The following is a 120,997-nucleotide window of genomic DNA, read 5'->3' on the forward strand; positions in this document are numbered from 1 at the left end:
TAACTGAACTTACATAATCATGATGGGTAGGAATTCACTTTATAATAGTAGAAGATTATAATAGTAAATTCACATGGTGTAGCCTCCAATAAGTCTCCGCATAGTTGTTGGCATATTTTATTATTATATATGCTTAGTATTGCCAATAACCTACGAGTATGGCATAGGTCAGGCACGATGCTCAATATCACTGATTCTGAATTGGACGGTGTGGGTTGGACACTCATGACACTCTAAAATTTGAGTAAGAAAACCCATAGTCTAAGAGTGAGTACGGGAGCCTTTGGTTAGGTGACCCTTCACAATTAAAGAGCAAGGCTAATCTAGTCGCACGGACTAGATTTATATGACTTGTTAGCCTATGGGTTCAGTTAGAAGATATAAGAAATAATATAAGGTGGTTGCATTGATCATGCGGCATGCTATCTTGTGTTATAATGTAATTAATGTGTGATTGACCTATATAGTATTATGTGCCACACTTTAATATGCTTTAATCAAGTTTCTTGATTATTGAGATTGTTTAATCTTGCTCCCATTTGTTAATAACATTACAGGAGACGATAAGGATAAAGCAAAGGGGAGGCATCGACGCTAAAGAACTAGAGCTTATCTTATAAAGTTTCTAATTAATCTATGTGTAATTGACATTGTTTTTCTAACACTAGGGGTTTTTCATATTGATTTATATTTATTTGAAGCTCATTTGTAATAGTAGCCTTAAAATTTGATTTTAGATATTTTTTGATTGTCCAGACCATAGTAGGGTCCCAACCCCTAAACTGATTATGGTAGTGGGCCAAGATAGTTTAAACAAGTATATTTTAACAAGTTAAATTAATTTTACATGTTTTGGATGATTATTTAGCATGAATGCAAAAAATTACATGTTTGCCACCTCATTATGTATCTTATAAAAGTTGAGTGGTCAATTCTTGTATTAAGAGTTGTTTGATGCTTTTGATTATTTGGACAAGTATATTAGCACTTATTAAGTGTGGTTAAAGCCCTTGTACGGACTAATGACTTATGGTTTGATATTTGAACATTTGGTTAATGGTTTAGAGGCAAAAATGTGAAGTTTTAATTCCGGGTGTCCAAATTCTTCATCTGATATTGGATTGTTGTGAAACTAAAATCATTAGCTAGATTATAAAATTTTATATATGTAATGTGCTAGGACGCATAGCACAAAGAAGACATGTTGCAATGCATGGTTATTAAGCCGTGGCACATTTTCCTGTTATGATGAAATAGTGATTTTTATCCTTTTGCAAATGCTCTTATATATAATTCGGATTTTCATGCTTCCGCAAACTTATTGAACTCTAATTTTGTGTTATGAATGGTTATATATGAATTTTTACAAACTTGATAATTTGATGGTGTAATCCTATGATTTATCTCTACTCTGGGAGTTAACCATGATTTAGTACAGGAGACCTTACACTCCATAAGGAAAACTCCTACCACAATAATCATGCAGTGCACATATGCTCAACTCATAATATGCATACACTTAGTTTACAAGTTCTCGAGTATTCAATTCATGATATGCATTTTCAATTATCAATATTTACAAGTTCTCAAGTCTTTGGTGTTGAAGGGATCAAGCTTATGAAGCCCTCCTGGCAGTTATAAGAGGAGTTATAGGTAAAACAATACACGTGGATCTTGCCTCTTGTCCCATTCAACTGATATAAGTTGCCACATGTTATTTTGTTTGGTCAACACAAATAGTTTAATAGTCAATGTGTGTAAAGGTTAATAGCAGGTTCACATTGCACTATTTTTATAAATTTAAGGGTGACATTACTTCTAAAAAAAAAGTTTAAGATACTAAACACACCTTGAGAAAAAGTTTCGATAAAAATTTTCCCTTTAACCCAAATATCTAAATATAATATTAATATATATTACTATTTTTAATTAATAAAATATTAATGTTAAGTTTAAATTCTACAAACTAGGTTCTTCTAAGGAACTAACTCATTCTTTAATTACATTTAGTAAAATAGGCCCATATTTTAGTTTGCCTAGGATTAAAAATGATCCATTGTTTAATTATTTTAAAATTTCATTGTATTTCTGTGTATCTCTGTATTTTATAACATTTTCTTAGATTGACTCCAAAAAAGTAACTTCTCAAGATAATGAGATTTTTTTTAACAAATTTTGATTATTCTTATACCAATTGAATGGTACTTCCTCTGTCTTAGTTTTTAAAATATTTTTGAAAATAATTTGATGTCTTAATATATAAGATACTTTAATAACAATAAAATTTTACTAATTATATTTATTTCAATATTACCATCCCAAAATGAAGTGATTACAAGCCCTCCTTTATAAAATGCACATAGGGACTCAAATGTAAGTATTTTGTTGGGTGGGTCTAATTTGTAACTACTACAGGGTCTATCTGTAAAGATTTTTCACTTCCACATAACAAAATGTAAATTTTGTAAGAACTCAAATTATATCCTCATTCACAAAAACTTCTATATTTTGTACTTATAATGATGATCTTTAACCTTTAATTTATTTAATAAAATATGGGATGTTGCAACACACATGATTCAGAATTTATTACTCCATAAATATTTCAAATATGAACATGTTTTATTTTATACTCCTTCTGTCTTAAATTATAAGATATTTTTAAAAAAAATTTAAGGTTCCAAAATATAAGACACTTTGATAAAAATAAAGTTTCATTGATGATAGTTTTTTAATATTATTCTTTCCATATATTCTCTTTCTTCAATATTCTTTCATCAATAGAACATTAAATAAATAATATTTTTAAAATTTTATATTTTTTTATTGAAAAAGTAAGATTGTAAAGTGTATTTAATAAACTTTTATTGGTACGTGAAATTTTATCTAAAAATATCTTATAATTTGAGTTGAAGAGAGTATTTTATATTGTTGTTATTGTTAACAACAACAGGCCTTATTCTATTAGGTAGGGTTAATATAAATAAAAAATTATTTATTTTAAAATTGTTTACATGTGCAAATTAAAATCTAGGTAGCAACTTACTTTATTTGATAATTAAACAACATGTTTTTATTCCATTAATTATTACCCCGTCCCTTCTATAATAATTTTTCAATAACTATTTGTTATGTTTTTTAACAACTTATCGCTCTTTTGCATTTATACTTCTAATACAAGAAATAATTTATTTTATTCTGTAATTTATTACCTGGTACAAATAACAAAAGTCAAACCAATATATTATTTTGTTATAAAATTACTTAGTTAATGAAAATAAAAATTTTAAACACCTGACATTTTAGAATATGTAATAAATTGAATTTTCTATTTTAAGGAGTTATTTTAATAATAATTTTTTTAATATTTGTTACTCTTTTGCAAACAAATAATGCACGCCTAATTCAAAAAAAAAAAATGCAGGTAACATATTTTGTTTCTACATAAATTGCTTTAAAATTTATTATCTCATGCATATTATTGTGAGTCTTGTACATGTTAATGATATAAATAAAAAATTTATTTTATCCTAAAATTTACTGTTAGTTCAGTTGAAGGAGCTAATCCGTCATAATGTAATGAAGATTCAAATCCCTACTAAAAGAGTTATTTAATGTCTGACTGTGCTTTACGCATGATTGTTTTTAATAAAAAGATATTTGTAAGCAATAAAAAAATAAACATAATAAATTGTGGTATTTAAATTTTTTTATTTTTTATAAATTAAAATCATAAACGCCCCCATTTAAAAGGTATGTAACTTAAATTTGTTCTTTCATTATTATTTTAATATGAAGTTATTTTTTTACATCTTGTTACTGTTATGTATAGTAAAAACATAAATACCTTGTTTTATTTTGAAATAAATTATTTCAAATTTTGTTACCACATGCATATTAAAAATACAAACAACAACTTGTTGTTCCATAATATATGATCTTCACAAAAATTCAAAGGTTAAAGTATATATTTAACCCCTTAACATTACATAAGGTTTTATTTTCATTCTTTGATTTTATAAAGTGCTTTTTCAGTCCTTTGACCCCAAAATTATTAGTTTCATAACAAAATATTTAATTAAACTTTTAAATATTAACAAAATATTATCAAATATTGACATATTAAGATTAATTTTTTTAAAATAATAATGATTGATATAAAAATCATTTAAAACTAATAATATCGAGGCATGTTTAAGAATGTATGATACAATGAAAAGGAATGGATGATTTTTTTTGAAATGGAATGGGGTAGATTATGATGGAGTGGAGCGGAATGGAATAGTCAATTATTTGGGAGTTCTATTAGAGGAACAAATAAATTTATTTAATCATTGTTAAGAATAATTGTAGAATTAATACTCCCTTAATTAAAAAAAGTAAAGCATTTTTTAAGGAGTTAGATATTAAAAAATATAATATATTTTAGTCTTTTGATGTATAATTATTATTTTTTTTAAAAGTGCCCCTATTGAATAGATTACTTTATTTTTTTAAGGTATTTAATAAGGGTTAATATAGAAAGATAGAGATAGTTAAAAGATAAGTAACTACTTTATTAAAAAGTAAAATTCAATTAAAAATATTTTATATTTTTAAATAGAGGGAGTATATTTGAATTGAATATAATTATATTTTTTTAGTTTTAAGGTAAGAGTGAGTGAAACAGTGAGAAGGGGGTGAGAAAAACAAAAAATAATTATATAATAATATTATTTATACTAGACCAATAATTCTCAACCACCCAAATTGTAAGATAAGAAAAAAAAATGAGTTTAGGATAGCTAAAAATAGCTTAGAAGGTTACTCCAAGCCATTCCACTCAATTTTTTTTTTAATTTTTCCCAACAATGATATCAAACTTCTAGCCATTTCACTTCATTTTATTCCATCATAAACAAACTTGCAAACACTACTTAAGAGTTAGAGAACTTAAAATATACTTTATACAATAAAGGATTAAATTAAAATTTTATATAAAATTAAAGAACCAAAAATATATTTTAACCAAATTAAAATTTAAACAACCACATATTTTATTTTATAATTTTTTATTCTATTCATATTAAAAATATAAATAATAACTTATTTTACTCCTTTCGTTTAAAAATGTAAGGTATTTTTAATCTTTTAAAGTGTAATTATTTTTTTAAAAAAGTGCCCTATTGATAGTAACTTTATATTTATTATAGAATATTTAATAGAAATAAATATAAAAAAATAGGGTTAGTTTAAAAGTAGATAACTATTTTATTGAGAGTAAAATTTAATTAAAAATATTTTATATTTTTTAATGGGGGAAGTATTTTAAAATATTTTCTCCCTTTTAAATTAAAATATAGCTAAAATTTACACAACAATATATTTTATTTTATAAATTTTACTATGCACAAATGTACAGATTATGCATAGGAGCCAAATTCTTCATTTAGTAAATGAATACAGAATTTTTTAAATTTAATATAATAAAAAAAGAGAGAGTGGCGGAGGGAGGGAAGGCCCTTTTTGCCCGCGAAATCTCGTGAATTGTGACGGGCTTGAAGAGGAAGGCTTCGTCAGGTCGATTGTCGATGTGTCAGTGAATCATTGGATGGGGCATAATAGAATGGCCTGAGCGTATCTGATTATATGGCAGTATTTATGTTATGGGCCCCACAAGGGCGCAGCATAGATGATTGTCCCCAGGGCGCTCGACAAGGAAAATTCGCCGGCGACCAAATAGCCAAGGGAGAGGCAGGGAAGCGAGGTGGCCATGTGTGGAGACAAGACCATCGCCGTACGCCGGAGCTGCCTATCAATGGTTCGGAAGTCATAGTCTGGTACAGTGAGCTGTCAACATTGAATTGGAAGCCAGGTGTTGGGCCCACATCATTTATAGGTTTTTGTGAGGGACAAGAGGGGCCCACATAGTCATTACAACTTATCTATTTTCCCGAGCCTCGTGGTGTCTGGTCCCACACTTTGTCGGCTTGTCGTTTGCAGCGTCTGTTTGCGGTGAGTGGTCCCCCTCCCCACCCCAACGGCAATGGCCACTTTAGGGACTTGTGCCGATCCCTTCAATGAAAAAAAAAACAAGAAAGAAATGTTGGTGAAGTTAAATTAGATAGAAATTGAAAGTGAAAGAAGGTTTTGCTTTGCATGCATTAAGGGAGAAGGTCTTTTTTTTTTTTTTCCGCCCAGAGTACGCATGGAAGGAGAGAGATGTAAAATTTTGAAAAACGAAATGAAATTGTGTGTGACATCACTCTCTCACCCCATTCTTCGTTGTCTCCTTGCATTTAACGGCATCCAAAGGGCATACAAACCTGACAGGTGGGTCACACAACAATGGTTACCCTCTCTTCATCCCCATCATCGTTATCCACACCTAACCTTTTCTTTCATTCTAGCTACTGCATTTTCCATAATCCACCAAACAAAGCCCCATACCTCTCTCTGCTCTGCAATTCTTTTTTCATATAATATTTCCTTTGATTTCTTTTTCTCACAAGTCTTGCCTTCAAATTCATCCAATTTTCATATCTTTTCTTTGTTCTATATATTTCTCTTGGCATAAGTCGGCTTCTTCTTTACCTTCTGTTGGAACTTGGAAGTGGAACCATATTGCGAGCGATGCAGGGTGGTTCTACTGATGGATCGATGTCAACGGTGTCAAAGGAAGATAATTTGTTCATTTCATCTGAGGATTCTTCGTGCCCAGACGAGTCTGAGCTTGAATTGGGTCTTGGGCTAAGCCTTTCTCGTCGTCCTGGGGTGAAGTCCCGACCAACTTCCACGAATCAACATGCTAGAATATTAACCGCTAAAGATTTTCTTTCTATGGCTTCTTCGCATGCTGCAGCTTCATTGGCCTCATCAACATCCTCCCCATCTTCTTCCTCTTCCTCTCCTTCCTCAGTGACCAGGCCTAATGTCACTGCTGGTACCAAGAGAACTTCTGATTCTGTTGTTGCTACTAATGGCCTCAGGTGAATTATGTTGACATATTTTTCCTTACTCGTTTTAATTGGGATGTTAAAATCTTATAATAGCTTGCTTCTTCTATTCAGTTTTTTTCCCCCACACTTTCTAATTTACTTTTCCCTCGTTCTTTATGTGATCCGATCCCAATTAATTGATCAATGATTACGATTAGTGCATGTGTCTAATTTGGATTTCTACTAATATTGCTTCTAGTATTTCTAGCATCTTGTTCGTAACTCGTTCATTAGGTTTTATGATTTCTCAAATGGATCTTAATGAATCATTATCGGACATGGTTTTATAGACATTGGATCATGTGCTCCTGTAGAAAATTTATCAAAGTATTATTTTTGAGATTGTGTTGAGATTGAAATTTCCACCAGCTTTGGCCTATGAAAATTCTGTGCGCCTGAATTGCCGCAATTCTCCAGAGGCTTTAATAAACAAGAAATCATGAAGAAACAGGATTTTAGCATGGTAACTGTATTAACTATTGAGCATTTATGCAACTTAAAGTAATAGTGGCAACTACCGATAGTCAAGGGCAGAGTCAGTGGACTTGGGGTGGCTATGATGCCTCCTCGCTTTTTAATTTTTTATGCCTCCTAAGTTAACCTAGTACAAAAGCATGCAAACACTAAATGGAGTTTTTATTTCAATTATATATATAATTTTTTATATATGTATAGTTATTATTTCCAACAAGATGATGCTATATATGTTCTATAGGTTTTTTTTTTTTTTTGTGATAACTAAGTTATTAAAATTTATGATATAAATGATTTTTGCTCTTATATAATTCAATTTCATAGACAAAGAGATTATGTGATAGCTGAGTATTATAACTGTATTGATATATTTATTATTGTCATTGATTATCAATTAAAATAATTTAAAAGTAAATTCAGTGAGTAAGTAATAGAGTTTTTTAGATGAGTACAGCTTTAGATTCTAAGTATGCATTTAAATCATTCAATGATAAAAAAATAAATTTTCACTAATTTAATGATGGTTTATATTGAGAAGGAAATTATTCAAAAATTTATCATGGACATGATAATTGATGATTTTTATGTTATAAAAAATTAAAGAGAAAACCTTTAAAAATGAAAGTAAATATTTGTTTTTGTTATATATTTTTAACATTGAATATGAATATATGCGTTAAAATATTTATCCCATGTTTGTGATATATATAGATTTAACTTTTCTTCAATTATCATATATGTTTTATTATCTCGGCTCTCTAATTAAAATTTATGGCTTCGCCCCTGCCTATAATGGTTTGTATCCGTGAATTGGTTTCATGCAGATATCATACATTGTTAACATTGGACTAGTCACTTTTCTGACTCTGAGAAGAAATATTGGCTTAATTTTTCTTTAATTAAATTAAGACCATGTTGTGTTTGGTTTGTGCGGTATGGAATGCGCCTGGTCTAGTCCTTCCAAGTCTCTTTTGCTAAATATAGGAACAACTGAAACTAGATGGAATAGGATTCTAGATATTCTAATAGTAGTTAATAGTTAACGTGGGATCCATGGACATTTGTGCCATCTAAAATTCTGATATAATGGGTGCTCAAGTTTCCTTAGAACTCAGGTCAACTGAAAAATATAGAAATGGTAAGAACTCATACTATGATTACATCAAAACTCAGTGGGTTATGTAGAAAAATAATTGTAAACTTGGTGGTTTGAAAAAAGTAAAACACGATGACAACCTCTGGAGCAGAAATGACCCAAAAAGTGTATAAATTTCAGAGTAGCAGCATCTGTAGGCCAGCTTACAGAATCATTTTCAAGCTTCTGGATTCTGGAGTTACCACTGTTAGCCCAAAAAATTGGCTTAGAGTTACTTAACAACTGCTTAGTTTTGTGAAAATCACTTTGTTTCTTAGTTGGATGTTTGTAGTTGTCATAAAGAAGCCTGGATTTATTGTTGCGTATGCCCCTTTTTAGATTCATGATGAATATATTGTGTGTGCTTTCTAGGTGTTCTTGTATTATTTGGCTGTGTAATTGATGTTATCTCTTCTTTCTGTTGCAAAACGGAATTCGTTAAACAGTCAGGTTGTAGGATGGCCTCCCCTTGGAGCATATCGGATGAATAGCTTTAACAATCATGCAAAGTCACCAGCGGGCACTAAAGTGTTCAACTCAGTGGTTGAGAAAAGTAAGAACAATGAAACAGAGGCGAGGAAAAATACTGATAACGGCATCAATAAAAGTGATGTCAGTGCCAAAGGTGAAGGGAACCTCAAGAGTTCCCGGTTTGTGAAGGTAAATATGGATGGGTTACTGATTGGAAGGAAGGTTGATTTGAGTGCTCATAATTCCTATGAAAGCTTGGCACTTACTTTGGAGGAGATGTTCGATGAACATTTTGCGGCTGTCAATAGTAAAAGTGAGTATTTTTTGCCTTACTTTTGGATGATCTTATATCAGAGATTTTGTAACTCGTTCTCGTAATGATGCTATTATTATGATTCTACTTGCATGATGAATATTATTGTAACAACTCTACCGTTCCTATTCTGTATTTGTATATGCCTTGCCCTTGTATGTGACACATAAATGGGATTATTGACTATTGTCTAACTGGTACACTACTAGCATATCTGGGTTATTTAATGCATTTGACAAGAGCTTACTTCTACCTCATTCTATTAAGAATATTCCTGTTCATATGTAATTCATCATTTCTAAGACTGTTTCACAATTTTGGTATTTTTACATATGAGCTATCCAGATATGTTCCACCTGTCAAATGATTTAATTAGTGTTCTGAGGTTTTCAATGATGTCATTCTGTTATATCCCATTCCTTTGCTGTTTTCTTTAAGTTCTGTAGTTTTGAGTAATGAGTCATATACTCTCCTTTTTGTTAACGATATACATAAGTCATTATTAATCAGTAGGATCAACTGGGGAAGAACATGGCGCTGTAGTTGGATCAGAAAGAAGGTCAAAATTGCTGGATGCATCTTCCAAGTTTGCACTGACTTATGAAGACAAGGATGGAGACTGGATGCTAGTTGGAGACGTACCTTGGGGGTATGTGTTTGGCTCATGGTCATTATTTTGATGAAAGTATGAAGAAACCATTTTTGTGGTTCTTGATCTAAAGATCTCACTGCCGAAGAAGTTGGATACCGTGTTTTGTCGGTTTCATATTCATCTTGTCTTTCTATTGTGAAATCAGGATGTTTCTAAGCTGTGTGAGGAGGCTAAAAATCATGAGAACATCTGAGGCTAAGGGACTTGGTAAGCAGATAGATCATAAACTTGCTTGTGTGTGCTAATATCCAAATATCGCCTAGTTCCTTCAGTATTATGAAGTTTTTCTGTGATGTGCAGCACCAATGTGTGAAGGTAAGAACAGCAGACAGAGAAGTTAGCACACATGCATAGAGCTTTTGGGGGGCTTCAGTAGATAAAGAAGAGAAGGAATAAGAAAAGAAATACTGGATTTTTTAGATTGAATATAATCACATTCACGCCACGTTTTCTGTTTTGTTTTGTTTCTAACTTGATGTTTGTTTGATTGTTGTTTATTTGTGACTGAGCCTCCTTAAAACTGAGCACAGTTTATTGAAGTCTACTTGGCTTCTTAATTGAAATGACGGTGGCGGATGCTGTTTTGGCGAGGTAGTATCTGTGCCTGCACGTATATAATAATAATAATAATAAATAGAATATGTATATGTAAATGTCTGCAAGATTTCAAAATTATTTACTTAATCCAAAAATATATTCGTATGATAATAAAAATCAGAGATTTCAAACTCAGTTATCAAGTTATGCTATTCACTATACGGTTAAACGATAATTTAGACCTGAACAATAAGCTTAGAGATGATTTAACTTTAAATTCATTTTTAATACATTTTAAATTCTGGATAATCAAATTTAAAGTAATCTCCCTTCAACCTTACAAATGCCCATTACTTTTAAATGGTATTCTTCTGATTTTATTTATAAGTGACTTTTAACATGTTTTACCAATACAAAAAAAAATATTAAAACTTATTAATTATGTTTAAAAATTAATAAATTTTTAGTTTTATTCTTATTAAATATACATATTTTAATAATAATTTTTTCTTTTTAATATTTAATGCAGGGTAAAAAAGAAAATTTGTTATGAAAATTTAATAATATGATTTATAAATAAAATTAAATTTTTTTTTTATCTCCACCTTATTAATAAGATCAGAGAGGGAGTAGAGCCCAACCCTCATCACCTGATCATCTCTCCCCTCCTCTCCTTCTCCACCCTCTGGGGAAGCTCTCTCTCCTTCACTTTCCATCTCTCCTCCACCCTCTGGGGATCACGACTGCGCCATTGCCAAAGATGAAGTCGATAGTGCTTGTGATGAAAGAGTGGGCGTAGAAGTCGATCGACTGGAGAGAATGCACGTCCAAAATAATCTGAAAATTGCATCATTTGTATATCGTGCACTCTCCTTGTCCACTCTCTCGCTCTCTCTCCTATTCTCGTCCTGTATGGTTGGTGCAATGAATTCCATGGTGCAGAACCTTCATGAGGCAGAGGCATTTTTCCGGTAGAGAGTTCATGACCAAGCTATGTGATCTAACCTTTATTCTTCTGCTGCTGTGTGTTCATGACCAAACCGTGTGTTCTACTCCACATTATGTCCTCCTCCCGCTATCTCACTTTCACTGTCAGAGTTCAAAATCTTGAACCTACAGTGCGTACGAGGCTACACTTCTGAAACCTGCAATGCATAATAAACTACAGTGCACTGTCGACGGTGCCTGTTAATTTTGACAATGACAATGCACTGTTGAAGTTGATGGCGCCTTGTGTTAATGATGATGGAGAGATCATCGCTAACAAGGAGTGTAGGAGAGAGATCAATGGCAAGAGAGAGAGAGAGTGAGAGTGGAGAAGGAGAGAAAGGATGAGTATATATGTTAATCTGTTGTGTTGAGAGAGATTGATGGAGAACATCTTAGAAATGAGAATTGTTGTGGAATATGATCGAAGTAGCCAACTTCGTTTCACAAAACAGTCAAGAACTTGGAGGTCAGAGCTGGTAGCAACGGAACTCGTGGGGGTTAGCTGAAGGCAGAGGTATGTAAGTGGATGGTCCAGGGACGAGCAACAACCAAGGCAACAGATACAGAACAGTGTTGCTTAGAGTTACAAGGAGTGGCGGACGACAAGATGGAGCTTGAGGGCGACGTGCTCGAAAAGCATAGCAAGAGAGAATGCGGCGAAATAAATGGCAGAGGGTACCATGATATATGTAGGCTGAGCGAAGGATGGTCCTTGGAGAGATGGAGAGGAGGAAGGATGACGATGGTGGAGAAGCTCGTGTGGTTGTCGACAGGATTTACAGAAGTAGAAGGAGCTTTAGGGGCAGTGGCGACTGTGAACGAAGATGCACACTGGGTGAGATCAACGCGAACAATGAGCCACCATTTTCACTATATTTTGACGCAATTTATTTAATGAATTAAAAGTTTCATAGCATTAAAATTGGATAAATTGTGTTCTATTTTCTCACTCGTGGCTCATTTGTGGTAATAAGGGCAAAAGAAGCCAAAACAGAGTAAATTGGGACCAAAAGCCCAAAATAGGCCCAAACGTCCTCTATCATATGTGGACGATCTTGAAAACACCATCATCATTCGTATAGGAGACCCTTGGAAGCGTTGATGAGCCTTTGTACCAAACCGTTCAAAGGAATCACCACCATCTGCAAATGAAGGATCATTTTTCAACAAGAATACTTAAATACAATTTAAATTTTAAGTATTTGGTTTTCATTTTTCAACACAAATAATCCAAAATAAAGGATAAATTATCCCACAAATTATATAAAAACTCTAGATTCTGTGGGTATCATTTAACAATATCAATATCATACTATTCATACCATCTTTTTAGACTTCGAAAGAGATAATTAATTATGAGATTGTACTTTTAGGCCAAATGTTGTGTTTTTTATTAATTATCTCCGACTGGAAAATCTAGTTAATCATATAACACATTCAAATCCATCAAGATTAATTCATACTTGGATAGGTTCCTGCGTAGCCACACAGATCAAGAAAGCCGGAGCCTCAGGATGCGAAAGAACAAAAGCAAGCAAGCCACACAACACGGCTTATAAATAAGACGGGAGGCCAGTCTCAAGGTATTAGAATTTACCGATCCGTCCTAAACGATAATCGGGTCACTATGTCGGTCGATTAGAGGACAAGAAATCAAGAATTAATGGTGAATTAAACCCTGATCGATTCCAAAATAAAAAAACGATTCCTTCGTATGTAATTGTGATTATTATTCCATCAAATTATTCTCTCTATAATGAGACAAATTAATAAGAATTAGATTTTCCTTTTTCCCAGGCGGTCTCCCCATATTGTGAATATACTATGCCATGCTGCGTTATTCCTTCAGTCTTTGCTCAAGACAAGACTAGGATAGCAAGTGATTGAGCGACCCTGTGCCGCGTGCACGATTCGAAAAGAAGAATGCTCCCTATTTCCCTCCCAGTGACCCTGACAAGTTCAGAATCCTTCAGTGGTTCTACAACGATCAAAACATGATGATTTCGTTGGAGGTTCTTTTCTCTGTTTTGTTGTTTATATATTTAGTTTTCTTCACTTGCGCTAACATCATTAGTTAATCGCTGAGCTTTCCTAAGGATCGAAGGGCCGATGCAGTGACAAGTCTAGTCTACGAGGCGAGGGCGGGGAAAAGAGACGCCGTGGCCCGCTGCTACAGAGAAATAGCTGTGCCGTCATTGGCTGAGGCTCTCGAGCAGCACTACAGCGATGGCTAAACATCGAGCACAACTCAAAGCTTGCCGATTTAATTTCCTTTTTTGACTCTACATTCCCCAAGTCAGCTCCACGCCAACATACTACTGACGTTTAGATGACGCGAGTATGAGTTCGTCATCCAAGCAACTAACCTGCTATGTCGGTTCTCTCCGTATGTGAAATCGCACTTGACTCACCACCAACATACATACTATGCCTCTTCACGTCACTTTCATGAATCTTAGATTGTTCAATTATATTTCAATATATATATATATTTTTTAAATAGCATTCTTACTTTTTTAGGTCAGTTGAATAACTGATAAAACTCATAAAAATTCATTAATTGAGACAAGCTAATTAATAATATTAGGTAAAAAGACTCACAATTTTCTCCACAAGTAATTTTCTGAGTCTCCCCAAGTAATAGAATAAATGCAAGATTAACAATAATGAACGGTATAAAAATTATATAAAAAGAAGTTTTCAAACAAATTACATATATACATGTATGTGCCAACCGAACAAAGTTTAAAAATTTTGTTACAACCCATTACAACCAATCAAAGTTTAAAAATCAAACAATGTTCATAAAAAATAGAGCAAAGATTGAGTTATTTTTGAGAGAGATGAATGATTCTAAGAATAGAACACCAACAAAGATGAGGCCGAGGTTAGAGCTGTGTAAACGCATTGCGCGGGTTAACATATTAGTGGGGTGGGTTGGGTCAGCCCGTCAAGATAAACGGGCTAAAAAAACCCAACCCAACCCGCACATTAACGAGCTAACCTGCAAAATATAGTTTTATTTTTTAAAATTATTTAAAAATTATAATCAACATATCTTATATATAGATAATGATTTTTTTCATATTATTTTTTAAAATAAAATTTGAATATAAATCTAAATCATTTTTATCAACAAATTTATATTTGTAATTTCAATCAATAGATCCTATGAAATTAAAAAATAATATATATTCAAAATATTTTTATAAAAATTAATAAATAATTGATTTACAAACTATAATAAAAATTTCATTTGCAAATTGTAAGAAAGATTTACATTATCTTTCAAATGTAAAGGACATGATTGGTACTCATAAATTATAAATTTGAGGAATATACTCATTATTGTAGACTTATAAGAAAATACATTATAATTGAAAAATAATTTTTTAAAAAAAATAGGCTAACCCATGGGCTAGCCTATTTTAACCCGTCATTTTGCTGGTTGGGCTAGCCCAGCCTATTTTAAAAAATAGGCTAATTATTTTAATCCAACCCATTAAAATTTGCAGGTTGAATGAGCTAGCCCGCAAGCTCAACTCATTTTTTCAACTCTAGCTGAGGCGTTGTTTATGGCTTGTGGATTATGGACTTTGAAACTTGACTTGAATGGTGGTTGACAAATGGTATTGAGGAATTGTTTGCATAAAAAATTAATTTTTAATTTTTAATCAAATTGTGAATTTATGTAAACAGTTAAATATATTTTAAATATATTTTAAGAAAGTCATTAATGTTCATATTTATAAATTTTAAATTAATTCAAAATCTCAAATTTTAAATTAATTCATATATGATTGTGGTAATTTCAAAGACTATTTAACTGAAGAGTGGATAAATTTTCAGGATTGAAGGCATTTTTATTAATTCTTAAGTTGAGGAAAGTTATGATATGATAATAGATGAGATTATGGGAAAGAAAATTCAAGAATAATTAAAAAATATTTAAGATAATAAGAGAAAAAATAAGAGATAAGAGGATCTCATCTTAACATTTTTTGAGATATATCATCCTTATTATTTTTAAAAAATATTTTAAAATATTTTTATTATTTCTTGCAATTTATTTCTTATTATTATCAATATCTTGCTTGCTCTCCTATATTTTTTATCTTTATTCCTTCATTCCCCTTCACTTTTAAGCATTTGTATTTGAAAAAATTATAGCAAAGGATCCTGAGCACTTACAGTTTGATTTTAAAACTCAAAAATATTATTTCTTTTGAGGACACGCTTCTCTCACATGCTCATAAAATCAAAAACACTAGAAACAATAAGATATTTAAATTATTTATAATCACTTATTTTTTAATTTTAACCGAGTGGCCATAGGTTTAAATATTTAATTTTTTTTCATTTTCAAGTTAAATGCTAAAATCCATTATCTTCAAATGACTTATATTTGATTAATTTTACCTTTCTAGTAAAAAATACATAAAAATTTTTAATTCAATTTTTTTATTAATCATGATAAATTTAAAACTAATTTTTTTTCAGTAGTAATAATTAAAACCTATTTTAAAGGTACTGTACTTCAATCAACACAATTTGAAGATAAACTACAATATCAAATGATTTTGATTCCGATAAAAATTTAGACTTACTAATCCAAAATAATCAACTTCAATTGGATATTTTAAATTCTAATTTAACTTAATATGGGTTTAATTCTAGGAAAAATAAAATATGAGCTTATTTTACTAAGTATAACTAAAGAGTGAGTTAATTGCTTAGAAGAACCTATTTTATAGAATTTACACTTAATATTAATATTTTATTAATTGAAAATATTAATATTTTATTTAGATATTTTGGTAGGGAATTTTTAAGAGCATCGGATATTTTAATCGGCTAAAAGACGCAACAATCTTTCATATTAGTATGAAGATAAATTACTCTTTTATAAATATTCAAACATGTGCATATCAACTAAACCATCCACGTCTTTCTTTTTTCTTAAAAGAAAAGCATTGATTTCCTTTTTAAAATCGAAACATGGGCTAAATTTTTCTCTACCATTGTCTGGATCCCCATATGTGCTTATAAAAGAAATATGCAATAGTGCAATCACATGCCACTGAATATGTAACCCCTTGAACCGCTTGCTCAAAAACCTCAATTCAAAAAAGAATTGGACCCGTGTTAGGAATCGAAGGGCTTCATATGATATAATTTTCTCATCAAATTTTTCAACTGCATTCCTTTAATTTTCCTTGAAGATAATGCAATTGCATCTTTAGTTCTCTTACTTCAAATGCTTGTAGAACCATAAACTCTACTTGAGCTAGTTCTATAACCGTTTGATCATGAATTGAACCCATGGCAAGATCAAGACCTGTTTGATCTTTTTGGCTAGTGCCATCTCTATGAATGCCACATGTAAGGTCTTTTGAGTCAATGCATCAACTACTACATTAGCCTTTCCAGAATGGTACTTTAACTCGAAGTTATGATCCTTAAGGAATTCCATCCATCTACGCTGTCTCATATTCAGCTTCTTATGGTCAACTAAGTACTTAAGACTCTTGTGGTTGTTATAGACTTCAAACCGTGCACCATACAAGTAGTGTTGTCATATTTTAAGTGCAAACACAACTGCTACAAGCTCAAGATTGTGCGTCGGATAATTCTCCTCATGCTGTCTTAGTTGACATGAGGCATAAGCCACAACCTTATCATCTTGCATCAATACACACTCAAAACCCTTAAGTGAAGCATTTGCATACACAATAAATGGCCATTTCAGATATGGAATAGTCAAGACAGGTGCAATTGTCAATCTAAGCTTCAGCTCTTTAAAAGCCTCTTCACACTTGTTAGTCCATATGAAAGGCTAATTTTTCTTAGTCAATTTGGTCAAAGTAGAAGCAATTTGAAAAAATCTCTGAATAAACCTCCTATAATACCCTGCTAGACCCAAGAAGTTTCGAATCTCTATCACAAAGGTTGGCCTTTCCCATTATAGTACCATGTCAACCTTATGAGGATCCACTATATTACCATTAGTCGATACTACATTACCCAAAAATTTCACCTCACATAACTAGAATTCGCATTTGTTCAACTTTGCATAAAGCTTGTTTTCTTTAAGAATTTGCAACACAATCATTAGATGCTTAGCATGTTCTTCCTCATTGACCAAATAAATTAGAATTTCATCTATGACGACCACTACAAACTTATCCAAGTGAGGCCTAAAAATTTAGTTCATGTAATCCATAAAAATTGCTAGCGCATTCTTTAGTTCGAAGGGTATAATAATAAATTCATAGTTTTAAAAGCAGTCTTTGGCACATTGTCTATTTTTACTCTCAACTAGTGATATCTAGATCTCAAGTCAATCTTAGAAAATATTGCTGCTTCGACTAACTGATCCAACAAATCATTGATTTAGGGTGATGGGTATTTATTCTTAATTGTTACCTTGTTCATCTGTTAGTAATCTATGCACAATCTCATGCTACTATCTTTCTTCTTGACAAATAGAATAGGTGAACCCTAAAATGATATACTCAATCTAATCAACCCTTTCTCCAACAACTCCTTTAACTTCTTCTTAAGTTCATTTAGATCTATTGGAGCCATCCAATATGGATCCTTAGATATTGGCTCAGTACCAGGTACCAAATCGATAAAGAACTCTATCTCTCTCTCTGGTGGCAAACCTGACACTTCATCTATAAATTCCTATGGAAACTTGTTCATAACTCTAATCTTGTCTAGTACGCCATCATACACTCCATGTATTAAAAAGAATGCCATGAAGGCTTGGCATTCTTCTTTCACTGATTTCTCTACTTGTACAGCTAATAAGAATTTGAAAGTCTTTAAAGTAGTCATAGGTACAGGCTGTGCAATTTCATCATTCATTATGGTTGTTGTGTACAGCAGTAATGAAACTATCCTCTTGTTTTAGTATAAAGTAGCTTTATTAGCAAACAACCAATCTATACCAATTATCATATCAATTCCCGATATGGGTAAACAGACCAAGTCAATACTTATAACTATCTCACCAAATTTCAAATCAATTTTTAAGCAAAGCCTGACTAATTTTTATAAAATTACCAACCGGCGTAGACATATTCATTAAGAAAGGAATTTCAATCATATGCAACTCAACCTTTTCACATACTAATCAAAAACAAACAAGTGAGTGGCACCAGAATCAAACAAAGTAACAATTTGTTTTACCAAGAAGAATCATACTTCAGATAAGCTTCGGGGAAGCCTTAACCTCCTCTCTCATTATAGCAAACACACGATAAGGAATAGCAGACCTCTTATCAGTATTAAGAGCATTCTCAGGGAAAAATCGAGCAATGTGCCTAACCTTGTGGTACTTAAAACATGTTCAGTGCTCCCCATTATGGTGTCTCCCATACTTGTTACATTATGGTGCTCTAATCGGTTTAGCTGTAATAGGAGCATAATCTTGTCTTGATGCTTGATTCCGCCCACTATACTCTTATGAGTATCACTCCTCATTTGGGATCCCTTTGATTGAAAACCCTTCTTCTTACTGTTGCTGCTCAATCTAGATGGTCTAAAGCTATATCCATCTCTCTTGCTAACATATCTAGTAGGACCCGCATATGTAGAGAAACTGACACAACCATCTCTCCTCTAGCTGTTATCAACCTCACAACCACGTCCGGCCATCACTCTTAGCTTACTACACATGTCACTGAAGGAGATAATATCAAAAGGTGCTAACCGTTGTCTATAATCAAGCTGCATCTTCTCTAATAGCTACTCGGCCTTTCAATATTCATTATCGTGATTTCTCAAGTAAGTCGAGTAAATGGATAACTCATTAAACTTAGCAATGGATTTCTCTTCATTTATGTTCCCTTACTGTAGCTGATAAAACTCAACCTCCTTCTCAACTTTAAATGAGGTAGGGAAATAGTAAGGGAAGAACCCCTTCTTAAACTCGCTTCATGTCAATGAAGACCCATAAACTGGTCTAACACTCTCCCACCACTGCTTAGCAGCATCTTCAAGCAAAAAAGTAGTAAGTAATACTCGTTGCTCAGACGTGCAAGTCATAATAAAAAAGATCATCTCTAACCAATCTATCCATTTCTTGGCTACTCTGTTCTCTATTAAATCCTCAAATAATGGAGGATTTAGTTAGGTGAACTTTTTCAATGTGAAGTCAATAGATCTTTCTTGCTTTTTCCCTTTAGGCCTAGCTGGTTTTGGCCTTCTTGGTCTACTCTCCTCGTAGTAATCTTCCTCGGGTTGGCCAAGTACGTCCCTATCCAATCTTAATTCACCATGATTGCCTTCAACCTTCTTTACGGTCTTCCTAGACTCTCTTAGTCTCTTCTTTAGGATCTCATCGTGTTCATTGATTCTTTGCTCAATCCTCCTTATCATAGTTCTTAGTTTGAGCAATATATTTTCATTACCCATAATAGGCCCTGGTTGCTCTCTAACTTGTCCCAACTCAACATGCTCACTTGAGACAATATTCTCCTTTCATACCAAGATTTCTCGCTTTTATATTGATACATTTGTCGGCCATATTTCTTGTTTGCACCATTCTCCCTTTCTAAGGATAGAAGTTATCACACAAAAGGAAAAGAATTAGCACTAGCTCAACAGGGAAAAACGACATGTGAATAATGTTAATTGCCAACTTTCTATATACAAATGCATAATTCACAAACAAACTCAACTCCTGATTCACAAATCTACAAACTAGTTCTCATAACCAAAGAAATTGATACTAAGTTTGTAATCTTCTTACCCATAAAACATCATTAACTCTATAATCGAGGTAATTAAGAACTAAGCCTATAAAGATTATCAAGTTTTCATAATTCATAAAATAGAACCAAGTTTTCAAATTTTAAATGGGAAAATAAAGAGACAATTGGGAGAAGTAAATTTAAAACCATTTGCTAAGTGATCCCATATTTTCAACAATTAAATTTCTCCTATAAACTCACATATTGTTTAAATCAGAGTTTTAAAGAAATACGAAAGCCCAAAAATCATATGGGACCCAAAACATTGAGTTTCTAAACTCAAAGAAGTGGAATTATGTAGAAAAATGTGACATGCAACACGGGTCACTCGTCTTTATGTCATACACCTTATGCATTACACACAATTCGAGAGTAAACAGCTGTTGTCATTTAATAGCAGTGGGAGAGAACTTCCGACGCATGTTAACTTTTCATCTAATGTCTGATTGAGGTAGTTTCAGTGTTCACACGAAGCTTTCTCTTGGCTTTAGCTATTGGCACAAGTTTCACACTCAAATTCATTTTCTACAAAAAAGTTAGATACCAAAACCCATTTTACCACTTTTTTTGCATAAAACTCACAACAATGGTATCCTAACTCATATACAAGTGCCAAAAGCTTACACTGACCATCTGACCATACTCAATGGACTTTTGAGGACTTATGCAATACACCATAATCAACCAAATACACATATAACATAAAATCACTACTCAACCTCAATTTTACTAAACACAAAGGGGAGGAAAACTTGTACAAACCATTAATTTTCATTCCAAATCATTCAAAATAAACATGTTCCTACTTATATGAGTATTTTAACCTTATCGAAGGGTTTGCAACTAAAACTCACTAACCGAAGGCATAAAATACACAAGTATGCATAAATATAGTGCAAGTAGCTTAAAGTCAATGGTATATGACCTAGTTAGCAAATTAATAATGCTCATACACAGAAATAGAACATAGAGACATATAAAAGAATTACTTTAGAACCCTATGCCTCAGCACGTTTTTCTAGATTTAAATTTGATAAATTAGGCTCTGAAAATATTGAGAATCGAAGGGTGAGTGCAACCACTCATTAACCAAGTTTCACCTAATCTATACAGCTGCATATCAATTAAAAACATATGCAAATAGGCAAAATCACCCCATATAGCATATATGATGACTATAGCCCTAGTTCATAATACTAACAACTATATAACTGGGCCAAACGTACATAAATGACAATGCATATCATAGAGTCGCGATAATACCAACCATATGCCTCTAACAAATACAGAACCATGATAATAACAGTTATGTGGCTAGATTTAAATGCATGATTAAATGCCAACCTTATACCCTCATGTTACCTTCAATATGAAACCAGTGGCTATTCGATGGCTACATCCTTTACGAACTAACCTAGCCTTTTAATTATGAGGAGCTACCGAATCAGGGTTAACTCACTCACTTATGTAACACGGTTTCTCCCAATACTAACAACATGGAATGTCATACCCCTAATCTAACCTTTTCATGAACCGGTGGAGACTAGTTAAGTTTGAATCCCTTATAAAATAAGTGGGACAGTCCCAAATCAATTATGAGACACGGGTTACCTCTTGATTCCAACGGTTGGTGCCAAGGTAAGTTCTCAATTTTAACGGTCACTGCCAATACTATGTGGGTTTAACAACTACTCATTTCTCTAGGTGAACTCCTGCCAATAATCATACGATGCATGCATACCACATATTCATGCAACTCAATTATCAATCACATAACTTAGATTCACCTATCCATAATTACATATTCAACTCACTCCACATGCCAAATACCATATTTTATAAATTTCACAATGACATACCATTAATCAAAATCATTGCTCACTATAAGCAAACATAAATAAGGTTCTCTATTTCTTTCAAAATTATTTCTCACCAATTCATCAATTCATCATAATTTCAAGCATGCCAAATTTACATCAAGAGTTTAGAAATATCAATCATGTTTTAAATCAACTAATTCAACAATTAATCAATCAATATTCACCTATATAAACTAGGTTTTCCTTAGTTATTTTAAACCTTTGAGAGGTCAAAAGTTTACCCTCACAATAAACACTTCCAAAACTCCTCTCAAGCTTAGATAATGCCAAAAATAAATTTCTCTACAATTATATGACAATGATATCATCATTATCCCATTTATAACAAATTTCAATACCATAAATCCACAGTCTCTATTTAATCAATCCCATAATTCATTATACATTCATACCCAATGGGTTTTCTAAGGTCCGTCGACTCATATTTTTACTAATGAGTCATTAAACTATCATTAATGACCTACCAACACAATCAACCACCTTATTTATATTGAACTTTGCATATTAATGGCTCCTCCCAAGTAACCAATGACAAAATCATTAATGTAGGGTTTAAATACCTTAAACAACTCTCATTATATCCATTTTAATCAATGGTTCAAACTCAAAGCTCCTATAGATTGAAAATTACTCTCCCAACTCAAACCCTCATAAACATGATAGAGAAAGGAAGATGAGGATGTAAATTACTTACTTTAAGTGTTTGGATGCCTCAAAATGTCTTCAAGGGTCCCAATGCGCATGCCCTGGTAGAGCCAAGTCGTGTTTTTTGTTTTCCAATCTTTCTCCCTTCTATTTTTGCACATAGAACACAAACTGATACAGTCTAATTTTTGACCATGTGCTACAATGCACGTAGCCACCTACCATAGTGCATAACACAGAGAGGCCCAATGGAGCTTGTATTGCTTCTGTGCACTGCAACAGATCGTGGCATGTGGCATAGAAAGCATTTCATCACTTTTTACTCCTATTTCCTTACCCAAATGGCTTGACTTCACTCTGGACTTGCATTTAGGGTTGAAATTATAATTAGTTGCACAATTTAAACCACTCAAGCCACACACCTCCTCAACTCACTAAGCACATTCATTAGGCTAATTAATCATGCTTAATTTTCTTAAATGTTACAAATAAACATTTAATAAGATATCTTGATTATTGAAATTTTTATCTCACTCATGACTATCATTTTTACAAGACCTGACATTGTGAGCTTGAAAGGGAACGAACCAAGCCGAAAGTAGTAGATCTCTTGTTGGCCATCAAGGTTGGTGTAATGAATTAGTTGTTGTAAATATGGTATTATATATAAGTTACCATAGGACTACATGTACATATAAACATTAAAGTGCTAGTATGTGGGTACTTACGTATCCTAGCCCTATAATGCATGTGTGTGTTTATGGTGAATTTTGTAAATGAGGGCTAAGGGTACTACTACAAGTGCATATGTGTGCATACGTTTGGTGTGAAAGAGTGTGAAATTTGGCCAAATGTTGATACATATGTATGAATGTGTGTAATTGCCTAAACATATGAAAATGGGTAGTTTAGCAACCAAACATGTGTATATGTGTGATATTATTGATATGTATGGTCAATCAGATGTTAAATGTCCCATTGGTTGTTATCAAGGCCCTAGGAATGACTATTGATATGTGGTCTATAAATGGGGTGCTTGAGTAAGTGAAAATGACTTAAAATGGTCATTTTGCATTCGAATGTTCAATTTTCAAACAAAATATTGAAGTTAAATGAAACTAGTGTCATTAGCTAGAGTTCGAAATAAGTTTTGTATAGGTGCTTGTATCATCCAAATCAGACATCATATGAGAAAACATCATACTTTATAAGTTCATATCAGACATACTATTTGACAATAAAATTTGATACGTGTGCTGCGGTGCATAGTACACATGCTGCAGAGCATTTCACAGAACAAGAAGTGGTGGCTCTGTACGACATGCCATGGTGCATGTGCCACATACCATGACATATAGCTTCATTCAACCTAAAATTGCCGTTTTGCCTCTTTTGTCTTCTTGCATTAGGTATATGAAATCTTTATTCTTCCACTATGTAAGTGTTAGACTTTTAACTTATTTGAAATGGTTTTCTTAAAGATTTTATGAGGGATCCCAATTGATTATAGTTTTTAATTTTAAACCTAAGTGTGAATTGGTGTGTTATTTCGTAATGTCAAAAAGGCATTACATGATCCAACCCCAAGAAAAACCATTAGTGGTGAGCTAGCACAAAACATTATAAGGAGTAATAGAATTCAAGCAAGGTCTTGTTGCTTTGCTTTCTTCTCTCTCATGTCTACTTAATACTTTGTTTCTACTCCGTTCACTTACTATTACTATTGTTTCAAATGTTCAATATGATTAAAAGTATAGTTTATGAGGCACATACATGGGAAAAAGACTAGTTAACGATTAACGGTTGCTATGAGAAGGTGATACAATTGCAAAGACAACTGCAAGAGCTTCAACAATAGTTAGATACTAGACAAGGGAATGACACTATCCAACATGATCAAATATATCTTGATCCTACCACAACTTCGATCCTTCATTAGACACTTGTAGAACCAACTCAAGCAGAGTTTATGGTTCTACAAGCTTTTGAAGTAAGAATTATATGTGCAATTTCCTGATGTTAAAGGAAAATTGAAGGACACAATTGAAAATTTTGATGAGAAAATTCAACCACATGGAGCCATTTCCAAAACAACTTCCTCAAAACCATTAACTAAGGAAAACTTGATTTGTGGTTGCACTTCTTTTGTCTTGGGAGCTCAATTTGATTTCTTCTTTCTTAGCCTCCTTTGTATTTTGGTTTTAGAACCTGGATTCTCTGGTAGATAAGCTATGATGGTAATGTATATTAAAATTGGTTTTATTTCTAGTTTTTAAAATCCTACTTGTGTCAAGTTTTGGGCAATCTACATCTTTTCTGCCTCATTCTACTCTACTAATCAATTTCAAGGCCCTAGATACTTACTTTTTTTTGTTTTTGAATGGTTGTTGCGTTATGACTGACACTTTGAGCTGCATTATTATGCAAATTGCTGCCTCAAAAATTTGACGTAGTTAATGGTTGAGATGGCCTTCAATGACATTTGGTGATATTTTGGGTAGTCAACTATAGTGCATAGGTGCCTTGGCTAAAACTAAAATAAGTTCAAATCAATGACTTGATTTGATCCAATTTCGTATAACTTTTTTAAGTAACTCAATTCCGAAAGTCAGTAGACAAGTGAAAATTAATTTTAACTTGAACTTGGTTTTCAAATCCAACTACACTGTAACAATTATCCTTGACATTATAGGGTGTTATTGTGGATCTGTGAGCTGGGTAGCATAATTTAATATGTTAAAAATTAAATACTCTATTGTCAGGTTAAAACTTTTTTTCCTTGCGAAAATTAATCCATATTGATAATACTAGAAAACCTCTTGAGGAAAAGATATGAACCGGCGATTATAAAATTACATGAGACCGAACAAAATACAGCTCTAAATACAATGGAAGAATCAGATTGATGGCCCGGAAAAACCCCATTTTTGGTTCCTACACAAGGCCGCCAACTAGAGATGATGTGCTAAAAACTGGCGTCATCTTATTAGCTTCATCTTTTTTATTGTTGCTATCGCTTTTACTCCGAGGCTTTGCCTCTTCAAGCATCATTATCACATCTCTCATGGAGGGTCTGTCCTTGGGTAGCTTTGCGGTGCAAAGAAGTGCTATTCTAAGAACTAAAAGCATCTCCTCTACAACATGCCTGCAATTTCCTACACTTGGATCTAATGCTTCTTCTAGAGGCTTGTTGTCTCTAATCTTCCTCCTAATCCACTCAACAATGTCCACAGATTCTCCAAACTCAGAATCCAGTGGACTCTTTCCTGTGAGAAGCTCCAACAGAACTACTCCATAACTGTAAGTGTCAATCTTTTCATCCACCTTCAAGGTATATCCATACTCTGCCAGATAAACAAACATTAGAAATGTAAGAAACATGAGATAGATGATCTAATGTGAACTCTACTCTACTGATTGAAACTGTCATGTTATGTTCTTTGAATTCTTACTATCCTACACATACTCAAGTAATATTAAACGTAAAGTTACCAATGATCTGATAAAATAAGACATATGAACTAATTGGCCAAAATAAGACGTGTGAACTAATAACTCACCTGGGGCAATGTAGCCGTAGGACCCAGCAATCATGGAGACAGTTTCATTCTTCCCAGTCATCATTTTGGCTAATCCAAAATCTGCTATCCTTGCCTCAAGATTTGCATCAAGCAGTATGTTATTTGACTTGATGTCGCGGTGGATGACCGGTGGATGATAGTCATGATGAAGATAAGCAAGCCCTTGCGCAATTCCTAGAGATATGTTATATCGGGAAGCCCAGTCTACAAGCAACCTTCCAGCTTGTTTGCCATGCAAGGCATCTCCAAGGTTTCCATTGGACATAAATTCATAAACCATCATAACATCAATGTCGTTATAAAGGTATCCCAATAGTCTAACGATATTTCTATGTCTTAGCCTGCCCAATAGATTCACCTCTCCAACCAGGTCATCATTACTTCCTACTTCAGTATCAGATCCTGATGTCCACAACTTTTTCACCGCCACAACTGTATTTGACTGTGACAGTTCAGCCTTATAAACAACCCCAGTTGCTCCCATTCCAATCACATTTGTTTCCTTAATGCAAGCTAGAATTTCAGTGCTTGTAAAATTAAGCCTCTGAAATGCCATCAATCTCCAGGGCCACCTTTTGTCACCCTTATAAATCTTTTCACCGTTGCGGAAGCCATCAGAGTACCACCTTATGTATATAGATCTAGCAACAAAAATGGCAATCCCAATAGCCAATACTGATGATATTCCAATGACCCATCCTGTGATTATGTGTCTTGCTCGTGAGCTCCCATGCTTCAATGAATATGCAGAGTTTTGGCCACATGGAGGGAGGATGCCACCGCATAGGCCAGCATTACCCATGAGATCACTTGGGTTGATGGTTCTTAGCATGCCATTTGTTGGGACGGGACCCTCAAGCTGGTTGCATGAGACATTGAGAGCTTCGAGAGCAGGAGAAATACCAAAGCTATCAGGTATCTGACCAGTGAGAGAGTTGTTGGAAAAATCAAGAATGGCCAGTGAAGGCATGTTGGCTAGAGCTTTTGGGATTTTACCAGTCAATTGGTTGTTCTTTAGGTTCAAGTTTACCAATTTCTGACAAGAAGCAATGCTATCTGGAATGCTTCCAGAGAGACGATTTGATGAGAGATCAAGAACACCAAGTGAAGGACAGTCCTGACATTGGTCTGGGATTTCACCTTCCAAATTGTTGTGGGAGACCATGAATGATTGGAGATTCGGAGTGGAAAAAATGGTAGAAGGGAGAGAAGAATGGAGGTTGTTTCTGGAGAAATCAATGAAAGAAAGGGATGTGGAAGAAGCAATGTCATTAGGAATTTCACCAGTGAGACTGTTGTTAGCCAATTCTAACCTTTCAAGATTCCCAAGTTTCCCAAAGCCAACCGGAATTGATCCATTAAGTAAATTGTTATGAATTCGAACACGAACTAGTGAAGGGCACATTGATATGTTGACTGGAATTGGACCTGTGAAGGCATTATTGAAAAGAATAAGCTTGGTGAGATTGCCCTGGCTGCAAAGTGTTTCTGGAATCTCACCAGAGATGAAGTTCGATGATACATCAAGCCACTGCAATGGTGAACTTTTGCCCAAGCGATTTGGCAATGTCCCTGACAAGGAATTTTTCCATAGCTCAAGAACCTTCAGTTGAGGCAAATCCCCAAGTTCAGAAGGCACAGGACCAGATAGAAGGTTGCTCATGAAATTTAGGAGCTCTAAATTCTTCAGTTGGCCAATTTCAGGTGGAATTTTTCCTGATAGCATGTTGTCAGAGAAATCCAGCAACACCAATGAAGTCAGATTGCACAGAGCAGGAGGAATTCTGCCTTTAAAGTTGTTTTTGTATAAGAAAACCGTGTTTAGTAATTTCAGGTTTCCCAATTCAGCTGGAATTTCACCTCCAAGATTGCCTTCGGCCACATCAAGATACTTAAGATTGGTGAGGTTTCCAAACTCTCTGGGAATCCCACCCTCAAAAGCATTGTACCCGAGAATCATATGCTCCAGTGAGGAAAGCTGCCCCAGCTCACCTGGAATTTCTCCAGTGAGATTATTTCCAGAAAGACCAAGGAACCTCAGCTTCCGCAACCTACTGAAGGATTGTGGAATAGACCCTTGGAAGAAGCTGCCTCTGAGATCTAGCGTCTCTAAGGAAGAAGCATTCCCAAGATCCTCCGGAACAAAACCTGAGAAATCATTACTGGATGCATTTAAAATCATAAGTCGTGATGCCTTTCCAAGACCTAATGGAAAATCACCAATGAAGAAATTCTGGCTGACATCAAGACTTCTCAGTGTGATGAGGTTGGCTACAGATTTTGGCAATGCTGTGGAGAACCCATTGCAGCATAAGTTTAGAGTAGTGAGACTTTGTAGCCTTTGTATCTCATCGGATACTTTGCCACTGAGATTCATGTGGGATAGATCGAGCTTCTCGACAGCTCCAGCAGCATTGCACGAGACACCAACCCACTTACAAGGCTCTGCATCTTTTCTTGGTGCCTTGTCCGGCAATTTCCAATCTTGCAGCTTATTCAACGGATCAATAAGACCTGCTTTTATAGAAAGTAGTGTGGAAACTTCATCATTCAAAACAACAGCAAGACCATAAGAGAAACAGAAAATGTAACAGAAGAAGAGCAGAATTTTCAGTTGCATCTTATTCTTCACTCTGCTTAATCTCTCAGTGGTCCATCATTTGCACTCTCTACTCAGAAACTGAAGTGTGATGTTTGGATGGACAGAACACAGAGAAAGTAATGTCTAGTTATGAGGAAGTCGTCGAAACAAGAACAACTAATGCATTTGATCAAGTATAATATATGGGCAATAAAAAAATCATCAATGAGCAGTCATTGTTAAGGGTTCGTCAGGTATTTAACAGCTGGTAATGTGCAAGTAATGACGGGTGAAGCTTTGGTCTTATTGGGAGTTTCTCCGACATAAAACATGGGAGAGAATGTGCCGCTCAATGCTGGTTTAGTTTTAGCTTTGCCAACTTAAGAGATGAATAATTTGGCAACTATATCTTTTTTCCCAAGAAAGTTTCTTCCCTGATTGTTTACTTTTATTCTTTTTTCCTTTCCTTTTTTGTTTTGTTTTGTTTTGTTTTCAGCAATTAATCTATTTTCTTTTTAAGAAGATTGAGAATGAAGGCATCAGAAAAGTGTACCTTCTGGTGTCAAGAGTAAATCCGCTGAATAATTCTTAAGGGTGTGTTCTATCCTAAAACTAATATTTAACCTGCTCACAACTCACAGGTATAAATCAAGTGGCAATCCATGATTGAAATTCGACCAGATGTAGAAAAAGTGACAAAGATAAAAACTATGAAATCAACAAGGAAAAAGTCAATTGGATAAGTCAAGTTCATGTATAAAGCTACTCTTATGTTTTAACCGCGTTCTGAGTGTCGAAGAGAATTTACGAGTTTCAGCAGATGGAAGGGTAGCATCTAAGTATGACAAAGATTCAGAAATGATGCCTTAGTGGGCCATTTAAAATATAGTTAAGGTTGGGATCCACCAAAGAACATTGATGTAATTGTGATTATCTTAACATCAAAATCCAAACCAGAGCCATGTGACAGCGGGAATAACTTTTAACAAATTGTAAACGAAGAAATTTGTACCTTCGATTATCGTATTCTACTTAAAATGGCAGAGCGAGACGAAGAGGAACCATCATCCGTTTGATGGTTCCACCCTCAAAATATTAATTATTCATTATGATTAGAAGCAGGAATCTTTCCATGTTATAGGGCGTAAGAAACATGAAAATAAGACAAACTCTACCCTCCATTAAAAATAAAATTACAAAAAATGAAGAAGTGAAAGACCATAAAAAATTTAATGTATGAGGTAATGCAATGCCAAGAGCTTCAGCCACAACATGACACACAAACTTGATGGACTAGAAATATGCCACTGAGCTAATTTAGGAACCCAAGCAATACAACAAACACTTGGCCTGCAAGTTGTTAATGATCCATGTTTCTAAAAGAGACCCTTTCAGTTTTCAAAAACAAACACGCCCTTCAAGATGAAGAAGAAAGCAATAGATTGAAGCCGAGACATGCCCAGAAGAATAGCGAATAAAATATGACAAGAAAGAAGGTAATGGGAGAAAAGTGCTGCACCTGAGCATTATCAATCATGGTCTGCGACTCTGAAGTCTGAACCCACTAATTACCACATTCTGAGATAAAAACTCTTTCTTTTATCTTTTTGCTCTTTCTGCCTTTCAAGATTCACATGCACACACGTGGTCTGTTTGAATTAACAAAGTGAAGAAAGAGAAATTCCCCCTCCAATGCTTAGAGTTAGAACAAATTCGATACCTAACCACGTAATAAAACAGATGGAAGTCATATAGAGCAGTACCTTCTTCCCAATATTGAATTATTTGATGATGGCTTTTGATAATTGATGCGCATATGGATCCAATCTTAAGGGCGTGAAGTGAAGAGAAGGTCTCCGAGAAGCTTGCTTACGTGCGTCCACATGCTTTTATGCCAAGGGAAACCAGAACCAGCCTTTCATGATTTTAAAATCCAAAACCTAATGTTACACGCAGCAATTAGATGCTAAATGAGATCATATTGCTCCCTGTTGCACATGCGCCACATGAACGTCGCTCAGACACAAACGTTTTCCTGCGCTTTCTACCCCTTTCCTCTTGTCTAAACTCAAGGTCAAGACACTGATGGGAATTCTGAGCTTAGAGCATTAACAACCACACGAAAATTTTGGCATGTGATTCTTAATTATAATGCAAAAAGAAATGGGAAAAAATAAATTTAAAGATAATGTTGTAGAGAGAACTTGAGGGGGGGGGGAGAATATGAAAAATCTCATAATTTTTTCTTCCATTTCTGTGGCTAGATCTAGAAGATCCAACGGACAATTTTTTGTTGTGTCCTGACTTTTTGACCTTTCTGAAAAAAAAAAAAAAAAAGAGTTGGAGGTAGGAAGGTTATCAATAAAATTTGAATCTACAGCTTTATAAGTTATGTAGATTAAATTCTCATTTAATAGATAAGATGAACTTATGTTGATGGACATTGTCAAGTATTAATTAGTACCTCTCTTAAATTAGATTTAAATTTGAACTAGAACTAGTGATATATTTTAAGTTAAACAGGTTAGTTCAAATAAGTTGTTATAAGGGTCAAGTTAAATTAAAAAAATATTAATCCATATAAAAATAATTTTTTTTTAAATTTGAATCAAATAACTTATAACTCAAATGGATTAAGCCTCATGAGTCAAGCTTGCCCTATTTAATCCATATTATTTATTAAAAATAAAATAAATTTAAAAAAGTAAAAATGAAGGGAGTTTTGACACTAAACCCTCACATAACAAGTAGATTTTGAAATAAATTATGGTGAAATTAATTAATCTCATATAATTATGATGTAAATTTTTTTAATTACATGGAATATCATATTAGAAATTCTTATTTAGATATAATTTTTTAAAAAAATTATAAAGATAAATAAATAAGCCAGTAAATTGATTTATTTATTCCACTAACTCACAAAAGTTAAATTGGACAGAGATTTTTTCAACCCATATAAAAATAAATTAAATCTAACTAACTCATGATAGTTGAGTTGTGCATAAATTTTTTTAACTCATATAAAAATAAATTAAATCTAATCAATCTATATGGGTTAACATATATAGTTCAAATAAACTCATATTCCCACTTCTGATTTGAACATTGGCTGGAACGGTTACAAGAGACTAGTCCCCTTTTTATTAAAGCTAACCTACGTGTTATTTTTCACCCTTTGACCATTCACTATCATTACAAACAGTTGACGGCGTTTTTTCGGCCAGATATCCACTTTGCTATGGGCCCTCAACTTTGGGGCAAAACCAAATGGACCTTGATTCTTTGTTTGCATTAGAGATTTGCACACACATGTGACTCAAGCAATAATTATTTTTTAAAAATATATTCTTACATATTTTTATAATTTCACTTAATTTTAAATTCAGTTTCTGTAATTTATTTTATTTTAATTAAATTTTTATAGTTTTATCTATTATGTATATTGACCCTTAAAGATTAAAACTAATAATAAATTATTTAATTATACAAAATAAAAATACTTCTGCAGTTTGCATTTAATTTAATACTATTAGTTAAAATAAAAAAATTGATTTAATCCACTATGTATATCTTTATTATAATTTTTCACGTATAAAAAATATGTAGAAGCCAACTTAATTATATAAATTGTGTTATAAGAATTATGTAATTAATTTTAAAATCATATAATCATTTAATAAAAACATAAAAATTCTTAATTTGTTTATTTAAAGGAAAAATATAAGGATTTTAACTTCTAAGAATTAAAAAAATTAATTATTTAAATTATAAGGGCTTAATTAAAATAAAATAAATTACATTAACCTAATTTAAAATTGAGTGAAATTATAAGGACATGTAAATATGTTTTTCCTTATGTTGGGTTGTGATAAAAATAATCTATTTTTTTGAGCCAACAATCTAAATAGGTTGACAAATAGGTTTTGGTATAGTAGCATCTGATTTTATTGAAAGTTCATCTCTGTTTAAAAAATTCTTAAATTATCTAAAAAATTCTGATAACCATTCTATGTTATCGTCTCATCCCTTGATTTTAAAAATTCATTTAAATTTTCATTTGTCGTGATTTTATTGTATTAATTTTCAAGTAATTCCTTTCAAACCAGCATTAAATCGTTCATTTAAGGAACTCGAGAACAGATAATAAAGTGACGCTGACTCAATAAAGAGATGGAATGAATGACTTGGCCATCTTACATTTGATCCCCCTTTTGCTTTTAGTTCTTGTCACAGAGTTAGCGTAATAATGGTTTCAAGGGAAGCCACGGTTTGAGAAAAAAAAAAAGTTTAATTTTTTATTCAATTGGAGGTCCAAGAATGTGTTGTTCAAAGTATATGCATCACGAGAAATTAGACTAAAAATCCATTTGATTGGAGGGGGGAGAAGGAAAGGATTTTACTCTCCTTCCCTCACTTGCTTAGGAAAAGGGAAGCAAAAATTTTAAAAAAATTTCTCTTCCCTCCCCTCCCAATCTGATTGAGAGGGGAGGGGTATATTTTTATTATACAATGACCATCGTGTTCTTTTTTTAAATTATTACTCTTCATCTTTTTAAATAAGTTGAACAATAATATATTTTAATGATATATTTAATAATAATTATTATTCTATATACTTATAATTACATGTTAAAAACATTTATAATTATATTTTATTGAAAAAAATTTTAATAATATAAGCATAAAATTATTTATATATACTTATTTTCCCTCCTCTCTCCTCCTGAACCAAAGGAGATAACATTAAAACCCATCCCTCTCCTTCCCTTCCATCTCGCCTCCATTCTCCCCTCACCTCTACTTGCATTAAACACAACCTAATTAATATAAGAGCTCGTTTGGTTCGATCTAATAAGTGCCATGGCAGAATCAGTGAACGATAATGATTAAGAAAACGTTATTTAAAATAAGAAAAACGGATCAGACTTGCTAGACATGCCCAATCAGGCCTAAATCTGTTGAGTCAAAACATAAAAATCATGAAATTTTTATATATACAATGGGGCTTAAAAAGTCAGCTTTAATGGACTCAACGCCTGAACAAGTGGGTCAACGGTAACAAAAATCCTGACGACATGAGCCTTTTGAATGCTAGTTAACAGCTTAACACGGAATATTTTGGTTTGGCTTATGTGTCTCTCCTTCTGCCCTTGCCTCCAGCAAGATGTGCTTTAGACTCTCAGCTTATTGTTCTTGTCATAACCTCAGGCGCAGCCTCTAATTGAGCTTGCCCTCCACTAGGACAGTGGCTTCTTTTATCCATGTTCTTGCTCCAAAAAGGATATATCTTCCATGGATTATTATCGTTATTTCTCTCACTACTTTCCCTGCTATAGGCTCTCCCATTAGTTTTACCCTCGTTTCCTAAAACCAATAAATAATCGTTAAGCCTCTTTTTTTTGTTTTGCTTTTAATTTTACTGTCATGTCAAAATGATGTAATTGTAGAGTGTCACATTAGTGTCCTCTTTAAGACTATAATGAGCGTTACTCTAATTTCTAGAGACGGTCGACAAATCCAAAGGTACTCCAACCTGACCAACGTCAATTTGTTACCTTCTGGAATAGCAGTATCGCAAGTTCAAGTTGCAGGGGCAAGGAGGGCATACGAAACAAAAACGCCATTGATTTTCCTGGCACTAACAATTATGAAACGAGGATCATCTTATTTGGACGGCAATTAGAAGATAACAATGAACAGTCGTTGCATTTTTCAACGGCATGCATAACATAATTTTGGCGGACGGATCGTAGAAGACAAACAAAGAAATAAAAGGTTTATGCAGACCCGCAGGAATCGTCTCCCACTTGATATTTTAAGGGCCAACAGGCCAAGAACAAACACACTGTCATACACACCATAAGATGTTAATGTTATATCCGCAGAAAAAGTTTTCAAATTTCATCTCAAGACCATTAGTCATTTCATCCATCATCAATGCAAAAATCAAAATCATCAGACTGTCGGTCATCTATAACTACTGAATGAAGATGGAAACTCAACTCTGGTAGAATTTGCAGAGCCTCATCCCACCAGACTCCCTTTTTTCGAAAGCCAGAGACAAGACTTTCACAAAGAAAAAGCAACAGCCACGGCGAGTAACAGCTCATGGTTTCCACCATTTCCATCCATCGACTAGCCACAAGCCGATCAATTCACTTAGGTTGTATATGGTTAAAAGGCATCTCCCACGAAGTAGGACCAGAAAATTGTTACATAAATGCAAATTAGCAATTCTTTCTCAGGCACAAGTGAAGCAAATTAATTATTTGAACGGTAGCCAAAACAACCCTCAATCTAAGGTTCCGTGCAGTACTAATGCTTCCGCAAAACAATATATTGTTCAGGTAATCACTTCAACTGATCTTTCATAAGTTTTAAGGTTGTCAGTACAGCAAATGATTGTTAAACTTGCTCAGGTATACAAATCAACCACTAATTCACTCATCATTATATTTCCTATGGAATCAATTGGACAAGAACTCTATATTAAAAAATTATTAAACCTTGCAAAATACATTTCAAGTGAGCACTAAGGAGAATACATGATGTAGAAATCAGAAAAACCTATATAACAAAAATGTGGAAAGCAGATAACATCTCCGTGTTGGGGTTACCTGTGACAAGGCCTGTCAACTAATCTTGCAAACAAGTTCTGCAATAGAGTCATAACATAGAAAGCATCAGTTCCTTCGATTCTTTCCTAATCAGAGAAAGGCATTTTCCTGAGCCTGCTTTAAAGCCCATTTTAAAATTTTGTGGATGCGTTACCTTCCTTTTTCATGAATGACCCCTTTGCTCATTCTTCCAAGAATTTTTAGCAGCTTCAACAGAGGATTCATTGGAATCCCCATTTCCGTCCTTTGGCTTTGAGAAGAAAGGATCCCATTCATGAGGTCCTACCACATGCTGCCGCTCCTCTAACAATGCATATTTCCAGCTGTTCTCCTCAATGAAGTTGTCATTTGTATGCCCTGCAATGATATCCTTCCTTAAAGTCGAAACCTTGTCAATAACTGCCTGTACAGCAACATCGAAGGCATCTTTAAGAGTCTCCAATTTAGAGCGAGGATCGGCATATACGAGTCTTGGAATGAGACTAATGACCTCCTCCCTCATGATTTTCACCTGCTCAGAAGGTATCTGCCTTAGCCTTTCCTCTATGCTGACATTCCTCTTCCGAATATCATCCTCTGGAATAAAGACAGAATATTTGGAATAGTTCTTAGGAAGATGCCATGTATATTGTGTGTATGCTGAACCCGGATGGAAGAAGACAGGTATACAACCAGCCAACATTGAATCAAAAGCAGATCTCCTTGTGTATGAATCACCCTGGGGTTGCAGGCAGAAAAGCGAGCTCTGAAACATCTGCATTATGCTGCTTGGAGAATGGCATTTGCTTTCACCAAAGTCACATTCCAACAGCTTACCAACCTTTGACCTCTTGCATTGGTCAATTATCTGCCCCCTAATTGATTTGGGGTTGTCAGGACGTGGAGCTCCAGCAAATGAGAAAAGCCACTTCCTCTCTAATCGTCTCATTCTGTCCTGCCAAATGAACACATCAGCATCTTTTGCAGGGTGGAAGTATGTGGGATATGGAATACCAAAATCATTGGCATTCCAGGGACTGGATTCAACCACAAGCATGGACATATTCTTTGCTGCTGGTAAAAACAAAAGCTTACTACCCCAATCTGATTCTTCATCACTTAGTCTCCGGAAATCCCATGTTATTCTTCCTGCAACAAGAAAATGGTCTCTACCATTCATTATACCCCACTCTGGCCTCTTCATAAGCCAGTCAACCAACTCAAGTGATGCGGCATCTCTCATTGAAATATTATAACCCCAAAGATAACGTGCAATATCAAACCCAGCATAGAAGGGTACAAAAATTGCAGCAGCAATAGACGAATCCTTTGTCAAGCAGTCATACTGTTTCATCCGATTGTTGAATATCACATCGACAGCAAACTGATTTGTGGCGTACCATCCCGTATCTGAGAACACCCCTTCAACATTCTCCAGCGGCGGACCAAGCCCAGTATTAGTGGTAAACTTACACATATTAGTCCACAGACTTAAAGTCCTGCACTGCTTCAACATATCCTCGTTAAACTTTGAGGGAAGATCGTGCACATAAATATACCTCCCCCCACAAGGGTCACTCTTGTTTTCGGAAGTTCGCATTGCTTTTATAAATGGATAATTCTTCTCAGGGCTTTGTACCTGACGGGCATTGTCATCTTTTGGAGGCCTCTGCAACTGATGAATGCCGATATTTCTTGGAGGGGTTAGTCCTTGACTGACTTTGGCTACAGGAACTGGGGTCGATTCATGAATAACAGAAGCAGGTTCTAGTTTCGTTGACTGATCAACATTAGTACCTCCTAGCACCACAAAGTGAAAGTACAGTAGCAAAAACCAGAAAAAAGCGGACAAGGATGCCAAACAGCAAAGCCGAGAATTCTGGCCTTTTACTGCCCCTTTCTGCATTTGTCCAGGGATAACGCCCGCCAAAGGGCGGCGTCTCATTTCATTCCGACCCCAATCGAATAGTCAGCCAGTTAATCACGAAACTGATACTCTCTCGGTTACCCACAAAATAAAATCCGAACTCACACACCAAATCTTAATCAACGAGATTCAACCAAGACACAAAACCCTAGAGTAAACAGGAATGTTTAATTCTGAGTATGGGATCAGCTCCAAAGAAAAGGAACAGACTGTGGCGGCAAAACTATTTGCTAAACACAGAGGAATGAGTTGATGGGAACAGAAAGAAATGGAAATCAATAAGAACGAATCAAAAAGAGTACGTGCCCAATTAAGAATATCAAAATCAGCACGAATCACGAGGAACGGCCGAGCCTCTTCGACTAGATAAATCTCATAGGAAGCAAAATTACAGAGAGCTAACGGCTCAAAACCGGAAAACCCGCGCCGAATAAAGTGAGTGGGGGAGAGAGAGAATCAAACTACTTACGGAAAGAGTCGTTCAGCAGCAGAGAGAATTCCAGAATTTGAAGGAGCGAATTTTGCAGAGAGGCGACAGAAGAAAGGAGAAAGGGCAATAGGAGAGAGCATGTAAATTGGCTGATAGAATGCGAGAATGATGGGGGGTGCACGTTAGCAACGTGCGTGGAGGTCTGTCATCTATGTCGGTAGCCTGTGGAACTGCGACACGTGGAGAGGTGTATGACGTGTAGGGTTGATGAAAGTGAGCCCTGCCCCATGATTAGCGTCAGCATGAATTTGCAAAATAGCAACGATTCAGACCATTACATGGCCATGATTGTTTTGGCTCAAAATTAAAATAAAAATAAGAAAAGAGATTGCTTCCCTTCCATGAGGACATGTACACGTGGAACCTAAATAGTGGACTAAGCATCCCTCACTGCGGCATCGGGGGTGCTTTTTTCTTCGTATTTGTATTTATCAACACTTCAGAATAAAAGAGCCAAATTTTCATTGAAATTTTTCTTGGACAAACAAAACTTTTATTGGAATTTGTGTATAATTTTACATATTTTTATTTTTTCTGCTTGATGGATATAGTAAGAATAGCCTTGTTGTCGTTATATGACACTAATAATTACTCTCATCATTTAAAAATATAAAATATTTTTTAAAAAATTAAATATTTAAAAATATAAAATAATTTTAATCTTTTAAAATATAATTATTATTTTTTTAAAAAATACTTATTGATAATAACTTTATTATAAAGTATTTAATAGGTATAAATATAAAAAAATAAAATTAGTTGAAAAGTATGTAACTATTTTATTAAAAGATGAGATTCGGTTAAAAATGTTTTATATTTTTGAACAGAGAGAGTAGCATGTTATTTCAGAAATGTTATAAAATGATAGTATTTTTTATTATTTTAAGAAATACTTTTAAATTTCCAACAATTTGATAACGGAAAGAATACTTCTAGTAAAAATGAAACTAAAAATATTTTTCAATCATTTAACGTGAATTCAATGTTGAACCTCCATCTCTTTCAAAGTAGAAATATTATAGTTGAAGCTAAAGCATCATGTCTCTCAAAAGTAGAAATATTATAGTTTAGGCTAAAATATATTTTTAATTTTTTAATTTATATAAAATTTTAATTTAATTTTTTAATTTTATAAAGTATCTTTTTAATCTTTTAATCTTAATATATTTAGTTTCAAATGATTATTTTTCCTTTAATCCTAATAAATGTTAACATTTAAAAATATTTTATGAATATTTAAAAGTTTATTGTAAAATTTTTCTATGATGAAATTAATGGTGTTAAAATTATAAAACTGAAAAAATAATTTATTAAATTAAGAAATTAAAATAAAATTGTATCTAAAGTTTAAAAGCTAACCTTTAAGCTTTACTCTTTCTGATCATATTTATAAATCATTTTTACTAATTTCATTGATACCAAGGTAATAAAAGTATAATAAATAAAATTTAATTAAATTATAAATATAAGCACATAACCTTTAAAAAGTAAATAAACTATATAATATTATTTTTTTATTTCTCTCTCTCTTATTTTTTGAGGATAATTTAGATATTTTATTTAAAATAAAATATTATTATTAATTTAATAATTTATAAAATAAATTATTTTTTTAGAGGTGACTAATAAAGTAAACTGAAGGCAACAGTGGCATAAAAAATAATTAAAATTGGGACAGTGATAGGCGTCAAAATTGGTCTGGAAGAAGCCAACATACGCTGAGGCATATATAAAGTGGACCACTAGCATTAAAAAATATGGTACAAATGCACGTTGATTTGCCACTTAAACTTTATTATCATTATCAGCAATTATAAGCAATATTAGCAAGTGGTTTATTTAAGCAAAGCACATTGCCACCCTTTTTTGCGGATTTAGATCCATTAAATTAAATTAAATTCAAACATTAACATTACAGTGGTCATATTAATATATTTTCATTCATGGTCACACTACTGTTCTACCATTCCAATGACAATATCTATGTTACCTAACATTATTTTAAAAATCAGACCAAATTAAATGGGCATATCAGTTAGGTTGTCAATATGAGCCATTAACAGCTCAATTTGACTCAAAAAACTATTTTTATAATTAAACTAGGTGGGATCAAAATTAAGCTGAAAATCGGAACGGTTTTTAAAAAAACCAAATAGTTTAAAACATAATATCAAAAAAGCTTACAAAAAGTTAGAAAAAAATTCAAAAATTAACACATACACACAAAATATGATTTGAAATTATTTTTTTAAGAAAATATTAACAACTACAAATGCAAATGCAAATAATTTGTAATATACTCATACCTAATTTAACTAAGATCTAACTATATTTGAAAAGTTATAAAATTATAAAATTTATAATATTATTAATTTATGATTATATTGTGTTATTTTATTAACAACTAGACATATTTTAAGATTCACTGGCCTTTCTGTTTCAATACCCTATCTAGCTTTTAAAACATTGCCAGCATTATTTGAACCCTTAAAAAAATGACTCATATCAATATTTTACCATGGTACCGACGCTGCGAGTACATACTCGTAAATTTAATGAGGTGTAGTTTGGCCCTGTTCGATCAGATAATAATGATAAAAATTCTGGTTGAGGAAACCAGCAGAAAGAGAAAAACTAAGAAAGCAAAAAGAAGTAGTAGGTAAAGCCAAGAACCAGGCCTTGAGATGTTGTTGGTTATGTTGGTTCGTCCATCCACCTTGAGATCGTCAAAGTACAACCTAATTCCTGGCTCCGTCATCTTCACTTGGCTGCCATGCAACACCGAATTGGACACACCCTGAACATTACTGTTTATATAAATGTTGATGCAGCAGCAATCTTTTGGTTCACCTTTGAAGCTTCTCTGGTACACTCGCATTGATGCTCCAACGTTGTTTCCATCCAAGTTGATGTACTCATCAGATGAGCCATGCTTGCCATTCGAGTCCATGTCTCGTTCCTTAATTTCTCTCGAGTGCCAGATTCAGCTACATCTAATGTTGCTGCTATTTGATCATGTTCTTGGGTTGTTTTGTTCTTCATTCATAGGAGGCATGCTGATTTCTCAGTGAGGCTTTCTTAATTAATTAGAGTTTATATATACTAGATCTGTCGGTTGCCTCCAGATGAAGAAAACCTGTCATGCCAGTGGAATGGCTTGAAGGGCACTCAAAGCGGACACAACTTTGAGCAGTGAAATGACTTAAAACACCAAACTGGCTAGATAAAATTACAACTCTGAGCAATCAACTCAGATATATGCATGCCACCTAATGGCACATAAATGAATGCACATCAACAACTTTATGTTTAGGTCATAAACAAATTTTTTTCTGCTAAACTTATGAGTCAAGACAGATTGATATGTGACTTGAGCAGTAGTACTTTTTCCCCCACTGGAAATCACTTTCCAGAGGCGTAATAAACACTGCATCCCTAGGTATGTAAAATATTGAGTTCTGCCTGCATTTACAGAAGTTTACATCTTCTCAACTATTCTCTCTTCCTCAACGTCTCTTAGTATTTTGACGAGCTATTATTTGACAATTATAAAGAGATGAAAACAAAAACTATGATTCAAACATTTTAAAGATCTCAGGAACACCCAGCTCATAAATATTTCCCGTGCTAGTTCCATCTTCTTTGAACGCTGAAACAAGTGCTACAGTGACATCAACAACATATACATGCTGGATTCTAGGATAGCTGCGTTTGTCAGAAAAGATATACCCACACATGAATTGATATGCCAAAAGAAAGATCCACGAGCATGACATTTTTGTAAAAAGAGAAAGATTTGCAATTCCCCTAACTTCTTTCAAGATTTACTATACCCTTTTTGGTGCCTCCCCAATCACAATCAATGGAAGAAAGCTATACTTTTTGCACAGTGAGCCCATCATTTCAAAATTTGATCTTCTGTACTAATTATGATAGCAGCTTTCATTATTGTGGACTGTACAGGTACATGTCAAGAACTGAGGCTTTAATTCTGGTAGCAAGGCTGCATAGCCTAAAATTTACCCAGATTTTACATTTCAACAGAAAATGAACACAGATATCCTCATGGAAGCCATAATGTATTCATAATTAGACATCAGCTTTATGTTGTCCATCAGCACTAGAACAGCTGCAAATCTACTTTCTGTAGAAATTTTAACAAGTTGCAGTAATTTATGTCACAATATTCCCTTACCCAACAATATCCAGGAGATTCTAAGGAAATCCAGGATATTGAAGAGTTAGCAGTGGTACACAACGATGCGCAAGAGAATTAAATACACTCTATTAACATGTAAGATATTTGGCTTCCTTCCTTATCAATCAGGAGAATTCGCCTTTATGTCAAAAAACCAAAGCCTCAGCCATTCCATCTTAGAAAATTAAAAGCAAGATAGTCAATATATATATAGCACAATGGCCTTCTTTGTTCATCTTTAATTGGCAGAAATTGTAAACTGATCTATTGACTTACAATAATTCCATCAAGATCTCTTCCTCAGCTGCAGCTTTGGCTTTTAGCATCCTCGACGGAGTTGATGGAGATGCCCCTACACAAAGAGACGTAAATAATAAATCTCATGACAGATGATAAGTCCATGTATGCTCCTAGGCAATCTGCATCCCCTCAGATTAACATTTAGATAATAGAGTATCGGATCAAATTAGATTACTGATGCGCACAAAATTATAAAACACACAAGTGTATGGATCCAATGTGGTAGAGCGAATCAAGATTGTCTCGCAAGAAACTAAATAAAAGAAATTGGACACAACTGAAAGTTGTTTTCGTTTCAATTAAGTTATCCGATCAAAGGTAAAATTTTTGTTAAATTTAAAAATAAAAATAAAATAAAATAAAATAAGATAAAAGGTAAATTCAAGATAAGATTAATAATTAAAGAGCTCCCTAAGAATTATGATCCCTTTTTATACTTTGCAATTTAATTTATCCTAATTATCACATTCTAATTTAACTTTAAAATTAATGATTTAAATTAGATTATGCATCCATCAATTACAAAACCCATAATCTAATTATACTATGATTTCTCAAACAAATCTTGATTCAATTCTATACAAGCCTTAAAAGATTATCTAGGGCTCTTAAGTATTTTTCTATCTCAAGCACAAATTAGATTAAATCTAATCTTAAGTTGCTTCATATGTAACATCCCAATTTAAATTTTAATAGTTAATTTGGGTTAATATAAATTTTGAAAAATATTTAGAGGTAAGCAAATTAGTAGAAAATGATTATTAAATTTAATTTAGGATATAATTCTAAATTAAAATAAAAAAATTAAAAAAAATTAATTAATTAAAAAATAAATAAATAAAATATTATTAAATTATTATTATTATTATAAAAGAAAGAAAGAGAAAAGGTATGAGAAAGAGGAAGGAAAGAAGGAAGAAAACGTGAGCGCTTTTGGTGCAATGATTATGTATATAATAATAAAAAAAGGGAGAGAGAGGAAAGAAGAAATAATAAAAAAAGCTGTGAGACCCACTTAATTTTTATAAAAACTCACCCGTTTCCTTCATTTCTTCATTCTTTCCTTCGTGCGCGAGCTGAGGCAGAGTGAGCGTGAGTCGCCGGTGCAGGAGATCTGAATTTTTAAGGTAAGAATTTTTAATAGGATATTTAGGGTGTGATTTTAAGCTTTTCAAGACTAAGTAAGTATTCTAAAAAATTTTCTTAAGCATCCTTCCTCTTTGATTTCTGATTTTATAGTGGTAAAAAATTTAAGATCTGGAAGAGGGATGAATTTATGTTGAATAAATATGATTTTTGAGGTTGTTAGTAGTATAATAAATATTCTAGAGTATAAATTTATTGGTGATCTTTGAATTTATGGCTTATGGATCAAATTTTAAACTAGATCTGAAAATATATGTTGATTTATTGAGGTTTAGATGATTATTTGGGATGAGAAATGAATTATTATGGCTATAGGATTATGATTCTAAGCTAGAGACTCAATTTTTAATTTTTGAATATTTTAGGTATGAATTTATAAATTAAAAAGAAAATTTTGATAATAGAAATTAGTTTAGAAGTTAATTTTTAGATTATTAATGTTTATTGATAATTAAAAGAGGAGTTAAAAATTTTACTTAATAGTATTGACTCTAGATTTGTATTAAGATTGAGATTAAGAATTATGTTATTTTTAATTCTATTATTAAAATTATTTTATTAGTTTTAAAAATTGAAACTAATATTTATAAATAATATGTTATTTGTAGATTGTATTATTGGTGAAGATTGTGGTGGGAGAGAAATTATAAGAAATAATTTATTAAAAAAGCCACGTGGTAACCATGCTTTTAATTTGTGATTAGTGTTACTTCATATTAATTGGGTAATTATTGAGAAAATTATAAATTTTGTAATATTGTATAATTGTGGAATATTATTATGAATTTGTTTGATTATTGTGGGAGGTGTTGGTAGACTTGCTATTATTGTTGTATTTATGTGCCACGTGATACGCCCCTATTGGAGCTCAATAGGTGGCTTGTAATGGCTCGAGCTAATCTACTTTTGGCCGGGTAATTTAGCACCGAGTGAGGACTACGGCTCGAGGCTAATGGAGGGATATAAAGATGATTGTTTGTGTGTATTGTAATATTTCTTATATTTGTTGGAATTATATTATTTTTAATTCTCACTTAGTAAGCACACACTTAACTGTTTGTATACATTATCATAAATTGGTATTGGTTACTGGAACTTTTGAGTCTCATTATGTGGTTAACAATTTTCAGGAGAAGAGCCACGAGTGACACGTGAAGGAGTCTCAGAGGCTTAGTGGCATAGATCCACTATCTCTTTTGGGTATTTAATTTATGATTTATAATGTGTTATATTGTCAATATTAGGGCTTTTTGTTTATTGTCAATTATATGAATATATAAATGTAATCATGCCTTTCAAACTATTTCTATTTTTGGTATACTTTGGATGACTGTAATTTTAATATTTAATTTACTTTAGATTGGTTAAAATGGCATGATTATGACGCCAAATAACTGGCTTGTGTTGAAAATTGATTAAATTATTTATTTTACTTGTTGGGAGTATAAGGATGGACAAATGTGATTTAGTTTACTTGTTGAAAGTATAAGGATGGATAAATGTGATTTAGCCTAGTGGCATGTGGGAGGTAAAAATTTATCTGAAATGTTATATTATGTAAGTTGAAGCCAATTATAAAATATTTTATATTAAAATTATTAATATAAAAATATGTTGGGTGGCTGTAACCCAATTGGTTGAGTTAAATTATTTAAAAAAAAATTTGATGTGTTACATCATACACAATCTATTTGAAATTCCCTCTTGTCAAAGGCAAAAACCAAAATCCAAACATGTTAAAATTGGCCATTAGAGTAGTATGAGAACAAAAATAAAACTTATTATGCATTAAAGCATTCATCAAAATTGATGACAAGAAAAACATATATCTACAAATTATTAAATCTTCATAGAATCCCTAAAGATAAAAGAAATCTAGCCATTCATAGCTCTAAGTATGCAAAACAATTCAAAAACAATACAAAGAATCAAAGACATAGAGTAGAAGAGAAAAAAAAAAAAAATCTCCAAAGGATGCTCCATGATGACTCTTAAATCTCTAATCTAGCCTCCAAATACTTGATTGATGCCTCAAAATTACTTTCATAGTTTCAGTTATAAATTTCGACACTCTTAGAAGTCTATTAGGGTTTTATTTATAATTTTTTGCATCTTTTTGGCCTTTAAGTTCTATTTTATCTCATATGATTTTATAAGATATTGTTTAATTTCGCATTTGGATTCAAAAAAACTAGCCACAATCTCGTGCGTTGCACAGGTAGGCAAATTTAATAAGATACAAATGATAGTGTAGTTTAAAAAAATAACCATAATGTGTGGCACCTAATTAGAAAAAAAATGACGTCGAACTTAACAATAGTTACTGTATGTGAAAAATGCTTTGATAAGAAAGTCAAGCATTTGTTAACAAAGTTCACTGCATACGTCTGCGTACGGTCGTATCCTTCAGTCTCATGTCGGCGTGGGGTCGAATGATGAGTAAGCCATCTCCGCAATCTCCTCCGTGCATGGTCGAGTGTCGAGTCTCAAAATGTCCACACGCAGTCAACCTTTCTTCATGCATTCTCCATGCAAGGAAGAGATTCAAGGTGAGGATTTCTTCGTGCTTAGTTATGTCCAAGCGGGGAAGACTTTTCTTCATCACTTGCTCGCAAGCAGGCAACTCTTTTTGGGCTTATCTTATTTTCGCTCTTTTTTTCCTAAAAATGCTGAAAACTCACAAAGTGAGATATTTTTTCCAAATTTCTGTCAATTTACACATTGATTAGTGAATGAAAGAGCAGAAAATATATATTAATTTATGTAAAATACCAACTTATCAATTACTTGTTATACAATCGACAAATAGTACCGAGAGAACAATCGAGGTAACATCGAAGCATGCAACCAGAAACTTTAGCGCGGACGCATAATCAATTCAAGCCAGGGTTTGTAAAGTTCCTGATTGACTTAATATGTATGAACTAAATCTCACAATTGTTGTAAGCCTCAAAATCAAGACTGAAATCTATTTCAAGATAACACCTGGAGCTTGCAAGAGGCTCCAGAGTCCATATAAACAGTTTTAAACAGTCACATTTAATCCAGGCCTCTAGATCATTACTGAACCCAGTGTAGTGATAAAGCTTTAACTTAGCTGCATAATTATTTTTGAAGACTTTATTTCACATAGGTTTACATATTCTTTTACATAACCATAGCTTTTTAAATGATAAGATATCATTTCCTACAGACATCATACGCACAGACATGGAAGTATTTGGTGCATGTGATGTGAGTATAGGAAAAAAATTGAAAAATATGTTGATGATAAATTTAGATGTTAACAGCCAGTACATGATATGGCATGAGACTGATGTAAAGGAATGTACAGCTGCAAGTTTCCTAGCCAGGTGATGGGTTCACTTCTTCAAAGCTGTAGTTTCTTGTCTCATACCAGAAGCCTTAGACAGTGCCAGGAGCCCAGGATGAATACATGACAATCACATTTTCTAACTCTTTTGAAACATTCAAGGAGCAGAATCACATGAGAAGATTCATACTAACAAGTTTAATAACAACGTTAGTCTATGCCATCACTGCTTTAGTTGAATTTTCACCTATCGGGTTGTATTTCATAGGCACAATCTATTAGTCACTGTAAGATTAGCATAAACAGCAGATGGAAAAAATGCATGAAATTAGCACCACTTATTCATCCATTCAAACCATAAAGGAGTGGGGATCATGATCTCACGCTGAAACTACCTGTCCTAAGTCCCCCATCAGTTTGGGATGACAATGCGAATCTTCAGAACCTCAGAAGTGAACCTGCACTTGAGGCCCCATTTTAGCAGAAGAGAATGGTATTATCAAAAAACGTGGCAATACAATAAGTTGGTTAAAAAGTAATTGAAATATTTTTCTTTTGGGACAAAAGTCTGTTTTCTTTGAAACGATGCCACATTCCTGCAGCATACCCAGTAGTTGCGCAACATGACCTTGTAATCCAGATCCATTGCTCCAAATACTGTAGCAATGACTCCTCTGCAAAACAGATTTTAGCTCAGGGGACCACAGAGGACTTTATTAGTTTCGGACTTCAGTCGTTGGGCCACCATCTACTGGACTGGTGCTATGGTTGTTTTCCTTTCTGTCTGCTATTCTTATGCATGTTAAAATTATGCCGAGATGCAGCTTCTGAATAATAATTCCACTCTAAAGTTCTTTCTATAGCCACTGTGATCCAACAGTAATCCCTATGTCAAGAAGACGACAAACCTTGACCTCATTTATACCTTCCATATACTTTCCACAAGCAGATTCAATCAGTCTAAGACTTTACTGATAAACTAAAATCTAGTGAGAGAATGACTCACAAGAAAGAGAATGATGCTGTGTTGTGTGTAGATGCGCACTTCTTCATTGTACTTGATGCTTCTTCTTTTTTTTTCTTTTTTGCCATCTTCATTATACTTGTCCATTTACATTACTTTATCTTTCTCCAAAAACGGTGTTAACTTTGCAAATTTAGAGGATCCAGCCCTGAGAGTACGTTGGATCCAACCCAAGTTGGATTGAGAATGAGGGCAACATCCGCAAGATGAAGGCCTGCTTCAAAAGGAGTTTGGGCCACTACTGCCTTAAAAATCACCAATTGGGCACTATTGGCCCCTAAGAGATCACATCTGTTGCTCTTATGAGTTGATTAGGAGAATGGATTCAAAGTAAATATTGTAACAAGAAAAACATCAAAGTAAATATATTTTTATTTGTGCTAACAATATATATGACTTTGGCGCATTTCAGAATTTAGGCTAAAAAATTATACAGCACCATATAAATTATAAAGTAAACAGAATATAGTTATTAACGTGAAGAAAGTGGGAAGTTATTTGTTTCTCACTACTCTATTTTTTTAATAAAACAATTACGTAGCTATTAATAATAGCTATATGTTTTTGTGGGTGGAGATACAATAAAAGATCATTAAAGGTCCATTTGTTTAAAATTAAAAAATAAATAACTTTTAGATAGTTTAAAGATTTTATTTTGTAGATTTTATAAAAAACAGACATTATTTTATATTTAATTACAATAAAAAAAGTGATTATTAGTTAGTTATTTTTAAATTTTATGATATCTTCTTTAATTTTTGTTCTATAAAAATAATTTATTATATAATTTTATAATTTTATAATATATTTGTGTATCTTGCTTTTTTAAAACTCTCTCTCATCTATCACATTAAATTATTTTCAGAAACTCCTCAAAGTAATTTCTTAAAATAATAAAAAATAGACTTTTTTTAAATTTTAATTATCTTTAAAATTTTAAACAAACATCATACAAATTCACAAAATAAATCTTCTTTTAAAAAAATAAGTAATTTTTCTATGAAATAAGTTAAAACAAACAAGTCTTAAATATACAATCAGAAACGAGAACATTAGTAAACTGTTGAAGAGAATAAGCCAACATTGAATTTCTGCCAGCAAGGAACCGTGGAATACAAGAACACTAGTTCAGCCCTACACATTTATCCTGACTCATCAAAGAACAAAAACTAACGCCTGTCTAAGACTACTTATTATTGCACATGATTGATATTGAATCTAATTTGAAGAGGCCCTTATTCACCTTTAATGTAATGACAGTAAGGTCTATCTTATTTTTGTGTTACAAAGCATGCTGTCCATCCACGCATTAATTCCTCCAAAATGAGTTAACTTTCAAACTAGAATCTAATGGTTTCCTCCCATTTCAGTGCTTGCTTGCTTGCTTGCGTGCTTCATGGGGAATCACTTGCACCTCTTTTCTTTCCCTTTTTCCTGAATATGCCGAATGATGCTGTTGCAGCCGCAGCAGCAACTGAGGCTGACCTTGCTGCTTCAACCTTTGAGCTTGTCTTGAGCTCTCTCGTCACCACCAACTCTGAAGGCTTTGAGGCCTGCCATCCAGTTCAAAAATCTGGTATGCCACTTGACCTTGATGAATACTCTGTCACCAGCTTCAGAAACATGGAGGACTTGTCCTCTAATAGTCGAGATGGCGTGTCAAACTCCACCACTCGACCTGACAAAATAATAATAATAATAATAATAAGTTTCCAAATATAATAATTCTAACCCCATAATGTAGGATTGATCGCAAATTCAAGGGAAGAAAATAATGGGATGTAACTTCACTCACCATCACTGAGAACCAGAACAAGATCGCTGTCAATAACAGTAGGAATACGATGTGCAATAGTGCAGACAGTGCAATCTCTAAACTCTGTCCGAATAATCTTCTGTATAAGATTATCAGTGGCTGTATCAACTGATGCTGTTGCTTCATCCAGCACAAGTATCCTTGACTGCTTCAACAAAGCCCGCCCCAGTGCCACAAGTTGTCGCTGCCCTACGCTCCAATTATCTCCATTTTCAAGCACTGCAGAATATGAGAACATGCATTATGATCGTTACTGGTGACTCAAACCCTTCTCCATTCCTTCATTGTAGGAAGGATGGAGAAGAAAATAAACTCTGTATATTCTGCTTACCTTGTGTATCAAGCTTCTCCTCTTTCTGACGAATAATCTCTCCAAGCTGAGACTTATCTAGTGCCTGTCAAAAATTAAAATTCAATGATAATCAGAGAAGAAGAATTAAAATTAATCATCTGATAACATATCTATTCATTAAAGTTAATTATCAACCTCCCAAATCTCTTTATCAGAGTGCTCTTCAAGAGGATCAAGATTGCCTCGTATAGTCCCTTCAAATAAGGTTGGATCTTGAGGTATGATACTCAGACGGCTTCGAAGGTCGTGAAGGCCAATGCTTGTAATATTAATGTTGTCTATAAGGATACTCCCACTTGATGGTTCAACCAATCGAAACAATGCTTGTATTAAAGTAGATTTGCCACTACCAGTACGTCCAACTATTCCAATCTTCTTCCCACCAGGAAATGTGCATGATATTCCATGAAGCACCAATGGAAGATTCTCTTTGTAACGAACCTTTAAAAGTAATAGGGCAGGTTAGGCTAACAGAACAAAGAATAAGCCTATTCAACTTTTTACGGAATAAATAAATGAGCAGTACATTACATGAAGTTTGAGGAATAAGCCACACTGTTCATTACTACAATGCAGCTTGCTAATGAATTTTATATTTCATATTGATATTGATGACCAAATACATAATATGAAACTTAACTAAGTACCTTCAAATCAATAATACCGATTGTCCCATTCTCAGGCCACGAGGATGGAGGGCGAGTGTCTTCAATAATAGTTGGTGCTTCACTAGGAATTTGGCTGTATTGATAAATCCTTTCAATAGATATTATTTTATTCTCGAGTTTGCAAAAGCTAAGAATCCACCGTGACAGGCGTGCATTCAAATTCAAGCCATACGTCACAGCAAGTCCAGCCATGCCTATACAAAAAAGTAATGGTGATCAGTGACAAAAGTATATCCTAGACCTCTGTGTCCAACATCTGCCATCATTTAAGACCTTTCCTCATAACTTTATGCAGTGCTGAAGAATTCAAAAGCAACAATAACAAGCCATAGACTAAATGATGTGCAGTAGGTGGGCAAAATCACCTTGAGCTTATAAATTATTTTTGTTTCATGTTATGTTTCTTAAGAAGGGTCATTTTCCAGTGACAGTTTCTAATAAAATCACTAAGCTTATGAAAATAAGCAAGGGAAGCCATGGGGATTGTATACTCACTAGGATCAATACTTCCATGTGGAAAGCTCACTAGTAATATCATGCAGAAGGCAAATACAAAGGTTGACAATAATTCCATACGCAGGCAAAGCCACTCAATAGCTGCAAGACTGCAAAAGAATGGCCGTGCAAAAGAGTCCAGAAGATAGAGGTTTCTCTTCATGAACCTTTTTTCTTGTCCAAATCCCCTGATGGTGGCTGCTCCAGCGATTGATTCACCAAAAAGATGAATAACTGGAGATTTCTGGATGCTTACAATACGAACCAGCTCCCTGAAGAAGCCATGTAGTATTTCTACAACAAAATAGATTGATGATTAGTGCGGTTCATTAAACCAATCATAGCACTATGGGGTAGAAAAACAAACTGCAAAATCATGAGGTACAACAGTTTAAATTCCACAAACAAACTGCGAAGAAGAAATACTAGCAAAGGAAGCTTGAACATGTAGCTCTTGTTCCTTTGCAGAGGTTTTTAAACACCTACTTGAAAGGTTCAAAATTGATGTCGAAAAATTATGATTACCTGCATCCACAAACAAGCCACAGCCATTGGGACAACGAGAAGCAAAACTTGCCAGGTAACCTTTGTCATTACACCAACAATGCCAATAAGTTGTATTGTTGTTGAAGCAAATCCTCCTAGTCTAAAAGGGATGTCAAGATCCACAACACTCTGATCAACTGATACCTGGCAAAATATGACTTAGATTATATAATAAAGTACACCATAATTGAGAGATAGGACTCGAGCATTTTCATTTTCAAAAAAAGAACTTACACGATTCAATATCCTTCCGGCTGGTGTTGAGTCAAAGAAAGACATTGGTGCATGGAAAACACTTCTAAGCATCTTTATAAAAAGTTTCTGTGCAGCTGCTAGACCAAATGTAGCCACCAGAACAGCCCTCATAAATATAAACCAAGAGCTTCCAAAAGCCAGAGCCATGTACACCAGTAGAAGAACCATAGGAGTTACTCTGGGTTGGTCTCCTTCAGTTTGAGGATTTGCCCAAGCCATCCACCAATTACTAGCAATTTGAAGAAACTGAAATAATGCTTGTGCAATGATTATGAGTGGAATCAGTAAGCCCTTATATGCTGCAGCCATGTATGACAAGTACACCCTCATGCTAACTCTGCCTCTTACCCTCTCCTCTTCCTGAACAAGCTGTTTTTTCCTTGACCGTTTTGCCGCCTTCTTCTCCTTGATTGCTTTCTGATCTGAAACTGATGAACCTTCTTGCATTTCCTTTGCTAGACTTTCAATATCATTTGCAGATATAATGGAAGTTTTACTAGCCATAACAGATGCCTCCAAGGACACATTTTCATCTGAATCTTCCGAGTGATTAGGAATATCCATAGCCTCAATGGCTTCATGATGAGCCGAAACTAGAGTTTTGAAATCTGTTCCTGCTTGTAAAAGATCATCATATTTTCCTGCCTGTATGATCCAGCCTTCTTTAAGAACCTTGAGAAAGGAGGGGGAAAATATTTAGAGTTGATATCACTTACATTTATATTTTCTATCTAAAAAAAAAATCATCTTTTTCAGTTCATACTAAATGAAGGATCGTAATCTCAGTTAGTATAGAACTTGAAAATTCCTACACCGAAAAGCAACATAAAATTTCACATGAAAATATAAGCAAGAATATCCATCCTAGTCCTTTCAAAAACTAAATATCTATGTAAGCAAAGATAAACTAAAATTGGCAGCTAAAGAGACAAAACAGCAATATCGTAATCAAAATAAGCTATTTGAAATTAAAAAGAAACTGAAAGCATCATAATCACCAATTTCTAAAAGTTTCACTAATAACATGACAGAGTTGTTGTAAAACAGAACAATGTCGAGATAAATAAACTTTCCCTAACTAAATAAGCAAACAAATAGAATGTCTTGATTCTTACAATCTACAGGTTTTAAAATAATCTTCATCAAATAGGCTGCCAATGCATTAAAATATAACTAACAAAGATGAATCCATGTAGGAATACCAGTATCAAATCAGCGGCAGGGAGAAATTCCACTTGATGGGTCACAAAAATAACTGTTTTATCTGCTAGTGCTGTCAATATATATTCCTGCAGATTTATTTATAACATATATTAGGCCAAATCCAATTCACTTAAAAAGATTCAACTCTATGTCAAGTAAAACATACGTTAAACAATTCTGATCCAGTGTGAGCATCAACTGCACTGAAGGGATCATCAAGGAGATAAATATCAGCATCTTGATAAAGAGCTCGTGCAAGCTGCACCCGCTGCTTCTGGCCTCCACTCAAGTTTATACCTCGCTCGCCTATAATTGTCTGGTCTCCATGAGAGAAAAGTTCCAAGTCCCTCTTCAGCGAACAAGCATGAAGAACTCTCTTGTACTTCGCTTTATCCATGGGGCTTCCAAAAAGGATATTTTCTTCAATATTTCCTGACTGTATCCATGCTGATTGGGAGACATAAGCTGCCGAGCCACAAACTCTTACCTGCAAAACAATCCAATATACTTAGCAGAAGGATGTCTTTATAAAGATGTAATTAAGAGCTTAAGTTGGCCAACATACTTCACCAGAAAGCTTAGGAATCTCTCCAAGGATGCAAGAAAGGAGGCTTGATTTCCCAGAACCAACCATGCCACAAACAGCCACACGCATACCCCTTTTCACTTTCATTTGTATCCCTGAGAGAGTAGGCCTCGAAGAAGGGTCCCAGCAGAAGACACCATCCTTAATCTCAATGGCAATGCCGGAAGTTCCTCGTGGCAAGATGGTAGTTGCATCCTCTTGCAATTGTTCTTCTTGCAGGAAAGTAGATATGCGATCAAGAGAAACTTTTGTCTGGGCCATTGTTGATACCAAGTCAGGAAAATTCCTCAAAGGCTCTTGAAGGATCCTGAAAGTAGCAAGAGCAGACAGAACTCCACCTGCAGTCAACTGACCCCCCAACAATATTGAAGTGCCAAAAGTGATAGCAGAAACGAATATAGGAGAGCTCCAAAAGATGAAAGTGATAAAAGCCTGAGAATAGAGGGCTTTACGTAGCCACTTGAACTCTACTCCACGCATTTCTTCCAACTGTATCCGATATCGATCCTCCCAAGCTTGCAACTTGAGGATCCTCATATTCCTCAAGCACTCTGATGTTTTTCTCATTCTTTCATCCTTAGCAGCCATTAATTTGTCTTGAAAATTTTCTTGTATCCTAGCCACAGGAATAGTAACAACAATGGAAATGATTGTAGCAATCAATGTTGCAATTGAAGCAAGTCCAACATTCTTGTACAAAATTGCAAGGGCGAGAATGATTTGAAGGGGAAGCATCCACATGTCATGAAGATACCAAGAGTAATCCCCTACCCTCTGAACATCCACAGCCATGTAGTTAACAATCTCCCCGCTTGTGTGACTTTGCTTAGCTGAGCTTGAGAGCCTGAGTCCCTTTCGATATACCATTGCTGTTAGAGCTGACCGGACATGCATACCCAAGATGTCCACCCCCAAATACCATTGTCTTGTTGTTAGGGTCTCAATGAGCTTTGCAGAAAAAAATGTCCCCGCAAGGATATACCCTTCATACGGGAATGTCTCTTTACCACCTAAGTAATCAACGAAGTAACTTATCATGTATGGACCTACATACGAGACAAGAGTATTCATACCAGCAAAGATGGCATTACAAGCTGCCTCCTTCCAGTAAGACTTGAGAATCGCCCAAGCTAATGAGGGCTGTTTTGAAGGATTTTCAGCCTTCAATCTCTCCCAGTTAGAGTTCAAGATCTTGTAATTGGACTTAGCTCGATCTTTTGGCGCAAGAAGGGGAATGTCCTTAAGCTCAAGCGGTCTCTTAGCACCTATTGAGAGCAGCTGGTTGAGCCAAGAGAGAGTGGCCAAGCTAAAAATCCCAGCATCACTATATGGAGTAACCTTGAGACAACCTGCTTCTTCTTCTTGTTCTTCAGCAAGTAATGGCTCTTGAAGATCCACGTTTCTACGAACTTTTATGCCAGTAACACCTCGAACTGCAGCAATGCACAGGAAAGCAAGAGCTGGAGTGGCAGCAAAATTTGCCACAACATGAGAAGAAAGATGATTTGAACCTTCCACTGCAAGTACTCTCCCATCAAGGTACAAAGTGCACAAGCAAATTACAAATGAAACTAGCCACCAAATCCTCAACAAAAACGGAAACTTCTCAGACGAGTTGAGTTTGCAGTACAAGGCAGAGAAGCTGATTACAAACCAAGCTAAACCCTGCGCGGATGGCAAAGAAAGAAGCCACCAGTTCACAGTGTTCCCATTAGTCGATTCTCTGATCAAAGCAGCTGTATCGAATCCCAACACCAGAACTTGAACAAAGAGCACATAGAAACTACAGAGCAATGACAATTTGAAACTAGTGCCGATTCTAACGTCGTGTGTGTTTCTGTCGATATAACTACGACTAATTGGATTTGGATCGCCAGTCGTGTTTTCTTTGCTTATTCGAATTCGACCAACACACACGAATATCTGCCTCGCTGAGATTACAAGGAGAAACACGAGAAGAATAGTTAAGTTGAAGCAGATTGCGGCTAGTTCCAAAACGGGCAATCCTATGATCGTTGTCAAAAGGGAGTTCGGCGATCTTGAAGGCAATGATGAAGAAGAGATTTTATCGAGCAATTGCGAGATAGCCATTGATGAATGTCGCGACAATTGAGAGGAGTGAGTCGGTGTGAAGCTAAGCAGGAGAAGAGATCAAAGCGTGCGAAGAAGGGCATTTCACCACGAAGGAGATGAAGAGGAGAAATGTGTATTTGGAGATAGACTCAAGAGATACATTGCACACGAAAACAAAACAGAACAGAATCTCACGAACACGGAAAACGAAGACGAAGAAAATAGCTTGAACTTCGTTCGTCCCCCTTTTGTACGATATCTATCCACAGAAATGGACAAAGGGAGGTGTAGATATCAAAATTTGCCGAGGAAAATACCAAAAACCTGACGTGGGTAAAATCCACATCACCAGAAGAGCCGGTGCGGATTGTCGAGGCAAGCCTGTGATCAAGATTTATAGAATAGCTCAACAGGTATCAAAACCCAGCTGTTAGAGATAGAGAAAGAACATGAGAAAGAGGGGAACACTAGGGTGATCTCAGAACGACAGCGATGGTGATGAGTAAGTTAAGCTACGCTAGGTTTATAACAATGTCGAAAGGAAACAGCGAAACAGAGAGACAGAAAGAGAGGGCTCTCTCTTCTGCTCTCTTTGATATTCTCGTTTTAAACTTTGCTACCTCTGTGCAAATCCTTACACTTGCGTGTGGTAATCAGAACCTTTCTGGCAGATATCCCCAAAATAGGTCGTTTTGGAAAGTGAAATAAGAAAGAGGAGAGGAGGTAACTCGAACAAAATAAATCAATACATAAACAAACAAGCCCTATATAGCTGAAGGGGCTAAGCTTGCTTTCGGTGAGCGAAAGGAAGGAAGGCAAAAAAATAAATAAATAAATAAATAAACCCCTCAGTAGAAAATTTTTAGCCCTCCATTTCAGTGGCATTCACGATTATATATATATATATATATACATAGATGAGCCAGTGCGAGTGTTTATGAGGAAGGCAATGATGGTACACAGAGAGGGGAAGGATGAGAGGGCGAGCGAACGAATGATGAATTCAACGTTTTTGAAATGAGATCTGTTGCTGGAGATTGTTAATTGGCGAATAATAACGACATGCGTGGTTGTGCATATGCTTTCTGGTGTACGATGAGATCATGATGCAATACCAATATGAGTCCGCAAAATAATATATCACGATTCACGAGTGGGCCGTGGCCATTGTTCAATTCAGTGTTTTACATTAGAGGACCTACTAGGGTTACCACTTTACAGGGTGTTGCCAATGCCATGGTGCTAGTGGGGGATTCAGATGAGAGAGAGACAAGGAAGACGATGATGGTGTAATCATTTGCTTTTTTGAAAATGGAAGCTCCCCAAACATGCTTGTTAAAGCGGAGCAGCGAGAACCACACATTCTCTGTGAATAAGTTAAAACCCAGTAAATACTAGAAAGACCCCCCCCCTTCTGTTTGTTCTGACAACGAAGAAAGAAAAAGGAGAATGGCAAATACTCTTCCAATTTTTAATTATGTGATACTTTTAAAAATTAATTTTTTTATATAATAAAAAAGTCAGATATATTTTTACCTTAATCATTACCTTTAAATAATAATATTAAAAATATAATTTTTAATTCATGTACTTTACTTACATTTTATCATTGATCTTTACACATTTTTTAGCATTCTAAGTCCATACATTTTTATTTTTATTATTTTAATAATCTAAAATATTGAAAGAAAAAATGCATGGATCAAAAGCGAAACACGAGTAAAATTCAAGAATCTAAAACTGTGTTTTTCTATAACAATACAATTACGCACACTATACATTTTCACGCTAATCAATAAATGATAAAATTAAAAAAATAATTTTATTATTACAAAAGGTCTTTTATTTTAAATTAAAAACTACTTCTAGAAAAATGTCTTATAAATAAAATTGAAGGAAGTAGATTCTAAAGAATTAATTAATTTAAATTAAATTTTAAATATATTATTTTATGAATTTATAAGTCTGACTCTTAATTTTATTAAAATCATTAATAAAATTATAAAATTGAAAGTTAAACTTATAAATGTTTGGAGTGTGACTCCCAAGACTTAATTTAAATAATTAATAATTTCTTTCTTCCAAAAAAAAACTTAAAACTTTATTTCATGCAAAAAATATTTAAGAATTGGGATGGTGAGTGAGTGCCAATTTGCCAAAGCCATCTGGGTTAGTATGAGCCAGCCCATTTTATGACCTTTTCTGGCTTTTTTAATAAAAATGATGACGTGATAAATCGTCGGAGTATAGAAATTGATCTCTGGTTTTTCTTGGCGAAATGGACGGCGGGTGAGTGGACTTCGGGTAGGTAATGACATCTGCGTTTGCGGCTTTAAGTGTTTTCTTGACTTTTTGATTAGGGCTTTTTCGTTCAAGCGTGTGGTGATTTTTTTTACGATCAACTTCAACAAATCACGATGTGTGGATTTGTTTTAAAAAGCACAACCAAGTTTTGAAGAAAGCTATGTGACACGTGGCGTTCCTATAGGCCTTCCCAATTTAATTGGCTCTGGAATGTGACAGGTTTGAAAATGGGTTTAGTTCAAAATTGAGGGGCGTCTGACAAGAGACTAGCATGGTGAGGTATGCGCCCAGTTTGTTTGTTTTTAACTGTTTTTTATTTTTAAAAGTAAAAAAATTGTTTTAGTAAATTTTTTGAATCTAAACTTTTTACAGTTGGCCTATTTTTTAAAATAAAAAATAAAATTATCTTAAGCTTTTGTCTTTTTATATTTTTAGAGCATCTACATTTAACTATAATAAATTATCTTTAATTATGAATAACCGCTACCATAAACCATTGTTATTGATTATTGATAACCACCACCATTGACGATCTTTTTAACTCTAAATTTGTTATCAAATTAAAATAATCAAATATATTTCATTTTGTTTTATTCCAAAAACAAATTTTAAAAATTGATTTATAAAATAGTTCTTAAAAAAAACGAAAACAAAACAGCAGAAGCCCCTTAGTAGCTTTATGGTGCATTTAAATTGATGAAAATTTAAATTTAGATTTGGATTAAATTCCCTAATTGGAAACACACATGTGCAAGTCTCAGGTTACCAACGAAGATCAAATCTAATAAAAAGAGTTAATATCTTATAATTTAATAAGTCAAAATTTGAATTATCATTAAAAAAATATTCACATTTAACCTGACAGTACTTTAAAAGATATCGACGAGCAATAAAAAAACATCTCAAGTCTATTAATTGAAAGATTAACTTAGTTCTTTCTCTTTTTTTTTTTTTTTTTTACTTTTCATTCAACTAATGGAAATTATACAGTGAATTCACTGGATTGGAACATGGGATAAGCTATCAAATCACGGAATACACCATTTTAGCTTAACTTATGTATAACTAAACTTTATTAGAAAAGAATAAAGGCAACTTGATAATGTCATTCCATTATCATTATCGTGGTCTGTTTGGTATCTTGACTCCTGAGAGGTTTAACAGTTGTGACTTAGTTTTGATTCAGATCCAAGACCTGCTGCATGTATATATTTGAAGAATCAAATCGTTTCCCCCGTTGCTATTGCCACCAGTCTTTTTTTTTTTTTCATCTGACCAATATATATACACAATAACTAGGCACAACACACACATGACATGTTGGTGATAATTTGTATCAAACTCGACACACTAATTTAAATAAATTTAAAAAAATTTTATGGTCATGCTTGGTAGCTTAAAAGATTTTATTTATTTCAAACTTATTCAAATTATTTGAATCAACCCGAAGAAAGCTGAGACAAGCCCAAGCTGGAATAGCCTTAACCAAAATATTTAAATTCTTTTTTATTTGTTAATAAAATAATATAAAAATTGAAAATGGATAAAAAAAACTAATATTTAACGATTTAGTTATTCGAGCCAACCAAAAAATTTGAGGAGTTAAAATCGAGTTTAATTATATAATTTTTTTATATATTAAGGTATTTAAACTCAAATTTAAATAAGTACGGTTTAAATTGAAGCTAACGTGAAAAAGCTTGTCTGCTCCTTATTACCGATTACGCACGCACACATGTATCCTCCTGTCCTGCACAATGAAAATCGGGCCTGTTTGTGTCTAACATAAAATACGCCACCTGTTCCATGCAATTTAAGCACTTGGGTTTGGGCAATAAACAATAATAGAGTAAACACTTAATGCTAACATACTTGAGGCCACATAAATTAAAGTAATAGCACACATTGGCGTCCTGCCCAAAAAACTGGTGGTGTTCGTCGCCACATGCCAAATCCAAATTTATGGCGGAAATCGACTCACCATTTCTCAAATCCCTGGTCATAATAGGCTACGTCTCTCTTCTTCAAAATAAAATAGTTTGCATGCAGCATATAGAACTTACGATTTATCTCAAGCTACATGCTGAGTTTGAGATATAATACTTCATCTGTCTCAAATCATGAGATAATTTTTTTGAAAAAATTGTTATCCCAAAATAAAAGATTCAAGAAAAACAAATTAAGTTTTATTAATGATTTTTTTTCAACATTACTTTTCAAATGGAAAGAGATAAATGAAATGATATTGTTGCGTAATGATTAAGTATAAATAACGGCGTTTTTTAAATTTAAATTTTTATTGTTGTGTTTTATTGTTATATTATAATCTTGTCACAAAGTGACTTATAATTTGCATGAAAAGATTAGTTTACAGCTTGCTGTTAAAAAAGAACAGAGTGATATGGTTTTTATAGCTAGAGCTTTATTCTACACTGACATCAACGAAGAGCAGGAAGACAGTTTCAGTGTTATTTGTCTCCAATGCTCCCATCAATTGTGATTAAAAGACACCCCCGTCTATGGGATCGTTTGGTAATTGAAAATTAAAAAAAATGAAATGAATTAAAAAATAAAAATAAAAATAAAAGAATCAATCCAAAAAAAAAAAAGAAAGAAAGAAAGAGAGAGAGACAAGTGAATCATGTTTGCAAGGGAGAAGGATAGTTAATATTTTCTTTTGTAAAACACAATCTTTTGTTAGTGTTTGTCCTACAGTAAAAACAACAGTAACATCCTTTTAATTAAAAAAAATATGTTGACGTTTCCTGTGCGTCGCAAAAGGCATATTCTGGTTAGTTTATGAAATTAGAAATTTGGATTGATGTTATTTATAAAAGGTGTTGTGTGTTAATTCCTATGTTTATGATACGAGTCATTAAATGTCATCGAAGAGTAATTTAGTTCATTCATATTCTTATCTCTTTAATTCATTTTATTTACATCATTTCACTTTTCAAATAATCAAATGGCTCTGGCCTATGATATTTTTCTTACTTTGCTTGAACAAAAAAATAAAGGGTTGCTATTAATATTAGATCTAGTGAAAAAGTAAATAGTAAATGGTTTTTATTAAATATGCCACGATCTTGTCACGTTTATTTGTATGATTGATTATTCAGATCGGGCCGGGCACAACCTTGCGGCGGTGCCAATAATAGAAATATTAGCACATGTATAGGATATTTAAATTCAAACTTGCATGTATTCATTGTATTTGCATATATCATGCATAAAAATTAAGATTTAATAATATTCTCCTCTCTAAGAGCATGGACGTGTTGTCTAATATTGTTCACATTCATATCATAATCATAATTTGCATATGAAAAACACATTGAATTTGATCACACAGCGTTAGGTCTAGTTTCAGCCAGGGATTTGAAATCATCGAGGCCACGCTCAGTCTCTCGGGAAAAGGAATAGAGGCTGGTTATAATTACAATCCCGAGCATGAACTTCACTCCAGAGTATCTTACTCGAATAGTTGTCTGATTATTGTCTGTGATTGTATGATAGGATAATTATATTTTTTGTGGTGTAGATTATTAGTTTTTTTTCCCCAAATTGTGGCATTTGCATTTTAAGAAAAACAATATTCTATAAGGCATTTTTAATTTTTTAAAGTATAATTATTAATTTTTTAAGTACTTTTATTAATAGTGACTTTATATTTATTATAAGGTATTTAATAAAAATAAATATGAAAAGATAAGGTTAGTTTAAAAGTAGGTAATTACTTTATTGAAGTGAGATTCAGTTGACAATATCTTAAATTTTTTAACGGAGGAATACTTTTTTTTCCTAAATGTGGGAATTCAATGAATAATTCAGATATTTAAAACTTAATCAAATAAATTAGTTATTTGTAAAAAATTATATTAATTTCTATAATATTTATTTTTAACAATTTAAATAGAAACTACATTTATTAATTGTACACACTAATTTGCGCAACAAATCAAAATAATTTGTGAAAAGTAATAAATATAAGAAATAAAATAGATTAAAAATTTATTTTTTTATTACTCATAAGTATCTTTCTACAAAAGGCAATTTCAATTGAAGTGTAATTAAATACTAAATGTAGACATCTCTCTCAAAAATAATTCAAATTGTAGTTTGTCATGTTATAAATGACTAGTTCCTTTTGTTAGATCTAACTTGCTAGTAAAATAGCTAGATTAAAGTTTTATATTTAGGATAAAAATAAAATTTCTTTCATCAACTTTTACATCTAAGACAATGCATCAAGGTGATGCAAGATTTTGTCCCAAACATTTGAGTTTCTTTCTTTTCTTTTCTTTTCTTTTCTTTTCTTTTTTTTTTTTTTGAAGAGAATAGGTATAACAGAAATTAAAAAGGCATCAATGGCTTTTGAGGAACTTGTCCATTGAACTAATGGAGGGATGAAGCTGGAAAAGTTTGTAGCAAGGGCTAGCCATAATATAAAAAGAAAGAAACAATTCTTTGAACGAGTAATTGAATTCACAATCAATTAACTATATATTGAGTTTAGCTTATAATTATTCGAATTTAACTCATAACTTGTTGCCTTCCCTCTGATTGAAATAAACTTATAACTTGTTGCTTTCACAGGTTATTTTTTTCTATTTGACTCTTGCAATGATTTCAATTTTACCGAAATTTGTGATAGAACGTATTTTATGATTTTCTTTTAACGGACAATTATGCTCTGAATTTATCATGATTCTTCACTTCACTTTAATTTGGTTAATTATTTCTCCGTCTTTGTTTTATGTGAAAATATGATTTGTTAACTTATAATTTATATTTCACAACTCTAAAGGTATTTTCCTAAACAATGTTTTATTGGAAAGCTTAAATATAATCAACGACTATTTCAAGGTTATGCATATCGCATGAGTAAAGTCTAAATTCCATGGTCGCATGATACAAAACCCACGTGATTAAGTCATTCAGCCATTTTTTAAAGAATAGTATCATCTAAAGCAAATTGGTCTGATTAAATACTTTGCATAACATAATTAATTATTTTTCTTTTCAACAGATAATAGATTAACATTTTTTAGATTAAAATGACTCTCTTCACATATGAATGTGATGAAATCTTCCACACAAAAAAAGAGTTTAAGATGAATAGATAATGCATCAATTGGTGACGTCGAGAATTTGACACCAGAAAAAACAAAAACAGAGAGTAAACGTTTAACTTTGTTGAAGCCTTGAAAGGGTTTACGTCGCAGGAATGATGCAGTGGATTCTTTCGTCTCCTTACATAAGACGACAAAATCTGGCTATTTGTGTGTGCTTGACTTCCCGAGTTTTCTAGAAATACCATCACGCTCACGCGAAAGGTAATTTCTAGCCCGTGTGCTTTGCTTCACCAACTTGCATCCCAGATTTAATAAAATAAAAAATAAATCGCGTCATTTACAATTTTTTTTAATAATGTAATTTGTACATTTTAAATTATATCTTGTAATTTCTTATCTGGCTTGTGAATTTTTTGTTTAATAGATTGAATGAACTCATCCACACATATTTGGCAAAAAAGTTAATAATAACTTGACAAAAATTTTATCCATATCTTTTCTATTATTATCAGCTTATATCATATGTTATAAAGCTGTTATATTGTGTGTTTTTTTTAATATGAAATCTGTGATAAAAAATTAGAGGTTAGGAAGATTATTTATAAAATTTTAAGAAATGATGGGCATAATTGAGTTTTATACTTCCTTCATTTTAAATTATAAAATGTATTTAGGAACGATTTAACAGCTTAGCATCAAGGTACTTTAACAAAAATAAAATTTTATTAATAATTTTTTTAAGATTATATTTCTCATATATTTTCTCTTTTCAATAATTTTTTATTAATAAAGTATTAAATAAAATGTATTTTTAAAAATTTTTATTTTTATTTTAAAAAAATAATGTTATATAATATATTTAATATATTTTATTGATAAATAAGATTTTATTTAAAAATATTTTATAATTTAAAATGAAGTATATTTTAATCAAATAAATATTAACGGTCATATTCAATATTGATGTATTCTTTTTTTAATATGCAATATAGATATCGACGGATCTTGTAAACGAAGGATTTGATGTTATGTGGAGAATCTTCATCTCATTAATGGCACCGCGTGGAGTGATAGACATGTGGCCACGAGAGTGAAGCCATGCAAAATAATTAAACTGTCTCCTTTCGTCGACATCGCTGTGGCCCCCTTTATCGTTTTTTTAAAAAAAAAAAAAAAAGGATATCACCACCTCATCCAACACTTCATTTTCTATGGGTTTTCTTTATATATATATATATATATATATATATCTAATGCGTCATGGTATCAATTGGCTGATTTCATGCACTAACTTTTCAATTAATGCGATTCTTAATCACTCTTCATATAATTAATTTGTCTTTTAATTATACTTGTGACGTTACTCTAATTGGTATTGTCTTGTAGGAGTATGTGCTTCTATCACAGACTCACAGACAATTGGTATTGCCTGTTGTTCGCACTTTGTTTTTTTAAGAGTATTTTCATATTGTTAGGTGATTCTCTCTCTGTATGTGTAATTCTGCATGTATGATGCATGTGCGTGTGCGCAGTAGTGATATATTTTAAACCGGCACACAAAAACCCTTTTTTTCACGAAACACAAAAACCTTCTTATATTAAACATTTAATAATGTGGGCTGTATAAATACAAACATCTAAAAAATAAAAAATCTTTGTATATATATAATCTCTACGTCTCTTCCTAAATGTTTCTGCAACTGTCTCTATTATTATAAAGTCGTCATTCCAAGTGTTTCACTTGCCTTGTGTAATTTATTAATTAAAAAAATGAGTGCAAACACTACGTGATTAATTAAGTATTGTTTTTGTTTACTGAATTTATGCAGAATTTTGTTTTATTTTTTAAATTCAAAGCTTTTTTAAAGAAGAATAGCGCCCAGGAAGCGGACTTAAGCATAAATTAAACTACACAAATCAATTCTGGCAAAAAAATAAAAAAAAAAAACAAATCAATGATAAAATATTCAATCAATCAAAATTCAGGGATTAGATTAAAGAAGCAAGCAAGTCATTTTCATGGCTTTAGTGGGAAATAAATACGAAACAGACAAGACATAATATTAATATATGTGCTGAGAAATACTTAAGTAAATCGAATGTATTATATAATTTATAATTTATTTAATTAAAATATTTAAAGTAATTTAAATAAAATCTTATGTGCCATTTATTAAATTAATTTTATTTTTATAACAGAATGTATATCTTATTTCTTACCTTTTTCTTCCTATTATCATTAATATTAAAATTAATTTATATTTAATGATGTTTAATTATTATATTTTTATTAGATAAGCTATAAATAACATGGTGCACTTGATCAATTTAAATATTTCTCTATACGTACACACCCTTTCGAATTTACGCAAAGCATCGTCGCCAATGTTATTTCTTCTCCCTCTTCTTTAATGCAATCTTTACATACTTAGTCTATTCTGATTAATTAATATAATACGACCTCTAAAATATTGCTAACACGCGCTGTTCATGTAATTCCCCTATAATTTTTTGATTTTAAAAAAAGAAATTTCTTCCCATCCTAGACAATTATATTAGTATATATTTTCTTTTAAACAACTAATTGACAAATTACGTTTTCTTTTGACCCAAGCAAATTAACAATTAGAGTAAATTTGACAGGGTCTCGCCCTCAGAAGTCAATTCATTTTCCGTGTTTTAGAATTGTTACCACTGGAAGACAGAGACAAATATATGGACCAATCAAATAAATAATAATATAATTTATATATATATATATATATATCTCTCTCCCTCTCTCTCTTATACGTTGGCGAACCGTGCTAGTTGAGCATTTATTTTATGAAAGAGATAAAGGCTCCGATCCCGTCCCCACCTAAGTTGGTTTCAGTCCAAGGCTACTAGCAAGGTAAATCAATGAATAAAATAAAAGCTGGAGGATTAATTACTAATCAATCAGATAAGTATTGATAGTTGACTAGCTGCGACGCACAGAGACTAGGAGCTTTTGAGCAGAGCATTTCCTGTATGGCACTACAATGTAATTTTAAATATTAAATTTTGGCCACCATGTAATTTTGAAATGGACAGTTCAACTTTTGGAGATTATTTATAACGGGCGTGGATACATCATACTTGTGCTCTTTTTTATAATTTACACAGACGCACATTCCATGCCTTACTTTTTCTGTTCTTTTTTTTTCCCCTTCAACTTTAGGCGTACGTGTATAATTTAATATAATGGGGCTGAGTTGCAGACGGAAGCATGCTTTTATATGTTCCTGCACGGCGCCTATTCAGCGCCCAACTTTCATCCATTAATATTAACAATTAGCAATTAGCAAATGTGGCAAATTGACCACCAAATTATTAAAGAAAAAAACTTATATATTTTTTAAGAATTTAAATATTAAAAATATAAGGTATTTTTAAGTATTTTAATATTTAATTAATGTGTTTTTTTAAATGTTTTTAATAAATAAAGTAATCAATCATTCATCTTTAAGTTAGATACCTTATTAAATAAGAATAAATATAAAAAAATGATATAACTTTAAATAAAACTAAATAACTTATTGAGAGTTTGTTAAAAATATCTTCTTCTTTTTTAAATGGAGAGAGTGTATGTTTGCATTTATATCTTATAATTTTTAAATAAATAAACTTCTAAATATAATTGTAAACATAATGAAACTGATAAATTATAGATAAATATAAATGCATGCTTATGTTTTGTCATTAATTTAAATTGAATGTTTTCATTATTAAATTATAAATAAAATTTTATAAACTAAGTTTTGAAGTTCGAAGGGTAAACGTACACACACCGTGCGTCCATGTGCTGCAGAATAGTGATCAGAGATTGATGTTAGCAGTTAGCTGATGAAACAACCATGGGTAGGGGTGAGCATTGATTGATTTGATTCGGTTCGGTTTTAAAATATGTAGAATCGATCGATCGAATAACACTAAAAATGAAAATAGAATCGAACTGAATAAGCCAATCGAACCAAACAAGGACCGAACTGAAATTTGATAATTCAGTTCGGTCGATTAATTCGATTTTTCGGTTTCATATTTGGCTATTAAAACTGGGCCCATTTTTTAAATATTAAAACAAACAACACTATAAAATTAAGCCTTTTTTCTATTTATTTTTTTCAATATGAGCCCATTCTAATTACACCCATATGACATAAAGTTCAAATATTATAAAGACATGGATAATCAAATAAACAATTATAAATAAACACCGATAATCAAATAATGGCCCCATAATCTAGTCACAACACCTACTGATGAGAGTGAATGATTGAAATGGGGTTTCAAGTGATGTTATTATTTTTTATTCTTTATTAAAATAAAAAATAAAAAAAATAAAAAATATAAATAAAATAATTTATAAATTAATAAATTATATGTAATTCTGTCGGTTCGGTCTATTGGATTTTAAATTTTACTAACCAAATCGAACCGATCAACTAAAATATTTAAAATAAAAAAACCGAATCGAACCGAAAAATTAAATAGACCGAATCAAATAGACAAAATTTGATTCGATTCGGTTCGATTTTCGATTTCGGTTTGGTTTTGCTCATCCCTAACAGTGGGGTCAAATTGAAAAGAAAGATTAAATTTGTGGCAAATTTTGGAGATGAAATTAAATTCTCAATAATACTTTGACCTTTCAGACTTATTTGAAATAATTTAAATACTTAGATAATTGAATATTATTTTATTTATTTTCATAACAAATTTTAATTTTTATATTAAAAAATAAAGATTTCTAACTTTTATCTAATTTTAACTTTAGTTTATCAATAATAAAAAAACTTAGATATTTAAATCAAATCCATTTAAGTTTAGACTTATTCAAGCTAGTCAGTAAAATTTGATTCAAATTATCGACTTTAAAGGTGAGGGGAAGCTGCTTGTAAAAGGAGAGGTAAGTGATTGCCAAGAGAGAGGGAGAAAAAAGGTTAGGCAAAAAAGGTGCGCAAAGACAATGAAAGAATGCCTACCACATCTAACACATAATTTTTGGTTTGGAAAACATGACTTTATATCCTGTCACTTTTCTTGTGTTTTATTATTAATTTCTATACTCTTTTACATTTTAGATCCTTGCATTTTTATTTTTTATTATTTTAGTTTATTTCAAGGTCCTTAAACTTGTTCACGAAGGAATCTAAAACAATGAAAAGCAAGGTGTAGAGATTTAAAACACCGAAAAAAAGTATAGAAATCAATAAAAAAAAAAAAAAGTGTAGGAATTCAAAATTATATTTTATGTCTCTTTAATCATTATTGCAAAATTTGGCCTCACAGAACTTGAGTTATGTGCTTCTGATAGGGGGTGGGAATATGTCAAGTTTTCAATAGAAGCCTACAGCCTACCCACTTTAACCTAACCTAATCTATTTATCAAATAAGCTTAGGCCATGTTTAAACATTTAATTAAGCCTATTTAATTAAATATGCTAGGCTTATTTTTTTTAAGAAAATTTACGAGCCCAACAAGTTAGCCTATTTACACACACACACATATTATGTAATATATCACAAACATATCAATTTCATCATTTAATTTTTAATCAATATATTTTTTTTATTTCTACTTATGTTTTCAATCATACTGGATTTGTATATTGATCTTAATGTTATTACTTTATTATTATATCATATTATAGTTGGTTAGTCCTTTCAATTATTGTATATTATAATTGACAAATTAAATTATATATTATATATTATAATAATCCTAAAGTATACTTAATCCGTTTAAAACTAAAATATGAGTTTAATTAAAAAGCTTACTTTTAAATAAACCTTCAGGTCAGGCCAGACTTTAAGAAGGCTCAAACTTAAGCCGTAAAAAAAGCCTTGTACAGGTTGTTGGTTAGACTCAAGCTTCTAATTTATCATATAAGCTCATGCTTATCTGGCTGAAGTTTATTCACCCTAACCTATTTTCACCCTTATTTTTGACATAAAAAAAACAAACAAAAGCTGAACTTGGTGTGACTGAACCAATTTTTAATTTATAATGCATCGGTAAATACTTTTTAATGCATATTATTTGATAAATAAGTTTTTTTTTTCCTTTGATACAGTGGTCAATTTTGCCTTGACAGGTTCTATAAAGGTCCTCACCCATTTTTCTAAAGACAAGTTATATCGAACAGAAGAAATTAATCGCTTATAATATGAAAAAATTGATGTTTAAATCTTCACTAAAAAAGATGTTTATATTTAAAACATGCATCAACTATGATACATGCTTATCGATATTTTTAAATAGGAAAATAGGTTCCCTCGATCAATCATTCTATCAATTATATGTTTTTTAAATCATTTATTTTTATTTAATTATTCATTATCATGTTTGATCTCTGCCTTAATTAAACTCATGTATACATTCATTTTTTACTGACAAATCAATGATGAAATCAAGATAATTAGAGTAAGCGCTAGTGAATTAGAAAAAATATAAAAAAAATGTGCAAGATTATTTATAAAGGTTATTATTTTAATCAAGCATCTCTTTTGAACAACCTATCTTAATTGTCATTCAAGGCAAACTGACCTTACTACTATTTTTTTTTTATTTACCTATATACTATACTTTCAAAAATATTTGCTCATATAATATAAATTTAAAACCTGGCATTTATCGTGTCAAAATCTTTTTTTTTTTTAATGCAAAAGTACAGAACTCGATTTCTATTCCACTGAGTTTTCACTTACGATGAGTGAAGTGTGCAGGCATAACTCGCCATCCCCACTCCCTACTTCCCTTCCCCATCCTGCCCCCTGATACGTGTGCGCGCGTGACTTTTTCTTTCACAACATATAGGTGGGTGTTATATATAATATAAATAATATTTTTTCTATCTCAAATTACAAATTATAAGATGATTTAAAATAAAATTATGTATATCACTAAAATACAATAATAATAATCTACATTTTTTTAAAACAAAATTATAATTTTTAAACACATCACTATATATTTAATCATCATGTTATAATATTATTCTAATTCTCTCTCAGCTTAAAAGGTAATATTAAAAATACATTATAAATAAAAAAATTAAATTTTCTTATATTTTGGGATGAAAAATTCCTCCAAAATTATCTTATAATTTGGGGTGGAGGAAGCATACTAATTCTATAATTATAAACTTCCAAGAATTATGTAATTATAAAATAACTATTTAATAATACATAATTAGCAAAAAAATAAAATTACATAATTTTAAATTATAATATATGATTTTATAAATTATAAATAAATGAACCAAGTCACCTTTATGATTTTTTTGGACACTTCATACCATTACAATTTTTTACACTCTTTCAAAATTTAGAATTTTATACTAACTTAATAACATGTAAAGAATATATTTTAAATAATAATAATTATATTTTTTTCAAAAAAAATTTGTAAAACTTATTGGGTCAACTAGGCTTCTAAATTGCACATCGAGCAAGACATCGAGTAGGGGTGATACTTAGCCCAATCTTATCCTTGCATAGCCTCAAGAGGGTTCTTATTACTTGTTATATAATATGAAATAATTATGTATAATTTGAATAATTATAATTATAAAATTTATATTATATTTATTATACTTATGACTAACCCTGTTCACATGCAGCCCAATACTACTCCAGTCCTCTTTATTAGTAATTTTTGTCAATCTATCAATATCAATGCAAAAAAAAAAATTAAAAAAATAAAAATGTGTAAAATTTTAAATATACTCCTATATAATAAATATAAAAAATATTGTTATGTTACTTTTTTTCTTCTAAAAAGGATAATTTTAAAAATATTTTTTAAATAATATTTAAAAAATTACACAATGACTCATAAATAAGATTAAATTAATTTTTTAAAATGTGTCTTGTAAATAAAATTGAAGAAATTATAATAATAAGTAACAAGAGATGTGGATTGCAGGCTATGCGTACCAGGCTGTGCCTAGGCGCTTTTTCTTTTCTTTTCTTAAACTATGAGTATATAACTCAGTTCCACAGAAAGCAAATTTTGAACTTCCATATTAAAAGATAAAATGGAGCTGTTCTCATGCAAACCGAGTCCTTTTTTTATTTAAGTGTAGTATATGGATAATTTTTTTAAAGTATTGCATATGGGTAAATTTTTTTGGCAGTATTGAGGTCAATTTCTGGTCACTCGATTTAGCAAGAAATAGTGCAAACCCAAACTTAACTATATAAAATCATATATACATGCAGATGAAAAATCTCTGGTTATTAGAAATTAAATAATTAAAACACATTAAAAAATACTCCTTTAATTAAAAAATATAAGATATTTTTATTAAATCTTCTCCCTAATAAATTAGTTATTTATTTTTAAACTAACCATATCTTTTTAAATTTACCTATATTTAATATAGTGCTTTACCTTAAAATAAATATAAAATAATTTATTTGATAGGAATACTTTTTTAAAAAAGTAATGATTATATATTAAAAATTAAAAATATTTTATATTTTTAAACGTTTAATTTTAAAAAAATATTTTATATTTTTAAATAGAGAAAGTATTTCAGTTTCGGATATCAAAGTACTGGTAACGAACAGTAGTACGTATTCATGAGAAAAAGGAAACACTAACACTCGAAACCAAAACTTCGGTGAAAAAAAAAGAAGAAGAAGAGAAAGTCGAAGCCAGAACTGCGATATGCACAACACTAAATGCAAGCACATGCGTTTGTTTTTGTTGAACAATAATAAACATTTATTTACACAAAGCCAGAGCCACCGTATGAGTCTATGAGATAGGTTTTCTGAAGATGCAGGGCTCAAAACCTAAAATACTTCGAAGCTGGCACTGCAGGGGGAAGAATAATAATCCACAATAATTGATGAGACACGTTTTTCGAACCAACACCACACGAACCTATTTACTTGCACAAAGCCAAAGCCACCATGGGCGTACAGTGAATTAATGAGACGAATGAACCCCAAGTGGCAGCTGGGCATATGGAGGTGAAAAAAGAAAGAAGAAGATTCCAGAGGTCATCAATGAAGGAAAAGAGACAAGCAAATCAGAGAGCGCGGAACCAACCGGCAACGATGGTCCTTGTTAGATAATTTAGGTTAACATAAAGCTGTACGTACGGCTGCCGTATGAGAACCCATAGTGCAATATAAATGAGCTCAAGCACCAGCACGACACTAGAGACCAACATCAAGGGTCCAAAAGGCGGAGCTAACTCCTGACACTGAGACTAACTAGTCCATTCAATGGAAGCTGCACATGCGCAAAGCTACGCAAAAAAAGCTGATCTGATGTGAGCCACACCATTCCACTACTATGGGCATCTCAATTTTCGCCCATATGCTCCAAAAAATGTGGAGACAAATCCATTTAATGATTTTTTATGATCTGCTCCTGACCAGCATCAATACTCTGCAGTACGTGTGTTCTTCTTTCTTCTTCCCTACTCCAATATCCCTCCAACAACAAACAAACACTCTCGCTCGCCTGCTCACCCAAATTCAAAAAGGTGATGTATGAGACACTACTCGCTTGTCGTGGCATGTCAATTCAGCACCCACCACCACCACCACCACCACCACCCCACGCCCTCCTCTTTCTAATATTCTCTCAATAATCTCCCTATATAAAATGACCCTTTTTGAAATTAACAATACGCATAGGAATGCATAGAGAGAGAGAGAGAGAGAGAGAGAGAGAGAGAGATCAGTAGTTTTGGTGCCCGGCATTCATGCATTGCACTACGGTGATAGAGACACAGAATCTCTCAGTTTTTGTTGGCAATTTCATGCATAACCGACACATATACATACAGAAGACAGGAACTTTGTGTGTCTGTGTGTGTGATACACCCTCTATTATTGTTTGTTGTTCCATTTGGCAGAATTCTGAGGAATGAGAATCATTCTTCTCAGACAAAAATGCTACTTTGTGCATGCATGCAACATGCATACGCGGGCGCATGCATTTCTTTTGGTTTCCTGTTGATCAAAGAATAATGAGATACAATTTGCATTGTAATAATATACTCGATTTTCAACTAAGCCTTATTTGTGAGTACAATTTTTTTTAAAAAAAATTACAAACAGCTATAAAATTCATATCTCATGCACCACGCAACTCTTTCGTTCTTTTTTTTTTTTGGGGGGTCCTGGTCCGGTCCGTTCACAAAATTTAAAAATTACTAATCAATAATCAACACATAGACATAGTACATAACCAAACAAGATTCTAGGAATATATATACGACCAATTAAAGCCTTTGTTGTGAAGATCAAAAATGAAATCCTTTTCGTTCCTTAATTTTCTTCTTATTGTGCGTGGCCGAGATATGTATATATCATGACTTTTTAAATGGGAACAACTGAACTGGCATCCAATGCCCCACTAACACTACTACTAATCACTTTTGTTCTTTTATATTTCCCCACGTTTTCATCACTCTTGTCCTTTTCTTTTCGGCCCCCAACCCCCGGGTCCAAAGCAACGCTTACAGCCAGCAATTCTTAGCTTTTTTTGGCTTACAAGTAATTATTAATTATTAATGGCGCCAAGGTAAAATACTATGTCTTTTTCATTGGCCTGAACTGAACAGTGGAAACATTTCAGCCCCATTTCATTGCTGAAAGTGCATCCAATCAATCATATTTGCATAAAAGAGAATGCAATAATGGAAACGATTATTAATTCAAAAACCTCTGCTCAATTTTGATCTGCCAGCACTACTAGTGCTATTTTAATCATCTAAAAACAGTATTGCGACTTGTATTTTTTGCTTTTCATATTTAATTGAACACGTTTTATGGTTTACTGTATAAAATTTGAACTGAATCAACTACTTATGGTCCATGAATAGTTTGATTTGTTGTCAATTACAAAATGATATATATATCATTTTATTGATTAATGATTTAGGGAAAAACCGGAAAGAATGAAAATACCAAAATAATAATGTGTAAAAAAAAAATAATAAATGGCATGGACTGATGGATCCTTCTAGCCTACTCCAGAAGATTCGGTTTTACTCATCAATGACAACAGCAGTCAATGGAAGTTGGAATTGGACAAGTTGTGGGCTTAGAAGCACCAAAAAAATCCCGTCATGAATATTGGGCCGGTCCGAGTGCATAATTGGGCTCAAGTATTAAATGTTAGGTTAGAATTGGGATCTTTCAAGTTATGTGCTTAAACCCACCAGAAAAGCCCAATATAAACATTGAGCCGGCCCGTAAGCACAGTTGGGCCCATGATGATACGCTTTGATGTCGCATCTTACCTGCTCTCCATTTTCTGTGGTGCGCCCGTGTCTGGTTCGCATGGCGGCAAGGCATACCTATAAATGATTTGAAAATGCAAAACCCAGTAAGTAAGGGGACGCGCAGGATTCGGTTTTGAACTTGAAGGGGCTCTTGGATAACGATGGAGGACGAGGCTGATATATATGATGGTACTAGATCTCAATTCCCTCTTAGTTTTGGAAAGCAATCCAAGTCTCAAACCCCTCTGGAAGCCATCCACAATGCCACTCGTCGTTCCAGTTCCAATCTCGACTCTAAACCCTCTAGTTCTTCGCATCCCCCCGCCACGACCGCCGACACCAAAAGTACCAATTACCTCCCTTCTATCTCCTCCTCTTCCAAGGCCTGGCTTCTTTCCCTCCGCAGTTCCAAAAACCCTAACCCGGACTCCACCGCCGATCGTCGTGGTGGTGCTTCCACGATTGGGCCGCCTCGGCCACCGCCGCCGGGGGAATCTGATGAGGATGGCGGTGTTATGGTGGGACCGCCTCGGCCGCCTGATGAAGAAGAGGATGATAGTGAGATGATTGGGCCTCCTCTACCGCCTGTTGGTTTAACTCCCGGTGAAGAAGGGGTTGACGATGGGGAGATGATTGGCCCGCCAAGGCCTCCCCCTGGTTCGAATGTGGGTGCGTCAAGTTCCGAGGATGATTCAGACGAAGACGAGGTGGGGAATCGGTTTCGAATTCCGCTTAGCAACGAGATTGTTCTCAAGGGCCACACTAAGGTATTTAACTACTTATGTCTTAATTACTCTTTTAGGGATGGCTCCTGCCAGGTGACAAATGATGTGATTGCATTATCGGTCAATTTCTTCGTTTTTTCTGCCAATTTCCATGTTCAAAATTTGAAACTTGTTGATTCGTTGTTGGCATATAGCACTCTACTATATGTCAATCTGTACCTCTAGAGGTGAAATTGTTTGCAATCTTAAATGTTACTAATATCCTCTAAATCTGTCAGTGATGTGGCAAAACATGATTCTCAGGTTGCGGTCTTATAGCCTTTTAAGAAAGAAAATAAAATATTACAAATCTTCATTATGGCTGTTGAGGAATGAAAAGCTGAGTGATAAATGTAACCTTTAACAGGTTGTGTCGGCTCTTGCCGTGGATCACTCCGGGTCTAGAGTACTTTCTGGAAGTTATGACTATACAGTGCGGATGTATGACTTTCAAGGAATGAATTCGCGATTACAATCATTTCGACAACTGGAGCCTTTTGAAGGTCATCAAGTTCGCAATCTAAGCTGGAGTCCAAGTGCAGATCGTTTTTTGTGCGTGACGGGATCGGCTCAAGCAAAGGTAATGCATGAGCATGACAACTTATTCTTGTTCTGTTTCTTTTATGCTTTAAGTGATCTGCCATCAACAAACTTGTTTTTCTTTTGCAACAGATCTATGATCGTGATGGGCTTACTTTGGGAGAGTTTGTGAAGGGGGACATGTATATCCGTGATCTAAAAAATACTAAAGGCCACATATCTGGATTGACATGGGGAGAATGGCACCCAAAAGCCAAGGAAACTATTTTAACATCATCAGAGGATGGATCACTGCGCATATGGGATGTAAATGACTTCAAAAGTCAGAAGCAGGTTTGCATAACATCAGCTCACCTTATGTGTATCCGTGTGGGCATTAATCCTGGTACATGAAAGGATGATTTCTGCTTTTAAAACAAGTTTGCTTGAGTATTCTCAGAAAAAAAACTCATTCTGCTGGGAGCAACTCATTGCTTGCTGGTATTTTTGTTTGCTGATTAGCTTCAGGCCAAAGTTACTGTCGTTCTGAGTTTTAACAAAATATCTTAGAAAAGAATTATTTTATGGACTAAGATCACCCAATAGTTACTTTTGTTGAATTAGTCTGTTCATAATGAAGATTTTATTTGTTTTTCTCTGTCATTGAGGGAAATTGATGATTATGGTAATAATGATCATACTTCAATAATGAATATAGCTGTATCATGTATGTGTGTTGGCTTGCATTCATATTTATGTTTCTCGAAACCTTCACAATTTATTGATGGTATTAAATCTAAGAAGTGCAATTCTAACATTTAATGGGTAGGTTATCAAACCAAAGCTTGCAAGACCCGGAAGAGTTCCTGTCACCACATGTGCATGGGATCATGAAGGCAAATGCATGGCTGGTGGTATAGGAGATGGTTCTATACAGGTACCTCTTTTGGTTCCTTATTCTCTGACGTCAATGAGGGAACAAGCAAATAATTCTATGCATTTTTCAAAATTAATGTGTCATTGACATTATCCTTTTAATGTTTTGACCCAATTATTTTCACAGATTTGGAGTATTAAGCCTGGATGGGGAAGCAGGCCAGATGTATATATTGACAAAGGGCATTCAGATGATATTACTGGCGTGAAATTTTCAAGTGATGGGAGAATTTTACTGTCAAGAAGCTTTGATGGTTCGTTGAAGGTAAATGGCATTATCTTTAGGCCTGAGGATCTGATGCTCTTTCTCTATTTTAAAGCTATTGACTTACCTCTGTTATATGACTCAACTTTTCCTCTTTTGTGTCTCAGGTTTGGGATCTGCGCAAAATAAAGGAACCTCTAAAGGTATTTGAAGATCTTCCAAATCACTATGGGCAAACCAACATTGCCTTTAATCCTGATGAAGAACTCTTTTTTACCGGAACATCTGTTGAAAGAGAGAGTTTGAGTGGAGGTTTATTGTGCTTTTATGATCGTGCGAACCTTGAGCTTGTTTCAAGAGTTGGTATATCACCCACTTGTAGTGTTGTGCAATGTGCTTGGCATCCTAAACTGAATCAGGTACCTTAACATCATGTGTGATTTATGCGGAAAATTTTTTCTATCATATTGCATTCACCGGAAAAACATGGTTTCTTGTGATTACAAACCTTTTTGAACCACTTTATTCGTGCAGATCTTTGCAACTGTTGGTGATAAAGGCCAAGGAGGAACTCACATACTATATGATCCAACTGTGAGCGAGAGAGGAGCTCTTGTTTGTGTTGCACGTGCACCAAGGAAAAAATCCATTGATGATTTTGAGGCAAAACCAGTTGTTCACAATCCTCATGCCTTACCACTGTTTAGAGATCAGCCAAGCCGTAAGCGTCAGCGAGAGAAAATACTGAAGGATCCATTAAAGTCCCATAAGCCTGAACTTCCCATAACAGGACCTGGTTTTGGTGGCCGAGTAGGTGTAAGTCAAGGAAGCTTACTGACTCAATATCTTCTGAAGGTATTGCTCTTTTGTTGGCATTTTGTTGTCTCATTTTTCTCAACCGGTCAATGTTCTTGCCTTGGAATGACACTAAAAAGATATTTATTTCTTTTATGCAATTGCAGCAAGGGGGTATGATTAAAGAGACATGGATGGAGGAAGATCCAAGAGAAGCTATCCTGAAATATGCTGATGCTGCAGCAAATGATCCCAAATTCATTGCTCCAGCATATGCAAAAACCCAGCCTGAGCCTGTTTTTCAAACGTCAGATTCTGACGAGGAAGAGAAATAATAGGGTCATCAATCATAATGCTGTGTTTTCTGGGCATCAGAGCATGGTCGGTGCTGAGGGAGATAAGGTAGCAAGGGTCACTCGGAAATAAAAGGTACCTCTGCTGAATATTTGAGAATTGAGCATTGTGGGAAGGCTTTTTACCCCATCCCCTTAATCAGCACTGTCTATTTCTCCTTAAAAGTTGATGAAAGCTATACGATAAGATTAAGAATATAATAATGAGACATTTGGAACATTTCTTCTCTCCACCTCACAGGACCACCAGTGTGAACTTGTGGTCTGCTGGTCCAGTCGTCCGTTTGAATTAAGAAACCGCGGTTTGTACTATTAATCATCCTTTAGAGCACCAATAACTCAGTTCTGTCCTGTTTTCTTTTTAGGCTATTCTCTGATTTTAATTCAATTTTTGAGCGGGAATTGGGGGAGGTGGTATGAACATGTCTGGATAGCCATGCTATAAACTTGGATCTTGGAAACTATTCGAGTCCTACTTGACAACCCGTTTTTCCTCAGTAATTTGTATATTGTATGTAATAGCGAAGTGCCCAAGACAGATCTTATTCCTCCAACCCAATATAAATTTAATGATCAGCTCAATTTTTAAAAAAAGAGAAGGAGAAATTTCAATAAAGACCCTTGACCAGACTTTTTTTGAATCAAAACCCCTAAAATTTTGAAATATCATTGCAGTCCAGGGATTTTGATTTGATGTTAAATTTTTAAGAGAGATGACAAAATTGTATCTCATTTAGAAGAATTGCCTTGCATTACTTGTTTATTGTCTTACAGAATGCTATTTATTGCCCTACTTCACTTGATTTCATTCCAAGTGTTTAAATTATCTTAAAACAACTTGTTAGTTTCTATACTATATATTGTTTATATATTTATGTACTGTTGTTCATGGCTTTATTTTCACTTGATTTCATCGAGAGTAATGAACAAGTGAAGTAAAATAACAAACAATATTTCATAAGCAAATAACAAGTGATATAGGGCAATGAATAAGTGAAGTTGGCCAGTTTTAATCTTTATATGAACAAGGGGCAATTTTGTTTTTTTTAAAAATTTAATATTAAATCAGGACCGTTGGGCTACGGTGATATTTTAAAAATTTAGGGGCTTTGATTCAAAATAATTGTAGTGTTTTTATTGATATTTTTTCAAAGAAAATGAAGTCAACAATTTATCACATTTAGAAATGTTGGATCAAGCCCCGTACCCTTGACATCAGGTAATATTTTTTAAAACTCTTGTGATGTGCTGGTGTTTTTTTACACTGTCAAACTTTTTTGTGACATCATCCTTCCTTTAATCAAGATATATACTTCGTCATAATATCATCTTCAAGCTATTAACTTCATCGGGTGGTTTGTATTTGAGCATTGCCCTTAAGTGTAAAAGCTTTTACTTTTTAATTCTCTTTAGATAGAATGTCTTCCAGGAGGTACAGAAGAAATAAAAACATGAGCCGTAGCCATACTTCGATAAAAAAAAAAAAAGTTTGCAATTTTTGCCCCTATAATTTTTTTTTCACAAAGGAATTTGTGTCATCTAAAAAATAATCTAGAGGAAAAATGCCTCGCAAGAATAGAGTTTATAGCACTCCTTGAAAAAAAGTGTAGGGAGAGAATGCATTTTTATCCTTTGTAATGTGCAAAATTACAATGAATTTCACAAAATGTATGATTCTTTTGAAATCTAAAGACCTTTTAAACATTAATGATTTTTTGTGAAGTTACTAGAATACTCTTAATTGAAAATTAAAAAATAAATATTAGTGATCACTTTAATTTAAACAATACTACTTTTCTTTTAGCATTTTTTTAGCAATGATTAAAATGAAACAATCAATCACAATTATTCTTGTGTAAATTTTTGATTTATTAAAGTATAAGTGTTGTAAATATTTGTAATTACTTTAGCGTAAACAATGACTATTTTTTTTTCTAACAATGGTTAAAATAAAATAAACAATTACAACTTTCTCTTTAGAAACTTATGTAAATTTATTAAAATTTAAGTATTGTAAATACCTTTAACTATTTTAATTTAAGCAATAATTACTTTTCTTCTAATAATGGTCAAAGTAAAACAAGCAATTGCAATAATTATAACTTTGTATTTGCTTGTTTCACTTTACTCATTGTCAAAAGAAAAATAATCATTGTTTAAATTGAAGCGATCGCTAATATTTACTTTTAAGTTAAAGTATATTTTATTGCTATACTTTCCTATCAGGAGTGCTAGGCATCCTGTATTATTAAGTGAGATGTTTTTTGCTACCTGTTAGAAGGGATTTTTGCTCTTGAAAAAAATAGTTTAAGAAAAAAATATTTCACTTATTAGTGTAGGGTGCTTAGTCTTTCTCAAAGAAAAGTGTAGGGATAAAAATGCATTTTATCCCTAAAAAAAAAAGAAAGAATAGAGCAAGTTCTTAGTTGAAATGCCGAAACATGCCAAAGTATAAAGGAAAATGAGAAATTTTGTCATGGTCATGATAAATAATGGCACATCTGTCTGGTCCTTGGCTACACAAATGCGGAGCTATGCACACTTGACGCTCGACAGGACAATGTATCTAGTATCTAGTTATCTTATTAAATACAAACAAGAAATTAACAATTAGACAAAAATGGTACAAACATTTCAGGAAAAAAGTCGGCATTACAGTCACATCTATTGCTGCTATGCCCAAGAATATATCCCGATAAAGAAATAGGGACGCTAACCACCTTGTGCTTCAGTGCAACTGATCTAATTGGAGCTCTGCGCTGAATTGCGGTCCACATGATTGTGTCGATCTAGAACATTGGATATTTGAATTGACAATTCCTCCTGGAGATGTTAGCCATCATTGAAGAATCACGTATTCTTGTGGGAATCAAACTAGTATGACCAACAGGTCCTCCGTTGCACCCAGTGATCCTAGACGGAAGCGTCAGAGAAATATGAGTCATTCTCGAAGCTTGATAGACGCGAGTCTGATAGAACACTGAAGAGCTGCGTGTCAACCAATTGCTGCAGAGTCACGGACACATAATAGACAAAAGCCATGGTTACTGGTTAATACAGGCCGCTGCTGTAGAATCTAATGAGTAAAAACAAAGGCTAACAAGAATGATTGATTGTTAACTGCTTTAAGATGTCAGGAATGAGGTCCGCTGACAGCTTAAATAGCATATGCATGTGGTTGCTCCCAATTGGTTTTAGTCTACCTAAGGGCTAGGGCTTCCCAACTGTCGTGAGTAATCACTACGATTTACAAAATTCTCTTTTCATTGATAATGCGTCATCGACTATATGATAGTGAATATTTGATAGAAGTCTCTCATAATTGCCAGAAAAGCATACCTTTATCACCAATGAGAAAAATATTACTATACTCAGTTGAAGTTTATATTATGAATTAAGAATGGCGTTACAGCATGCCAACTACAATATCACTTTTTATGCAGGATTAACAATTTCCCATAAAATTTCTTCAAAAGAACCCTAATGTAAACTACCTTGATGAATGGTCGGTCCCTGCTAGGGAAAGAATCGATGAAGCTATCTTTGAGAAGCAAAGAAACCTGTACACAGAATCCATTATGAGCCAGAGAAACACGGGGCAACTCAACTACCTATTCTACACCTATTGAGAATTTCCAAGAATATAATAATAATTTACCCTGTCACTATTTGATTGTACATTAGTGATCGTGTGTAATCTCATATCTGAACAAAGTGAATCCATATATCTCCACATGACATCCAAAAACTGGGCTGCGGCTTCAGACTGTAAACAAGTACAAATCATCAATTGCCACTGCTTATAAGAAACACAATAAGCTAGATTGATGTTTTGCGACGGCATCAATCATACGGTGAGAACATGCATTATATTTATTTTCTAGGGTGAAATGCTTGGACTAAACACAGTGCTATTAATGGGAGTGTTCAGTTAGGTTGAAGTATGATGGGAGTAAGAAGCCCCAAATGGGAGAAAACTAGACTGTGGGGTATATTAGGGAAAAACCCGTAAGTCTCAAGATTTTAGACCAAAAATTGAAGTTAAGCCTATTAGCATATTTCCTCAGAGTCCAATGAGTGTGAAGGTCTAACGGATCACCTTGATCCCTGATTCCATGTCCCGACAATAAGTGTGGCTATTAGCATATAGAAAATGCTACTAACGATTCCACTTTCGTCTCGAGTTGGAAATATTGATGAAAATTAGACATATTAACGCTGCTATGAATGAACTCCAAACATAATAATGAATTCAGTGTGTGCAACAAAGAGAGAAGCAGGATCAGAGACTTCAAATTTCCTATTTATAGCAATGAAAGACAAACACTTCACGTTCCCAAGAAGATAATATTTTAGTTTTCAACAAATGAACTTTCAAGCAGGACAATATGTCATTCAGTGTCAGATCATACAAACCTGGACTTCGTTGCACCTATATACAGGATTCCTTTCAGCAATTGAACTTTCACTTGAAAGTCTAGCATGAAATGGACCTAACTGAGAAATAAGCTCTCTATGCCGTGGAAGTCTTGGCATATAACACACTTTCACCTACAGGGAGAAAAAAAAAATTTAAACGACTGCGACTTAGCCCGACATGATGGCCATATATGATATGATATGATATAAAACAGTGCCTCATTGGGAATCAGGAAAAAGGAAACATGATGAACTATCCCTTTCTAATTTATCGATGAAATGTATAGATATAATAATCTCATCTAATGTCATTTGAAATTTGATTCAGCAACAACTTCCTCAAGTCAAGAGCATATAAATTAGGGTAGGTTTTTGACCTAAATCTGGTTTCACTTGAAAAGGATGTGTCCTCTGTTGGCATATCGGATATTAGCCAAATCGATCAACTCTATCTTGTGTTCAAACCATGGCAATTGGTATTTGCTCTACCATATGTTAAGGAAATAGAATTGTTTCTTGACCAACAGTCCTAGCTTTTGTCCTAGTGATTAGTATTTTAAACCTCCAATTGGTGTCAGAGAGTGATCATCGGTGCAAAACACCATGAGTACAGTTGGGGGGAGAGGGGGACACTTTTAGATGTTGGCAGCATTCATCAACTGTATTTGCTGAATGGCACCTGGGGACTGCTATATGGTGAATCAAGGAGGTTGAGGAAATAAAGCTGCAATCAGACTGTCGGACAATTAGCTATAGCTTTTGGCCTAGTGATAGGTATTTGATCCTATATCTTTGGCCTAAGTAAATGTTCAACAATGATATGCCAAATACATCTCTGCAAATCTTTTGATAGATTACCCACAGTGCTGTCAAAATAACCGTCAAGTCATTGACCTTAACAAACCTGATCCTTAAGTAAATTAACAAGAACAAGGTTAGTAGTTCTTATTTTCAAATCAGCGGGCTTGTGCTGTATGCCAATCTGCAATGTCATTAAAAAAAAAAAGATTAAAAAATGGGACCATTCTCAAGAACGTTTTTCAATTGGTCAAAGTTTTACATGTTATTTGCTCATATTCATAAACTCCTACTAGAAGCATCGAAAGAAAAAGAAAAACCCAGCATGTTCAGTTCAGAGACTTGTTCAAAGATTGTGCATCTGAATCATCACTATACTTAATTACTAAGATGACTATACTAGTAATCCTCGTCGAAGCTGAAAATTTCTAAATAGGTGAACCAATAATCACTTAAAAAGTTCCTGTTACGATAATTCATCTGCAAGAAAAGTTACAGAAATGATATTTTTGGCTGTTTTCTGTTTGTTTGGGGCCAACACTGAAGTGATTATGTATACAAGTGATGTTATGTATTTATGCATGAGCACAAAAGGGTTAAATCGTGCACATAAAAAAACGGGAGGTGGCATTTTGAGTATTCGTTTGCAAAGTCACTGAAATGATTTTTTACATGCTATACTGAATGAAAAAATTTGAGTAAACCGAGTATAAAGTATAAACATGTGAAGAAAAGAATGAACTAAAAAACTAAATGCTTAAAAAAAAGAAAACACATAATAATGGGCAAACTGAAGTATATGATAAGATAAAACATGACTAGATGTACATGAGATGTAAGACTAAAAACATGCTGTAGCCTATAGGTCTTTGAGATTTTCTTTTGGTTTTCTTCCCCAATGGAACATAGTAGCAACGCTACATTTAATCGGCTTGGGCTTAGATGCAATTCTTTACATCTTCGCTAGCACGTTCCCATTTAAAAAAAATTGACCAAGTACATTATTTGCCAAAAAACATGAAAGTATATATTTTAATTGGGAAACCATGTAATAGTCTACATGAACTATACACCTGTCATTTTACTATTGGAAAATTATACACTTCATGCCTTAATGAGAGAATCTGATTGTAAAGGTATAAGAAACTTCGTATAAAATTTTTTTAGGATCGTCAATGTCACATAGAATGACTAGTTGATTCCCAAAAAATAGACAGATTATTTTGGTGTTAAAAAAAAATGAATGTTAAAATAATAGTCGGAAGGCTATATTATACAAGCAATTTATTCGTAAAATGAAATATAATAGAACTCACAATATACGGAACTGGTGCATCAAGAAAATCAAACATTCTCTGGGGTAGAACCTGAAATAGTGAAATGTGGGGCTAGCAAGGTGTTAGACGTAACCAAGAGCAAAATCTAAAACCAGTGTTTGTTCAATGCTTACGAACTCACAGGAAGAAACAAACTCTGCCACTGAAACGGACGAATCATGGGAATGATGGATAGCACTACAGCAGATAGAACACCCTGCACAATTTCGAAATAAAAAGAGAAAAATTTATTATCTCTCAGTAGTCAGCCCAATTAGTCAGCAGCAGCAAACAATTACAAAGCCCAAAACATTACCAAGCAAATTAGCAATCATCAATTAGTACAATTATTTCATTGACTTACCAGATTTGGACACACTAGTAAGACTTGTTTTTCCAACAACACTCCTGCAATTAATGCCAACAGCTGCCAGTAACATTATTTATTAAAATTGAAGGCAATCAAGATACATGCAACAGATATAGCAAGCAGCAAGACTAAACACTTCATTCAGTGGAGGGGCGGATGATAGAATCTATACCATATAAAGACAACAAAGAAAAGTATTATCATCAGCAAACTAAAGATCTCTTATTTGGTCATACTTCCGTTTTCAAATGTAGGTATAACTTTCAATTTTTTTTTTTTTTAATGAGCAAAACAACACTTTTCAAGAAACATTTATGACATCTTTCCTCAATTGCCTTTCATGACATGATAATATCATTAAATTAGAGAAAAATGAAGGATTAATCACGAGGGCATTTTAGTTCAAATTTTTCAATTCCATACATAATTTAGGATTAACAAATTATCTTAAACTGTAAATTAGTTAAAATTCGCTTTTATTAGAAAAGGGGGGAGTATGAGTGACAATTTGCCCATGCTTGGATGCAAGTAACCTATTAATTATCTCTTCCAGCGATAAGGATCATTGTTTGATATCTTTACTCTTTCCTGTTTTAAATATCATGGGTTACTGCACAATACAAATCATAGAACACTCTGTATTTGTGCATATAATAAAGCATAATGAGTGAGGAAGAAAAAGAGGGAAAGTGAGAGAAGGCCGACGTAAGGAAGCTAATTACTAATAAACCCCTTGAAATTGAGTTATTACTGATAGATCCTCTAAAGAACTTGTGTAATAATCACACAAAAGTTGTAAATTTCTAAGTGTGTCTCGCAATTGCTAGATAAGGACTAGTAAATTACAAGATAAAAAAAAAAAAAAGATTTGCACAAGTCCTCATCGAAATTTACTACTTATCCTAGCGTTTTACACAAATTTTTCAAGGGGACCTATTAGTAATCAATCTCCATGCTTGGGACTTTGTAAATTTTCATAAAAAGATTACGTTCTGTAAACGGATCAGAAGGTATTCTCTAGAACTATTAAGCAGTTTAAGCACAAGTCTTCTGCCACAAGCATACAAGTCATTTGTTAAAAGAACAGTGGACAATTGGGGCCATAGAAGGATTGTCGGATATTAAGATATTTCCAAAAGCTTGAAATAATAGGAAGGAGGCCCAAAATTGTACCAAACCAAATCTATGTCCCGGGACCAAAGAAACTATAGTTCTTCACCAACGAAAAAATAAAGTTGAGAAGAAAGAATAGTTCTACTTTGGTCAAGCTAGAAGCGGTTCAAGGGGACAGATTTTATAAATAACAGCTAATAGGCTTTAACATCATCAAAGACACAAAAAGAAAGGGTTGAACTTACATTTTCAAGGGACAGAACTCGACAAATAGTCACACTTGTCCATATAGAAAGTGCAAGAGCTTCCTCAGCAGCTGCCAGGTTTGCATTTACCTTTTACCAAGTACAGTTGTAATGAGTGAACATAACTGTGGAGCAGTTTTGTGTCAACGACACTCAAAAATTACCTTCGCAGGTTCAAAACTGTCCAAACAATTTTCAAGAAAGCCAAGAGCAACAACTGGAGGCCTTCTGTACAAAATTGGCTGTAGATGTTCCAGAGGGTGGAAAATAATTTCACTTCCCCGACGTTGAAGAGGTAGAGAATGATATCGACACACTATCTGTAGCAAATCATTCTTATTTTCCTGTCAAAATCATTCGTAAGAATGAAAGCATATTAAATGCCAGACTAACCTAGCTCACTTAAATCAGTGGGAAGCAAATCAAAACCATTTCACACTGACCCTAGCCCATTCCATTAAAAATTCATCCCCATCATCATTATTTGCAAAAAGATCGTCCTCATCTTCTGATTCCATGCTTCTAACCGGACTGCCAATTATAGCAACTTGTTATTATAATTGATCGATGGATCAATGTGCAGAAAATGGGGTGTGGTTAAAATATATTTATTTTTACGTTCATTATAACCTCGCTAGTTTATTAAAAAACATTCAAATTGTACATGGACATTTATCGTACTTTAGGCTTATGAAACAAATAAAAAAGATGGAAAACCTTCTTCCCGTTGTCTGCATTAACCGTAAAGATAGATGTACCTCCTGAAAGGTGACTGAGAACTCCCGAGATGCTTCAATGCACGAATCCTGGAAGAACGAGGCGTTCCAACCCTTGGAGAAGTTTGACCATCTTCACAGTTTCTAGACATCCTTTCCGAAGAATTTGGATGGGTTTGTGGTACCTCAGAAGCACAACCAACATGACTCTTCTTTCCATCCTTATCTACATACCTGACCTGTCTAAAATCAGAAGCATCGCTTCCTGCGGAGTCGGAATCCCATAATTTGGCTGAGATCTCATCATCAGATATTATTCCTGCGGCGGCGGCGGCAAAGACCGCTGCATCTTTAACAGGTATTGCACAAGCCATCCAATCACCAAACGGCTCCCTCTCCAGGGTGTAATTATTTTCATTTGTTTGATCATCTAGTGTAAGCGATAGAAAAGAACCAGTAAGAGTCATCTCATTTACAAATTGAGTTATCCGATTCAGACGTTCCTGTGCAGCAAGACTGCAACCAAGTAAGGCATAGTGAATTCTATTGGATATAGGACAACACAACGAACCTAATGCTTTAATAGTCTGATGACAACCAGCAATGTGAACCACAATGTGAAAAGGTAGAAATAATATGCTAACCTGTTTAACATCTCAAAATGCAACTCAAAGAAAGGAACTCTAGTCAGCAGACAAAGACAACGAGGAGCAGAAACCAGAAAACGGCTGCAGGCTCCAGAGGGAAGAATAAGAGGAGACGATATGCCTAAGATATCAGGTGGCCGTTGCAAGATTTCAGGCACATGTAAACAAACCCCGTATAGAGTTGCATTTTCTGCTGCCTGATCAAGGCATATAAAGGTGCAAAAATCGTTTCACAACCACCTTTCTCAGTTCCAGAGCAATAAGTTGCATGTAAAAAATAAATAAATAAATGACAAAAAAACTGCATAAAATTTGTCAACAGCAGCATGCTTGATGGACTTGGACGTGTCCAAACCAATGAAGCAAGAATACTTAAATTGAGGGTTGTGTCCATGCCTGACGCTTGCCAGCTAATTGTATTCGTCATAACACGATACTTCAAATAACGCGTGGACAATCTAGATACTGTAGTGTCGCCTTGTCATCGATTCATTGTCAATTGTTTTTAAACCCAAACACACACTAAAAGATTTTAACAAACTGTCAATGACTGTTGATTTTCAATTGCATAGGCTTTTAAATTATGAAAATCTTTGATATGCAGCAGGACTTTCTTTAACCTAACGTTCTAGGTGCCCTCCTTCAAATTATCAAGAACATGAGACATGCAATGGGTCATACTTCGATAAAAAAAAAAAAGTTTGCAATTTTTGCCCTAATAATTTTTTTTTTCACAAAGAGAATTTGTGCTCATCTAAAAAATAATCTAGAGGAAAAATGCCTTGCTTGCAAGAATAGAGTTTATAGCACTCCTTGAAAAAAAGTGTAGGGAGAGATTGCATTTTTATCCCTTGGAATGCGCAAAATGACAATGAGATTTCACAAAATGTTATGATTCTTTTGAAATCTAAAGACCTTTTAAACATTAATGATTTTTTGTGAAGTTACTAAAATACTTTTAATTTAAAATTAAAAAATAAATATTAGTGACTACTTTAATTTAAACAATGATTACTTTTTTTTAGCAATTATTAAAATGAAACAATCAATCACAATTATTCTTGTGTAAATTTTTGATTTATTGAAGTATAAGTGTTGTAAACATTTGTAATTACTTTAGCGTAAACAATGACTATTTTTTTTTTGACAATGGTTAAAATAAAATAAACAATTACAACTTTCTCTTTAGAAACTTATGTAAATTTATTAAAATTTAAGTATTGTAAATACCTTTAACTACTTTAGTTTAAGCAATAATTATTTTTCTTCTAACAATGATCAAAATAAAACAAGCAATTGCAATAATTATAACTTTGTATTTGCTTGTTTCACTTTAGTCATTGTCAAAAGAAAAATAATCATTGTTTAAATTGAAGTGATTGCTAATATTTACTTTTAGGTTAAAGTATATTTTATTGCTGTACTTTCCTATCAGGAGTGCTAGGCATCCTGTATAATTAAGTGAGATGTTTTTTCCCTAAACCATTTATAGAAGAGCAAAGATTCCAATTTGCTACTGATCTGTTAGTGAAGGGGATTTTTGTTTCTTGAAAAAAATAATTTAAGAAAAAAATATTCCACTTATTAGTATAGGGTGCTTAGTCTTTCTCAAAGAAGAGTGTAGGGATAAAAATGCATTTTATCCCTAAAAAAAAAAAAAGAAAGAATAGAGCAAGTTCTTAGTTGAAATGCCGAAACATGCCAAAGTACCAAGGAAAATGAGAAATTTTGTCATGGTCATGATAAATAATGGCACATCTGTCTGGTCCTTGGCTACACAAATGCGGAGCTATGCACACTTGACGCTCGACAGGACAATGTATCTAGTATCTAGTTATCTTATTAAATACAAACAAGAAATTAACAATTAGACAAAAATGGTGCAAACATTTCAGGAAAAAAGTCGGCATTACAGTCACATCTATTGCTGCTATGCCCAAGAATATATCCCGATAAAGAAATAGGGACGCTAACCACCTTGTGCTTCAGTGCAACTGATCTAATTGGAGCTCTGCGCTGAATTGAGGTCCACATGATTGTGTCGATCTAGAACATTGGATATTTGAATTGACAATTCCTCCTGGAGATGTTAGCCATCATTGAAGAATCACGTATTCTTGTGGGAATCAAACTAGTATGACCAACAGGTCCTCCGTTGCACCCAGTGATCCTAGACGGAAGCGTCAGAGAAATATGAGTCATTCTCGAAGCTTGATAGACGCGAGTCTGATAGAACACTGAAGAGCTGCGTGTCAACCAATTGCTGCAGAGTCACGGACACATAATAGACAAAAGCCATGGTTACTGGTTAATACAGGCCGCTGCTGTAGAATCTAATGAGTAAAAACAAAGGCTAACAAAAATGATTGATTGTTAACTGCTTTAAGATGTCAGGAATGAGGTCCGCTGACAGCTTAAATAGCATATGCATGTGGTTGCTCCCAATTGGTTTTAGTCTACCTAAGGGCTAGGGCTTCCCAACTGTCGTGAGTAATCACTACGATTTACAAAATCCTCTTTTCATTGATAATGCGTCATCGACTATATGATAGTGAATATTTGATAGAAGTCTCTCATAATTGCCAGAAAAGCATACCTTTATCACCGATGAGAAAAATATTACTATACTCAGTTGAAGTTTATATTATGAATTAAGAATGGCGTTACAGCATGCCAACTACAATATCACTTTTTATGCAGGATTAACAATTTCCCACCTTGATGAATGGTCGGTCCCTGCTAGGGAAAGAATCGATGAAGCTATCTTTGAGAAGCAAAGAAACCTGTACACAGAATCCACTATGAGCCAGAGAAACACGGGGCAACTCAACTACATATTCTACACCTATTGAGAATTTCCAAGAATATAATAATAATTTACCCTGTCACTATTTGATTGTACATTAGTGATCGTGTGTAATCTCATATCTGAACAAAGTGACTCCATATATCTCCACATGACATCCAAAAACTGGGCTGCGGCTTCAGACTGTAAACAAGTACAAATCATCAATTGCCACTGCTTATAAGAAACACAATAAGCTAGATTGATGTTTTGCGACGGCATCAATCATACGGTGAGAACATGCATTATATTTATTTTCTAGGGTGAAATGCTTGGACTAAACACAGTGCTATTAATGGGAGTGTTCAGTTAGGTTGAAGTATGATGGGAGTAAGAAGCCCCAAATGGGAGAAAACTAGACTGTGGGGTATATTAGGGAAAAACCCGTAAGTCCCAAGATTTTAGACCAAAAATTGAAGTTAAGCCTATTAGCATATTTCCTCAGAGTCCAATGAGTGTGAAGGTCTAACGGATCACCTTGATCCCTGATTCCATGTCCCGACAATAACTGCGGCTATTAGCATATAGAAAATGCTACTAACGATTCCACTTTCGTCTCGAGTTGGAAATATTGATGAAAATTAGACATATTAACGCTGCTATGAATGAACTCCAAACATAATAATGAATTCAGTGTGTGCAACAAAGAGAGAAGCAGGATCAGAGACTTCAAATTTCCTATTTATAGCAATGAAAGACAAACACTTCACGTTCCCAAGAAGACAATATTTTAGTTTTCAACAAATGAACTTTCAAGCAGGACAATATGTCATTCAGTGTCAGATCATACAAACCTGGACTTCGTTGCACCTATATACAGGATTCCTTTCAGCAATTGAACTTTCACTTGAAAGTCTAGCATGAAATGGACCTAACTGAGAAATAAGCTCTCTATGCCGTGGAAGTCTTGGCATATAACACACTTTCACCTACAGGGAGAAAAAAAAAAATTTAAACGACTGCGACTTAGCCCGACATGATGGCCATATAAGATATGATATGATATAAAACAGTGCCTCATTGGGAATCAGGAAAAAGGAAACATGATGAACTATCCCTTTCTAATTTATCGGTGAAATGTATAGATATAATAATCTCATCTAATGTCATTTGAAATTTGATTCAGCAAACGCTTCCTCAAGTCAAGAACATATAAATTAGGGTAGGTTTTTGACCTAAATCTGGTTTCACTTGAAAAGGATGTGTCCTCTGTTGGCATATCGGATATTAGCCAAATCGATCAACTCTATCTTGCGTTCAAACCATGGCAATTGGTATTTGCTCTACCATATGTTAAGGAAATAGAATTGTTTCTTGACCAACAGTTCTAGCTTTTGTCCTAGTGATTAGTATTTTGAACCTCCAATTGGTGTCAGAGCGTGATCATCGGTGCAAAACACCATGAGTACAGTTGGGGGGAGAGGGGGACACTTTTAGCAGATTGTAGATGTTGGCAGCATTCATCAACTGTATTTGCTGAATGGCACCTGGGGACTGCTATATGGTGAATCAAGGAGGTTGAGGAAATAAAGCTGCAATCAGACTGTCGGACAACTAGCTATAGCTTTTGGCCTACTGATAGGTATTTGATCCTATATCTTTGGCTTAAGTAAATGTTCAACAATGATATGCCAAATGCATCTCTGCAAATCTTTTGATAGATTACCCACAGTGCTGTCAAAATAACCGTCAAGTCATTGACCTTAACAAACCTGATCCTTAAGTAAATTAACAAGAACAAGGTTAGTAGTTCTTATTTTCAAATCAGCGGGCTTGTGCTGTATGCCAATCTGCAATATCATTAAAAAAAAAGATTAAAAAATGGGACCATTCTCAAGAACGTTTTTCAATTGGTCAAAGTTTTACATGTTATGTGCTCATATTCATAAACTCCTACTAGAAGCATCGAAAGAAAAAGAAAAACCCAGCATGATATGGATAATAGAACCAAGACAGGGACAAACTTTCATTGCAAGTTATCTTTCATCCATGTTCAGTTCAGAGACTTGTTCAAAGATTGTGCATCTGAATCATCACTATACTTTATTACTAAGATGACTATACTAGTAATCCTCGTCGAAGCTGAAAATTTCTAAATAGGTGAACCAATAATCACTTAAAAAGTTCCTGTTACGATAACTCATCTGCAAGAAAAGTTACAGAAATGATATTTTTGGCTGTTTTCTGTTTGTTTGGGGCCAACACTGAAGTGATTATGTATACAAGTGATGTTATGTATTTATGCATGAGCACAAAAGGGTCAAGTCGTGCACATAAAAAAACGGGAGGTGGCATTTTGATTATTCGTTTGCAAAGTCACTGAAATGATTTTTTACATGCTATACTGAATGAAAAAATTTGAGTAAACCGAGTATAAAGTATAAACATGTGAAGAAAAGAATGAACTAAAAAACTAAATGCTTTAAAAAAAGAAAACACATAATAATGGGCAAACTGAAGTATATGATAAGATAAAACATGACTAGATGTACATGAGATGTGAGACTAAAAACATGCTGTAGCCTATAGGTCTTTGAGATTTTCTTTTGGTTTTCTTCCCCAATGGAACATAGTAGCAACGCTACATTTAATCGGCTTGGGCTTAGATGCAATTCTTTATATCTTCGCTATCACGTTCCCATTTAAAAAAAATTGACCAAGTACATTATTTGCCAAAAAACATGAAAGTATATATTTTAATTGGGAAACCATGTAATAGTCTACATGAACTATACACCTGTCATTTTACTATTGGAAAATTATACACTTCATGCTTTAATGAGAGAATCTGATTGTAAAGGTATAAGAAACTTCGTATAAAATTTTTTTAGGATCGTCAATGTCACATAGAATGACTAGTTGATTCCCAAAAAATAGACAGATTATTTTGGTGTTAAAAAAAATGAATGTTAAAATAATAGTCAGAAGTCTATATTATACAAGCAATTTATTCGTAAAATGAAATATAATAGAACTCACAATATACGGAACTGGTGCATCAAGAAAATCAAACATTCTCTGGGGTAGAACCTGAAATAGTGAAATGTGGGGCTAGCAAGGTGTTAGACGTAACCAAGAGCAAAATCTAAAACCAGGGTTTGTTCAATGCTTACGAACTCACAGGAAGAAACAAACTCTGCCACTGAAACGGACGAATCATGGGAATGATGGATAGCACTACAGCAGATAGAACACCCTGCACAATTTCGAAATAAAAAGAGAAAAATTTATTATCTCTCAGTAGTCAGCCCAATTAGTCAGCAGCAGCAAACAACAACAAAGCCCAAAACATTACCAAGCAAATTAGCAATCATCAATTAGTACAATTATTTCATTGACTTACCAGATTTGGACACACTAGTAAGACTTGTTTTTCCAACAACACTCCTGCAATTGCTGCCAACAGCTGCCAGTAACATTATTTATTAAAATTGAAGGCAATCAAGATACATGCAACAGATATAACAAGCAGCAAGACTAAACAGTTCATTCAGTGGAGGGGTGGATGATAGAATCTATACCATATAAAGACAACAAAGAAAAGTATTATCATCAGCAAACTAAAGATCTCTTATTTGGTCATACTTCCGTTTTCAAATATAGGTATAACTTTCAAATTTTTTTTTTTAATGAGCAAAACAACACTTTTCAAGAAACATTTATGACATCTTTCCTCAATTGCCTTTCATGACATGATAATATCATTAAATTAGAGAAAAATGAAGGATTAATCACAAGGGCATTTTAGTTCAAAATTTTCAATTCCATACATAATTTAGGATTAACAAATTATCTTAAACTGTAAATTAGTTAAAATTCGCTTTTATTAGAAAAGGGGGGAGTATGATTGACAATTTGCCCATGCTTGGATGCAAGTAACCTATTAATTATCTCTTCCAGCGATAAGGATCATTGTTTGATATCTTTACTCTTTCCTGTTTTAAATATCATGGGTTACTGCACAATACAAATCATAGGACACTCTGTATTTGTGCATATAATAAAGCATAATGAGTGAGGAAGAAAAAGAGGGAAAGTGAGAGAAGGCCGACGTAAGGAAGTTAATTACTAATAAACCCCTTGAAATTGAGTTATTACTGATAGATCCTCTAAAGAACTTGTGTAATAATCACACAAAAGTTGTAAATTTCTAAGTGTGTCTCGCAATTGCTAGATAAGGACTAGTAAATTACAAGATAAAAAAAAAAAAAAAGATTTGCACAAGTCCTCATCGAAATTTACTACTTATCCTGGCGTTTTACACAAATTTTTCAAGGGGACCTATTAGTAATCAATCTCCATGCTTGGGACTTTGTAAATTTTCATAAAAAGATTACGTTCTGTAAACGGATCAGAAGGTATTCTCTAGAACTATTAAGCAGTTTAAGCACAAGTCTTCTGCCAAAAGCATACAAGTCATTTGTTAAAAGAACAGTGGACAATTGGGGCCGTAGAAGGATTGTCGGATATTAAGATATTTCCAAAAGCTTGAAATAATAGGAAGGAGGCCCAAAATTGTATCAAACCAAATCTATGTCCCGGGACCAAAGAAACTATAGTTCTTCACCAACGAAAAAATAAAGTTGTGAAGAAAGAATAGTTCTACTTTGGTCAAGCTAGAAGCGGTTCAAGGGGACAGATTTTATAAATAACAGCTAATAGGCTTTAACATCATCAAAGACACAAAAAGAAAGGGTTGAACTTACATTTTCAAGGGACAGAACTCGACAAATAGTCACACTTGTCCATATAGAAAGTGCAAGAGCCTCCTCAGCAGCTGCCAGGTTTGCATTTACCTTTTACCAAGTACAGTTGTAATGAGTGAACATAACTGTGGAGCAGTTTTGTGTCAACGACGCTCAAAAATTACCTTCGCAGGTTCAAAACTATCCAAACAATTTTCAAGAAAGCCAAGAGCAACAACTGGAGGCCTTCTGTACAAAATTGGCTGTAGATGTTCCAGAGGGTGGAAAATAATTTCACTTCCCCGACGTTGAAGAGGTAGAGAATGATATCGACACACTATCTGTAGCAAATCATTCTTATTTTCCTGTCAAAATCATTCGTAAGAATGAAAGCATATTAAATGCCAGACTAACCTAGCTCACTTAAATCAGTGGGAAGCAAATCAAAGCCATTTCACACTGACCCTAGCCCATTCCATTAAAAATTCATCCCCATCATCATTATTTGCAAAAAGATCGTCCTCATCTTCTGATTCCATGCTTCTAACCGGACTGCCAATTATAGCAACTTGTTATTATAATTGATCGATGGATCAATGTGCAGAAAATGGGGTGTGGTTAAAATATATTTATTTTTACGTTCATTATAACCTCGCTAGTTTATTAAAAAACATTCAAATTGTACATGGACATTTATCGTACTTTAGGCTTATGAAACAAATAAGAAAGATGGAAAACCTTCTTCCCGTTGTCTGCATTAACCGTAAAGATCGATGTACCTCCTGAAAGGTGACTGAGAACTCCCGAGATGCTTCAATGCACGAATCCTGGAAGAACGAGGCGTTCCAACCCTTGGAGAAGTTTGACCATCTTCACAGTTTCTAGACATCCTTTCCGAAGAATTTGGATGGGTTTGTGGTACCTCAGAAGCACAACCAACATGACTCTTCTTTCCATCCTTATCTACATCCCTGACCTGTCTAAAATCAGAAGCATCACTTCCTGCGGAGTCGGAATCCCATAATTTGGCTGAGATCTCATCATCAGATATTATTCCTGCGGCGGCGGCGGCAAAGACCGCTGCATCTTTAACAGGTATTGCACAAGCCATCCAATCACCAAACGGCTCCCTCTCCAGGGTGTCATTATTTTCATTTGTTTGATCATCTAGTGTAAGCGATAGAAAAGAACCAGTAAGAGTCATCTCATTTACAAATTGAGTTATCCGATTCAGACGTTCCTGTGCAGCAAGACTGCAACCAAGTAAGGCATAGTGAATTCTATTGGACATAGGACAACACAACGAACCTAATGCTTTAATAGTCTGATGACAACCAGCAATGTGAACCACAATGTGAAAAGGTAGAAATAATATGCTAACCTGTTTAACATCTCATAATGCAACTCAAAGAAAGGAACTCTAGTCAGCAGACAAAGACAACGAGGAGCAGAAACCAGAAAACGGCTGCAGGCTCCAGAGGGAAGAATAAGAGGAGACGATATGCCTAAGATATCAGGTGGCCGTTGCAAGATTTCAGGCACATGTAAACAAACCCCGTATAGAGTTGCATTTTCTGCTGCCTGATCAAGGCATATATAGGTGCAAAAATCGTTTCACAACCACCTTTCTCAGTTCCAGAGCAATAAGTTGCATGTAAAAAAAATAAATAAATAAATAAATGACAAACAAACTGCATAAAATTTGTCAACAGCAGCATGCTTGATGGACTTGGACGTGTCCAAACCAATGAAGCAAGAATACTTAAATTGAGGGTTGTGTCCATGCCTGACGCTTGCCAGATAATTGTATTCGTCATAACACGATACTTCAAATAATGCGTGGACAATCTAGATATTGTAGTGTCGCCTTGTCATCGATTCATTGTCAATTGTTTTTAAACCCAAACACACACTAAAAGATTTTAACAAACTGTCAATGACTGTTGATTTTCAATTGCATAGGCTTTTGAATTATGAAAATCTTTGATATGCAGCAGGACTTTCTTTAACCTAACGTTCTAGATGCCCTCCTTCAAATTATCAAGAACATGAGACATGCAATATGTCTAATCTCCATCTCTGTCTTCGATTCCAATAAGATAGTGCATGATGGGTCGTGCCATCAATATGCACGTGCTTGTGAAGTTTTATCCCATTGAAAAGCACTGATTTGTTAATAGTGTGCATGTTATGATGTAAAGCGTTGCCAAGCCACCCGAATCACCTAAAAGGAGATTCAAAACAGATTACGTGCACATCCTGAATACTGGCAAAGAATCTTGAATAAAATGGACGAACCAAAACACAGATGAACCAATTATTTCTAGAAGGGTTCAAGAAAAGTGCCAGGAAATATATCAAGCTAACACACTCATATTTATAAATGAAAGTGATAAAAAATTACCTTGAGCGAAAAGATAAACGATAAATCATCTCTGCCTAAATGAATCTGCAGAGAATAAACAAATAGAAATGCAATATCTCCTGGTTAAAGACTGTGATAACTCATAGCAGTTTAACCATTCATTAAGAATGAGAGCCAACATATAGAGGCAGCAAATATGAAATAAAATTATTGATTTTGATCCATTTGATTGACTCCATGAGAGATGAGAGAATCGTTCCAGCAAGAAAAGTGGGTGGTAAAAGAGTGAACAGAGACTTAGTAACAATAACTTCCCAACTTCGTAGATACAAGAAATAAAGGTAGAAGATAGCATGGAAAAAAAATTCAAGGAATATAGAGGCAGCTTCATAGTTGTTCTCTATACTACTAGTTGCACCAAGTATCAAATTATGTGCATATTATAAATTTCATAAATTAAACAAGTATATTTTACAATGACGATGCTTCAGTTTAACCAGCTTGTCTTAGTGAGGAATGTCTGCTGATTTGGAATACCTGTCCATACACAAGTTCATTCAGTTCACTTAGTGATGGAGTCCTCTCCAACAACGATGCCTGTAAATCAACATCCAACAAATGAAACAATTAAGAAACAAATATTAGCACCAACAGGAGAAGAAGCAAATCACAAAACACAGTATCTTTCGGCAACATAAATCAAGTAAGAATAGAGAACCCAATGGCCGCTTACTAGTTTAATGCAGCTGTGAAGCATCAATAACATGATTTATTCAAGTTAGCTGATGTTGGATAGGAAATTCCACTCGTAACATGGTAAATTATTTTTCCATATTCATTCAATACAATCTGACGATGTCGACTTCAAAATCAAGACACAAAAAACAATAGTAAATAAGGAAAATATAAATCCTTCATGCATTTGAAGGAGGAGCAAGAGTGACCGACAATAGTGGGACCAATTAAGTACCTCCAAAATTAGAACAAAATAAAACTATAACAAACATTTTCAGCAAACAATTCATACAATAGCATTTAACAATGCAAAGCATTTAGGACATCTAATTCAGTTGATTAGAAATGGAATCAGCTCACCTTGACACCTCCAGGAAAGCAAAAAGAGGCTAAATCCTTCATGCGCATGGTCAGCTTCTTCCCAGGAGGATATTTGAAAAGGATCTGATGCAGAAATAATGAACTATAGATATCAGACACAGAGAATTCATTGATCACTGATAATTGACTGAGTTGTAACCATAAAAATGGGTAAATTAGATAGATTCAGGAGCATAAGATGTCCTCAGATGAAATCCATTCCATTATCAAGGTAAAGATATAACAGGTTTATTTCATAATCTTCTGAATTCATCAGAAGAGAATCACAGATACTAGACATGCATAATTACTATAAAATTAGATATATTTCAATAAAAAGACGAGAAGATTGACCATAAAAAGTTCATCAACAGAGAATCACAGGCACTATATATATCCAATAACGTACATTGGGGTTCTTTTGTGTTTTTGATAAAACAGATCGGATATTGTCTCTGCATTTCGATATGAAAATTGTTCATAGCAATTTTACATATACAAGCAAAATTGCTATCTAACATACCTGAGGTTCCAACATTGGCACTGGAGACTCCTGTTGCTGCATCTTTTTGAACTCTGAAGCTGCATATTTGTCCTCCTTTTCCCACTTCTTCCTATTTGCAAATGCAACCTCCACAGCTTCTAGATTTGCATCTGGATGCAGCCCCACAATCACAAAATGTTCGAACAGCGAGGTTGGCTCTTTATAATTTGAGCAACCCTACAGTATGATCCACATTGAAATTCTTGGAACGGATTGATACGTTTAAATTTCCAACAAACTTGTGAGGGATGTAATGGATGGAGCAACTTCCAAATCAATCAGGCAGATATGATTTTCAGAAGTAAGAATCACACGGACACTAACGGAATTCTGATAGTAGAATAAAGCAGAACAAAATTGAATACCTGGGTTTTGGAATTAAGCTGATACCACTGACGTTTTTGGTTCGATAAGACCTCAGGGTTAAAAGTCAAAGGGGAACCTTCTTCATGAGATTTGCTTCCTCCCCGCCAAGCCTTCTGCATATGATTCTTCAACTTCTGATAGCTATCACTCTTTCGAAGTCCTGCAGTTGCAACTTCACTTTGACAGCGTCTATGTCCATGAGGCACCTTGGGTGAAAAATCGGCAGTCTTCTCATTATGCAATGCTTCCCCAGCAACTCCGATAGCGACCTCAGGCAACTGCTGCAGGACCATGATTGGCGAAGAGCCATGATCATCAATGGATTCACCATCTTCTTTTGTGTCCATATTTATAGACTTAGCTCATGTTCTAAAGTTGCAGTTGACGAACAAATTGCTGATTCCGCTCCATTGCTCAACATGATTCCGAACCAGCACACAGTTGGACTGTATACACTAAATTGACGACTCAATTCGATGCAGATTTGAATAGGTAGACACAAGTGAAAATTTAGCATTCTGTTGGACCAAAAAAAAAAAAAGCATTATGACTCCCTTTAAATCATTGATGATGATCGTTTCTTAGAATCTCAAAACCATTTGATATGCTTTTAACGATCAATAAATTTGTATTTCTTGAGCATGACAGCTCTACTAATATTTAGGTTTTGAAGCCCTCCACGTAAAAAATCGTACCGGATTCTAAAACGGACGACAACAATGGAACTGCTGAATTTTTAAATTTTTCTGGCACAAATAAAAGCCAAATCAAGTAATAAAACCCCCAACATAACTTCAAATTGTTGGGGACGCAATTACTTGTAACGCAAATGAAGCCTGACAAATGCATGCAAAATAAACGAAAGGAATAATTACTTGTAACGCAAATGAAGTCACGCAAAATAAACGAAAAGAAACGAGATGATCGCGAAAAGAACCGGATAGCATGAAAATCAATATCGTAGAGAAATTTATCAGCAATTTGTACCTCTTTTCTGGTTTCCACTGCTGGATCTTTCAGAGGCAAACAGCGGGATAATAATAGGAAGAGGCGGTTGTTGGATGTTTTGGTGGAGGATGAATCATGGGGCCAAAAAAAGACACAAAACTCGGATAGAACCAAAAATTTCAAGCAGCGGCCTAAATTTTCGTTAATTGTAATTTAACTCTCCTAGTAAATTTCTCAAGCAATGCTAAAAGGTTAAATTTGGGGTGACAAGTGCTATGTTTATCTCCAAAAAAAATTATTGCATGAATTTTTGTTATTTATAAAATTATAAATTTATGGTATATTAAATTTAATTATTTTAAATTTTATGATCCTTTCTAAAATACTTGCATTTCATCTCGTCATAACATCATTTTTAACGTGATAAAAATGACAGGATGCTTTGATGTATAGTAAATAGATCACGTTGACTTTGATAATTTGTATGCATAACGTAGACACCATAAGCTTTTCAAGAAGTTCACAATCGAATCAATAAAAACTCTATAATTCAATATATGAATTTTTAAAATTAAGGCACGGATTCTATCTAAAAAATAAAGCAGTTTTAGAAAACGAATAAATTGTATTTTTTAAAACAAATAAAGAGTTATGAATATATTTTTATCGTATGAAAGATTTCAAGAGGTTTCAAAAAAAAAATTAAAACATCCTTATATGAATTATTTAGATTTAGTTACGATCTTTTAAAATTCATCAAAAATTCAAAGGTTATCATATGGGTTGTCTGGGCTTCACATTTCATTTCATTTAAATCATATTGCTTTCAATTCATAAAAAAAGTGTTCAGCAAGGACTTAACACGCTGTGATATCAATTTCTCACATTTGGCACAATGATCAATTTCTGCTATCAAATTAATTTTTCATTTAAATTTGCTACTGAGATCACAAAGAAAAAATTCCTTTGCAAGGTTATGACACAGCATTGACGATAGTTAAATTAAAAGCACACCATGCAGTAATTTTTTATGTACACCACTAAAATGAAGTACTCCCTCCTATTTATTTTATTAATCACACTCTAAAAAAATAAAGTAATTTATTTTATAAGTTATTGAATTGATAGTGATATTTTATTTTAAATAAAATATTTAAATTATTTTTAAAAAGTAAGAGAGAAAAAATAAAAAAATATTATATAATTTATTTATTTTTTAAAAAGTTATGTTTATATTTTTATTATATTAATATTAATAAAATTAATAAAAATTATTTATAAATAAAATGGAAGAGAGGACAGGAGTTTGAGATCTTCGCACGTGAATGGGAGAGGGACAAGTTGGCACGAAAAAAGGAATGAGAGAGGGACAAGAGGTACCTGCATGGCACAGTGTCGTCAGGCTCTGGGGGTGAGGGGGAGGGGTGAGGGGTGAGGACATAGTAGACTATTAATAAGGGGAGGTAATTGCAAAATGGCAAACTGTGGGGGCGGTAATGAAACTAAGAATAAGCCAATAACTTCCAATTTGTTGTGTCGAGTGGGGCTCAACGTGTCGTTTCACTCGTTTTCATGAAAACTGAAAGCTGAAAAGTTTTGGGTTACCGCGCCCTAAGTGTCTGTTTGGTTCAGGAAAAAAAACAAAAAGGAAAAGCAGGGAATGAAGAGAAAGAGAGGTGAGAGAAGAGAGGGAACGGAAGAAGAGGGGGGAAGGAAGGCAACCCTCAAATTAGAGAGAAAAAAAAAAAAAAATCTCCCCCCTCCTCCCTTGTTTGGATGGAATAAGGAGAGAGAAAGGGTTCCCTTCTCTTTTGTTTGGTAAGATAGAGAGAAGGAGAAGTTTTTTAAAATTTTCTCTTTCTTTCCTTTCTTTCAACCAAACAAGCTTTAAAGAAATACAAGAGGAAGACACCTCAAACACAATAATAGACCCCACCGCCTAAATACTACTCTCTATTTTATTTATAAGCCACACTCTGAGAATTTAGGTTTAATAATTATATTTAATATAAATATTGAGTGTTTATATTATTTAAATTATTAAAATTTAGATTAATTTATTAATTTTAAATAGATTATAAATTTATAATCATTAATTTAAATTTTAAATATTTAAATGATATAGGCATTAAGTTCTTATATTAAATAAAGTTATCAAATTTAAATTTACATTTTAAAAGCCATTTGATCACATTTGTAAATTAAGGTGTGGTTTTTTAAAATAATATTTAAAAGTTATTTTTAAAATTAGTTTTTAAAAGAGAGAAAAAATAAAATAACATTACTTTTATATTTATTATATAATAATATGGTTAAAATTTTACATATTTTTTTATTTTTTATATTAATATTAATGAAATTAATAAAAATAATTTATAAATAATATTAAAAGAGTACTCTATAACGGCTTAGTTAATTAATTAAATTAAATGTTTACGAAATTAATCTGATTAGTTAGCGGTTAGGAGAGGCGGGGGCGGGATCCGCGCAAGTTCGAAGGAAGGTGGGCGGTAGCATGGCCATGCATGACGTGGGGCGCACTGCAGCTTCTCACAATCTGGTGAATTGCAGACCGGTCACCCCACAACATTCAGCCTGGGCGCGTGTTTGTCACTTCCATTGATGGTATGCACCAGTTTATAAGACAATTTAAAAGAGTTTTAATAGAAACAAGTTTCATTAGTAATGCTTTCTCAATATTATCATATCATTATATTATATTTTTTTAATATTTTTTACAAATGAAATATTAAATGAATGATCTTTTTAAAAGTTTGTATTTTTTAAAAAAAATATAGTAAAATATATTTAATGATTTCTTTTAGTTTGTTTGGCTTTGTCTAAAAATATTTTATGCATTAAGACAGGAAGTATTATTGAACAAAGCTACATATTTAATCTTTCAACTTCACATAAAATTGTGTGATTGACCTCAGAACACAGTTTGATTTACAAATTAAACTGGCCATCAATTAGCTCACTTCCTTTATTTTTACAGTTGCAAGAGACGCAAATTATCTCATGGCGCATGGATCCAAATTCAGGGGATTGAAGTGTGTACTTTGCAAAACTACGGTGCACTAATTTCAGTCAACCTCCGGCTTATTATTTTAGCCAAGGCTATTGTCCTTCACAAGTTGTAGAGTATATGTGAATAACAAAACTCAAGTGTGCCGGAGATGTAAAGTCTCAAAAATAATTATAAGGTTTTTAGACTCTATTATCTTAATTTACTTGAATGCAAAGATATAAAGAGATTGGTGTAAAAAAGTGTTTTTGATTAATGGGAGATGAGATATAGAGTTACTATAATTACAAGTTGAAAATAAAGCTAAAACTAACTATGGTATATAAGATAATTTGGTATGAGCTATGGTTGTTTTTTATGTTGATGATGACGGTGATATCTTTCTTGATTTAACCATTATATCATCTATATATATTTCTAAGTGTTTTCCCATCATATTGTAGAAAATGGCATTCATAACTCGCTGATAGGTGCCCAAGTGTTGTTGAGACCGAAAGATATAACTACTCATTCAAATGTCTTAATAAAGCCTCGGCCATTTGAAAGTGCTCTTATGAATGTCTTTTTTAGTAAAAAATATTTGCTTAGAGCCTAAGAAGCAATTCATAAATAATAATAATAATAATGCAATCTTGGTCCTAACATCTATTAACCTATTTATGATAGACCTTGCATATGTGTATTTAGGCGTAGTCAAGTAAAGATTTCAAAAATTTAAAGACTCATAGTTTCACATTTTTCTTTACCATTAGCACTATGTTTAAAAGTCATTGGGCATACTTGTAAAGTAGTGTGGACATCTTGCAAGCGGGCTACTGATGTGCCTTGAAGTTTGACTTTATAGAAAGCTTATGTTTGACCTGTTGTCTCACCAATTTTAACATTTGATTGAATTGAGAATTGACTCTTGGCTCATTTCAATTATCACCTTAAAATTGACTATAAAAAATTGATCAATAACTAATTAAATTAGTTGAAAATTGGGCCAATTCTCTTGGAAAACTAGGCTAGATTAAAAAAAAAAAAGCACAACTAAAAAATTAAATTTAAATACTTAAATTTCTGGGCCCTGAACTGTAGTTTTTACTAAAGCAAAGATCAGCCTCTAATAATGGCAGGTTAAGTATGCTCCCCACCTTTTTTTTTTTTCTTTTAATAGCTGTCCGTGCCTGCATGTTCTTTTGACACGAACGATGTGGGACTCTCCAGCAAGTATATTTTATCCTCCCTCCATTTTTATTTATAAAAAAAAAATAAAAAAAATGAATGACTATATTAATTGTATTATAAAATAAAAAAATTGCTCTAAAATAACCTTTTTTAATTGTTTGTTATGACTTATGATTATAAATAATGAAATTATAAAAGAAGTGAACACCATATTTTGTTTGAGCTTCCAAATGTAAATTTAAAATAAATAAAAAGTTCAATAAAATTGAGTAAATTAAATAAATAAACTAAATAAAGAAAAAATAGGATTTTATAAAAAAAATTAAAATAAAAAAATATTTTCATAATTTTAAAGAATTTTTTTCTTTTTGGTGGCCCCCAAATCCCCTCAATTTTGTTTCTATCAAATTAGAAATATGAAATAATGAAAAAAACTAATCAAACGAAGATTTTATTTGATATAAATGACTCTATCATTAAGAGAAAAAATTTTAATTATTGTCTATAAAAAGGAGAGAAAAAGGCCCGAAGAGGAAGGGGAATTCTTTAGAGGAGATGGATAAGTACATTCTTATTCTCGTCCCATTCAAGTTGCTAGGGCAATGAGTTGCATATTGAATTCTTATGCCTTCTATACATTTTCTCGATTTGATTTGCTCCTTAACCTCAAACTGATTATTCTCTATTTGCATCCTATCAATTTACTTGTTTATGTATGTTCTTGATTTAAGCCTATATGCGTGATTGGTCATAGCGTACTGTGCGTTTCTCCAAGAGGCATGACGATATTCACTTATTATGACTATGCCTCGTCTACATCCTCATCCGTCGACGTATTTTGGTTTTTGTTTCTTTTTGGTTTATTAATATTATTTGGTGTGTGTTTGCCATAAAGGGTGTGTGATAATCAGTTCCTCTCATGGTGATTATCTTGCGCACAAATAGACACTTCATATTGGCCTTGCGATTTTAGGCCGTTGACACTCCCATTTTTTTTTTTTTTTACTTTGTGTGAATTGTGAGAATATCATTTTTGCAACTTTATTAGATGGCCAAATAAGTTGGTTGGCAACTTCTTGAAATTAATCCCTTTCTGGATTAGTGAATCATTCTTTTTTTTTTCTTCTCTCTCTTTTTTTAAACAGTGGGCCTTGTTGATAAAATATCTTTTTTAAAAAAAATGGGTGTCCATGAATGATAATACTAAATCATCGTGGACATTTGATGCTTTGATAATGCGAGTGATGTTAAATCATCGCAATTGTCAAAAAAGAAAAGCTCTTCAAGCATTATTGTAAAATAATGAAATAACAAAAAGTTTAGTATAGTTTAGGTTATGTCATGAATGATGCTAAATTATTTTGAATCCATAAAAATATCAAAAAGAAATACAATGAATGACACTAAATTATCACAAGTATCAAATTTTGTTTTAAATTTTATTTATTAAAATATTTTTAAAAAAATTATTCTTGAAAATTTCTTTTATTCCTTTAGGGTTTGCCATGAATGATACTAAATTACTGTGTGTAATTAGAGTGTCAATTAGCAAATTGTAAATGATACTCACCGTAAGTTTCAGTGTTGGTTATTTCTCTCTTACCTAAAGCTACTTTGTTGGAACAAATTGTTATTTTAAAAAATAAATATAATAATATAATCCAAAATATCAATCTTTTCAATAAATAAATTAATTAAAAGAATTTAAAAAATAAATAATAATATCTCAAACTACATGAACTTTGATCTTCACCATAGGATACGTAAGTTTTAGGTTTTGATTCTAGGCCAAGTCCTCTAATGTAAATACATGATTTGTTTTCTTTTATTTTTTAATCTTTATTTACATGTGGAATAAAGGATAATTAAAATGTTATTAAAATGGTAATTAATTTATACAGTTAATTTAGGATAATCATTCTTTATGAACAGGTGTCGCGAGATGCCTAATTCTTTTTTCACACATAATCGACTCTCAAACTCTTTTCACAAACTATCCTTTTTTATTATATAGTTTTTTAAGGTTTTCTAAAAAATTTAGTGGCGACTCTCATTTTTTACATTTATCGACCTTCCCCTTTCGAAAAAGTCAAGATCCAGGGTGCGACAAAAGGTAATTTAAGAAATTTATAATAAATATCTATTTAAAATGTAATTTTTCTTGTTAAAAAATAAATAAAAAGTGATAGTTTTTCTTATTAATAAAAAATGAAGGGAGCACACAATACAAAACATAATGCATTCTTTTGTTTCCTTGTGATTTTTTTTGTGCTTAAATCTTGAAGCTTTTTTAATCATTTTACGTTCTATTAGTTATATATATTTTTTATTTAAATTTAATCTTTTAATTTATCTTAAACATGCTTTCAAAAAAGTGTCTAATATTGTATCATTTCATCAACACTTTTCTTGATTTTTAAATAGAAAGATTTATTCATAATTAATGTTAGTTGTGCATTTATCGACAATAAATTATACTACCAAGCACTTATAAATATTTTTTTAGAAATACAACTTTACATATATTTTCTCAGGGTTAATGTGCACTTTTATCCCAAAAACTTTTTTATAAGTGTTTGGCACCTTATACTGATAAGTAGGGTAATTTTTTTCTAGGATTATTTTTCTGAGTAGCAAGAAGCTATTTTTGTTAGTCAGCCACTAACTTTGTCAGTTTTTACTGACGTGAAACAATCACAAGTAAGAGTTTAATCATTTTCTTTGGTGCTAATTTTTTCAAGAGTGTTGGGCATCCTAAAATTTTTTCTAAAAGCATTGGGTATCTTAAAGTCTTATTAAAATAAAATTTAATAAATATTTTCAAATATTAAATATTTTCATATTTAATAATTTAAATATTATTATTTATAAATATTGATTCAAAATTTATAAATTACTTTTTAAATATAAACAACTCAAACTAGTATTTTATAAATTTATAGATAACTTCTTATTTTTAATATATCAATCTATGATCTTTTCTTCAAAATATGTCCAAATTGTTATGCTTTTTATGTGTGTCAAAACTTACTTATATTTTTAATATTAATTAAGTCTATTAAATTTTTAGGTTACTTTTTATAATTTTTTGATCAACTAACGATTTTCTTTCAAAATATTTCACTACTCAAATTTAATACTCTTTATATGTTATAGTGTTGGGACTAACATCAAAAACATGATAAATCAGGACCACCAATATGCCAACAAAAATATTTTTTTAAAAGATAATGCTTATTCTATTAATGTGTTGCAAAAAATTAATTAAAAAGAGAAAAATTGAGAGGTGAGAAGGAAAAATTTCTTCATTAATTTGAAGGTTCATTCACCCCATTTTTAATAAAAAATTATAAAATATTAAACTAGGCAATGTAATATTTTGAAATAAGATGGTTAGTTGATAAAAAAATTAATAATCTAAAAAATTTAAGGACCTCAATTAATATTAAAAATATGATCGATATATAAAAATATTACAAGTCATCTATAAATTTATAAAAAATTAATTTAAACTGTTAATACTTTAAAAATATTTTATGTTTGAATGAATATTTACAAATAATAATATTTAAATTATTAAATATTTAAATAAATAATATTTTAATAATATTTATTAAATTTTATTTTAATAACACTTTAAAGTACCCAGCGGTCTTAAAAAAAGATTTCAAGGTGCTCAACGCTCTTAAAAAAAGTTCAAGAATAAATTAGCACAAAAGGACATTGTTAAAGCCTTACTTGTCATTATGTGTTGGCCACACATATATGCCAAGTTAGCAAAAAATAGAAAAATTAATGGTTGACCTATAGAAGGTGTTTTTTGCTCATCAAAAAATAATTTAGGGATAAAATTACCCTACTTTTCAACGCCCAACCCTTGGTAAAAATGCACCTTAACCTTATTTCTTATTTAATTATGATACATAAATTTAAAATATATTAATTTAATGTTACCCTATTTGTCTAATTTAATGATCCATTTGATTTTTAAAACCTTGATATCAAGGCAGTTTCCTATTCTAGAGTTAATAGTGAACTGATATAGGTTATCCCTGGCTCCTCAGATGATACAAAATTTACCTTTTCTAAAGGGCTTTGTACCTCTGGGGCCACGTCCTTAAACTTATGATAAGGATTATCTTAGTCCATATACTTAGCACGTGACTCTATAAATATAAGCCAACCAATCGATCTTATCTTTGGCTTATAGTTGTATTGTGTAATGTCCTTTAATGCCTCAACTGTTACCAACTGGTTTTGTGGCTCATTTAGTCTCTCTAGGAGTATGCCTATGCCCTTAGGCTACCGGCATTTAATTCTTGTAGATAATATAAAGGGTTATTCATAAGATTAGTGGCAGTAAAAGTATAAGATAAATTGTGATCCCTTACACGTAGGCAACCCTGAGGGCCTGCATTTATACTAGTTCTTAAAGGCTGCCCTCGTGAGGCTCAAAAGTTGAGCCTGCTTCTACGAGTCCTCCTCTTAATAGCACAGCTATGTTTTTCATCCCTTCGTAAGGGGCTTGCATCATAACTTTCTAACACTCTCTTTCTCCATGTTTAGATGATTTGAAAGAGAGCACATAAATGTTTTAGCTTTCCTCTGGCTGTTTAACCATACAATCTTGAATCCAACACAGTTCCTTTATAATGGGTTCATTGGATGCAATTAAAGGATTAATATTCTCATTTTCTACTCTTGATTTAAGGTTTGTACTACTGTTACTTGTGGTCATTTGCACTACGTGCTCACGATGTGCACTTGTTCCAATGTCGAGCTCCAATGGCTCCAATTCTATGTGTGCACAATTTCCTTCTTGTTTGTGAGAACCAGTACCTATCTCATCAATCTTTTTATCCTTGCATGGTCTTGGCATATTTGTCACACTTGCCCCACCAAGCGTAATTCAAATTGTTCTTCACAAGTTTCATGTTGTGTATAAACAATAAAAATTAGGTAGGCCAGAGACGTGAAGTTTCAAAGATGACTACAGGGGCTTTGGGCTCCATTACCTCAATTCACCCGGATACAAAGGTGCAAAGAGATTAGTGTAAAAGGGTGTTTTTGATTAATGAAAAACGAGGTACAAAGTTACAATGATTACAACTTACGAATTAAAGATAAATCTCAAGCTAAATATAGAGCACGAGATAATTTGGTATAAGCTATGGTTGTTTTCTGATGTTGATGATGATGGTGATGCCTTTTGTGATGATTGCGACCACTTTTTAATAATTGTTCGCCTAAAACTGTTATGCCCGAAGAATTCAAAACCTGTATGCAAAATGTCCATGATCATTCAATATAGCCTTGCGATATTCATGGCACGTTGGATAACGCTCTCATATTCCCTCAATGGTCTCTCATACTTAATCACTCTGAGTCTTAAAAGTCATGCCAAGAACGTGTGCGGCACGACTACTTTTGATAATGAACTGAGCCTTATTATTGCTTGAGCCAGTCGTTTTAGTTTTCCTCCTCCTTTGCAATGTTAAGTTAATGCTTTATTTTAGGCCTAAATAGCCATATTTAAATATAACTTCAACAAAATTTTAGTGCTTTAATTTCAGCAATGGCGGAGCTAAGACTCAAAGTCAAGGGTTTAAGATAATTTAATTTAAAAATTAATAAAATAATAATTATCTTAGGATTAAAATTATAATAATATGAGTATATTGATAATATTTTATACTGTTTTATGTAAATATACTATTTATTTCTTATCTTAAATCATTAAAATATTATATATTTAATAAGGCTTTGAGTGTGAATATTTTTTATTTAATTTAGAGGGTGCAAAATATCAAGAATAAGGTATGCAAAGTTATAAAATTTATATATTTTGTATTTTTTTTTTTTTAGTGAGAGGGTGCATGCACCTTTACCAAAGAGTGGCCTCATCACTTAATTTTAATGAATCTCCAATTCATTATTTTGACCAAGGCTATGCTTGAATATAGTTGTTTTTAAAGTCCTTTTGAAAATCAAAAACTGTTTGAACAATATTTTTTATTTTATTAATAAGTCTCGTTCTGAAATTTTGTTTGCTAGACCTAGAAGTCAATACGAATTCCTTTCTAAATTTTATATTTAATTTTTGAATAATTTTCAGTTATTTTTAAATGATAAAAGCTTGTTTGAATTACTTTTCAAACAACTTTTAATTTATTAAATTTTTTTTTTCAAAAATACATACAAATATAAACCTGGCTATAATAACTAGAGAAATTATTGCATGATTTTCATGCAACACGTCATCTATGTTTCATCTAATATAATATGACATTTAGATAGCTGTAAATATAAAATGATTATGATATTAATGATTATACTATATGAAAAAATATTAAAATTAAAGAGGCATTTTATTTTAAAATTAAATTATTAAAAATAATGATATAAAATATTTTATTTGATTAAATTGACATGATTTTATTAGATGGAGTATGAATTACATGATATATTAGGTCTATATAAGAATTTCTCATAATAAATGACTCATTTATACTAAACTAGTCGTTTATGTAAAAAAATGACGGTAAAGGAATTGAATGCATACTGAATTTTATTTTATTTTATATATTTGCATCTAATGTTAGCAATATGAATATCGATAATAAATTTGGATATAAATAACTATATTTGTTGGTTGAATCACATATCTCCTGTTAATAACAGCAAAGATACTCGAAATATGAGAGATAAACAGTAAATCCCAATGATTTTTTTTAAAAAATATAATTTTAAATTCTTACATTTTGTTTGAGTTTTGTTATATATCTTTATACTTTTTATTTTGTGTTTTAAATCTCTAGTCCTCACACTTTTATTTTTTTTTTGTGCTCTAAATTCTCCATGAATGGTGTTACAGTGAGCTAGAATATTAAAAAATAAAAATATAGGAATTTAAAAAATTTAAAAAAATATAAAGATTTATAACAAAATTTGAATAAAATGTAAGGAATCAAATTTATATTTTTTTATTTTTTATATCTTCACGATTATTGTCAGAGAAAATAATGATTTATTCGTTCTTTGCCTCCTCAGTCCTCAGTCTCGCTGCTATTACTATTATTTTGTTGTTTATTTTTATTGACAAGTTTTTGTAAATTATTATTGATTATTGATGATATTATTGATTATCGATAAAATGAAATTTAACATTTAGTCTAAAATTTACAAATGCTAATGAAACTAGATTTTAACCCCGTACGATGCATGTGAGTTTAACATTTTATTTGATTTGAGGACAATAAAAAAATAAGAAGAAAATTTCAATATCATTAGAAAATAAAAATAAATAACAATATATTATATCATAATTTTTTAAGGTTATTTTTAATCAAATAATAATCAAAGCTATTTTTTATTAACATCAAGTGTTAGATTATTCCGTTTTTAAAAGTTAAAGGGAATTATTATACAAAAGATGAATTTATCTAAAAAATTTTCTTGTAATTTATATTTTTTTAATTTGCCATCCATATCAAAAATTTAGTAAAAATCTAAAATTATATTATTATATTTTAAATTTTAAATTTAAGTAGAATATTTTATTTTAAAATTTATAACCTATGCAATGTAAGGGAATAAAATATAGGTCATTTTTAATAAAATTTTATCTCCTAATAAAATAGTTATTTATTTTTAAATTAATATTATATATTTGCATTTACTATCTAATTGGGTATTTAACTATAAAATAATTATAATTTTAAAAACTAAAAATATCGTATACTTTTTAACATCTAAACCCTGAGAAATAATCTTTAAAAAATACCTTATATTTTTAAATAAATAGAGTAAGTTTATTAAAATAATATTTCAAACACATGTGTATAAAAAATTAATAAAATAAGAGATAAATTAGTTAATATAATTTGTGTTTGTGTTTATTTAAATTTTATTACATATCTAGCACCTATTATTTTTATTAAGAATCTTATATCCATTTATAATTTTTATTATAAATCTTACATAAATTATAGGTCCCACAGTGATTTTTTTTTATCGTTGGTGATTCCTTTGCATATCAAATACCTATTATTTTTATTAAAAAATTTTATATTCGCCATCAGTTTTTACCATAAATTTTACATGATCTCTTAAGATATAAAAATCTTCATATTTTTTACACACTATTTAAATTTTTAACTTGCATAAATGTTGGTTCCACGCCCACATTTTTTAATGGTAAATCACACATTTACTTTTTTTATTCAGTCCTACAACTATACTACTTATTTTTTTAACAAAATCTTCCATTAACTAATTTTAAGAAATTATTTTTTAAAAATAATTATTAATTTAATTTTATTAATTAAGTTATAGGTCCCTTACCCACTTTTTATCATAAGAAATTTTTTTACATATCTAACACCTATTATTTTTATCATGATCTTTTAAAATATAAAAATACTATTATATCTTACACTATATTTAAATTTTTAAAATTTATAATTATATGCCCCCACTCACATTTTTTAGGTCTAGTTTCACACGCTACTTCTTTAAATCATACTACTTTAACTTTAAAGAAAATAAAGTTTATTAAAATCTCGCATTCTCACTATTCCTATTAAATTCTCAATTCATATCAATTTTAAAATATATAAATATATACAAAAATCTATGGTCGAGCTTAGCTGTTGTACATCTAGCTTTTACATTTATTTAGATTGGTTTAATTATTCCAAATTTTTAAAAATTATTTTTTTATTTTTCTCTTTATTGAGTCCATAAACTATGCTTTTGAATTTTTTTGGCTAATTTATATATTTAACTTTTTAAAAAGTTACAAAATTAATTTTTTGATAATTTAAATAATTTTTAGATAATATTTATATTTAAATACAAGTATTTTAGTTCAACGCATATAACTTAATGGTCAACTAATGGTTAGGTGAATGAAGATAAAATTTTAAAAATAAAAAGGAGGTTTGTATTTTATAACTATCTACATTAAAAAAATGTTCATATAGATTTTGAAAAATAGAAGACATGTATCATTAATTAAGATAAAACAAAGGAAATATCAAAATATTTTACTCCTTTTTAATTATAAGTTTTATATTAACAATTTAATTTTTTGTAGGTCTTACATATAAAAAATTTATAGTCGAACTTGACTCTTGACATTTATAGTTTTAAAATTTATTTAGGCTAGTTTAACTACTCTAAATTATTTTATTTTATTTTTTATTGAGTTCATAAACTACATCTTTAAATTTTTTCACCCATTTATATATTTAATTTCTAAAAAAGTTACAAAATAAATACAATTAGATAATAAAAAATTATTTTTTTGATAATTTAAATGATTTTTAGGCAATATTTATATTTAAATAGAAATATTTTAATTCAACATATGTGACTTAACAATCAAGTAATGATTAAATGAATTAAAATAAAATGTCAAAAATAAAAGGGATATTTGTATTTTATAACTATTCATACTAAAAAAATATTTATATAGATTTTAAAAAATATAAGAAAAGTATCATTAATTAAGATAAAAATAAATAACATTTTATTCATTTTTAATTATATATCTCACATATATCTCTTTTACTACATGACCCATTTTATTCTTTTTCTTTTCTATTTATTACAAAACATTAAAAAATTAACAAAGAAATTTTTTTAAAAAAAAGATGGAAAAAGAGGTCACGGTCTCTCACGGATGGGTACCGTGGATGGGTACCGATATACAGTACCCATCCGTAACAAAAACAAATTAAAAAAGAAAAGCTAACAACAAATTTTTTTAAAAAGTCGGGTGGGCACTGTAGATATACAGTAGCTACCCGACGGTATTTACATAATTTACATAATATTATATAGATGAAATTTAAGAGGGAAAATGTAATGAGATATTCAAATAGCCATGGATTGTCTTCGAAACTGACGTAATCGCTCACGAGCGTGAATCCCATAGCTTAATAACACTCTGCTTCAAATTTTCCGCAGGCGTAATGCCGTTTTCCCCTCATTTTATCAGGAAACAATAAATTACCAATTCAGGCCTCCTATAAAGCCTGAAATACCTTCAGTATCTTTTGCTATTTTCGTTTTCCAATATTTTTTATTTTCTATTAATTCCTTCCTTCATTCTCCCCCAGTCAGTCTAGTCTAGTGTTGTTCTCTCTCCCCCCTCTACAACCCCTTTCTAGCATGCGTTTTTTCTCGCCCTCCTAACCTCCCGAGGCCCTGCAAACCGCAATGCTAAATCTTGCTTAAATTTACACTAGTTGTGGTTTGAGCCCCTCAATTTTTATGCTCTAGCTGCCTCAAGAGTTCATTCGGAACCATTGATTTCTTGAATTTCTAGTTCTTGATATCTATCCGGCGCAAAAGTTTATTTTGGGGAATCCCTGGATAATCTGGAAGGGTTTTCCAGATACCATGATGTTTATATCATCTTGCTTTTATTTCAAAGCGTGGATTGGGATATGATTGTGAATTTGTTTCTATATCTGCGCTGTGGAATTTTCTGGGAGACGGTAGACTAACCCCGAACGACGCTGTACGAGAATTTTGATTTTTTTTAATGGTTTCTGGTGAAGCGTAATTATTTTGTTTCATTTTCTATGGAATCCATGCCCGATGTATTGGATATAAGCTCCGATGAAGAACTTGGTTTGGATGAGGGATTCAAAAGCGGTGACTATGATTGGATTAAGGAGTTTCTGGGCGTCTCTGACAAAGAATCGGACGATTCGGACGATGTTATCGTAGTCCATGAGCAAAAACCGGAACCGAAGTCAAAGTCCTTGAGGCCGTTACTGAAAGAGTTGGATGATGACTGCGTCGTTCTGGATGGTGATCCTGAGAACGGAATCACATCGGTGAACAAGTCGGATGCTGAGTCGGACGAGTTGATCGTTGTGGGCGAGAAGGGTCAGGTATGTCTTCAAATTTATTGCGGTGCTGGCTTTGTGAATTTCTTTACTAGGCGTCTTTTTTTAATACTTTTGCCATATAGACCTTTTTGTTGTGCATGGCACAGAATAGGGGGAATTTATTGCCAATCTTTACCCCATCTCTACCTGGTATGAAAGGAATGAGATCCATGAACCAAGTTACCTGCTCATTGTGCATTGTGTAAATAAAGTAGCTTTGGGGAACTTCAATGCTTAATAGATGTTGAAGACAGAGAACGATGTCCTAACCTGTTGTTTTTCCAGGTTGTGGTGGTTATTCTTAACTCTTGTAAACTTTGGCTGAATACATTATGATGTTTGAATTTTATAGGAAACAACAGGCGCAATAAAACAAAGCTGAAATGGTTTTAATGGTATGGTTACCTTGAATGGCAAAGCCTAGGTTATTTAATAATTATCTTTCACGGCAATATATTTTTGTTACCTATATAATTTGATGCTTTTCTGTCTTTCTTTTGCGTTTGACTTTACACGGGTTATTTTTAAAGCCTTCCTCATGCATGTCTAGCAGCATTTTCATTTTCAGGAATGGTGAAGAATTGACCCTTCTTTTCCATTGCAGCCTGTTGCATGTTTTCTTCGGGTTTTATCATTTTTTGCAGCATTTTTTCTTCATTTTACCTTTGTCCAGCTTTGGGCCACCAAAGCTGTGGAAGTAGCTTTTCTTTTTAAATTGAATAGAACTAGATTGTGGGCCGGCATTTTACATACATTTTGAAGTGAGATATACTGTTTACACCCTATAAATAGCTTTGCATAGAATTTATAGTATATATAGGATAGATAGATATAGATGCTGTCCAGCTTTGGGCCAACGAAGTAGTGGAAGTAGCTTTCTTTCTGATTGAATGACTGCATTAGAAAAGCAGGTTCATGGTTCATGGTCCTGAAGAGAGAACTTTCTCTTTGCCAATCCATCATATTATCTACTCAAGTTCAAACCTCAATATTCGAATAGCCTAATGGTACGGCATAGTGAGGTTTAGCCTCTTGTCAAATTCTCGCAGGACATGAAATTACCACGTGAAGAAATTGAGGAGGCTGAAGCAAGTTAGTGATGGCAGAGGACTTTGACCCTGGGATAGCCATCTTGGCTTCTTCATTTGGGGAAAAATTAAGAAAGAACTTTTTGACTGGACTCAATCAAAGATTGATTATAGGACCAGAAATCCTGATTGAGATCTAGAAGGTATGGGTATGGGTAATTGTTGTTTACTCGGTCCAGAGTATAGGGAAGAAATCATAACCCAAGCAGATCGTACTGTGTAGCTTCACAATTATTTATCACACCTAACCCCCCCCCCCAAAAAAAAAAAGAAAAAGAAAAAAGACACTTCTCAGATGCTTGAGTATACAAACTCTTACCCTTTGATGAACGCGGGCCTTTATTTTTATGTGAGGAGTCTGTTTCAGTTCTGCCTAATCAGCTCATTTCTTACACATCCAGATTTAAAAAAAAAAAAAAATCCTTTGCTTTTTTGTGCGTTCATTTGTTCACTCCTGAGTCACATACTTTTCTTTGCTGTGCGTGGAAGTATTTCTGATCCGTAGGTTAAATGTTTTTTTAACCCCTTTTTCTTCTTTTTCCTTGCAGATTGCATGTAGGGACTATCCTCATCCCCGGCATCACTGTGCAACATTTCCTTTCTCTTCCACCCCCCATGAGAGGCACTGTGAAAAGGTAGAGATCACATTTACAGGCTGTGTAAATTTAGCACATATGCTTTAACTGAGCAACATATTTTTTCTTTGCTATTTCACTGCTATGCTATTATCCTTCTGTCACTCTGATTTTATCTTTGTTGACATGCAGTGCCACTGTTATGTCTGTGACTTGCCAGCCCCTTGTCCAAAGTGGGGTGTTGGCTTTTCCAGTACTGATCATTGTCATGCTACCGAAAAGGTTGAGATGTGGAAAATTCAGAGGAAAAATTTCAAGCTGAAGAAGAGTGCTCCGTTACCAGTTTCAACTAGTTATGGTAATTCACTCCCTGTGGAACATTCCCAACAAAACCAAGTTCTGCCACTTGGCATTAGTCAATTGTCCACAAATTCCATTTCACAGATTCAGGCGTCCAGATCGACTGCGTTGCATACTCGCTCCTTAACCAGTCCTATCCCACAAAATCATGACCATTTGCCCCCTATAATGCGTGCTTGCTCCTCCTCACTGAATTCCACCATCCAGAATCAGGTCTCCAGGGCAAATACCATCCCCATGTGCTCCTCAACAACTAACTTTACAGTTCCCAATGGCACCAACCATGGTAGATGTCAAGAGCAAGCATCTACTTTCATCAGGAACAGATACCCACCTGGCTTTGCTTCTAGGCCTGGGTTGGGTGTACGTAACAATCCATTCCAAAGGGATCGACGGCGAGGTTCAAATAGTTTATGCCATCAGTATGCTCGTCGTGCTATAATTTCTAACGGGCCAGGGAATGCTGGGGGAACCCTGACTGCGAACCATTCTACTCATGATTCATCTGGCTGTAATAATTATGTCAACCCAGCAGTGCGGTGTAACAAATATTATGATTCTCCAGGCTTATCAAATGACAGAACTCGCAATAGGTGGAATAACGGTTGGCTCCCAGCAAACTTGTCATCATTCCCCCATACGAGCTCTTCATGGCCTGGCTTAAACTTTAATGGTGAAAATACTGTTGTTTCTGAGATCAAAGCATACACTCCGCCATCCTGTTTGGAAAATAGCCAGAGTTTTTATCAATCTTGCATTCAAGTTAACGATGCTCCTTCAAAAGATGTCGCTTGCCTGAGTAGCGATCTGCATGGGAATGGGCATCAAATTGGAGGCCAAATGGAAAATGCCGGTGGTGATATCACCCAATGGGAAAGTTTGAATCAAGATTCCTGTCAACAAGAACCTGCTGGAGATGTTGCTTATTCATTTGCTGATTTGGTGTTGAATGAGAATTCCAGCCAAAGCATTGAACCTCAGATGGAAAATTCTCAGCCACCAACTACAGGGTCTATTAACCAACCACCCAATATGAACAACTCTGGTCCCCTGTTTGCTGGAAGCACTAACAGTTCACTTGCTGTTTTTGAGGACTGGCTCATGGAAAAAGATGGTGCTTTGCCTTCTGAACTGAATATTTCATCGCCTGATCCTAATCCGGTTGATATGGGAGCGTTATTCTGTGATTTTGATTTAGATGCGTCCTGGAATGGTCTGACTCATGCATAACTGAGAAACCCATTTCAAAACTCCGTGGTCTGAGATGATGTCCTAATTGTACAGTCCTCAAATTTCAACCACGTTAGGCTTTGATCCCCGTTGTTAGATTCGATGTAAACACGCTAGCATGACCTTTTTTTAGTTTTACTTCAGCTTGGTGGATGGATTAACCAGTGTGATGCTCAAGTCCACGAAAATGTAACCGTAGGAGTCTTGTTTAAATTAATCTTCTACATTGCACATCAATATATTTATTGGTGATGGAGCGATACCATGGATAGTGTTATATGGTAGTGAATGATAAACAGTGAATAGACAATATGAACAAAAATTTGGAAAAGCAGAAATGATGTTACGAGAAAAGAAAAGATTTGGAATGATCATATATAAGATGTGAGGGTGTCATCTATGCAAGAGAAGATGGTAGGAAATTATTCAAGGTAATTTAGATATGTGCAAAGAAATTTGATTGAGGTTTTGGTGGTGAGGAAGATTGATGAGATGGACTTAAGTCTAGTGAAGAGAAAGAGGAAAACTAGTAAGAATACTTGAAGAAGTTATTAAATTGAACCCTTTTGGTGCACAATTTTTTCAGTGAAGGTGAATGTTTTATTTGAATAGTTGGTTATTAATAAAGTACATTAGTGTAATGTTATTCATGTAATCAATCTTTTTTAACAAGGCATGTTTCATCTTGATGTACTATTTATTACTTGTGAATAAATGACTCATCAAACTACATGAAAATACGAAGTTGCACGTGGGGAATGAATATGATCTCCATAAAAGGATAAGCATTAAATCATCTTTTTCATTTGTACACTAATACATGTGTATAAATTTTTCCCCCAGAAAGTTGTGTGTATGACTTGCGCTTTTCTTAATATTTTCAAACAATTTTGTAAGCCAGCATTTTCAAACAATTAAATGGTGAAGGATCGTAAATGTGTAAATGATTCATCGTTATTTATTTTTTGTCAAAATCATGAGACAATTAAAAATGGTTATTTAATAAAAAATAATTTAAAAATAGTTAGACTGACTTTTATTCCGATGAGATCTTTTGTTAATTACATTAAAAATCCTGACAAATAATTCCTTCTAATCTGTGCGTGCGAATGGATGGATGGACCATGGACCTTTTACATTTTTGGGCCATGCAAAAGAAAGAGGCCTGAAAGGCTGAAAGCAAGACGTGCACAACAACGCTACGCCACCAATTAGAACTAGAGTTAGCGGTAGAGCCTCTTATCACTTAAACACAATTTAATTAAAAGATATCTATCCAGTGGCAGAATTAGGATTCAGAGTAAGGGGTGCAAAATAATTTAATTTAAAAATTAATAATTTTTAAAATAATAATTTAAATAAATAAAAATAATTACACTAGGACTAGATTGTAAAAATATAAGTAAATTGATAATTATTTTTATTTTTAAAAAAATTATAATGAATATGTTAATATGATCTTTTATGTTAATATGCTCTTCATATTTTATCTTGATTATTAAAATATTATATATTTAGTAAGTTTTTAAGCCTACACATTTTTTATTTAGTTCATAGGATGCAAAATATTGAAAGTAAAAGGTGCAACATTGTAAAATTTACATACTATACTTGTATTTTTTGTTTTTTTTTTAATGAGGGGAGTACATTTGTCTCCCCTCACCCAAATGTGGCTACGCCACTAGGTCTAACTGTTTGCACTAAGTACATTGTAGTAGATAACCTCTATAATGGTGAAGCCTATTTCTTGTGTTATATTCTTTCTATTTAAAAATATAAAATATTTTTAATTAAATTTTATATTTAATAAAGTATTTATTTACTTTTTAATTAATTTTATTTTTTTATATTCATCTCTATTAAACACCCTACAATAAATATAAAGTAATTATTAATAAGGGTACCTTTAGAAAAAAGATAATGATTACACCTCAAAAGGTTAAAAATGCCTTACATG

At 33.0% G+C, this 120,997-nt stretch overlaps 9 protein-coding genes across 27 annotated transcripts; 3 read left to right on the forward strand and 6 right to left on the reverse strand.

Moving 5' to 3' along the window:
• The first annotated feature begins 6,325 nt into the window (after positions 1-6,325).
• LOC129308592 (auxin-responsive protein IAA11-like) lies at positions 6,326-10,616 on the forward strand. 2 transcript variants are annotated; one of them, XM_054949829.1, is made up of 5 exons: positions 6,326-6,968; positions 9,033-9,370; positions 9,884-10,019; positions 10,168-10,229; positions 10,323-10,616. In XM_054949829.1, the coding sequence occupies exons 1-5, from the start codon at positions 6,613-6,615 to the stop codon at positions 10,361-10,363; spliced, it is 933 nt and encodes a 310-aa protein (XP_054805804.1). In that variant the 5' UTR covers positions 6,326-6,612; the 3' UTR covers positions 10,364-10,616. The 2 variants fall into 2 exon arrangements, with proteins under 2 accessions (XP_054805804.1, XP_054805796.1); XM_054949821.1 differs by having other exon boundaries at positions 6,328-6,968; positions 9,881-10,019.
• A 15,039-nt stretch (positions 10,617-25,655) lies between these two features.
• On the reverse strand, positions 25,656-31,100 carry LOC129321209 (MDIS1-interacting receptor like kinase 1). 4 transcript variants are annotated; one of them, XM_054966915.1, is made up of 4 exons: positions 30,762-31,100; positions 30,518-30,647; positions 26,397-28,931; positions 25,656-26,180 (listed from the first exon to the last, which is right to left on the reverse strand). In XM_054966915.1, exons 3-4 carry the CDS (start codon positions 28,792-28,794, stop codon positions 25,771-25,773), a joined length of 2,808 nt encoding a protein of 935 aa, XP_054822890.1. In that variant the 5' UTR covers positions 28,795-28,931; positions 30,518-30,647; positions 30,762-31,100; the 3' UTR covers positions 25,656-25,770. The 4 variants fall into 4 exon arrangements, with proteins under 4 accessions (XP_054822890.1, XP_054822896.1, XP_054822882.1 ...); XM_054966921.1 differs by having other exon boundaries at positions 30,518-30,685; XM_054966907.1 differs by having other exon boundaries at positions 30,518-31,100.
• Positions 31,101-34,842: 3,742 nt separating this feature from the next.
• LOC129286929 (xyloglucan galactosyltransferase MUR3-like) lies at positions 34,843-38,312 on the reverse strand. 2 transcript variants are annotated; one of them, XM_054923044.1, is made up of 3 exons: positions 35,773-38,312; positions 35,619-35,656; positions 34,843-35,325 (listed from the first exon to the last, which is right to left on the reverse strand). In XM_054923044.1, the coding sequence occupies exon 1, from the start codon at positions 37,540-37,542 to the stop codon at positions 35,782-35,784; it is 1,761 nt and encodes a 586-aa protein (XP_054779019.1). In that variant the 5' UTR covers positions 37,543-38,312; the 3' UTR covers positions 34,843-35,325; positions 35,619-35,656; positions 35,773-35,781. The 2 variants fall into 2 exon arrangements, with proteins under 2 accessions (XP_054779019.1, XP_054779011.1); XM_054923036.1 differs by lacking the exon at positions 34,843-35,325 and having other exon boundaries at positions 35,341-35,656; positions 35,773-38,309.
• Positions 38,313-40,595: 2,283 nt separating this feature from the next.
• On the reverse strand, positions 40,596-40,964 carry LOC129302012 (uncharacterized). Its single transcript, XM_054940678.1, has one exon. The coding sequence runs from the start codon at positions 40,962-40,964 to the stop codon at positions 40,596-40,598; it is 369 nt and encodes a 122-aa protein (XP_054796653.1).
• An 8,094-nt stretch (positions 40,965-49,058) lies between these two features.
• On the reverse strand, positions 49,059-56,824 carry LOC129313411 (ABC transporter C family member 5-like). Its single transcript, XM_054956480.1, is given in 12 exon segments — positions 49,059-49,673; positions 49,791-50,030; positions 50,143-50,206; positions 50,299-50,604; positions 50,811-51,025; positions 51,327-51,602; positions 51,605-51,620; positions 51,852-52,016; positions 52,107-52,799; positions 53,330-53,416; positions 53,497-53,817; positions 53,896-56,824. Coding segments are annotated over 12 exon segments (4,608 nt in total). The 5' UTR covers positions 56,008-56,824; the 3' UTR covers positions 49,059-49,560.
• Positions 56,825-74,689: 17,865 nt separating this feature from the next.
• On the forward strand, positions 74,690-90,687 carry LOC129320814 (uncharacterized). 2 transcript variants are annotated; one of them, XR_008595835.1, is made up of 9 exons: positions 74,690-75,408; positions 75,773-75,985; positions 76,078-76,278; positions 76,754-76,861; positions 76,988-77,125; positions 77,233-77,484; positions 77,600-77,920; positions 78,028-78,289; positions 90,538-90,687. XR_008595835.1 is itself a non-coding variant. In XM_054966449.1 (8 exons), the coding sequence occupies exons 1-8, from the start codon at positions 74,803-74,805 to the stop codon at positions 78,193-78,195; spliced, it is 2,007 nt and encodes a 668-aa protein (XP_054822424.1). In that variant the 5' UTR covers positions 74,690-74,802; the 3' UTR covers positions 78,196-78,696. The 2 variants fall into 2 exon arrangements, 1 of the variants encoding a protein (XP_054822424.1); XM_054966449.1 differs by lacking the exon at positions 90,538-90,687 and having other exon boundaries at positions 78,028-78,696.
• On the reverse strand, positions 80,675-88,275 carry LOC129320825 (uncharacterized). 4 transcript variants are annotated; one of them, XM_054966466.1, is made up of 13 exons: positions 87,835-88,271; positions 87,233-87,706; positions 86,918-87,005; positions 86,639-86,818; positions 86,475-86,564; positions 85,111-85,173; positions 84,889-84,963; positions 84,747-84,818; positions 83,537-83,614; positions 82,630-82,764; positions 81,872-81,979; positions 81,708-81,773; positions 80,675-81,219 (listed from the first exon to the last, which is right to left on the reverse strand). In XM_054966466.1, exons 1-13 carry the CDS (start codon positions 87,843-87,845, stop codon positions 81,127-81,129), a joined length of 1,533 nt encoding a protein of 510 aa, XP_054822441.1. In that variant the 5' UTR covers positions 87,846-88,271; the 3' UTR covers positions 80,675-81,126. The 4 variants fall into 4 exon arrangements, with proteins under 4 accessions (XP_054822441.1, XP_054822449.1, XP_054822457.1 ...); XM_054966474.1 differs by having other exon boundaries at positions 84,747-84,797; positions 87,835-88,267; XM_054966482.1 differs by lacking the exon at positions 83,537-83,614 and having other exon boundaries at positions 87,835-88,275.
• Positions 89,557-100,849, reverse strand: LOC129320774 (uncharacterized). 9 transcript variants are annotated; one of them, XM_054966387.1, is made up of 19 exons: positions 100,725-100,849; positions 99,737-100,183; positions 99,351-99,548; positions 98,828-98,911; positions 98,270-98,329; positions 97,772-97,816; positions 96,749-96,948; positions 96,147-96,620; positions 95,832-95,919; positions 95,553-95,732; positions 95,389-95,478; positions 94,026-94,088; positions 93,804-93,878; positions 93,662-93,733; positions 92,395-92,472; positions 91,477-91,611; positions 90,719-90,826; positions 90,555-90,620; positions 89,557-90,100 (listed from the first exon to the last, which is right to left on the reverse strand). In XM_054966387.1, the coding sequence occupies exons 2-19, from the start codon at positions 100,082-100,084 to the stop codon at positions 90,008-90,010; spliced, it is 2,457 nt and encodes an 818-aa protein (XP_054822362.1). In that variant the 5' UTR covers positions 100,085-100,183; positions 100,725-100,849; the 3' UTR covers positions 89,557-90,007. The 9 variants fall into 9 exon arrangements, with proteins under 9 accessions (XP_054822362.1, XP_054822355.1, XP_054822370.1 ...); XM_054966380.1 differs by having other exon boundaries at positions 99,737-100,192; positions 100,725-100,840; XM_054966395.1 differs by having other exon boundaries at positions 93,662-93,712; positions 99,737-100,255; positions 100,725-100,832.
• A 14,124-nt stretch (positions 100,850-114,973) lies between these two features.
• LOC129287594 (uncharacterized) lies at positions 114,974-119,277 on the forward strand. Of its 2 annotated transcripts, XM_054923808.1 has the most exons (4): positions 115,678-115,790; positions 116,140-116,182; positions 117,424-117,510; positions 117,643-119,277. In XM_054923808.1, the coding sequence occupies exons 2-4, from the start codon at positions 116,171-116,173 to the stop codon at positions 119,038-119,040; spliced, it is 1,497 nt and encodes a 498-aa protein (XP_054779783.1). In that variant the 5' UTR covers positions 115,678-115,790; positions 116,140-116,170; the 3' UTR covers positions 119,041-119,277. The 2 variants fall into 2 exon arrangements, with proteins under 2 accessions (XP_054779776.1, XP_054779783.1); XM_054923801.1 differs by lacking the exon at positions 116,140-116,182 and having other exon boundaries at positions 114,974-115,790.
• Positions 119,278-120,997: the final 1,720 nt, after the last annotated feature.

The sequence above is a fragment of the Prosopis cineraria genome, unplaced genomic scaffold, assembly GCF_029017545.1.
Source record: "Prosopis cineraria cultivar Desert tree isolate PC_DT_omini unplaced genomic scaffold, ASM2901754v1 PC1, whole genome shotgun sequence".
Lineage (NCBI taxonomy): Eukaryota > Viridiplantae > Streptophyta > Magnoliopsida > Fabales > Fabaceae > Prosopis > Prosopis cineraria.

What these genes read in the sequence shown, in the direction of transcription:
- LOC129308592 (XM_054949821.1), top strand. Translation starts at nt 6,613, where the DNA reads ATGCAGGGTGGTTCTACTGATGGATCGATGTCAACGGTGTCAAAGGAA. An exon ending in TGCGGCTGTCAATAGTAAAA is followed by an intron (nt 9,371 to 9,880) that starts GTGAGTATTTTT and finishes ATTATTAATCAG; the next exon opens with TAGGATCAACTGGGGAAGAA. An exon ending in GTTGGAGACGTACCTTGGGG is followed by an intron (nt 10,020 to 10,167) that starts GTATGTGTTTGG and finishes TTGTGAAATCAG; the next exon opens with GATGTTTCTAAGCTGTGTGA.
- LOC129321209 (XM_054966899.1), bottom strand. Translation starts at nt 29,037, where the DNA reads ATGCAACTGAAAATTCTGCTCTTCTTCTGTTACATTTTCTGTTTCTCT. An exon ending in CTACGGCTACATTGCCCCAG is followed by an intron (nt 26,181 to 26,396) that starts GTGAGTTATTAG and finishes TTTATCTGGCAG; the next exon opens with AGTATGGATATACCTTGAAG.
- LOC129286929 (XM_054923044.1), bottom strand. Translation starts at nt 37,542, where the DNA reads ATGAGACGCCGCCCTTTGGCGGGCGTTATCCCTGGACAAATGCAGAAA.
- LOC129302012 (XM_054940678.1), bottom strand. Translation starts at nt 40,964, where the DNA reads ATGGACTCGAATGGCAAGCATGGCTCATCTGATGAGTACATCAACTTG.
- LOC129320814 (XM_054966449.1), top strand. Translation starts at nt 74,803, where the DNA reads ATGGAGGACGAGGCTGATATATATGATGGTACTAGATCTCAATTCCCT. An exon ending in TTCTCAAGGGCCACACTAAG is followed by an intron (nt 75,409 to 75,772) that starts GTATTTAACTAC and finishes AACCTTTAACAG; the next exon opens with GTTGTGTCGGCTCTTGCCGT. An exon ending in ACTTCAAAAGTCAGAAGCAG is followed by an intron (nt 76,279 to 76,753) that starts GTTTGCATAACA and finishes TTTAATGGGTAG; the next exon opens with GTTATCAAACCAAAGCTTGC.
- LOC129320825 (XM_054966466.1), bottom strand. An exon ending in ATGCACCAGTTCCGTATATT is followed by an intron (nt 83,615 to 84,746) that starts GTGAGTTCTATT and finishes ATGACATTGCAG; the next exon opens with ATTGGCATACAGCACAAGCC. An exon ending in TTAATTTACTTAAGGATCAG is followed by an intron (nt 82,765 to 83,536) that starts GTTTGTTAAGGT and finishes TTCTCCCTGTAG; the next exon opens with GTGAAAGTGTGTTATATGCC.
- LOC129320774 (XM_054966387.1), bottom strand. Translation starts at nt 100,084, where the DNA reads ATGGACACAAAAGAAGATGGTGAATCCATTGATGATCATGGCTCTTCG. An exon ending in TGCCAATGTTGGAACCTCAG is followed by an intron (nt 98,912 to 99,350) that starts GTATGTTAGATA and finishes TTTCTGCATCAG; the next exon opens with ATCCTTTTCAAATATCCTCC. An exon ending in TACAATCAAATAGTGACAGG is followed by an intron (nt 90,621 to 90,718) that starts GTAAATTATTAT and finishes TTCTGTGTACAG; the next exon opens with GTTTCTTTGCTTCTCAAAGA.
- LOC129287594 (XM_054923801.1), top strand. Translation starts at nt 115,476, where the DNA reads ATGGAATCCATGCCCGATGTATTGGATATAAGCTCCGATGAAGAACTT. An exon ending in TTGTGGGCGAGAAGGGTCAG is followed by an intron (nt 115,791 to 117,423) that starts GTATGTCTTCAA and finishes TTTTCCTTGCAG; the next exon opens with ATTGCATGTAGGGACTATCC. An exon ending in ATGAGAGGCACTGTGAAAAG is followed by an intron (nt 117,511 to 117,642) that starts GTAGAGATCACA and finishes GTTGACATGCAG; the next exon opens with TGCCACTGTTATGTCTGTGA.